The 144,179-nt window shown below is 40.0% G+C and overlaps 1 protein-coding gene across 2 annotated transcripts; it reads left to right on the plus strand.

Moving 5' to 3' along the window:
* Positions 1 to 3,853: 3,853 nt before the first annotated feature.
* SLC6A1 (solute carrier family 6 member 1) lies at positions 3,854 to 66,773 on the plus strand. 2 transcript variants are annotated; one of them, XM_074914481.1, is made up of 16 exons: positions 3,854 to 4,004; positions 5,533 to 5,814; positions 46,042 to 46,475; positions 47,254 to 47,385; positions 48,963 to 49,063; positions 50,816 to 50,925; positions 51,045 to 51,177; positions 52,568 to 52,702; positions 52,820 to 52,923; positions 53,240 to 53,364; positions 55,670 to 55,782; positions 57,893 to 58,024; positions 58,597 to 58,699; positions 59,973 to 60,073; positions 62,165 to 62,332; positions 64,350 to 66,773. In XM_074914481.1, the coding sequence occupies exons 3-16, from the start codon at positions 46,241 to 46,243 to the stop codon at positions 64,452 to 64,454; spliced, it is 1,797 nt and encodes a 598-aa protein (XP_074770582.1). In that variant the 5' UTR covers positions 3,854 to 4,004; positions 5,533 to 5,814; positions 46,042 to 46,240; the 3' UTR covers positions 64,455 to 66,773. The 2 variants fall into 2 exon arrangements, with proteins under 2 accessions (XP_074770582.1, XP_074770581.1); XM_074914480.1 differs by lacking the exon at positions 5,533 to 5,814.
* The last annotated feature ends 77,406 nt before the right edge of the window (positions 66,774 to 144,179 follow it).

A 144,179-nucleotide genomic window follows, 5' to 3' on the forward strand; every position in this document is an offset into this window, starting at 1 on the left:
AAATCCTGGCTAGCCATAACCCTGCTGAGCTTTTGAGATCTAGTGGCTGATAATCAAAGGGTAATGACCTTGACAGTTTAGCAAATTATTTGCAACAAAGGCTAATTGCTACTGCAGGATATGGTGCTTGAATATGGTACATTACTCTGCACATGATCTTTAGCTGTTGTGAGTTAGTTCCTATCTGATATCTAACCATCAAAAGCTGCAATACCAGACGAACAAAAGGCAAAACCCAAAAACAACCAACACTTACCATGGGGATGTATTTTCCTTTTAGCAAAAAACACCAGCTACCTTTTGGAAAGATTACACTCTGGAGTTGTTTAAGCTGTTGACAAATAAAATGATCAGAGCAACAGTCTGTTTATCATGTCATCTAGAAGAGCATTAAAAATATAGCACTGTAGCTTGTAAGATTTAGCAGTACTAATACTGGTGCAAACACAGTTGCAGTAATAGTTCTTAAACCTGCCAGAGCAAGGACTGAATTGCTTTGTACTTATCAGCGCAGTTGTCGTCTTCCTTCAGCCTGCAGATAACAGCTTCCAGTTTACAATCATTTTCAGTTTCCTCAACTGAACTATCATGTTTAGGGTTTCGGCCCTCCAATCCCTAATATTGCCCTTCTTAGGGCACTAAAACAGTGCCTCAGTAACATTTCTTGCCAAACACACACTGTTAGACTCTCCAGATTAGCCAGGTTACACTTAATTCCTGGAAGTGACAGTTCAGTCCCACTGGCAAGCTTGTTCCCCATGGACGTTTTCAGTAACTTCTTAAAACTGACAAGACAGTGGGACACTCCAGACTTACACCCTTCCTTCTCCCAGAGGTGCCTGCATTAGCGCATGCAGCCAAGCCCATGCCCACCCAATATGTCCTTCAGGGGAGTCAGTGCACAGTCATGCCCCTAGAGAGATGGGTCTGTGCATCCAGGAACCATACCTTCAACAGATTCCCCTAGAGATGTGCTTCTGAGTCACCAGCTTGCCAACACAGCAGGCAAAGCCTAGCACATTTATAAATAATCTGTGGGAAACTCGGGGGAAACCATAGTTTTCCTCCCTCACAGGAGCTTCTTTAAACAGATGCTTCCTTTTCTTAGATGTTTGTAAGGAATTCTGCAGCACACAACAGTATTACAAAACAGATACTCAGTAAATTCAGTGGACAGGCAGAGACTTTTATGTGTGGCTACCAAGAGCAGTACAGGTGTCGAGAACACCACAAGCCTGTGCAGCCTGTGCTGAAATCCATGTAGTATTCTCATGAAGTTTAAAGTGAGCTTGGAGACATCTGCATGCCTCATGAGTCAGTATAACTGCAGCCCCCCAAATCTCTGAGTTATGATGGAACAGCAGCAGATCTTTTTCAAGTCAATGAACTATAGCATGACATCCAATTTTAAGCAGAACTTTCCACTGTCACAGCTCTCCTAGCAGCTAAAGCTTAAATAGTTAGAGATTATGACACTGCCTCCAGAACAAATCATAGACTTCTTCCTTTCAACGGATGCAGTCAGGAAAATGCTGTAGGTAGGAAGGCTGGGAAGGCAGGCAGGCAGGCAGGCAGGAAGGAAGGAAGGAAGGAAGGAAGGAAGGAAGGAAGGAAGGAAGGAAGGAAGGAAGAGTTAGCATTTTGTCTCTGTGATACTACACCACCATTTCCAAACGTATTGGATCAGCAGGGTAATTTTAACTTTCCGAATTTCTCATGGATCATAATCAGATCAAATTGAATTAAGGTGATCTTAAAATCTACTGTCTTAATACAGGTTCACTGCTGAAATGTAGATCACATGCAGTGACCAGCAGCTCATGAGCAACAATTTAGGAAGCACTGTGCTCGGGTTTGCTCTGCACAGTGCTGGATATTCATGGAATTTGGCAGAATTTATTCTCTTAATGTCGAGTTATCCTGCCAAATTGGAGCCTTCAAGGATAAAGCACCTCATTCAACAAGGTGAGGAAAAATGGTACAAAATCTTCTACCCATATCTGGAGAGGCCTAGTTTATGTAGCTGCTTTCAGATGGTAGTTTTGACTTTACCAACGCAAGCTGCCATGGAGGCAAAAGACAGCCAACCCCCCTGCGTTGTAACCAGCCCAGAGGAAACCCAGACAGTCACATGGCAGCAACACGGCAGGTAACCCACAGCTGCCTCACCAGACAATGCCAACTCAGTGGAGAGGGCTGTAGCCTCCTCTGAATTCATGGCATATCCACGCCCAAAGGGAGCTCTTGTGTTCAAGATCCAGCCTCACGTGAACTGAACAGTCGGTTGGCGCTGCTCTGAGAGCAGGTCTCAACAACTGCAGATATCCTGCATTTTAAAGAAGCTAGGTCAATCAGAACCAGTACTTAGCCTAAACACAAGGACAATGGGACTATGATGAACACAAGAGCTAATCAAGTGCTAATCAGGAGCAAAATCTATAACCCTGAAGTAATAGTCAAGATGCCAGTTATTCATTGACACCATACAAATTAGACAGCTAGAATATCATTAGCTATTACCTTTTCAAACCGCACGGGCAAAGAAAATTCCTGATCATTATGGTGGATTACAGGACAATCCAATTATTAGTCTCAGCATAAATACTCCCTGTAATTAATGGGCAACAGTGTTAAACTCTGCTAATATTTTCTACATTAAAACTCATAAGCAATCTGGCAACCCATGCACAATTAGCTGTGTTACAGAATTGTAATTAGCCAGTTTTATGAGATGTATCTTCTCTATCTGCACTTCCTAGCAATAAACATCGGTGTTTATACTTGTGTTGCTGTATGATTAACATAGGTTAAACATTGGTTCACACATCATCCTTAAATTCACATAGATCAATGTAGACATTAAGAAGACAGACAAACATTTGGGGTGGGTCCATAATCCACTGACGGGGTAAATGATAACCAAAAAACCTCTCCGGACCTGCTCGGGAGGAAAAGGAGGCTGGGTGTTCCTGACTCAACAAGTGTGTGCCAGTGCCATGCAACCTGCTAGGTTTGTTACCAATTTTGTGTATCATAAGACAACAGATGTCAGTAGAGGTTGTGAATGTTACCTCATCTTCTGAACTGAAGCAGTGAAACATATAGGATGGGGTTGGTTCTTCTACTACAGCGATGGCTACTTTAATGCTGCTGCAAGAGAAATCCGTTTACCTTGAAAATCTCTCTAGGTGGTCATTCGGGTGGGCTCCCCCCGCTTTTGCCCCTGCTGGGGAACGCGCCCTCGAGAGGGAGACGGCCGGGGATTTCGGACTGGAAATCTTACACTGAGGAAATGTCAAACTGGAAAGGATCCCAGGGCGGTTCTGACCATTTCTTTTCCTACACTTTGACATTTTTGAGGAAGTTTGGAAACGTATCTTCGTTTCAGCACTTTCAAATCACAGTTCTAAGTTTTCCTGTTGGCAAGAACTTTCCGCTTGGAAACACACGCACACCCCCCCGGACTCAAACTCGGTCAGGAAACTGGGTTTTTCTAGCAGCTCCCCGGACTTGCCGTTCTTAACTTTGTGCAAGTTCGGTTAACCGGGGCCGCGGGGAAGCGGCAGGCGCCAGCGCGCTCCGGGGAGCTGCTCCCGCACGGCTCTGCCTGGCGGGACCTCCCGGGGAAGGGGAGCGGTGCCGCCGCCACGCAGAGCGATGCCAGCTCGCTCGGCGGCCCGGCCGGGCCGGGCCTGAGGGGCGGCCGGGGCCGAGGCTCCGGGGGGGGCCGGGGCCCGGGGGGGCCCGGGGGGGCCCGGGGGGCCCGGGGGGGCCGGGGCCGGGCGGCCCCGCCGCTGAGGGGCGGGCTGGGGGCGGGGCGGGGCGGCGCGGCCGGCCCCGCTGCTGCGCGGCCCCCGCTGCGTGGGGAGGGCGCGGCGGAGCGGCGGGCGCCGAGCTTTAAATGAACATTTACTATCGCTCGGGGAGGCAGCGCCGGTGGCTCGGGCCGGGCGGCGGCGGCAGCAGCAGCTCTGCTCTCTCCTCCTCCCCCGCCGCGGCGGCAGGTAGGTGTGCGCGTTCCGGCGCTAACTTCAGTCCTTCGCCGTGCGCCCGCTCCGCGGCACCCTGAGGCGAGGCGGGCGGCGCTCCGCGCCCCGCGGAGAGACACGGCGGTGCCCGCGCCCTGCCCCGGCCGGGCGGGAGCGCTGCTGCGGCCGCCCTCGGGCGAAGGGGGCCGAGGCGGCGCCGGCGGCATCTCCTCGGGGCGCGGTGGGGAGCCGGGGGGGGCCCCGGAGCCGCTGAGGGAAATCGCCCGGGAGACGGCCGCGGGCGGCCGCCTGTTGCCGTCGCGCCGGTGGCGGGGCCGGTGGCGGGTCCGGGGCCGCTCCGGTGGCGGGTCCGGGGCCGCTCCGGTGGCGGGTCCGGGGCCGCTCCGGGGGCTGGCGGGGCCGCTCCGGGGGTTGGCGGGGCCGCCCCGTTCGTTTCCCAAGCACGGGCGGTCGCCGCTGAGACGCGCTGAGCCCCCGCGGGCGTTGGGCAGGGCTGCGCGGCTGCGGGGCGCTCCTCGGCCCGCGGAGCTCTCGCTCCGCTGGAGACCCCGAACAGCCTCATCCTCATAAAAGTTATTTCCAGAAGGTGAAGCGGTTTATTTTCTTTGGTTTAATATGAAATGCGTTCTAGCGCTCTGATAGTCTGTAGCAGAGCGTGGATTTGAAATCACGAATTGTCAGTCCAGTGCCCTGTTTCTAGCTTCTTAATGGATTTAAAGACTTGGTTATGATTTCTCCTCATGTATTATCTTTGCTCAGTTGCTTTAGAACTGTATTTTCAACAGAGATGAGTGAACTTTAAAGAAAATCAGGTCAGGCATAGATTCCGGGCATCCAACCCTTTTCAGGTCCCAGAATAGCCACAGAAGTAGCGTGACCAATTCTTTTTTCATGCACAAAGCTTTTTATTTTTTTACTTTGGTTGGGATTTCTGACAGATACTGGAGCTCATCGGCTGGATATTCTCAACTTAGTTTATTAAATAAACGTGCTTTCTAAGCTCGCATTCTTATGCAATTACACTAGTCTCTCTTGACTACGAGTTTCTGAGAGAGATTGTAGTTCTTTAAAATAATGAAGTCTGTTTAGCACAAGCTTTTTCTCTGTGCATTTTTAGGGTTTAGACCTATAAGAAGGTGAAAAGGAAGATGACTGCGAGGGGGTGTGCATATTAGCTGTTACAGGGTAAAAAGATGTACTTGGATATTAATAATAAAGGTTCAGAGAGAATGTTTTAATTCTAATGTTCTGTACTTGAAACAACGGGGTTCTTAAGTTATTGTATGCCTTATAAAGTCTCCAAACAAGAATTGACAAATATTTATCTTGCAGTAAATGGGTCAGATGATAACATCTTCCACTGGATCTCTTAATTCAGTATTGGACAGCTTTGGTTGCTAAGTAGCTATGAATTTCTAATCCCAAAGTAAATGATGTCATAATGACGTCATCACGTCCTTTCACCTGATTGATTCTCATAAGAGAACAGTAATGAGATTTGATATACATGTCCCATCTCTTTAATATTCTTCCTCTGCTTCAGGGGATTTCCTGACCTGCCTGGCAAATTCCAGTGAATCGCACTGAGCTCTAGTAAAAAGACTTTCCTTTTGGAGATGAGGTGGAACATTAAAGGGACAGTGGCCGATCCTGGTCTCTTCAACATCTGAGAAGCTTGGCAGCTCATGTTTTAAATGTGGAGATGGAGATCTAGATATGAAGTGCCATGATATAAAACTTGGAGTTATTACATCGCATGCAGGTGTGAAAGTGACTTGAATTTCAAAGACACTCAGCTTGAGCTGTTCAAATTGACTTTAATTGGGTATGTGGAACTTCAGCACTGTTGAGGATCAGGTCACTTAATGTGTGTGAATCTAAATGCATTAGATGGGGCAGGGGAAGGGAGGAAAATATAAGCTGATGCCGTCCTTCAGGTGCCAAAATAATTTTCAGTCTTAATGGTAGATGGATGAAATCTGTGAGAAATTGCCATGTTATTACTGTGTTGAGAATTAACAGCTCCACTTTGGTTTTGGGTTTGTTTTTTTTTTTTAATTTTAGGAGTAGGTAGTATAATTTAACCATTGGTAAGTTTGAAGCATTTTAATATCAACCCTAGCATCATAGGGAACTCCTTGCAAGAGAGTTCTAAATCTTTAGAGTTTCTAGAACGTGTGAGGAATCTATGGTTTTTGTTTCTTCTGGGGTTAAAGGTACAAATGATGTAATTTGGTGGTGATCAGCATGTACTGCTGGTTTTTTACAGTTATTTTTGTCATCTGTGTGTTCATATGAGCATGGGTCTGCATAAATTTTAGACACTTGTTTTCATGATAAATAGTTGGGTTATGATCATTAATTTCTTCATACCCACCGAATTTGAAAATTTCTAAACAGGGCTGTGTGTATTTTATGTGTGTAAACCTTACTATTTCATATGCATGTGGAAGAGGGAGAAATGAAGCGATTTTCATGTCTGCTTTATTGAACATGTAATTTCGTATGGTAAGATTAAAAGCAGAGTCTGTCTTGACATTCAGAGGCTGCACACACCAGTCTTCTTTGATTCATGAATATCGTGGGTTGCTAAAATGCGTTTCAAAAGTAAACAATGACGTGTTAACATGGACGAGTTGGTGGTTAATGTATTTATTGAAGATACTGACTGCTGATGTGATGCTTCTGTCCCTGCTAAAGTACCGCAGCATTGATGGCTCTATTAAGTATAACAGAGTAGTAATTGAACATGAGGGCTGGGAACAAGTGGGAAGGTGGTGGGGGAAGATGTTTTTGACTGTGTATTTGAATCTATTCACCGTGTAGGTGCAATCCAAGCTACAGATGCAAAAAGGAAATTTCTAAATAATCTGTAAGAATTCTGCACTCATCATCCTATATGCAGTGACAGATTTCCACAAGCTTTAGATGCTTTTTGGGATGACTCAACTACGAACAAGTGATTTGGAAAAAATATTATCTCTGAAGAGAATCCTTGCTGACAATTTCTTTTCAAGTTATCTTAGGATTTTCTACTTACCATGATTTCTTCTAACTCATGCTTGCCTTGAATGTTGGAAACGAAAAAAGAATTTGGACTTGGGGATATATCTGTGCCGTTCAGCTGCATGTTAGATGGTCATCTGTGACATTTGCATGGTTGTGCTTTTGATGTGGTGACACATTTGGTTACATAAAATGCAGAAAGCAGTGCACCTCAGTGCCTTTCTGAATGCTTGTAATGGAAGGTTGATGCTGCAGTCCTGACCATTTTGAACAGGCGATGACAGCGCAGACATGGCCAAATAGAGAAAGACAGTGAACACTTTTACAGTCGTGGCAGATCTCACTTAAAAGACAAGGTCAGTTGTTGCAGACGCTCAGTAAAACAACGGACAAGGCAACAAAGTCTTTTGTTGTACGAATAGCAATAAGAAATGGCATCTTTAGATTTTTGTTGTCTACTGCAAGGCTAAGCTGTGTCCAGATCACGAGGGAATTATCTGGTATTTGGTTTAAAAAAACCCCACAACTGATATGCTTCAGAACTTCCAGCAACTGAGATATTTTGTTCCGCTGCTTCTGTCCTTTGACTGTCAGTGTGAGGATAGCCAGCGTTTCGGCCATAATTTATGCTTTTGTCATAAGCTCTGTGTGAGAATAGAATGAAATACCAAGTGGATTATTGGATTTACTTTTTTCAATTTAGATTTTTAAGGGGAAAATAATATCTGTAAAATCTGAGACTTTCTCAGGCCACTCGTGTGAACCTTTTATAAGGGGAACACTGGTGGTTGGATATTTGAAATGTGTTTTATTCAGTCAGATTGGAAGGTAACCTGATAAGTAAATTAATCTACACCTGGATCTTCTTTACCGATTAAAAAAAAAATCTACCAGCTGCATAATGACTGCTATTTACAGAATGCAGACAGGATTTGGTCCCTCATGTACTAGGAAGTAAAATAACTTAAAAATATTTTTTTGTGTATGTACTCTACCCTCCTTTCCGTTATGAAGGAATTTGAAGAAGGAAGGTCACACAGTGTAACATGAACAACAAATCGTTACTCTTCAAGAAAGCCTTTGGGTTTTTTATTTTTGCAGAAATGTATTTTGCAATGATTTTAATAGTTCAAGATCTGGCCAACATTCAAGCTTGTGAACACAGAAGATGCTGACCACGTCCACAATAGAGCTGATGTAATCTGCAAACCAAGGACTAAATGCTGCTGTCGGTTGCACTAGTGTAGCTGGAACAACATCAGCTTGAGAGGTCATGCTTGGCTTTTCCCAAGGGAAGCAGACCCAAAGCATTTACATAACATTCTGATATTTCCGTGTTGCTACTCTGATCAGTCTTAAATGTGCAGAAAATGCCACACTTTGAACAATAATTCTGCTTTGTATGGGGTTAATGACAGCTCTGTTACCAAAGAACCCTGTGGGTTTCGGGGAACCCACAAGGTGTAACAGGTACCAGTCCTTTGAGTGCAGCTGTAATTGATGCAGTGCTCCGAATCATCACTTTGGTGTCTCAGAAGTCCTGTGTTTGTTTTACTCTAGGAATTTCAATGTGCCACTGATTGTCTCTTTAAAAAAAAACCGAAACAACCCTGAAAACCCCAACAACAACCAAAAAAACCTAAAAGAAATAAAACCAAATCCAGATGTGGGCTTTACATGCTGCTAGCTGACATTATCTATTAGATATGAAAAGGCTATTTAAGATTTCAATTAAGGATATTTAGGTATTGGTTGTTCAAAAAGCACTTTTCCACTCAAAATTATTTCTGAAAGAACTCAACGTCCAAAAAAATAAGGAGTTATTTAAGAAGAATTTAGTGTTTTAAGCTTGATTTTTATTCCAGTTTTGATCTTCATATTTTAAAAGATGTGATATCTTGTTAGCAAACTTAATGCTGATTTTAGTCGGAAGCACTCTTAGAATAATCTTTGTGTAAATTGAATATTTTCTGTGTAAAATAACAATTATTTTAAAGTTTAATTAGTATAATGTAATAATGAAAAGCATACAGTAAAAAATCAGTACTTTTGATACCAATTGTATTCATATGCTTATCAAGCAATGCCTACACAGCTGAGGCTCATTCCTTAACTTTACAAAATAGTGTAACAAGACTAAAATCTAGGGCAGAAGAAAGGAGGAAACAGTCACATCAGTGGTGAATAAATACATCACAAAATTTTCTTCTGAAAAATATGTGCTTTCAGTTACCACTGTATTACTTTCAATATAAACTAAAAATACATAGGTAAATTGTCCCAGTTTGATCTTGAATTCTGCTTGTGCAAGAAATTATGATTTTTCAAAATTTTTATTTTACTTTTTCCTCCCTCTGGAATGGAATGCATAAAATGAAGCTCAAGATGCAAACTGCTTTCCCAGAGAAGTTTGTTCAGTGTTTTCATCACTTCTGAGTAGGGGGTGTTGGATGGGAGGGGAGAGTTTGCACAGTTTGTGCAATCACCTTTCTTCTGAAATGTGACTTATAATATGCCCTTGAAGATAAAGGGCACATACTACCAACTCTTCACCATTATGAACCCTAGAATTAGTTAGTTTGGGGGTTCTGTGATACAGCTCCGGGGAATCGGTTTGCTTGTTCGTTGGTTTTTGTTTGCTTTTTCCTGGCTGAAATGTAGTAGAAACTCAATCTGACAACAGATACAGTCCTCAAAGAGAAAATATTTTTCTCTATCAAGGTGATGTTACTATATCTCTTAATTTCAGGCTACAATAATTGTTTCCCCAGTGTATGACCGTTTTCTCAGTGAAGCTGAGATGAAATGAGGCAGCTGTTTTAAAAACAAGTATCACAGGAATAAAACATGGCCTCCAGTTGTGGATTCAACAAGGGGGGCACTGTTTAGTATTCTTCTCTTCCTCGATTGTTTTTAAAGGCTAATGAAAGCCTAAGGAGACACTCAGACAGTCACACTAGCACAAATCCCTATTATTGCTCTGATGATGAGCCTTGATGCTGGAAATTTTGCATGCTGCATCTTTATTGCCTTCTGTAAATGCCACAAATAGCAGGAAGGGATAGATAAAATGACACAGATGCTTTAATTATGATTTGATTACAGAGCAACCAGAGGAGTCTATTCTGAGGAATATGCAATTAGAGAAAATTCTGAGGACTATCTAACCTTCCGAAATTAAAATTAACTGGGATTATTTGAACAGGGTTTTAACATTTCTGAAAAAATATCATTCCTCAAGGATCTTGCTGCTCTTGTGTGATAGATCCTCTCTAGATTAGCAGATGGGTTTCAGGGTAACACAATGTCATTTTCCTCAGCTGCATCTACTGGTTTGCTTCACCTAGCAGTCCCTTCTTTGTATCCCTTGCTGCCCACGTACAGGAGAGTGACGCAGAACTTGCAATTGTACTGGAAGTAAGAAACCTTCCCTGGGTTGAAGCACAAAAAAAGGAAGAGCGGTTTAAGCATTCCTGGATCATCACTCCATATCTTCTCTCGGAAAACGGATTTTTTTGATCTCGTGAGCAAGAAAATTAGAGTTGTGCAAACTTTTTATGCAGGTTCCAAAGGGAAGGCATAGATGGAAAATTCCATGCATCTTCCTCTCACAAGCTATTTAATAGCAGAAAGCTATATGCTTAAATATGTTAAGCTTCTTTGTGAGCTTAAGTGGCACAAATGACTTGAATTTAATTCTGTTTATTTCACTAGCTGTCAAACATGAGCAGAATTCAGAATCTGTCCCAGAGTTGAATAGCAATATGCCTTCAGCCTCAAATGTAAAGACTCTTAAACCTTACGGAAGTTACATTCTCAGATCGTAATCATGCTTTTTTCACTTTCCTGCAATGAGTTCACCTATTTGGACAGGCAGCATCAGCCTGGAGACTGGTATCAGGCACAGAGTTGATTAAACAGCGGTTGTACCTGCTAGCCGCAGGAACAGCGAGGTGAGGGCATGAGCAGGTCATGAGGCTTTCGGGTTGCAAACAGCACCATGTACACATAATGGCGATGGTAGCCGTGAACAAGCAATGTCTTACTTTTCCACAATGCTCAATATGTTCATTTACCAGTAGTAGAAGGTTTTTTTTTCCTCTTATTTTCTGCAGAACCTAATATTTAAATATTTATCATGCTTGAAAATCATACTTAAAGTGTAACGTCATCACTCTCCCTGAACTACGGCTCTCCAGCCCACAAAGACGGAACCTGCCAGGGCCCCTCCTGGGTGCTAGTTTGGGGCACAGAGTTTGCTTTGGAGCTGGAGTGTGGCAGCAGTGGGAGGGAGAAAGCCTCCTGCTTCAGCGAGCTTCCCGAGACCTGCCGTCTCAGCTGTTCGGAGAGGCCATGTGAAACCGGGCTTTGTTGATCTTGCTGCTTGAATGCTCTGTGCATGGACAGGGCATTGGGAGAGGGGCACCAGCTGGTTTCACTCATCTCCCTGGCAGGTCTGTTCTGAAGGCTGACCTTACTTTTGACCTTACTTACCTTCAACAGCAATGAATACACCTGACCTGACACTGAATGTGGCCTGCATAGCTGAGGATAGATGGTCTTCAAGACAGTTAAAAGAATTGCTGTTCTTTCTGAACAGGTGCTGACCACAATTAAGCTTGAGCGTACCTGAAGATCAGCTGGATTCAGCAGCCTGTCAGTCTCCTTTGTCAATGGCAAGGGCATTTTCTAGTATAGTGCCTTCTTTATTTATTTTAACATTTCTTTTTAAGAGCCTTCAAACCCTCCAACTTCAAAGCGCTTCTGTTCCTACTGAACCATGTGTATTTCACAGGGATGAAACCTCTAGCTAGCAACTTAGGGATGATTTGTCAAGGGTCGCTTTAATAAATTAGGTTATTTATTTTCTGCCTGAAATTCCCTGGTTGGTGACTAAGAGAAACTTTGTATTAAGCTGTGCAAAGCATAATGAGGCTGCTGTAATGCTTTGATGTGGAAATGCTTAAATGAAAAAAAAAAAGTGGTGTTATTGATAGAGAAAGCTTACTTAAAGTATCTAGGGACAATTTATGTAAACCAAATATAGATTATACTATGAAGATTATAGATTTCCATAGTAACCCTTTAAAACTTTAATATCAGACATCCCAAAAAAGTCAAAACCAAATTATTCTTTTGAACTGTTCTGCAGATAATTACAAACTCAGTCCTTTTTTTAAAAATAAAGATGTATTTTAGATCAGTGATAGAGAAGTTAATATTGCAATAGATACACAGTAGGCCTTCTGTTTCCTCATACCTGTTACAAAGCCATTCTTTGTCAATAAACTTACTGAGCTGACTGTTAATTTTTCTGAAATTAAATGGCTATAGTGAATTTGCACTATATTAATCTCACTTAATGAAGATGGTTATATAAGTGTCGCTTCCCCTTAGCTGACTGAATTGTATTTCCCATGCCACTTCCTGCTTTCCATGTTGCTTATAGATTAGCAAAACAGAGTTTGCCGTATTTTCTTCTTTTCTTCTTATATCTATTCTTGAGGCTTATTAGCACAAAGTAGCTCTGAGCCATGGCTTGGACACCAGAGATTCTGAAAGCCTCAAATAGCCGTAATAATGGAGTTGGATGAAGGATGCTGGTTGCCATGGGAACAGTGCATGTGCCACACAAGATAATGTAACTGCTGTAGTGCAGAGATCTGTGCTGCATATTGATGGCAAGATTTCTTGAATTCCTTATGAATTTTGTGCTTTGTGCCATGTGTTCTACCTAGCAAGCGAGAGAAGCTTGTCAGCTGGACTAAATCCTGAGAGATTTTGCCAATTTGAAAAAAAGTTGACTTTTGCATATGGGTCAGAAGGGGTCAGAACTATTTGAGAGTATTGTTAGGTTCACAGCCTTTCCTTGTTGAGTTGACAGTGTCCTAACTGTGGTGTTCAATCAGAGTTAATGAAGTGTTGGAACTGAGGTAGTATGAGTGATTCCTCCTTGTTAAAAGTGACAATAGAAGGCCTTAGGAAACCGAACCATCACCTAGATGATGTTTTGTATGGTGACTTGTCACCATAACGTCTGCACAGTGTCACAGTTCCCAAGTGTACCTCTTCATTGCTCTTGTTGGTGTGCTGCTGAAAATGCCACTTTTGTTCCAGCTTGTCGAGGATGAATCTAGTTAGTGGCATAGCTGTGCATAATATTGTGATCAAGAAATACCATGCTCATTGACAGCCAAGAGAATGAGTGCAGTATTGGTCATTTCACCAAGCTGGGGGAAGGTAAAACATGCAGGTTTTAATTTGGAGGAATTCTGTGTGAGCGAGGTTGGAGCTTCTTTTTTTCTTTAAATGTATGAAAATCACACCTTTTCAGAGGGGCGGTGTCTACCAGGTTAACATAGTACTAGCGGGCTGCTAAAATTGGCAGCAGTCTTGCATGAAAATGAATGAAGCAGGACTGGTTTTGCTGTAATTGTGCAGCCTAAGTTTTCTGGGTCCTGGAATAATAGCAGAGGAGCTCTAGTAGTTGTCCCAATAGCCCAGATCCTCACTGGCATAGGCCAGCAAAGGTCTGTTGGTGGTTTACTTAGCGGAGTGCTGCTTTGCTGCAGGTAAGCCCTGGCGTGTGTTCTCAACAGAGGCCCATTTTCTGTTTTGGGATTCCAGTTCCTTTACTCAGATGAGATCTCTAGGCCACGTTTGTTCCCCAGTGAAAGACAGCTGGATCCACTACTGCTCAGGATTATTGTGCAGATGAGATAATGCAAATTAAAACCGTCCTTCTCGTGTTACCCCCCTGGGAAGGGTGACACCAGAAACTCTTACTTGTCTTCAGCAGGACTGCTGGCAATTGGCCACTTGTCCTCTCTCTAATGGTAAAAGTAGTAATTTCCCCAGTGCTAATGTTACTGTATCAAACCTGCCACTCCCCTCCTCCCAAGTTATATGTACCCTTTAATTTTGTTCTTGGATCTGCTTTCCCAAATTTTTTGCTATGAGGAGTTTGTGTCAGAACACAAACTTCTGGCAGCTAGTTAAAAAAAAAAAAAAAAAACAAACAAAAAAAAACAAAACAACAAAAAACATGCTGTTGATACCTGTGTCTTATTGAAAGGTCTCTGCTTTTTTGATTTTTATCTTTTTTATTCCCCAGTAAACCTCCTGTTAGAGAAAATACTGTATAATTACTGATCTTGCAAGGTTTTTGGAGATGACGTATATTGTTTCATACCTACCTCACACTGAATCTCTGTGTGTTGTCTGAATCTACCTTAAAGACATCAGAACTTTAGGAACTGTGATTCAGTGAGGTTTTCTAGGTCTGCTCTAATAAGATACTTATCTAGAGGGAGAGATGGGTAACTTAAAATATATGTGAGGTGGTATTTGTCAGAAATGTGTCTGAGAGGACCTATTTAGAACTGCTAGGCTGTTGTGACTTCTGGGCATCATTTGCAGGGTTGTATGACTTTGTGCATCAGTACAGGTCATCTCAAATGTTGTGCTCAGATAACCAGTCAGTTTATTCTTGACTGCTATTTCAGTTTTTTCTTGGCTACTATTCCTGGTTTTAGATCCTACCACCACATCCCGGCGGAGTACCTAGTTTTATTGCCAATCCAAAAAGCTGGTTGTGCAGGATCAGCTTCTTTGGAGTTAGACTGGCTCTTAGGAAGCATTTCTTTGCAGAAGGGGCTGTTGGGCGTTGGAATGGGCTGCCCAGGGCAGGGGGGGAGTCCCCATCCCTGGAGGGGTTGAAGAGTCGGGCTGACCCAGTGCTGAGGGATCTGGTGGAGTTGAGAACGGTCAGTGTGAGGTTCAGGGTTGGACTGGATGATCTTCAAGGTTTTTTCCAACCTCAATGATTCTGTGATTCTGAGTTCTTTTGTGGTTTTGTGTGGGTTTTTTTGTTTGTTTGGGTTTTTTTTGTTTGTTTGTTGTTGTTGTTGTTGTTTGGGGGGGTTTTGTACAGCCAAGACAAACTGAGGTATTATCCTTTGTAATATATAGACAGTTACATTTTAGACAACTTAAAGATAGTATGGGACTAGTGCACTCTGATGTGTTTAATTAAAACCATGTTAGTCATTACTTTTGTAACCTTTTAAGATTTTCTGGGATTGTGTAATAGTCTTTTTTGAAACAAAACATATGCTGAATTTAGTAAGTGAACTAATTGGTGAACTTGGACATTAGACATCATTTTGGGTATTAGTAAGACTCTTGCCTGAGTGAAACCCAACTCCAGTGGTGTCAGTCATCCACCAGTTTGGCTAAGCCCTTCCTGCTGCGCCTGGTTGGAGTAGTGCCTCTTGTCCCCTGTGGTCACTTCGTGTGCTGCTGCCATGTAAATGGAGACTGGGACCTTCTGCCAGGTCTCTAGGCATTAGCTGATTAGGTTTGCATATGTGTGTGTGTGTACACACATAAATACACATCACACTATGTGTTTGTGTCTGTACTCTACAGTTTTTATCTTTTCCTACTGTCAGTTATGCTCCTGCTGTCATTTGATGTTTAAGATGATTACTTGGATTAAAAAGTGCTTCAGTTAGGATAAAAGTAACCTGACTGGAACTGAATGTCAGTTCTAACGTCTGTTTTGGTCTGTGCTGTGCACTCGGTTGGAAATGGCTTGTCACCATAACAAGGTGGTAACGTGGTTCTGAATGAACATGCAGTAGTGGCACAGTTATTGATTGTCACTAGTTTGTCCTTCGACTATCTGGTACTGTCCTGATGTTAAAGAAATGCTTTTAAGTATGGGCCCATGTGTGAATGTCTGTCAATACATACAACAGCCTGGCTCAAAGTGCCTGTGAAGAAGGCCAGTGAGTATGCTTACTCCTTCTGGTGGTTTATGGTGTTAATGCCTAAGTCTATTGCATTGCCTCCTGGAATTTTCAATGTCAAAATGGTGCTGAATTTGATAAAGGCGGGGACTGAATTTATAGCATGATATCTTTTCAACCCATGTTTTTTCTGAACAAAGTAGAGTTTGAGGGGCTAGATAAAACACATGTGAAAGGAAATATGCTTCTGTCACTTGATAGAAAACCATCTAGGTTAACAAATGTGTCAACTTTCGTGTTATTCCTTAGGTGACTTTTCTAGGTTGAACTCCACTGAATCTGAAAGCTGCTGCTGATTGCTTAGGTCTTCTGTAGCATCTAGTGTACATCTACCTTGTTTACTGAACTAAAGCTGTAGGAATTGAGTGATTATAAAGTAACAGTTAACACCCTGTAGCTGAAGGGATTTTTATGAGTGCAGATCTGATACAAAATGCAGCTGCTGCCCCCTCCCCTATCCTACCCAAAACCCCCAAACCCACAAATCTCTGCCATGTAATATGGTTCCTGGATTGAATACAACCATGTTCCATTATTGTGCAATTATTGTATTATTTATTATAATGTTCCATTATTGTTTTATTTATTGTTGAGAAGTGAATAAAGGTGAATATTTCTAAAAAAAAAAAAAGGAAAATGAGCCAAATACTTACCTTGGAAAGGTCAGTGACCTGAATCAACAGTAATTTTTACTGGTTGTGAATCTGGCCCTGGCATCTAAGTCCCCTAAGGAGCAGAGGAAGGGTTTTGCTGTTTTTTCAGATACAAGCAAATGGATACTGTCTATGGTTTCTAACTCAGAACTCCCTTTTCCAGTGCTCATAGCAGCCTTCAAGCCTTCAAGAGGAAGCAGCAATACCTGATGGTGCATAGATACATGTGGTAGAATTTCATCTTCATAGCTGGCTGAAAAAGGAGATTGATGGTTCTGCTTCCCAGTGACACTCGGAGGACTGTAAGGAAGATTATTTTTCCACATTTGCATTCAGCTACTCCAAGTATATCAATTTCCACTGAGCGTGAGGATGATTTTGATTTTACACAACACAAGTTTCCAAGGAGGTGCTAGATTTACAAAAGCGGTTGCCAAGGGTCTCCAAGGGACTTGACAGTTTTACAGACTGATGACATACTACTGGTGTAGTCTTAATGGAAGTTGGGTTTGATATAAATAATAAAGAATTGGAGGTGCTCAAGGACAATGTTCAAAAGCAATTTAGAGAGCCCATGGAATGTTTTGATTTGTCGCAGTGTAATTCCTTCCACAAAAGGCAGTTGAACTGTGACTGGTGGAATTTACTTATTATAGCTTTATACTTTTTATATTGAAAATTGAGCTTGAGCATTATATTCCATTTCTGTCTGTCTTTATGCAGATTACACAAAAATAAATGAGTAGTTTATGAGGCTAAAATCTTCATGGTAGGAAAGATTAAAAATTGTCAAAGAATGGTTTTTATTTTAGATGAGTACCTATATCTCTGCCAAAGCGATTTAGTAATGGACAAATATGGGCTTGGGAAATGCTTAGATGGACCTTCAAAAAACTTAACAAATTTCCTAGACAATTTCTTTTAAAGTCTACTTAAAAAAACCCACACATTATTATTTGCAGATCATATCTATGGTAGCACTGACAGTATTAGAAAGGCAACCCTATTTAGTTTGTTCCTTTGTTCTTTATATAAGAACTTGCTGCCTTGTCTTCTGAGTAACACAAAAGCTATTTTATTTCTGAGGAACAAATGCTTTGAGTGAATTCTGTAAGATACTGGTTTTCTTTCATGAAGCCACTATATTCTCCTTTTGCCACTGTTTTTGAAGTTGTAGAAAATTGCAACAGAATTGCATTGCAAGGACAAAGCTGCTTATGTTGTAATTTGCTTCAAGTGGTTAAAGAAAAGAATTGCTGAGGGGTACCTAAGATATGGCAGCTAAATATTTGAATGTCCATGTATCTGCTAGTTAAAAGCTTTGTGTATTGTGGCTCTAGGTTAATTCTTTTCATTTATAGATGTACTGATGTTAGGGGTGAGATGGAGGGGTAGTGGAATAATCTTCCTTCTTGAAAGGCTATATAGATGTTGTCTTGAGATGCATTGTATTCAGGCTCACTCAAAAGCTATTGTAGTTTGCTTTTTGCCACGTAGGGATTAATCACATTCATGTATTTACAGTCAAGATTAGCTGCTTCCTCGCTCCAGGATTGCAGACAATCTAACAGTCACATTGATGATGGGTAACACTGATAAACATATAGTAAAGCAAACAAAAAAAGTGTGCAGATTTATGGGCAGTTTTGTTCCTAGGGGGTGACAAAGGTGTGCAGATTGAGAGCAGCTAAGCCATTAGCAAATGTGCTCCTATTGTTGAAGCACGGAATGAGGAAAAATAGCTGTAATTCCACAAAGGTATATACAGTTGCACTTCCCTTGTGGATAGAAAGACATGCAAATAATAAACACTACAAAGGAATGGCCACAATTAAAAGAGTCTAGCATTATCCTCTGGTGTCCTGTTTGGAAAGCTGATGAAAACTATCAAGGCCCAACTCCCCTGCCTGTCTTGCTGCACAGAGGAGTCTTCTGGCAACAGGGTGAGAAGCAGAGCTGAAATAAATGATTGCTACTCGGTGCTGCAAAAGTGGTTGCTCCTGCATGGACCTTTGGGATCAAAGAATGGCCAAGGAACATAACTGTGGGCATTTTTTGTCCTTCATCCACCATTTTATTCCAGTTGGGCTGCAACTTTTTTGGCTGAAGAGTAACAAGCAGGTCTACTCTAAGTAACACAGCGCTCTCCAGCAGGTGTGGGATTTGGCACTGGGTCCCTTGAAGTCAGGTCCCTGAGAAGAGCTTGCAGCTGAAGAGCTTTGAATAGCAACAGGTAACAATCTCAAACTGTAGTACCACAGACTTGTCACTGTTTCTTGTTAGCTTCTGGATAAGGAGCGTAAGCAAGCAAAAAATCTGAGGAATGCTGTAGCCATCTGAAGGAAAAAAAAGCAAACAACTAAACCCCTAAGAATTGTTTAAGAACTTAACATTGAGTAAGAATGAGGAACACAAGTGATTATTTCACTTAGCATCTGGCATGTGTGTTGGTCTATCTTGTGCCTGAAAGCAGAGTGTATGGCTGTCTGTAGATGGTTTTATTCATCAGTGCTGTATTCATGTACTTCACCAGTGAATGCCCGGTGTAAGAACGTTTGTATGGGCACCATACATTCTACTATACTTATATTATCAATGATTATGCTGAGATGGTTTCTATGTGAAACACACTGTGAGCCTATCTGTAGATTGCTACATTCACTTATCTTTTCTACTGGGCTGGGCTACTTAAGATCACACTGCTTTGTTTAGTTTTTTTTTTAAAGGCATTTGCTGTGTTTGTGTGTGAAGTAATTCTGTAGTTGTTTATCTTCTGCTAGTGTATGTAATAAGATTTATTCTGTAGTCCTAGCTATGAATGTTGTACAGCAGTTTTTCTCTATGATGTTCCTACTTTCAAGATGGAGGATTTACTCAAAGCCACTAGAAATGTGTGTTGCTTTTCCAGCAGGAAGCTGTTGTAGTGGAAATCTGGGAGCTGGAAGAGAGGTTGGAAGTGTAAATGAGAAAACTCAGGGATCTTTGCAGAAAGCCGTAGCTCCACTGACCTTGATACACTTACAGCAGTGGACGCTGCAGTTCTGTGCATTTAGATTACGAAGAGCATAAAATTTTGACTGGATGACAGCTGGGCTGCTGTCACATTTTGCAGGGAAGGGTCCTTATTTTCACCAGGAAAGCTGAATTGGTTATTGTTCTGTCTGGAGGATGGCTATCACAAGAATTCTGCTTCCATTTATTTTTTTTATAGGATTAATTCAGTACCAGCTACCTAATGTTACTGTTGCTTCCACAAAATATTTCCACTGTTAGAAAAGCAAACTAAAATAATCTGCATTCAATTTAGAACAAGGCTTTATATTTCATTTCAGTAATGATCACAGCTTCCTCAAAATCAGAGGTGAAATTCCAAGACTGGTTGGATGTGAACAGGAATCTGAAATGCATGATACACCATTGAATGAGTTGTGTTTGAGGATGTCTAAACTGTCTTGCAAATAAATGTCTCCAACATCATGGTTTGTTTCTGGGGATCTTTATTTAGCAGGAGCATGAGTTATCTCTGCCATGTAGCAGTCAAGATTCACAGCTTTCGTGGAAGATCTACTACTATGGGAAGAAAGACTTCCTTTGTTTACAGGAGGCGGCAGGGGGGTGGGGGAAGCACCCTTCAGGCTGTTGTTTATAGCTGCTGACATGTGATAGAACACGAATATGCTTTTGCTTGTGGAATCTCAGATTGGCATCTTTACAGGGAGGGGGAATCTTCAAGGGTAGTTTAAAGCTGACACTTTGTCATCTTGCAGTGATAAGCCCTAAAAAGAGCTGTTGTATGCACTGGAGTATGTTATGCATAATAAAAATTGAATACTGGAAGAGTTAGAAATGGTAGTTTGTATTCAGCAGCTGAATTATGCAAGGTATGGTGTGCTGTCTTGTTTGGAACATTCTTAGTTAATGGGGAATTTTTTTTCTAATAAAAGGCTTCAAGATTTGGTCCAATGGATCTTAAAAATGGTAGTGCTATTTGTGGATATGATTGGCAGATGTAATCCTTTTTCTGCTCTCATCTACACATTTCTTTTGCTGGTCTGTGCCAGCCGTTAGACCAAAACATAATTAAATCTAGTATTTCAGAACCAAAGTAGACATTAATCATTTGGGGTACTTTTTGCTTTTTCTTTTTCTTAGAAGTCTAAGAAAGATAGACACCTTAATCCCGCTGAAATGCACACATACATATTTTTGGCTCCTTTGAAAAGTTCAGCCACTTTATTCAATATAATCCAGTGGTGATATTCTATCAACGCTCTCAATGACATGTTAGTCTTTGACATTCCTATTGCAGATATTGTGAATGAATTGGAAACATCATATATTGTTTAAAAAAAAAAAGCTACTATAGTTATTTTTTCTTATCTGTTAGTCTCTGTTTTCTGTCTTTTTTAATTGTGCCCCTTGATACCCCCAAATGCTTCCATAGCATAAGATGTACCAACTTGCCTCAGTTTCCCCTTTTGTTGAGGTGAGTGATGACTTGCTGTTAGCCATTGTATAAGCTTTTTTGTTTCTGAACAAACCTGAAAAAAACAGAGCAGCCTATCAAAATGGCCCTTCTAAAATGTGACAACCAAGTAAAAATTTTGCCACCTTAAACAGTGTTATCCCACAAGGTTGTTATGACAGTTTGATACACATACTGGTGTGTCCCTTTTAACAGGTAGCCATGGAAAAGGTCATATGGTTTGAAGATAGGAATGGTGGAAGCCTAAAACTGGTGATATCTTGAAGTAGCCCGTCCTTGCTGGTTGGAGGCAATTCAGTGAACGTTTACGCAAGTAGGAAACAGTACTTGGAGTTTATTTTCTCTATTTAAAAAAAGGCAGAAGGATTTATTCTGCCTTCCTTGATGGAAAGCTTTATCCACGGCAGCTGTGTTAGCATAAACAATTAAGGAAGAGAAGCTGCAGTCCATGGGCCTAACACTTCTTCCTTCTCCCGGGCTCTCTGAGCAGTGTGCCACCTTTAGAGGTGTGGTGGACATCATGAAAATTCATGGCACACAATCATAGGAATCTTAGATTAGGAGGAACCTCTGGAGGTCATCAGGTCCATGCATGTGCACTGTGTGAGTTGGTTTTGTTATTTGTCCACATTTGAATGACTTATAACAAAATTTTAACAAATCAAGATATTGCATGCGTGTCACTGAGGTTACTCACTTTCTTTGCTTCTTCCAAGTTGGTCGTTGAAAGCTCATTTTTATAACTAGGGGGGGTGTTAATATTTCTCTCCTTACTGCTATAACTTTATAGCATGGTGCGCTGTTTGTTTAGGCTTGTTAAAATTTGCTCCATTTAGCTAAATGCCCTTTTCCTTCAAAGTAATGAGCCCCCTGGGAAGGTGAGGATATTCACCGCTTGGCAGAACGGGGCCCTCCATTGGCACAATACCTGCAGTCTGGCGTTATACGTGGAGTAAGTCCGTTACGGCTGCCTTAGATTGGCTTAGAGCTAAATCAGAGGTGAGAACATTTCACTCTGTCTGTGCTGTGCAGGTAAGAACTAATATTTGTCTGTGAAGAAATTTGACTTGTTTTGCCATTTACTATTTTATTACTCCCAAAGGGGTATCTAATTAACTTCTGTGCATGCTTCTTTAGGAGTCCTCATTCCCTGGTTAATACCTGAAAGATATGGCTTCAAAGGAGCCAGGATATGTTGCTCATATTCAGTATTGTGCAATACAGAAAGATTTCCTTTCTTGTGGAGAAAAGATGCAAGGAATCGCTTATTGTCTAATAGGCAGAACCAGATTTATTTTTTTTAATTTTAGGAAAATGAATGCATTTAGAAAGGAGGTGATTAGTAAAGAATAAAGAGATGTGTAGGAATATAAATCATAGCTTTATTATTTTAATCCAGGTTTTATGGTACTGGGTTCTGGGGAAAAATAAAAGAATTTACACTCTGTGTGTGTGTGTGTGTGCGTTGGTATGAACAGGTGCAGCAATTGCTTTTGAAATGAGTCCAAGCAAGTAACATTAAGTCCTCATTTTACACCTCACTGAATGCTGTGCAAAGAGCAGAACTTCCCAGCAGCATGAGCAGATATAATTCCATTGATAGCTTTGGCGCTGAGCCTATTCACTTAAATCAGTGAAGTAGTATCTGCTCATGCCTCAGTAAACAAAGCCTATTAAATTATATTATATAGGTCAGTATTTGTTTTGGGACAGTTCTTAGTCTTTTGAATGCTTTGCCTTCCAAGGTTAATACTGTATCCTCAAAAAGAGCTTATATTTCTTCAGCCTCCTGTTTCTGAGGCTGCAAGAATTGTGAGACCAATATTGTCTTCCTTCAGTTGAGACTTTTGAGGCCTGTATAATGGGAAAAGTATTTTACTTCCAAACTTTTGGAATTTCAGTCAAGCTCTTGGTGTGAGAGGAAGGGCTCACAAGATGGACGGGTGAACGCACTTGCAGGAGTGAAGCCTGAGGGACAGTTTTAGCTCGTTTAGAACTACTGTAACTCTGTAGGACCACAGTGTTCCCAGTTTGAAATCTAGAAACAGAGTGGTTAGGGAACCTTCCTAAAGCCAGATGTTACTATGGTAAAATGTAAACAGATTTGCTTCTGTCTCAGTAGATGAACAAGATTCACTGGAAAATTGTCTGTGTAGTTACCTTTGAACAGTAAATAGAAAAGTAATTTTAAAAACCCCATCATTACTGAATTCTACAAACTCATCGTTCAGGGGATAGAGTGGTGGTTTGGTCACAAAGTTGTAACATCCCTTTGTGAATGAAGAGCTGCCTTGGGATTCTCTGTGGCAGGTAAGAAGATGTTCTGCCTGCCGTCTACTTCTTGTCTGTCTCTTGCCATCAAGGTACCAGGGCCAGTGGAGGGAGTGGAAGGGATTTTTCTGCTGTATTCCCTATGCCTGTAGCTGTTATCCAGGAACTCTGTAATGTGAGGTGTGTTCTGGTCAGTGGTCTTGCATTAGGCTCAGCATTTTTTTCAGAAATGTTGGTACTGAATATTATCTATTGTTTTACTCATTGAAGTGAGACCATCTTTGGAATATTTCTGTAGTTTTCTTAGTCACAGAAACCAGAAAAGTGAAGTGCTTACTAGGGTTTTCCCACTTAATTGCTGTGAAATCTTGAACCAGTCTTCAAGATCTCCACTTTTTTCTTTTTTTTTTTAATTTTTTATTGACACATTTGTAGTAAGGCAAAAAAAGGATGTTTAGCCCTCCCCAATAAATGAAACCATCTCTTCCCTTGCAGGTCTCTCTTGGGACCATGCCTCTGATTTCATGAACACTTTCTTCCTGGTATCACCACAACATAGATAGAAATTTGAGAGAAGCAGAGCTATTGACTTGCTTATAAACAACAGAATGGTTAAGCAATTTGCATGCAGACCCGAGTAAAACATACAGAACAGCCCCCAGCTAATAGTATTTTCAGCTATAACACATAAGTAATATAGCTGTGTAGAGGAAAACTCTGGGGGAGGGTGAAGGCCCATACTTACTTTTTTTTTTTTTTAATGGGATCTCACTCAAATGCTCAGCTTTTTGATTGCTGCAGTCAGGTAGCTAATAACAAAAAGGAAGTAAGACTGAGGGGCATCATGGTATCTCTAACCTATTTTAGGAGACACATAGCAGGGATGACCATTCAGCCCACATCTACTGACCAGACTGATCAGTCTTACTGGCCAGAACAACTTTGCCTTGTATATGCCCCTGATTCAGCTATGTTAAACTTCTTGGGTGTTACATTAATTTCAAGCATGTGCTTAAATCTCACTAGTTTAAAGGAAATCTTAATCTTATTTCTGTAAAAAAAACCCCAAAAACTATGTAATTCTCATCAAATATTGTTATGAAAAAACACCGTATTTTGCTATGCCATCACTGCTGTATGTATTTAATAAAAAAGAACAGTAATACTCTACTACAGAAAGCTGTGTTCACTTAGAGCTTGAGAAGGCAGCAGTTATTCGCTTCGCATTTGGAAGGTGACATTCTCAGCTAGATGGCCTAGAAAATCATTTTCAAAAAGTAAGAAAAATTAGTTCAGGAGGACTATTGAACATCCAGCCCTCTCCTGGGCAACAAATTGCCAAGTACCTGGCAACACATGACACTATGACAAGAGTTCAGCCTGGGGGGTGGTGACAAGTGATGAGCTATTCAGAACACCTCTTCCCTTTCACATCTCGGGTGAGCTTGCAGAGCTGCCACAACTAAATTCACTCGTTTGGGGCTTTTTTAGAAATTGATAAACTGAGCAAGGATGTTCCATTGGCGTACAGTAAATGTGGTACCTCATAATACTGCCGGTTTTCTATTTTTAAAGAGCTTTTCATAGCATGTTGTGCTCATTTCCAAACTGTTTGAAATTAATGGACCCTGAGATATAACCCAAGGATAGAAAGGGTTTATGTCATTTGAGGGGCTTTTTTTATAGCAGTTTTCATGTGCGTCTGTTTTTTTGGGTTTGTTTTCTTTTTTTTTTTTTTTTTTCCTTCCCTAGAGGAGACTGGTTTGTAAACGGCTTTTGCAAATAATTGTTTTTGTTTTACTTTTGCTCTTAAATATGACAATGCAACTTATAAAATCAGTGCAAAGGGAAATGATGCCAAATTCATTATTCCAAAATACATAGGACTTTTGCTTCCCTTTAGATTTGTTTGTCAGAATCTAGTATTTGGCACTATTACCCCTGTGGCTGTGGGACTTTCATTGCAGCTAAGGGCTGGAAACTTTTAAATGGGAGGTAACTAAACACCGTGAAGTTGCGGCTGTAGGCTGATGGAAATGAGCGTTAATGTGCCATTGGTATTCTCTCTGGGTTTCTCACCAGCATTTCAAAGAACAAGTGTCCTCAGTGATTTACTCCTGTGATTTCTATTGAGTCCAGCTATTGTTGTGATGGGATTCTGGGAGCTGAAAAAGCATAAAAATACCTGTAGAGCAGATACATGAGAAATAAGGCTCATAATTATGTTGCTCATTATTAGTTTGTTCTTTGATTTAACAGCTTCCTGGAACCTGGGGTAAGCTACCAGTCACATCTGGGGTAGAATTCATCAGCTGTTTGTTAGAAAAGAACTACAGATAGGCAGAATCCAATTACCAAAGCTGAAATTCTGCCAAGACTCTGGATTTACTTTTCCAAAAGTGCCAAGGCATCTTTCACAGTCACAAATTATGACACCTTTTGGATGGGACACAAAGATAGGCTTATTGTGAAGAATATGGTTTCAGAAATAATTTGCTTAGCATATAAACAGCATCTACATGTGGTAGGTTTCCTCAAGAGAAGGGAGAGACACAGTTGAGCTGCCAAGCAGTACAGATAAATTGTATCTGAAAAGAAAAAGTATTGGTTACAGAAGGACATAGGTAATTGCTACCATATGTTGTTCCAAGCTTTTTTCTTCAACTGAGCAGTCATGTATTACAGTGCAAATAACTGAAACTTCTTCAGACTCATCTGCAAGTTATTTTGCGTGCTTAATGATAGCCTTGAGTTCTTCCAGACTGTGAAGGCTTTCATCCAAAAATCTTGGTTGTCCAATTTCTCAAATAGAACCAGTGGCATTGACTAAGCTAGAGGAATGACAGACAAACTCTACTTGTGAGGCTGTTGAGCATTATGAAGCAAGCAATACTTTGAATATTGGTATCAAATACCTATATAACTTCTAGTAGGTGGTAAATATAAGTGAAGATTGTGATGGAAAAAGGAGTTTCCTTCAGTTCTACAGGAATGTATGCTACTGCAAGATCTCTGTAAAGAAGAGAGTGAAATGAGGTAAGAGGCAGAAATGAGGAATGCTAGAAGCAGCACAGGAGTGTGTTACGGTGTAAGGGATGAACTGTTAGCCTATGCTGCAAAGAATAGTTCTCTTCCAGAAAGTTTAGTCAAGAATAAAGTGGGTTTTATCATTAGGTAGGGAATGCTCAAATATGACAGACTGTTCAGATTTTCATATGTAAATTTGACCTCTGGCATTCTGAAGGCCAATGGAACAGGACTTTCAAACCCCAGAAGGCACATTAGCAGTGAACAGTCTTCAAAAGACATTTCTAATACTAAATACAGTAACTCACTCTTTTCTTATATCCCATCTGTCATTGTTCTGTCTGTCTAGCTAATTTAATGGAGTCTTGGCATGTGACAGTGTATTTATCCTCTTCACAGACTTATTTCACTTATCTAAGATTGCCAGTTTGGATGAGTGAAAGAATATTGCTGCAGTGTAATTCTCCACTGCCTAAGAGATAAGCTTCTAAAATCTCAGTGTGCACCCCTAGAGAAGTTAGGGTAGTATCCAGGACCTCACTTATAAACCAATTCTTTTGAAAACTGATAGTTTGTGCTATAGTAGAAGATCCATCTTGCTAATTCTGGTACCTGTATATTTCTAATCCTGTTAAAATACCATTCTTCTTTGATAGTCATTGCATGTGTACTCTTAAATTACTCTTATTCCCTTTCCATAATTCTTTACTGTTGTCTCATTATTGCTTGTAAATTTTTCCCACGTTGGCATGGCATCATAAAACAAGCATGTTCTCAGGCTTTACGAGGGGCTGACATGATCCTTCCAGCCTGGAAGTGTTTTCACTTTCCAGTGTGTGAGCTGTCTGGAGATAAGTAGTTGTTTCTGTTGCGTTATCTACTACCACACTCAGACACTGCTCCCCTTTGTCTGGTCTTCCCAAATCCACCAAGAAACAGGGACTAGCTAGCACCTTTTAAACAGAACCAATAGGTGAATACCTATATGCAGGTGCTAGAAATTCAGAAACTAAGGGATTTCCTAAACCACAAAACAGCAGCTCTTACTTACCACAGCATATAGTAGTCTCTGGCTGCTGCCATGGTTGTCCTATCCAAGCATGGAGAGGATGTCTGTATGGATATATACTCTGTCTCTTAGCATTGCTCTTGCTCACTTTTTTTCCATCACTTGAGGATTCCGAAACAGCAAGGAGAGGGTGAAGAATTGAGATCCCAGATGTCCCAAGAAGGAGGTAATCTCCTACTGTGATGTGTTTCAGAAGCAGCAAGTGGAAGAAGAGAAGAATAGGAGCTGAGCTGGGTTTTAGAAATGCTCGTTCTTTGGACTTTTATCAATGATGTAGGGTTTTTCTTTTGTGGTGGTTTGTTGGGTGTTTTTTTGCCCCTTCTTCCTCCCCCGGTACTACAGGCTGCTGAAATATGACTGCCTGGGAGAGTTTTTTCTTTCTTAGTATTGGTGCTGTGCAGTCTGAATTGCTTTATATTGTTGTATAATTCCTATGATTTCTATTGGGGTCTGTAATCAGGTCAAGCTTATAAATGGAAACTTTGTCTAGGAGCGTTCAAAGTGTGTCTGGCAGTGGCCTTTCCATAATAAATAATGAACATTTGCCATGATAAAGTTTGAAGAAAGTGGGTGGGTTTTGGATTGAGGGGGGGAGGTGTATGTGTGTGTCTTTTCCTTCACTGCTTCTTCAGAGAACTGCGCTCCCTAGCTGGAAGATATAATGGCTGTATGAATTGCTATTTAATCAGGGATGCTAATTAAGTCTTAGCTCTTTAATGCTTTCATGGGAATGCTGTATATGATTTGCAGTGGCTGAAATTGCAATTGCAGGCAATTAAGCTGCTCTTGACTTGGTAGGACCCAAAAGTGCAGTTTTATGATGGATATTTGGAACTTTGAGAGATCCTGACACCTTCAACATATGCCTTGGTCTGAAGATATAATCTAAAGCAGTGAGGCAGTGAAGAACTACGTTTCAGATTTTAAGTAGCTTTTTTTGGTGTATAATTACAGCAATGCATCCACTTTTGTGACACAGTTAATATAATTATTGGTTAAACATAAAGCTTATTCTTAACAGAAATCTTACTTAGCTTTCCAGCATTGCTTGTTTCGTTTTATAATGGAATTGAGAAACTAAGGTTCTTTAGCTGTGGCTACCTGCCAACAAAGGTTCCTACACAGGTCTTGGCAACACTTTTCAATCAGGTGAGTCGGACTTAATACAGTAGATGGTCTCAGATGAGAAATTCTGCAATGACTGGTCTAAAGAACTGTAATAGCTATAAGCTAAAGTGGGAGAAAATGTGTGCAGTACTTGTCGGGCTTATGGTAGTACAGACAAAAGCAAACCAGGAACCAAATACTGCAACAAATAGCATGCAAGTCTAAGTGATTTAAGTATAGGCTGGGATTTTTAGGTTCTGGGTTTTTTAATCCCCCAAACATTGTATCATGGTAGTTGATATCGGTGGTACTTCATAGTGGTCACTGTAATCTTTGGTCCTCTAGGAGCTGATTCAGTAATTATGTCATAGCTTGCATCCAATAATATGCCATTTCTGCATAACATAAAGGACAGAAGAGAGAAAAAAACGTTCTTCATGTTTGTTTTTCTTTATCTGAATGCTGCTTGGAAAGGCAGACTTATCTTAGGAAAAATGAAATTCAGAGAAATTCCAGATACTTGATGGAGGAGAAAGAGGACACAAGATGGATTTAAGAGGTTTTAGATAAAAAGCACAGTATATAATCATAGCCTGTGAGACTAGAGGAGTTTTCAACTTTGTTTTCAGCAGAGTTAACTCCCTCCTTCCCCCTTTTTCCATTACCATTGTCACAGTCACTTGTCATAGGGCAGGAGCTAGTCAAAACGGAAATACAAAAGTGATGAAATAAACAGTCGGGAAGTCTGTGAACGTGCACAATAATGTCATAAGGAACAATGTCAGATCTCACTGAGCAAAGGTCAAATAGTTGGTCTTTACCTACTCCATGAACACAGGTTAGGAAGCTCACTCTTCCTTTGGCTCAGTGTATTAATATAGTGCTCTGTATTGTTTTTCAGCTGTCTACCACTCGGTTGTGTCGCTGAAGTATGCCAAACTGTGGCACTGTGATGATAAACTGACAAATATTAATTGAGGGCAACAGAAGCCACATACTGCAGTGATGCAAATAGTGTTGAAATTACCAGTGCCAACATAGTCAAGCAAATAAACCTAACTCAGCAAATTAGCTTGGGTACTAGAAATGCTACAGTGGATAAATTGATGAGCTTATTCAACTAGGCTGCCTGCAGTAGCTGAGCTAGCTTTTTCAGAGCAATTTTAACTGTCTTGGTGCTGGACTGCATTGCTTACCACAGATAAACACATTCTGTAGCTTGTGCTGGTTTGTGATGTGGTATATAGAATATTTACCACTAGCACTCTGAATTTTCTTTGTCTGTGCTTAACCACAGTGAAGCAGTCGGGAGTGGTACCATCCTGACTTCGGTCTACTCTGAAGTACTTTCAGTTAGCTACATTAGATAAATGTTAGAAAAGCAGAAATTATGATTGTAACAGTTGATAATAAATGGAGCCTCTTTCTGCTTTGCATTTGAAACCTGTTCTGGAGCTGGGATTAGCTGACTTTGTCCTTCCAGGATTCTTCCAGGTTTATTCTAAGCAGAGCTTTTACTACATACTGGTTCGAGTTTTGGCTTACTCCTATCCTGCCCCTCTTGCGATCAAACTCCACAGAGGAAGTGGGAGGTTGTTTACAGCAGAGACAGTCAGACTTCAGATGCTAAAAGCTCCCCAAGAATCTGGATACCCAGTTACTGCTGAAGTGCTCATTCAAATACATGGGAATTTGCTGCAAATTGCACTCTGATTTTGAGGGAGGAAAAGGACAGGCGTTATGGAAGCTATTATTTTTAAGTTCATAGTTAACAAAATTAGTGACCTTTGAAAACTTGAACATTAGCCATCATAGATTGCCATACTGACCTCTGCATGGGAAGAGGTTGCACTTTGAAATGTTTACAGCCACTCAGTTCTCCAGTTCCAGAGAACGGATGTTTTGAATGATGTTGAGATCTTGGTGCTAAAGAGTGAGATACGTTCTTCATGAAGAGGACTCAGTTCCATTTCCAGGTTAATCAGTTCCTGTTAGATGATTGTGGCCATTTCACCTTTCTCAGTCTTAGTTTATGTTTGCTGTAAAGTAGACAAATGGCCTAGATTGATTTCTAATGTTTAAAAGCTATTACATGTAACATTCTAACAGCAAGGAATTATTGCTGATGAGAAAACGAATAGGAATTGTGCAAGATCAATATTTCCCTAATTTGTTACAGTGTGAAAATACATGTTTTCCTAAGATCCGTTCCACGTGTTTACCTGAAAATCTGCTCCTGCTTTGAAGGGTTGTTTGGGCAGTACCAGGATACTAACTGAAGTGGAACGCATCAATCCTGAGGAGGCCCTAGGGTAGGACTAAGTGAAATCTTTGATGGGAAAAGCGTGGAGTAGAACATGTACTATGGTGTGGCAGCAGAGGAATAGATGCTAATCTAGCCAAAATAACACTGGGCGACTGGAGGCCTGCTGATAAATAACATTGCTCATCTATTATCCATAAGCAGCTGAGAATACAGATTTTCTTGACTGGCAAGAAAATATGACTGTCCCAATTTTCAGGCTGTTTTCTCAAATAAATTAAGAGAGCTTATTATTGCATCTATGATTGCCTGAGGACACTTTTCTCAGATCTCCACTTGAGAAATTCTGGCACAATAATCTAATTTGGACACACTGAAAATAGGGGTCATTTTGTTAATATTTCAATGCCAGAAATGTGCTCTGCAGTGTATGTATGCCTGATCCTCTCTGCCAGCTCAGAGCAGAGCTTGTTGACAGGCATAGTTTACAGATGTTTGAGTAGCATCTCCAGATGTGCTTAAGGATCACACCTGAAATTGAATTCTTGCTTATTTTGGAGGGTTATTGGCTTAAATATCAATTATAGATCTGACCCAAAGCAATGTTAAAACACAGAATTGAATACTATAGAACTATTGCTGTTGGGTCACATTGGATTTTTTTATTTGTTTATTTCCCTTTCTGACATATGTCTCATCCACGTATATGCTTTTCACTGTATTGGAATTCTGGGAGCTTGAGTAATTTTAAAGAGAAACACTAAAAAATGTGGTTTCTTGGGTGAATTTGAAGCAGCCTCCACTGACTGAGAAGTAGATGGCTTATCACTCCTCCTGTTGTAAGGGAGAGCTTGAGTGATTACTGCCTTAAAACAAAAGTTAGGCTCCAGCTGGGGTTCTTGGAGCAGTCCAGCTAGGAGGGGAGGTTTGAGCTGTATTTTTATTGGTGTTAATTTCATTAATAATAAAGCTGTTGTCCAGGAAGAGACTAAATTCTTGAACCAGAAATATGCATAGGCTTTAAGTGCTTCAGTTGGAAGGTGCTTTTATTTACTCTTATAATGTATTCATCAACATAGCCTGTATTTCAGATATTTTAATGTCGCTTTTATACATGCTTACAGTCATTAGTTTGCAAATGATGATTGAATTAGCAAATTAGATTCCTTCACCCTTGGCAAGTGCCACAAACCTTGCAATTGGGAGGCTGTAAAAGCCTGAGAGGGAGAAAAAGCAGTTTCCAAAAAGAGGAAAAAACCCCATACCAAATTATTTGCTGTAGCAAATAAGGTTTTGTCTGATATAATTAAATACATACAACTGTTGGGTTTTTTTTTCTAGACAGTCAAATGGGATTAAAGTGTTATCAGTATGAATGTCCAGATTCTCAAGAGTGGATCTGGAAAAATGTTTTCTGATGTGCAATCGTTCAAGTCAGGCAGCTGGAAATAAAGCTGTCAGTCTTACAGATGGGTGCAGGCTCATCCATTTTTAGAACAAGGTAAGCCACATGTGCACTTTTACCTGATATGAAAACACATTTTTCCTTTTTAAATGTCTTCCTCATGAACTGTGTACCTTTAGCAAAGGGCGAGCTTAAGCTGATCTTCTCCAGGGAAAAATCAGCAAAATCATATCTCTCATGTATAATATTTTTGCTCAGGTGGCTTAGTGTTCAAACAAATGGGGGGTGGGCAGCGGGGGGGGGAGATAACACTCTCCTTTGCCTCCTCAAGAAAGGTGTTTGCCTTCTAAGACTTCAGCTTGGACTTCATACTGAAAAATATGCCCCCTGAGATCAAGGAAAATTGTGTCTTGTAGTGACTGATACAAAATAATTAAATTTCTGTCTTTGAACGAATAGCTGTCCTCTTAGAACATGAATGGTCAGTCGGTTGAAACTGAAGATGTAACGCTTTCTCTGACAAGGCTGGACATATTACTAATGAAGTGTCTCAAGGACCTCCACTGTCTCTCAAAACAGCCTATCTGCCTGGCCCTCGTGAACAAGAAACCTGGCACTTAACTGACCCAGATGGTACGTTTTATCTGGGACTTGCAGGTTTTCTAGTTCTCCTGCTTGTTGGTCTGGACTCCTGATCAGCTTAATTATCCCAGTTCAGTACTGGGCCAGTGTGGCATCTGTGTCACTGACAGAGGTCGTCCAGAACTGACGAGCACTAGTGCTGGGGCACAGACTTTGAGGGGAAAATTGTCCCAGATGTTGACTGGTTTTCAGGTTGCAGCATTTAGCCTTTGGTTCCAAATTGTCTTGTGTTCTCCTTGGTGTGTTGATGTTCACCAGGTGATGTCTTATCTCTCTGGTTGGTAAAAGTAGCAGGCTTAAATTCATGACAGAAACCAACATTTGGTGTTATCTGGCTTCATGGCCCTGTCAGTTGGCTTTCACTTATGAGTAACATCACTGTTGGTACTTGGATATAAACTAGTAAGTTTACTGTAAACAAAACAACCCCAACCCTACAAATCAATTCCTTCATGAGGTAGAAAATTCTTTAGCCTGTGCTTATACTGCAGTAGGTAAAGTGGATATTTTGTCTTATATTTAAAATGAATGAATTTTTGTGAGCACTAGCCATTCTTAATAGTCCAGAACAGGAAGAGTTATTAGCAGGTATACAGGGGATGCCTAAGGGGATTGTTTAATCTGTTTCTTTTGACCAAAGCAGTGAAACTTTGAAGCTGCTTAGCAATTAGAAAGCTAGAGACAGGTAAAACCAAAATTATAGTGATTGGTTGACAATGCATGTCTTCCATACCAGAAACATTTGTACTACATTTCGATGTATTTAAATAATCCTATGCTAAAAGCTCTTTAGAATCATCACTGTAGTCAGAAGGTAAAAATAATGCCCAGATACACTATTAGGCTTTTAAATGAAATGCAACACCACAGAGATGTGACCAAGGGATCCCAGGTTCTCTCTGCCCAGGGCCTGCAGCTGACATGCCAGCAAGATGCACAAGAAATGTATAAGAGTAGGGGCTGCACCCAAGGCCTCGGGTTTGATACCCTGCCAAGTCCAAACATGAGCCTCATTGTCATGTGTAGAAGACTTGCTACCATGAGCGTATGGAGAATGTAAGAAGAGATTTGTATCTCTTACATGCTATTTAGTTACAGAAAGTTGAGTCTGAAATGCTTAACAACTGAGAACTAAGGCTAGGCACATAGCTGCAAAATAAACAAAATGCTTTTGTGTTTTGTTCAGAGTGATGCCAACGTTTTGGAGCAGAACCTGACCCACTGCTGGTCTTGAGCCAGGTTTTCAGTGTAGGTTTAAAATAATTTGGGACAGGAGTAAAACCTCACCTCGTTGGCATTGTAATGCAAACGAGCCATCAGTCAAAATGAACGGTGGCTGGTCTTCATGTATTGACCATTTTCAAAATTCTCAAAATTATCATGAGGGGTTTTTTTCATTTTTTAAGGAAAATGAAAGCAAATTGTTCCATTTATCTCCTACCTTCAGAGTGAGCTTCCTGATTGTTTGTCCTTATCGCTTCAAGCCAGAAAGTTTTATAGATTTGCTAGGCACCTCAATATTGCAGCTTCAAATTAATGATTTGGCAAGAGGGGAGAGGGGAGAATTTCTTCTTTCCATTTAAACTGCTTTTAGTTCAGAATGAAATCCCATTTAAACTTAAAGGGTTGGATTGAAGTTTGAGGATCAAAGAAAATAGAACAGAAGGAAAGTTTGGCTTTAGCTTGGAGCTGTATCTGAAAAGGGTAACCTCATATTCAGGGCTTCTCTTTTACTCTCTTCTGCACCCCCCTCCAAAGGGGTGTGTTTCTGCTGAAAGAGGCTTAACTCTATTAATATGTGCATGTGCCTGCAGTCTTTTTTTTGTTTGGTTTGGTTTGCAGTGGAGGATAACTGCATGTAAGACTCACAAATGTAAAGTCTTTTCTTATTCAGAAAATAGGGCCATTTAAAATAAGCCATGCTCTAAAATGTAGAGGCAGCACCAAAATTAGAATCATTTGGAATTAGCAGTGTTGGCAGCTGCTATTGTCAGTCGATAGGCTTGTAAACTAGGAAACAGAGCATCTGCCATAGCTGCCTCCTCTCCACCAGGCTTGGAGAAGTTCAGGCCTGCATTATATATGGCTGCTAAAATAGGATAAGGGTTTTTGTGGGAGTTAGGAGGGGAAAAAAATGAATTGCAATAAAGTGATACAAATTGAAGGAAGCTTGACTTGCATGAAGATAGCATAGCCAGCCTCTCAAAGTGTGGACCATTACCTCTCTGTTCATCTAAACGCATTCCTAGCCCTGTGTCTGATACATACAGCTTTGTGGATCTTGTGTCTTGGGTGGGTCTCTAAGATTTAGACAATGTCTTGCTGTGGATGTCATCCCAAGTGACTTGCCCAGTCACACAGAGAAAATATGATCTTGGATATGCCAAGATGTCATCCTGTGGCATTTTTAGGCAGGGTTTTTAGACTTAAGACAGACCCAAATATCCCCAAATTTAGAAACTGGAGGTGGCATAAAGGAGTATGTTAAAGCAAGGGAGACACCCAGCACAAAAATGCAGCATTTTTGTTGCCCAAAGTCTGTTTTTATTACACCGTAGCTTTTGAAAATTTTACGACTTTTTCTTCATCATCATTTTACAAAAATGGTTTTTCTAGGCCTTTTGTCTTCATAGTGAAGCATGAAACGAACTTGTGTATTTTTTTAAGGCTAATACAAAGAATACACACTCTTTATTTCTCTCTCTCCCCTCCCCCCACTGGTGAAGATAGGCCTTTTCAACCATTAAGAGTTAACAACAGCCTTTTCAGATTAGATACCCATTTTAAGTCCCTATCTGGTCTGAATTTGGCTGATTGGGTGCTGGGAGTTACATGGGAAATTATAGGTTGAGGAGCACTGCATTTAGGGAAATTCTGGGTGTTTGAATCAGATTCTGTGAATTTTGGTTTTGAAAGTTTGGTCAGGGCATACAGCATGGAACATGTAGCGTTGCCTTTGCTGCAGCTCCTCCCTTCAACAGTGGGCTGCTTATAGCAGTGTGGCATTGTCAGTGTTGATACAAACCAGGTCATTCACAGGCTGGTGATCAGTAGTCAGTGCCTGCATTAAATGAGAAACTTCAGACTGAAGTGATGCTCTTTCTGATGTATTCTGACATTTGGAGCAATATGTTACTAACTACTCTTGCCCAAAACAATAACACTTCAAAGAAAAAATAAAAATTACACCGTGACAGATGGGAGATGCTTACAGACCTCAAACAAACCCAAATCCCAGGAGGCATGATCAGCATGTACAGAAGGAACACAGAGTGTTATATGTCATGTTTTTACATCATGTTTTCACCAAAGGAAATATGCAGGTCTTCAGGAACATAGCAGCTCTCACTGAATTAGGCAGCGTGCCAGCTTTCATAGGCTTCTGACAACATTAGTAACCCCAACATGATGGCTGTCCTGGGACTGGCTATGGCAGATTTGGCCTGAGCTACGGGGCACTGGCCTAGTGGACCAGTTTCATACAGTTAGTTCTTCCCTCCTATGTCCACCAGCCTGTGCAAATGGCAGACCCCTAGTCATCTCTAAAGGAGCAGGTCGAGCAGCTCTCTAGTCTCACTAAGAGGGGTGCTGCCATGCTCCAGTCCAGCTCGCACAGTGACACCCTTCCCGCAGCACTGCAGGACCACCTCCTCCATCTCTTTTCCCTAGTGGAAGGCTCCATGCCAGCAAATGTCACTATAGTGTCTCTGGGTATTCGCTTCTTTGGGAAGACAATAACATGCAACTTGCCAGACCTGGAAAAATTAAATAACAAATGCTACTTCAAGTTACTTACACTGAGATTTTTTTTTTTTTCTTGCATAAAGGGAGACTGTGATCTTTGCAGGAGCCTTTATGTGCCTTTATTTGGCTTCACAAGGCAAAGAGTCTTTCATACCTAATCATTTGTACATGCTGGAAATAAAAAGAGGCTATTCAAGAAGTGTAACAATATTATTATTTGAAGGTTAGGGGTTGCACTGGCACTCAGAGAAACTCTGCTCTAAATTCTGCCCCAGCCTACTTCTTGGGCAAATTACTTTGCCTTTCTGTTGTACTTGCTGCTCCCTTTTTCTGTCCTGGCTTCCTGGCGTTGGTGTGTCTCCAAGGTCCCGTCTTTGTGCAGCTCTGAGCCAGCAGAAGCTCAATGCCTTTAAGGCAGGAAGTCAGAACTGCCCAGCTCCTGCCTGCAGCAGCTCGGTGGAACTGCTCTGGCCAAGGCAGAAACTATTGGGGCAACTGTATCACAAATACCAAATCAGGGTGCAAAACAGGGGCCAGTGGGGAAAAAGCAGATGGGCAGGCTGTGTACCACCCTCAGCTCCCAAGCAAAGGGGAGAGGGGCAGATGGGAGAAAAGGGTATGTAAGGGAAGCAAATCATGTGACTGGCAGTACCTGTAGATCAGAACCGTGTTTGATTTCTTTGGTTCAGAGCAGGACAGTAAATCCACGGCTCCACTAACTTGTATTTGACTTGCTTCGGTGGCCAAGAGGGACCTGGTATGTTGAATTATTTCCCGGGTGTCAGCAAGGGGATACTGGATGCTAAGAGAGCATCAACCAAGATGCTGACTGTCACCAGTCATGACCTTTTTTGAACCTCTCCATGTTCCCTAGCAGTTGCATTTTCTCAACTGAAAACCAGTGTGAGCTCTGAGGGAAGGCCTTAGGGTTTGCACAACACAAATGCTTATTATTACTTATTAGGGCTAAAGAATGATACTCAACTAATGTGAAGAACAATGGACAAATCCATTTTTATACAGCAGTAGCTTAGATTATAACACTGCTCTATAAAACTTCAGATAGATGGGAGTCCATTCAGTTAGACGAGAGTCCAGCTAAGCATGGGAATGCTGTTCTTAGCTAGGCAGCTTCTCTAGAGCAAGTCTTACTGAATATCTAACTGTGGTGAAACTAGAAGTAGATGTGTGGTTGCAGTAGATGGTAATGATTATATTTTGTTGCATTAGTCAGTCCAGAAGCTAATAATAGAAATGTTGACGAAGACTGTTTTGCAAAGAAATACAACAATGGAAACGGCAAAGAAAACACGGTATTCAATAAGGTAGGAATCACCAAAGTGTCTAAGCAAGCAGGTACCCCACATTGTAAGGGCTGTTTGGTTCTGTTGTGAATTGCTAGAAATATATTCAAAGTTTGGCCTAGAAGGTTTTTTATGTGTAAATATAGAGTAGTAGGGGCAGTTGAGCTATAATATACTCAAATATAGCTACCAACAGCCTTGTTAAAATTGCTGTGATTGATTGGGAAGTAATGTTAGTCAGTATAAAAGCTTTGTAAGAGACTGATTATCAGTAACTCAGTTCTGATATAATTCCATGATGACTGGAAAAAGTTTCTCTCTCCTTGCATCTCCCTCCATGATCAGTTGTCTATTTTAAATAAAAATTATACACAGTCCAGATGGAAAAAAAATCACTGCAGGCTTATAAGAAAATATTGCCATTTTTGGCATAGGCTTCAAGAAGACTCCCAAGATTGTCAGGATAATTTTGCACTTATGGTGCAAGTGTGTTTTGCTTTATCCTGATGTTAACAAGAAGAACAAAATTTATTGTCTTCCAAATGTAATCTTACTATGGGCTATATGCCTGCACTTTTCATGATTGTACAACTTGTTTCTTGTTTGTTTCTTTGCTTTGTATTTTTTGGTGGACTTTTCTGGGTGATTACAGAATCCCTGATAATTGCAAAGGTACACCTTTGCTATTAAGTTCTTCAAAAAGAACTATGAAACATTTTTGTGGAGGGTGAAGTGATAAATATTTATTTAAGGATCTGACCATAATATGTCCTGACAGCAGTACTGTATGAGAGTCAAGCTCTTTCTGCAGGTTAGACCTTTGTTATCTTTTACATCAAGGGTGAATTTCACACCAGGAATGCTCTGTGCACTACAGAAGCTGAATGTAAGTCTCATTACTGAACTGAAACTGGACTTAGGGAGTAAATGCTTGTGGTTTGGGCTCAAAATTGCGCAGGTATCTCAAAAGGGTTCCCTGTATGCCACAGAAATGTGAGCAGTTCTGGTGATGTTTGGCTTCTGCTTTTCATCTTTTTTTCTGAAGTGCTGAATTATTCTTGCATGTGAGGACTGGAAAATTGAAAAGATGCTGGTTTTCTTTCTTGGTGGTGGTGTGACTGTCTTTAAACCATAGTTATACATGCCATCTTTATCACTGCTTCAGATTCTTGTGACAACTTGTGCATCCCATGAGAGACAGATAAGTGCTATAGAAATGCTGGCACACCTTAAGGAGAGGCAAGACAGAATATTTTTAGGAAACTATTTTCTTTATCTTTCCTTCACATGTAGGCTCTACTGGGTAGCTTCAGACAAAATTTGTTCCTTTAAGAGTAGCTAGAACTGGGAGCAAGCAGATGAGTTTTCATGCCATGCCTTAGAGCCTGAAGGACTAGGTGTCACTGTGTTTCTTCAGTATGAGCGAAACCTCTCCGTAAATGTTTACAAATGGGCAAGGGAATGAAGCTCCTACCACTTCTATCCTGTCTCCCCTTCACTCCAAACTGATGCCTTCCAGGCATATATTCTAATCTGAGGTGTGAGAGATGGATATTTTAGTGGTACTTAAGATACTGTAAACCTATAGTTGGCATCTGTTGTGTCATCCCACTTCTTTGAGGAAGCAGGGTGCATGCAATCATTTGACAGCCTGCAGCTTTGCTCCCGATAACTTCTGAACCTGTTGATGGGGGTCAGCTGTATTTGACAGAGAAGAATCTAATGTCTTGAAGACTTCTATTTACAAACTTCATAAAATCAATTTAGAGGCAAGAGATGAAAGTTAATCGATTTCCTGAAAAGTTGCAGTGTACAAGCTTGTATTGGACATCAGAGAAGTCACATAAGGGCATGTCACTATGCATGTCCCAGTACTAAAAAAAAAATTCATCAAATTTCAGTCATGTTGGGTCCCACTGCAAGATACAAACTTGACCAATCTTAACCTGCTTAAAAGCATTCAAAACTGCTTCCTTTAAATATCTTCTCTTAGATACCTTCGTACTAATTTGATCAAAACCCTGTTTTTTGGCTAACCCTGCTTCTTGTTGCTGGAATGACTATACTTGCTACATCAAATAAGTGATGTGATAATAGTTATTTTTAGTTGTTTTACTGTATTCAAAAAACCTCCAGTCCAAGCAGCACTTTTGGGTAACTTCTTCAAAGCAGAGGTGACTGGGGAGGTGGAGGAGGAAATGTCAGTGTACAGGACATGTTTCTATGTCTCTAAAATACACTGTAAGTACATCTTACTGAAGCCTGTTTCATAATTCTTTATTCAACCAAGCGTTCATACTTTTTTTTTCCCTAACCAGAACAAAGTGCTGTTCATAAAATAAGACCTTTGTAGTGCAGCATGTAGGTTTTTAATGCATTTTTTACGCTTTTATATACCCTCTAAAGATTTTCTAGCACATAGCTCACCTTTTCTCAGCTGACAACAATACATCAGTTTACACCACCTGCAGATGCAGCAGCTTTTGTGGATTACCACTTCATGTTTAAGCATGTGTAGCTTTCCAAAATGCCTCAGCAAAGTAAATATACAATGTATATTTATATATGTTAAGAAGAAAGAGTAGAGAACTGCAAAGAATGTGCGGCTCATACAACCAGGTGTTCAGAGGATGTGTAATTTGGATTTCCTTCTGCAAGTGCTGCTGTTGTCAATAGTGAAAGAAATGTAGCTAACTGTACAAATTTAATCAGACAGATGCTTAGATCTGTGGCACTCTTACTCCTGTGTATCTGATTTACTTATTTATCAGAGGGAAGATTATGTTAAAATCAAAATGTAGACTTATATAGGGAAAATGGAAGCTTTTAACTTGAAAATAACAAACTGCTATGGACAAGCAACCAATCTAATTGAGATCCTACACAGTCTGTGTTTTGGGCCAACTTCAGAAGTACTACGATCCAGCTGAGGTCCTTCATTTGTTGCTATATTATCTTTGGAACACCTAATGTGCTTCACTGACTAAACATGGGAATTAGGGTGAAGTGATATTTTATTAGTCAGTAAAAATAGTAAGAGGCAATATTTATTTTATTCAAGCTAAATACAAGAAAAGACAATACAGAAAGTCTCATGCCATTAAATTCACCTAAAATCCAACAGTATTGCTGAGATAAGGCCCTGTTGCTATCAAGCTTTTCCACAAATAGGCACTTGCACAAAACTCAAACCCTTTTAAATTCCTTTAGGTAAAATCAAAGGGAAAATATAGACAGTGGTATTTAGAATTTGCACATTTTTGTGGTGAAAATAAAATTGCCTGTAGTTCATCTTCTGGAATAGCTATGCTTTTCCTGCCCACATTTGTCTTGCCTCTGATCATTCTTGCTGCAGTTGTTATTTCATGTTGCAAAAGATCAAGTCAGCTTTAGTTTCTCTTTGCTCAGCATGGTTTGCCAGAGCTCTGTGGAGCACTCAGCTGGGGAATCAGATGCTGGTGCAGATGCAACTGGCATCACTGATTTTGTCACAGTGATGCCAGATTCCCCATATCCATCTTAAGAAATTAAATAAGTGAACAAACACTATGAAACACTTCTAAAAATTGTGATGGCTTTTCATGAACAGCAGAGACTACAAGGAAGTTCAGGAGAGGTGAACCAAAAGGAATTAGTCTGTTTTGTCTCTTTGTGGGTTGCTTTTTTTGTGTTTGTTTTTTTTTTTTTTTTCTTTGTGTGATCTGTTACAATATGCAATTTAGCAATTGTACATAAAGGAAAATTCTTCTCTTGTTAAGAAACCAAAGGTGACATAGTAGCTGTTTGGGCCAGCGAGCATTGCAGAAAGTATTGAATCAAAATGAACACTATAGAAGTCCACACAGCTGAGCCAGATTTTTCACCAGAGATCTAAAGTACCAGTAGGAAAAATTAGTAACATCATTATTCAATGCATATGGGTTTCTGCTGTATATATGTGGTAGAAGAGCATGTGTGATATCACCTGGTGTGCACTGTCTGTGCGCAGTGTTTTGCTACTACTTCCAAACGATATCCCTCCTATAAAAGAATAATAAAACAGCTCTCCTTGTGGACATCTCAGAATGGAAGTCCAATGAGCTCAGCACTCCTCTTCTTACACTTTCAGTGTTTTAATCCCACCTCATAGGATACTGCTGACACAGGGTATATATTTTGCTGTGAAACTCAGCATATGGATGGCAGTCTTTTGACTTGATTGTGCAATACAAATAGAATCATAAGTGCAAATAACTCATAGCCACAGTGGGCTCAATTGGAGTCCCACTCAGGTTAGAGGAATAACACCTTTAAAGTTTTATGAAGCCAATGTGGTATTTTATATAACAGCATTTCTTCAGTATTTCTTGAATGGAGCTGCCAGAGTCTTGCCTTGTGTGGAGCCCTTGGAGCTGCTGCTCTCCGGGGAGGCAGAAATGCAGTGGATTGGAGGGGAGGGAGTAATGAACTTTAAACGTAACAGAGGTTCATCGTTTAAAGGAGCTGGGGTTTCCTGCTGAGTGTGTGTGCTTTTGAACTGTTCTTTCTTGCCTTTTGATATTACTCATGAAAGATGATAGTAATATTGCTGCTCGCTTTCATTTTATGCAGCCAGTTCTAAACTCTTCAAATCCACTTTTATGCAGACTAGGAGAGAGAAAAATGCTTTTATTAATTAAGTGGCATTCTTTTTGTTCCAGTTTCCCTGGTTGTGCTTATTACCTTGGCTGCTATGTGTGCTTGGCTCTCTCAAGTCATTCTTCTCTAATGTGGTGGTGATGCGGGACAACCAGATGGTGTCCAAAACCCTGTTTTAGAGGGCTTTGTCCTCTTGGCTGAGCAACCCTAGTAACTGAAGTCAAGGAAGCTCTATTGTGCACTGAGGAATGTGGTGGGAAGCTGCTGTGCCCTTCCTAGCGCTCTCAGTGTTGGCATGAAGGAACCGGGGGAGCAAAGACCGACTTATTAAAAAGATCTCTCTATCTTCTTCCCACAAAGCATAACATCACATAACAAGCATCATACCTGCTCTGCTGGCTGACAACTACAATTTGTATTTAATTTTGCCCAAGCCAACCCACAGAGTTTACCTAAGTGTCTTTCTGTCCCATTCCATGTCAGACCAATTTTAAATTTAAATCTCATTGTTGTTGGTTATTGCCTAATCAGATTAGAGAGCATGTACCAAGTATCTTTACTGCTTTATTGCTGGTTCCTGTCGATTTTTGTACGTAAATCATAGTTTTTGAAGTATTATTGTATATGGAGAGTGTGGATTGGAGGTTAGAAGCTATTTCTATTGTTGTAATTTATTATTCTTGTTATTTCTTAGGAAAATTATTTTTCATAGCATGAAAAACTCCTATTTTCAAGCCTAGAGAATGAAAGCATATTTTCATTATCTCATACTGATTTGCTGTATTGCCATATAGGCACAGATGTCCACGCATAGCTATCACTGCCAGTAAAATCTCCAGCATGGTCTCCAAATAGAATAATGTAATCAGCAGAGGTCAGGCAGGACAGATGCAAACTGGTCAGTCCCCACCTCTATCCTCTCAAAATGAGCCTCTGCTGAGTCCTTGAGCTTGCACAAGCTTGCTGAATGTGTGTAGTGTGTGCAATGGGGTGTTTGCCAAAGGTTGTGCTGTATGATAAAGTTGAACACATCTCCACGTGTGACTGAACTTCTGCTTTCAATCTCTTTTAATATTAAAAGCAACGGGCTGTCACCCCCCCACGCCCCGCTTGACATAGACATGTGCACGCTTGCTGGGGGGTCTTGTGATGTTTCAGCATTACAGTAGTATTGAAACAGGCCGGGGCACCTTCTTCCAGGAGGACTCACAGAATCACAGGTTCTTTGCTTTATTCATGCAGATTTTTCTAACTAACCCTCCAGTTCATCTTCATCATGGACACTTACAGTAAAGTACTGCCTTTGTTCAAGCAGAGGCTTTAACGCATCCCCACAACTCTCCAGAGCCCGGTGGGGCTGAAACAGCAAGGGCAGGCTCAGTGCCCAGCTCTTCCCTGCAGAGCCAGTTTGTAGATACGAGGGGGTGAAGCCTGTTGGCTTGGTTGTTCAAGTCTGGAGATGCAGCACAGATCCTTTCCTGGAGCACCAGCTGTCAGGATGAGTTTCTCTCTCATTATGAGCCAAATGAGAGATACATATATATCTCTCCATGGAGTGTTGGTTTATTTGGGGTTTTTTATGTTGTTTTCAGTTTCTTTTCCCACTCATCCTCAACACACTTAGCCTCTTCCAGTACTTGGAAGCTCCTGCTGATGATAAAGCACAGCCCAAATGTAAATTGCAACAGGACCTGTTTGTAAAAGTACTAGAATACCCAGATGATCCTTAGTACAGCCTCTGTTGGCTAAAAAGAAACCCTTTCAGTTCTGTATCTTCATCAGTAGGTGGTGCTGGCAAACTGCACATTTGTTAGTGTACTCGGAGCTGCCTACACCACCGATTTACAAACGTGCAGGTGGGGAGGTCAAAATTTCAACGTGATCTCAATCCGGCCTCAGAACAGAAGCCTCATTTTGCTGATACAGTGAACTGTATTTCCTGGTGCGTAAGGAAATGCATTACCTGAACTGCTCAAACTTCTGACTACAGCCAGAAATGACACTTACTGGTATACAAAATTGGACATACTTGCATTGAAATATGGAAAACTAACTCCACAGATTGATGAAGGGGAGATATCTGTACACAGGACTTGTGAGGAGGTGAAAGTACATAAATGGAGTTTCCCTCTTTGAGTCCCACCTTGAAGCAGAACAGAGAGATAGGTTACAAGCATGATCCTTGTTTTTCCTCCTCACCCCAACATACCTACAGCTGATTCTTCTTCAGCTTCCAACTGAAAATTTTTGTTATTTCTTGTTGGAGGTGGGCTTATAATAAGCATTTTAATCACACAGCAATCTGAAATGAGAAGGTGAAGAAAAAGCACTGTTTATAACAGTCGATATGCTTTATAATGTTTCTTTTAACACACTTTACAATTAGAAGTGAATGGCTGATAATCTCAAGCTTCCTTTACACAAATCTGTAAATAAAACTATTGTTGATCATTGCATGACCTCATGGCCATCGTTGCCAACACTGCCGTAAAGTGTAGCTTCACACTGGCAAGTGTTTCATTTGTTGCAATCTCTGGTTTGAGGACTGGTGACTGGCATACAATAAAAGAAGTTAAGAGAAACTTGACAATAAATTGATAGTGAATGGGCATACAGTAGACATGCAATAGACTAGCCCACCTTATTTTTATTTTTTTTTTTCCCAGCTGAAGTAGAACTGTAGAAGTTTGCAGGAGTCACACATGCTTTAGAGTTGACTGAAATATCCCAGGTCATTTTTCATAATGTGTATTTGCTTCTTTGATTTTTTTTTTTCCTTTCTTTATTTAAATTTTGAAAATCTATATAGTGCCAGTAATGGTTTTTGAAAAGGTGCAAGAATGCAATCCACAGTAGGAAACAAAAACTGAGGGGTGATTATTGCAAAATGTTGTCTTACAGTGCTTAGAATTCTTATAATTTAACCTTAGTGAAACATTTGTCTTTTATTAACAGCTAACTATAATCACATGTAGAACTCCGCACCATTACCCAGGATTAAGTCTTGTTGCTTGATCTCGTTTATTGTTTAATTCCTTTGGGAGTATTTTAGAGTATTTTAATGTGTTGGATAAGTGCACGCTGTTCATAACTTTTTAAATTCACTATTAAAGGCAGCAAGTGCTATTTCTTGATAGCCACAACCTCTTGTAAATAAAGGAACTTTACAATTGTGAGAATTCTCCTTTACTTTCTTTAAATACAGAACGATTAAATGGAATAGTTTCATTGCCCAATTTCTGGGCTGTTTTATCTAAACTGTACAGTGGACTATTAAATAGAAATCTCATTACTGACTCATCTTACATATATATATAAAGAGAGATATAACCTCTTCTGGGCTATGTGCTACGTACACTGCGGTGCTGCATTTTAGAATTATTTTGGTTTTGTGGACTCATAGCTATAGGGGGAAAAAAAAGATGAATAACTGTGGCTTGGAGATCGTGTTGGGGGACGATGTTAGTTTTTCCCAGCTTCCTACTGAGTCAATAAGAAAAAATCCAAAGGGCAGAGCCAAGCTCTTTGGTGCGACACCGCGTTGCGACGCTCTCTTGGCGGCAAGGTCTCTGGTCACTGTATGTTCTCAAGTTGCCTAAAGTCCTGCTGAAGCAACGCCGAATGGTGTGATGCTGTGTTTTACAGGGCGATCCATCAGCTGGTAGAGGATTGTGGCCTAGCTGGCCCAGCACCCCGGGGCTGGGGGCTGGGGGGTCCCGCTTCACCTGCCAAGCCCCAACTCCCTGGTTGGGCGCCCGCGACCGCAAAGCTGCTGTCCACGTGGACTGGTGCTGAAATCTCTCGTCCGGCTGCTGCCAGAGCCTCTCCCGCCAAACCCAGAGACATGGCAACAAACGGAACCAAAGTGGCAGACGGGCAGATATCCACGGAAGTTGATGCTTCGATCACCAATGACAAGCCTAAAACCTTGGTAGTAAAAGTGCAGAAGAAGAAGACGGATGTTCCAGACCGGGATACTTGGAAAGGAAAATTTGACTTTCTTATGTCCTGTGTAGGTTATGCCATTGGCTTAGGGAATGTGTGGCGATTTCCATACCTTTGTGGCAAGAATGGTGGAGGTATGTTTGCTGTTTCGTTCTTACAATCTTGATGTATTTTTTATTAGAACTCACCATAAAAATTATCAGTAAAACAGAAGTTTGTTTTCATAGCTTTTTCATCTGTATAGGTATGCTTTGGTTTTGCTTGTTGGTTTGTTTTGGGTTTTTTTTGGGGGGTGGGGGGTGTGGGGGGTGTGTTTGGGTTTTTTTTCTTTACACTTGCCCAGGAGAACTGGAGTATTGGAGTCACTTTAGAGTGTGGTGCTCTGCTTTGAGGTCTGTTCTGGAGTTTATTCTAACTTCTAGTTGACAGGTGTTCTTAAAAGACCAAAAGGTATTAGAGCAGAACTGTAGCACATTGCCCTCCAAACCTTCAGTGCTCTCTTTTGGTTTCACTTTTTGAGAGGATTGCATACAACTTGAATTACTGACTCTGAGCTAAGCATAAAAAGCTAACTTCAGCTGGAAAGCAGCCAGTTCTGATTAAAGCTTTTTTGCTATTTGCATGCTCCTGTGATAGATGAAGGCAACAAAATGCACAGACTTTTGCATTTTAGCTTTTTACTTAAACAGAAAATATTGAAATGGTGAAGAGATATATTTTTTTCCCCATATTTCCACTTCTTGAGATACTGGTTCAGAAGTGTACACGTGATTTCCACTAACTCTTTGGAAAAGTTATACTTAATAGGAAAAAAAAAGGTGGGTTTTTTTTCGTGTATAATAGGGATGGAAATAGTGGGAACTCAGTAGTGTTTTTCCCCCACTGTAACAGACTTTTCTTATTTCTTTTTAGGTGCATTCCTGATTCCCTATTTCCTTACTTTAATTTTTGCTGGAGTGCCACTGTTTCTTTTGGAGTGTTCCCTTGGTCAGTATACATCTATAGGAGGCCTCGGAGTATGGAAGCTTGCTCCAATGTTCAAAGGTATAGTATGAATTTGAGTTATTTTCCCTTTGTTTCCAAGTTGCAAAAGTTGCACGAAATGACAGGGCAAGAATGTTTCTTTATGCCTTCGTATTTTTACTAAAACCATTATTTTCTACAGAAAACCCTAACTTTCTGAGGTGTAAAGAACAATTTTGAAACACACTAAAATATTAATCATTCCCCATTAAAAATAGCAAGAGTTAGACATTAGAATCTCAACAAACTTATTTTTGAACTTGAAAAACATTGATCTTTTTGTTTTGCTTTGTTAGGAACATATAAAGACTGTTCAAAATAGCATTTTAAATCTAGCAATATTTGTCTGAACAGGTATGGAACTCTGTTCACAGCAATTTGGTAAATGTTATTTCTAGTCAAGGTCACAGAGCTTTGTATCTCCTGTTGTTCTTTATTGAAATTCAAAGGCCAGACACTTTAAAGATGGCAATTTCATACTGAATTGCATAAGACAAGCTCACTCCACACTTTGATTTTAGCTAATTCAAGATTTCTCTTTTTAGAACCTCAAGATTTTAGTCTAGATTCTGCACAGACCTACAAACCTCACAAACTGTGCTTTTCACCCTCTAGTCTTAAATCTTTTGACAGTTAAGAGCTCTTGATTTGACTCCTGGGCCAGAAGAGGAAAAAGTTGCACATTGATTTATAAACTACTTCACACAGTAGGATGGACAGTTAGCATAGGGTGAGCTAAAAGTTTGTTTACAGTGGATTTTGTTCTAGGAAATTTTGTACTGGGAAAACCCAGGGAGAGGAAAATGTTTCTCACAGATAAGTATCCTAACTTTGCTGGAGTTACTGGTGTTGGTAGGGAACACAATGCAAGGCATCATCGTTTGGATAGATGTTGGGGAATATGGTGTAGGGGAGAGCTTTGTAGAATAGAGCTGATGGTTGGACTTGATGATCCCAAGGTCTTTTCCAACCTGAATGATTCTGTGATTCTGTGCTATAAATCCTGCTTTGCATTATACTGATTATTTTCAGCACTTGCTCCTGTTTAGTGTCATGTGGTAGCTGTCACCAGCCTGAATATTTTAAAATACCCCTGAATTCTCCACGTAGAGTAGGAGACAAGTCATTCTCATTGTGGAACCCCTGACATTTCTGTAGTCTGAGATGACATAATAGCATTATACTAAGCATCAAGCTCTTGGATCAGTGTATTAAATGGACAGCTGGTCTTATAATTCATACTCAACTTGCATGCATCTGCCAGAAGTTTCTGTGGGACTGCCATCTCACAGAATGAGCTGATTTAGCTCTTTTCCCTAGAAGTAAAAAATACCTGTAAAATCTAAGCAGCAGCAGATGTGACTGCCTACTACAACACACAGAGAACTGGACATGGTAATTAAACTTATAGATGACCAAACTATCACTCAAATTAGTGACCATTTTATAATGGTATTTCTAAAAATTTAACTTCTACAGAATTCCATAAATGGCATCTGCCCCATATGTTGTATTTATCCTTCTGAACTCTTCAACTGACACTTGTACAAACATTACTAAAAGTTGCCTTCTTTTGTTTCTTCTTTTCTTCTTTACAGGTGTGGGACTAGCTGCTGCAGTCCTTTCCTTTTGGCTAAATATTTACTACATTGTGATTATTTCATGGGCCATATACTACCTGTATAATTCCTTTACTACTGTAAGTGGGGGGCAGGGGGGAAGGGGTGGAATTGTTTGTTGGATGTAAAGCAAAGTGATATATAGATAAGCTGATTAATCTGTCTTACTGTAAAGGTGTGAGGTTAACATAAAATGCATAGAAATCAGGAGGATAAGCCCTTTCTTGCTAACAGAAAACTATTTTGTAACAATCCCTCCTTTTTAATTTCTTTTTCTACACAAGAAATGTAGAATAGAAAACTGTGAGGAAAATATTCCATTCCAAGAATACCAGTGGAGAAACGTAATAATAGGTTATTATTAGCCACAGGCTTCTCTTTCTTACTGATTTGTTTAAATGTCCTTATCTTAATCTTCAGAGCCACAGCTCTTTCATCTCTACCCTTTTGGTTTCACTTATCAGTCTCTGCCCTTTAATAGCAAGCATGCTTCCTTAATTCTCTGCTTACCTGCCAGGCATCTGTAAGTCATGCTCAAGCTTTGGACTCCTTGTCCTGGCGATGGTAACAAGAGTACTTGTACCCCTTTGCCTTCAAGCTTCTAGGGCAGTAACTCACCTCAGAAAAATTCTAATGTGTAACTGATTTTTTTTTTTTTTTTTTTTTTGGTCAATAGCAGCCACACAAATGATTTTTGGATTTAGATTTTTGGGAAATAGTATCATTTTAATGGTGGAGGTGTTTATTAAAGAAATCCCCATGGAATGGAAAGTCTGTGATGGAATGGAAGCTCTGAACTTCTGTTCATTCTTGTTAATTTTTGGTTTATTTTCTTTCCTTTTAACTTTTATTTTTAACTGCCTTTTTTTTCCCCCTCAAGGATGATTCATCAGCTGAGTAGGTCTTGTCTGATTTGTGGGTTTTGGCCATCTGAGGAAGCATTCTTACACAAGTCTCAATAATTAATGCATTATTGTTCAGTTATTGTCTCTTCTACAAATTTTGTTCATGCTTGCCTGTTCTCAGCTTTAGAAAATTATCCATTGACCAAATTTGCATAAATTACTGTCTGAGAGTGACATGATCGTTTCTTTTTTTCTTATCCTCAGATCTGTTATTGATGTGAAAGGTCAGTCACGGTCGAAGTGGTGCACTGGCCCATATTAGATGAACATTGACTTCTAATTCCCTTGAAGCCTCTTATCCTTGTATTTATAACATGCAGTACCCTAATACAACATATTCTGAGAGGAGTTTCCAAGATTTGCCAGCAGAAGAATATCTAAGTTTTATCTATATGAGAGTAATTCTAATGGACATCATGTGGAAACAGGTTCTGCTTCTCAGAACTTCTGAAAGATAACAGCATAATGGACATGTAGAAAATGCAGGCAGAAAATAGAAAATTTACATTTTTCTAATTGTCCCCTGATCTGAGGGGAGAATTAAAATCTCTGGTCAATAACCACCACACCTTTACTATCCCTAGTGCAACAAAAGGTAACAGGACCTCCAGGAGGTCCCTGCTGCTGCCCTTATTTCTTGTAGTGCACTCAGTGTGCTCTCACATGCTGAGAGGCATATCCAGAGCATTTGGGCTGATATATTAAAGAAAGAAATATTTTCACATCTGATTCACAAAATTGATATGAAGTTAAATAACTTATGTGGCAGACATGCACCCCAGGGAGATCAGTGCACTGCAGAACTCAAAGTATATTAGTTCTCCACTCAACTGTCATTTCTAGTAGAGAGAGAGAAACCTGAGGTAATGCTTACTTAAAAAGTGTTTGACTGCTTAGATTTTTTTTCTCTCTCTCTTTCTTAAATAGACTCTTCCTTGGAAACACTGTGAGAACCCATGGAACACTGACCGCTGCTTCTCCAATTATACCTTAGCAAACACCACCAACATGACAAGTGCCGTGGTTGAATTCTGGGAGTAAGCTGATAATTTTCCTCTGTATCATTCCTGTGCATATGCAAGGATCAGCTTGTTATCATTCATATACAATCTTCTGAATTAGTTGTCAAATATACCATTCTGTTGGCTTATTCTAGACGCAACATGCACCAAATGACTGATGGATTGGAAAAACCAGGGCAAATACGATGGCCGCTAGCAATTACTCTAGCAATTGCCTGGATTCTGGTGTATTTTTGTATCTGGAAGGGGGTAGGCTGGACTGGAAAGGTAAGATTAAAAAGCACTGTAAATACCTTTCAATTAAAAATGCCCATTTTACTCAAATATTCTGAAAATTCCTGAGGTAAGAGGCACTGGGGACAGTTTTGCTGGAATAGCTCTGTGAAGTATTTAATTTCTGTCTTTCTTGAATTGCTACAGCACCATGTTTTTGAAAGAGCTGGCTCCTCTGTAGCTAGGTCTGACCACAGTCTTAGATGGTATGTTCACTCACAGACTTCTTGGCTTTGCCAGGTATAAAATTGACTAAAAAAATGTCTGCTTGTTCCTGGGATGAATATTCTAGCTAGTTTGGATAGCAGTAGAGTGAGGATGCAGTGGTTCGGCTTCAGTGAGAAGCGGCACTTATTGCACAGCTCTTGCTGGACTTAGATACGTAAGTAAGTGTTGAAGCTGTATTGCATATAAGAGCTACTCCCTCCTTATGCTGAACGAGAGCCGTAGGTGGTTCCTGCCACAGGCATGCTTGTGTGCTGTGCTTCTTGGAGTCTGACTGGCTTCTGAGTGCAACATGGAATTTACTAGTGAATTAAAGGAAATTATATTGTTGATGGACCTTTCTCCAGGAATGAAACCAAACAGCATCTGACAGGGGCATACACCTTTCCCTCTCCCCGAAATGACTGGAAGAATTCTTAGGGAAATGAAAAGCCACAGCCATGAGGCTTGGTGGCAACTGAAGACTTGGATTTTAAGACCTCAGGTTTGGTGTAGAGGACTAGGAATTTTTCATACAGAAAAAATGAATTGCTAACTTTTGACAAGATGGTTGTTACTGTGACCCACTTCAAGCTGCATGTTGATCGCAGCCTAGTTGAGGTCAGACCACACCATTTTATTTCTTCTATCTGCGAGGAAGGTGGCAAAAAGAGGGCTGATTTTGTCTCTTTGGAGTCTGACTTCATAGTGTCTTTTTTATAGGGCTTTTGAAAAACCAAGAGAGAAGGACCCTCTATATGAAAACATAGATGAGGAGACAGTGTGAAAAAATACAAGAGCAGCTGTCTGAGAGGTGGAGAAAAACTAATATGTTTTTCTACAAGCAGGATACTGGTGCCATGAACCTTGTGCTTTTGGGAGCTCCCCATGTTGAATACAAAAAAACCAAAAGCATGAGCCCCTCATGCAAAAACATCTGATGCCACCTTCAGGAAAATCGGCAACAGCCACCTGCCTTGTAGACGACACGGTGTTCAGGGAATTCTGCAGTAGGCGCTGCCCTTTCCACACCAAGCCTTTCCATTGATAAATGCTTAGTTTTAAAAGTCAGCCTCAGTTGCTGCTACAGAATTTTTAGGGAGCTAATATTTTCTGAAGTGTTAACAAGCAAAGATCATTTTTCCTTCCACACTTACAATGTCTTGTTTTTTCACATCAGGTGGTATATTTCTCTGCTACTTATCCCTATGTTATGCTGCTTATCTTGTTCTTCCGTGGTGTAACACTACCTGGAGCAAAAGAAGGCATTTTATTCTATATAACTCCCAACTTCAGTAAGCTTTCAGACTCTGAGGTAAATATTTAATCCTTGTAAACAAAAGTTTCACTACTAACTGTTCACCTTTCAGACATATGACCTGCTCCTCAAGTGCAGAAACAGATTTTTTAAAAAATTATTTCCTGCAATCAGGTTTGGCTGGATGCTGCCACACAGATTTTCTTCTCCTATGGTTTGGGTCTTGGTTCACTGATTGCCCTTGGAAGTTACAACCCTTTCCACAATAATGTTTACAGGTAAGGAGATGCCTGCACATATTACAATGGCATTTTCCTGTCTCAGCTGGAGCTGGATTCTGTCTTTCTGTGTACTATATCATTGATATAAAGTGCAGTCTCAGATCTGACTATTAAATGTTATGCCTAACTAGGATTGAGATGTGTAACTGCATTTACACGAATGGGAGAGAGCGTATGACTTGTCCAGCATGAAATGGAACCTAAACTGTGAAATCCTAAATCATTAAATCTTTTCACAGTAAAAAAGGGTACTATACTGATGAACAGTAGCACTGGTTTACCTACTGCTTAAAGCACCTTACTTTTATTTCAGGGACTCCATCATAGTGTGCTGCATAAACTCATGCACAAGCATGTTTGCTGGCTTTGTTATCTTCTCCATTGTTGGATTCATGGCTAATGTCACAAAGAGGCCTATTGCAGATGTTGCAGCATCAGGTATCCAATATATTTTTCTCTAAGTTGTTCAGTGGCATCAGTTACATTTTTGTTTGCATGTTGTATCCAACTGTTTCATGTAATTGTTCAAAATCCCTCCCTCAAAACATTCCTCAGCTCCCTGCCATTTCAGTCGCCCTTACTGCTTGCAGAAGGGAGAACATTGTTTCAAACCTCTCAAGGCAGTGCCAGCAAAATCATTTCATGTGGAGCAGACTGTCTGCCTGCCTGCCTAGTGCTCTCAAACCTTTGGTGTGGAGAGTGGGCAGCCAGAGACTCCTCTTGGGCTGACGCAGTGAATACTGATGAATACTACTTGCAGGGGATGGATTTACAAGAGATGGCAGCACAGTTAGCTGCTTCAGTGCTTAGCTGTGACATCAGATTATGAGCCTTTTGCTACTGAAATTGTTGAAAGCAAACTGAAAGGAGAAATGATGGTCACTGTGTTTTTGGAGCCTATATTCTCAAATTCAGTTAGGTTTTTAAGTTCCTTTTACTGTTTCTTGAAGTTAAGCCCTTTTTGAGACAGCTCCATTTCTTACCTGTTCAGACCTACAGCCATCAGCCAGTTTTATGGGACCCTTTATTATGAAAGTCATTTTACTTAGGGCAGTAAGATGTCTGTGGAAAAATTCTGCTATTCTTTGCAGCTCCTTGTCTGTCTTCCAGATGAAAAAGCTTAAAGTAACAGAGCAGATGGTTGCCCTAACGCAGCTGGTGTACCAGATACTCATTTAGCAGTTCTGGCCACAGGGGCGGATCTGATAACTGAAAGCTTGGTTGGAAGTCACTGGTGGACAAAGTATGTCTTGCTATACTAGCAAATATGTCCATTGATGAAATATTTCCTTAGTTTGAAAGGTAGAGAATTTAAGCCCTAAAAATAATCTTTAATAAGCCACACATACAAAGAAATTAGGAAAATAATTATGACGGCATATGCTGTTGTCAAAAATTGCTCTGGAAAGTCAGTGGTGTGTGAAACAGGCTTCTTGGATTTATATATTTGATACAGATATAACTATACAGAGACTATGTCTTCAAACAGAACAATATTTTTATGTCATATTAAGCTCCTAAATGAATTTTAAGGTACCTAAAATAATAGACTTCCGAAAGATGCCCATGATGTCCTGTGGCTACTAATTGCAAAGGATATTTGGAAATTTGACACTTTAATTAAGGTTTCTGTTTCTCCTAGCAAGCTCAGAAACTGGTGCTTTATTTTAGCACCATGAGACATGTTGCTTTGCAATCTCTTATACAGCTTTGTAAAACAAACAATATTATTAAAAGCTGTAGCTGCATTTTGGTGGAATGTGTAAGAGTAAAGTTAAGACCATATTTATCTTAAGTTTATTTTGCTTTTACTACTGCCATTTGGAAGGCATTCCAATCATATCTGCTATTGCTAGCAAATAATTGTTTCAAAATCTGCATTGGATTTACTTTGACAATTCAGGTGTCCAATGCCACCCCTTGCTTCACTGGATTGAAAGTTCCATATGTCCAACCAGTTCTCACAGGCAGATTTACTTTTAATGAAAACTGAAATATCAGATACCCCCCTCTAGGTGAAGCGCACTACTTTATTTCTGTGATTATTTAGTTTGCTACAGGTTTCCCTCTTAACCTGACATCAGCTGTCTTTCAGCTATTCTATGACAACAAAAAGATCTTATTTTTTAGTAAGAATCTATATTCTCCTTCAAACACTATGCCCTCCATCAGCAGCTAGTAGGAACACAAATGAAAAGGTTTGCCTGTTCACAACTACTGAATTTATTAAAATGTGTATTTTAAGATAATTAAGGGAATAGCAAATGGGAATGCAATAAATGCTGGAAAAATGTCTTTTCCACTTCTGAGCTGTCTTTGTTTCTCTTCTGAACTACCTGGTGCAAAGCAGAAGATTACAGCTATCAATAACTACTTGAGAGGGGGAGAAAGCTGATCAATCAGTACCTGAAGATGTAATCCTAGCCAAAAATATTCCCTGTCTTTGCTATACAAAGGTGTCTCTTAGGAGCAGCTTCTGCACTGCATCTAGTATTTTGTTTGCTTGCTTGGTTTTAGGGGTTTGGGGATTTTTTTGTTCAGTTTTGGTTGGTTCGTTTTAAAAGCAAGCCTCGTGCACTGACTTCTTGGTCAGTGAGCACTGATTAAGCTGAAATCCCTGGTCAGATGCTGCCTCTGTGGCTCAGTCATTCAAATATATCTAAAGCCTGTGCATCAACAGGAGGAAATAATCACAACACCCAATCAACCACGCTGACCTTTTCTCTCCTGTTTCTCCTACCAGGCCCTGGACTGGCATTTCTAGCTTATCCAGAAGCAGTGACACAGTTACCAATTTCTCCTTTGTGGGCAATACTGTTCTTCTCCATGTTGCTTATGCTGGGAATTGACAGTCAGGTAAAACTGGTGTAATAATTAATAATGAAGATAACTTGTGCAACTGTATGGTGCAAGGTTGGCCTCTCTGTTCATGCTGCACTGCCAGCTGTTAGTGGTGCAGAATGGTTTCTGGAATAATCAGATAAATAATAGGAGGTACTAAGGAGAGGGAAGACTAAGAGGTTCAGGGAGCCTGGAATAGTAAAAAGCTGATACTAAGACACATTCACTCTTTAATGAACTGTTGGAAGCATATACAGAACATGCAGAAAATTTATTCTGCAGATAATAGGAACTTTCTTTGAAATCTTAACCATTCAATCACAGTATTAAAAATACCTTTGCAGTGTTCATCAACGTAGGAGACACTGGGATATTTAGATGCCACAAATATTTCTGAAAGGCAACTTCAGAACTTACCACGTGGAGCAAAAAGATGCAGTGCACATTTCATTTCAAGCATACAAATGTCAGGAGCAAATTCAGGAGGCAGTAGGCTCATTATTGAGGACATCCTGGGTCTTAGTGTGTTCTAAAATCACTTCCCAGTTGTAAGGATCAAGACTTAATGGTTCAGGCCTTAGCTAAGAGTTATAGATGGTATCCAACAACTGGAAATGAATGGGGAGGCACACCCTAGAGGTTCTGCAAATCCAAATAAAACATTCTCTTGGGTTACTGCCTAGATTGAATAATTAAATAATGAAATAATTAAGTCATGCAATCATTTAAAAAAATGTTTATTGCAAAATGAACAAAAAAGCACACAGAACAAGAAAAAGCACTTTACATGCTAGAAAGGACTATGTCCAACAAAAGCATTCATTAATCAGTAATAATTTTAATACAGATAGAAACTACATTGTAAACACTAAAATCACTCTGTCTTATTTTACAAAACGTATGTTGAGGACTTTGTTAGGGAAGTGCCTTCTGCCTGCTGAAATGTTTGGTCATTTGTATGCGACTGGTCGTAGGCAGATATGTTAAATCTACATGCAATCAGTTGCAGTTGTCAAACCAGCACCTTACAGTTATTAGCACAGTCGTCATAGCACATAAGGCAATATGGGAATTACTAGCTTAATACTGTAATAGTCTTTCAGTAGAGAAACTCCATCATTTTCTATAAATCCAAGTTGACTTCAGCCTGTGAACCAAAATACAAAAAGACCAAGAGGGTGTTTTATCCTGCATCATGGAAGGAAGATGACAATTTGTTTTCCATTTCTTTGTTTTTTCAATAAGCTTCAGGCTTGGCATTAAAACCTATTGCTCAATCGGGGAGGAAACTACTGTGAAATTAATTGGGTCAAAAATATTCTTGAAAGAACTTGTCTCTAGGCAACTAACAGCTGAGGAAGGTAGTCTAAAATTATTAAAAAGAATATATATCTACAGGCTGTCACGCTTTCTTCATTTTCTGTCTATCAGAAACATTTCATATGCTATAATTTATAGGAGCTGTAACTATTGGTTAAATTCTGATTGCACTGCTGGAAATTAATAAAACTTCACATATGTTCCATTTTTCACTATTTCAGCCATCATTATAATAACATTATTTTGGAATATATACATACAGAAAAAAAATCTGATGTATGGCTCTGCTTTCAATTTGGAGAACCACATCCTCAGCAAAAATCTTTCCTGGGGATAGAAAAAGTATCTGATTTATTACATATGAGAACCAATCTTGTGTCTTTAACCTTCACCATGAAGCACTAATCTGATTAGACTTTTTGTGTTTGTTGGCTTTCGTGTATGTGAGTAAATCACAGGAAGGAGCAGTGTAAGTTTTTGAAGGATTTAGGGGTCAAAGCCTTCAACTGTAGGTATATCTTCTCTAACAAGAATGAGCACTTCATGTTCATAAATTGCATGCTGTAGTTCATGGTTTGGAACTTTGAGTGTTTTTCTAGCTGGAAATCTTTTTGCACAGATCTTTTTAGACAGAAACAAGGATATTCAGAAGCACTGCTTCCACTGAAGTCAAGTGAGTTTTCATTTATCATTTAATGGATGCAGCCTTAGGCCAGTGATGGGCACTATTGAAAACTCCTCCCCTAAATGTAATCCTGCTGTTGTAGTGCATTGCACTGTATTTTATTTCTAACTTTACTTGCAGTTCTGCACTGTGGAAGGATTCATAACAGCTTTGGTGGATGAATTTCCGAAGTTACTGCGCAATCGAAGAGAAATTTTCATTGCTGCTGTATGCATTGTTTCCTATCTGATAGGGCTGTCCAATATTACTCAGGTATGTTCTGTAGAAGAATGTGATCTTACGTCTGCCATACAGCATCTGTTTTATTTCTCCCTTCCCCTGCTCCAACCAGGAATCACTGCAGACCACTGAAGTGGCAGGCATCTATTATCGACGCTATCTAAAGACTTCAGGCAGCAGACGTTAACTTCTAAGTGTAAAATGCCTGTAGTCTGTGGATGCAGTTTGTCCTACTTCATGGTTCAGCTGACAAGAAAATACACATCTCTGCAGTCTGTCTTACAGTCCAAGAAGTGATAGCTAGGGACACTCTCCATTGCTTCCCGTGATCTACTAGATTGCAAACTATTTGAGGAAAATGATGGAATTATTGAACAAAAAGGGGTAAAGTGAAATTAAACCAGTTAATTGAATTCTAGCAGTAATTCAATTTTTGTCAGTATTGACCTCAAGCATTAGAAAACTTCAACCTGTTAATTTTAATTAATTTACATTAGTATGTCCCTAACCTATTTGCCACTGTTAGTTTGTAGCTTGCATTTTAATCTGTCTTGATTTTGGAGTCCTTACTATGTATTTTAACACTTCCTTCTTATATGTTTTAGGGTGGAATCTATGTGTTTAAGCTTTTTGACTACTACTCTGCCAGTGGAATGAGTCTCTTGTTTCTTGTATTCTTTGAGTGCATCTCGATATCCTGGTGCTATGGTAAACAATATGTTTTTATTTCTTCCATAAGCTGTACATATCATCAGGATACTTCATCTACTGATTTGTTCTCTTGTGTGTGCACATGCTGAGGGTGGAACAGAAATTGCCCTTGTTTTATATACATAATTCCACTGAGGTCTTCAAAGCTAGCTTGTTGGCTCGTTAGAACAAACACCCTGTGTCTAAGCCTGGCAGTCATCAGATGCTGAGTGTTTCAGCAATACTAAATAGGTGACATCTCCCCCTTTTTTTTTTTTTTTTATCCCCCTTCCTTGGAAAGCCTGGATCTTCAGAGGTGTTAGGTACTGCTGTTCTCAACATAATGACTTGGGTCTTTTGGACTTTGTAATGTTTCCTTTCCAGAAATGACTCACTCTAGGATCTTCTAGTGAGAACCAGGCTCCTTGGTCAGTTGTATCTTGCATAATTGTCCTAAAATACCCAGAAGACTGGACTGGCAAACTCTAGGTTTAAAGATGAATGAATATGTTTCATATTCTTGCCAGAGTATTTGTGCATTTGACCTTAGTTCCGTGTTAGTTCAAGGACCTACTCCCATCGTTATTAAGGCACTTCAGTTTATATTACAAAACTGATTCAGAGCTAGATAGCTGGAGTCTTTCTGCTGTTTTAATGGGCTTAAGTGTATGGAACAGCATTTTATAGGGGAGACATACTGCATAAGAATCCAGAAAATGTGAATGGAAAAATACACCAGCTAAATAATTAAGAAATCAAAGTTCCAAAGAATACGATCGATGTACCTTTTAGAAGATGAGGGAGTGCTGGTAGATGGCAGCAGCAGAAGGGCTACTCTTTGATTTCATTTGCAGTTCTGAATGTATATGGTATGCATATATCCACACAGAGTGAAGTTGGTTAATGCTAGGATGGGTTTATTTAAAAAAAAAAAAAAGTTTGTAAAATATCATTTGAAATCTCTTGTTCTACCAAGAATTAGGGTTGAAATTAACCAAGAGCATTTGTTGCATCTGGCCTTCAGATGTTCAGACTTCCTCAGCCTTTGCATGGGAATAGGTTTGCTCATTGCTAATTAATCATGATGCAGAAGAATAAGAACAAATGATTCTTGGTGTGTCTGAATTTGCACAATTCCTTCTCATTCAGATAGGTGCAAGGTATGTTGGGGTCTGTATAGCGCTTCCAAATACACCTCACTGTTTATGACAGCGTCTCTCAAAACCACTGAGCTTTCAACTGAATCAATTATCTGATATATTTCTATGCTGTTTCTTATTTCTATATTTAGGTGTTAATAGATTTTATGACAACATCCAAGAGATGGTGGGATACAGACCCTGCATCTGGTGGAAACTCTGCTGGTCATTTTTCACTCCTATCATTGTGGCAGTAAGGAACAAACTTTTATTATATGATTCAAAGGATGTAAATGAGGTGGCCTATGTACTACAGTGTTGTCATTGCCACCCCTGCAGGTTCATATTAACTCTGACCTCATTCCTTTTTTAAGGATTTGAACAATCCCATTGAGGCAATAAGCAAAACCCAGTGTCATTAGAGGAGGCCTGTGCCCTAAGAAAAGAAGCCCTGCTCAATTTCAAGATTTGTGTTAGTCCTCTGGAAATGATAACTAGTCAAGAGTTTGACTGGCAGAGATAGAAAACTGTAAAAAATAAATTTTGACCATTTCTTGTATTCTTAGATAAAATTTAGCAATCTCTCTAAAGTCTAAATTTTCCACATAAACGAAAATGTCCATAGTTTATAAACTGAATTCCTTCACAGGCACTATTCTGGTAATAGACTAGGACTGTAAACTGATGTTCTCTCATGGGATTCTGTAGCCTATACTACCCAGTTTATATTACATCGCTACTGTTTTTTCTGGAAACCATAGTATAGTCTTTTCCTGATTCTAAACTTTATCCAGTTAAGCCCATACAGTACTTCTTGAAATAATAAGCAAAGAAATGTAAATTTACTACACATAATGTAGTCAACCCAGATGCAATATAAAAAGCTCTTATCAAGTAGACACTATTACACATGACACAATACTTCTCACTCACTGATATTTCTCTCATAATCCCATACAGATAGTCATACAAAAGCAAACAAAGAGCATTAAGGAGGGGCACAGAAATGTGTTTATATTGAGGGTTCCTTGATTAATCTCTACCCAGATGAAGAAGGCTTTCATTTTTTCTGAAAATAAGTGTTCAGGAAGGTGCAAAAATGCTTTTTTGTTTATTTTACTGGTGTAGTAGGAAAATCACCAACATTGTATGTAAAACTTACCAGACTTCTCCTATCTTGTAAAATCTTCAACAGAACTTGTCCAGTGCAAGTTCAGAGGTGGAGATGATGTGCTAATAAAATCTGCCTCTCTGCATTCTCCCCTCTGGGAGTATGTTCTGCACAAGGCCTGAACCTGGGATCAGAATGAGCTTCCTTTTTGCTGCTTCAGTTTAGCAAGCTTCCCTGATCCAGGTTGTTTTAGACATTTGAAAGAGGCCAGGATAGGAGTCTTCTTTGGGAACTTAAAGGAAAAAATACCATGTTGGCAGGTCATCTGTTTGAAAACACAACAAAAGCAACCCACAAGTCCTGCTGATCGATGGTACAGTGTGTATGTGTATGCAGGTATTATTCCTCAGGACCCCCATCTTTCCCAATAGCCCCCTTCCCTCTGATTTTATGCAGGTTATCTGAGGACTCTACTAGTACCAGTGGATTCCCTGTACCACCATACCTGGATAATCTGAGATGCAGGTTATGTATGTGAAAATACAGTGTTAACTTGAAACATTAAGATTTGATTTTGGTAAGAAGCTTCTTGGGAAAACTATCTCCTCATCTCTTGTTATTGAAAAATTCAAAGTGGTTTTTGAATTTCATAGGAAAAGATCTGTTATACAGACACATCCAGTAGCCACTTACTGAACTGCAGGTTCCATTCTGACTGCCCTAATTTTTCATTACAAGTTTGTTTCGAGGATCAAAGCCTCTGGGCCAAGCACTCTTAGGTGGTGATATTAGAGAGGTCAGTGCAGAGCCAGGCTTTAAAGAATGTTTCTTATTCAGAGCCTCTAGGATTCTGCTGCTGACCAGTACAGGAGAGCTGTACTGATACTAATATTCAAATAAGAAAGTTAGTGGAAACAAACAAACAACTTCCCAATTTCAGATTTACAGGTTAATTATTTACACATTCCCACACCAGGGATTAAGCTAGCAGGGAGTCAGTCAGTGCAGTGGGCTGATATTTGCCTGTTTTCTGCAACCTTCATCTGGAAGACTGACCTGCAGGCCCCCTCTACAAGCCAGTGCCCAGCAGCCGTCACTGGGGACCAAAGGAACCCTTTTCTCCCTGTCTGGATGTAAAAGCAGGCTTGAGGTCCAAATCAATCCAGAGAAGCTCTTGAACACAGAACACTCTGGAAATCTCATCCAAACCTTCTTTTTTGCTGTATTTTGCAGGGAGTATTTATCTTCAGTGCTGTCCAAATGACTCCACTCACAATGGGAAGTTACGTTTTCCCAAAATGGGGCCAAGGGGTTGGCTGGTTCATGGCTTTGTCTTCTATGGTGCTGATACCAGGCTATATGGCATATATGTTCCTAACCCTGAAAGGCTCCTTAAAACAGGTAAGTCTCTCTTTTTCCCGACCACATGACTTGATCTTGAGAGACCTGTGCACACCGATAAAAGATTGCTGGGCAGTTATCTTCTGTTATATATTTCCTGTGGCCTCCCTTGCTTAGCCCAGTTATTTTCCATCAAGCTGGAAAAAAATAAAACCAAGTACCAAACAGACCAAAGACAAGACAGTGTCTGTGCCATCTGTTGTTAAACATAATTCACTGCATTAAATGTGGTTCTTATCTCTAGGCTTTGACAGTTTCAGACACTTTGCATCGCAGCTCCTTACACCTAGAAAACAAAACAGCAGTTTACAAAATATGTAAGTTTGTCCTATTAACACAAGACATAACATCATGTATCAAGGCAGGTGATGCTCTCAGGAATTGGAATCAAACTCTTGGGACTAAACCCACATAACTCTTGGTTTCCATGAGTCTGCTCACAGTGACCCTATTTAGCATCTCCCTGCAATGTGAACAAAGGTTTGAGCTCCTGTTCTGCATTACACCCATTCTGAGTTACAATAGCTGCCTTGTTCTGCCGCAGCTGAGAGAAAGTACAGGTAAAATCTTGAGATCACATTTTATGATCGTGCTGCACTTCCCTTTAGCCTTTATTTAAGGGATTTTTGGTAAACAGTTACTTCATAAAGAACATTAGAGGCCTTTTTCTCATTGTACTGTGCTCTTAGCCTCTCCCTGTTTCCTTATTCCCATTGTTAAAAGAAAATCACACTTCCCATGTCAGAGAGGTGTTGTATGGCTTAAATCCATTTTAAGGTCCTCAGAGAAATGCTGCTAAAGGAGTGTGAAATGTTAATAAGGCTATTGACCAGCACACTGTTAGGTAATCGTGTACAATTGCCATACTTTTTTAATCTGGATGCACCCTCAGTTTTCCCTCTCCTGCCGATAGTCTCATTCTTCAGCCACAAGTACTGAAACATGCATCTATGTCCTCTATGACTGTGGGAACCAAAGATTGTCAAAATTAATTTGTCAGAATTTCTGGAATATTCTAAAATCAGCTGAATCTTTCCAAAGGGACAAATGATCTTAAGCAGCATTGACAAGTAATGTCTCATGAATTGCTCAGATCTTGATTGAAATATTTGTCTTCAGCAAATTTTTAAAAGACTCGGTGATGCTTCAAAGAAGTCTACAAAAAAATATTGCTAGGTTCCCCCCCTCCCGGCCCCCAGCTTCTTCTTAGCTTTTGTATTTTGAATATGTTTCCCCTGGTCTTACGAAAACATTTATGTTCAAATGGAGAATTGCTCTAAAATATAGCTGCTTCTTGGGCAGAGTATGTATTTTCTAAGTATAAAACCACAGTAAAAGTTCCTCATCCCAGTCTTGCTGTGCATTAAGGTCTCATTTTTGATAGCATTGACAAATGATCATTAGATAATAGGAGGAGCCTACACCCCTCACAGGCTTTGATGATCAAAACTGGGCTCTCGATAGGAATGTGAGCTAGGCAGATAAACTTCATGAATGGAGAACACAAAAGGACCAGGAAAGACAGAGCAGAAATAAAACAATCTTAAATACACGTCTACTGTAGCTGTTGTATCCTTGGACTCCCAGAAGCTGCAGCCAATACTCTGCAGTCTCTTCTGCTCCCTGGGGAGGTCACCAGCATGCCTGATGTCCAGCCTTGAGTCCCTGCTGCCCACTGCAACCTTGCAGCCTCTCTACTCAACCTGTGGGCTTGCAGCAGTCACTCCTTACCTGCCCCACGCTGCAGTCTCTTCTCATTTCTTTTCCCTAGTCATGCTCCATTGTTAACGCCTCGTGGCATCTACCATTTTCTATGTGGTCTTTTAACTCCTACTGTCCTGTTCAGAACTCAGCTGAAACTGGTTTTAGTATATGTGACTTGCTGTCTTTTTGATAAACAGAATTCTTAATTTTAGCTCTAATGCCTTGACAGAAGTGTTTAGGATTGCCTTTTAAAAAAAAAAAAAAGCTTAGAAACAGGTTTTTGACTGCCTCACACTTATTGTTCTTTAAACAGCGCATCCAAGTAATGATTCAGCCAAGTGAAGACATCACTCATCCTGAAAACGGGCCAGACCAGGCCCAACAGAGCAACTCTGCAAACAAAGAAGCCTACATCTAAGCTTCTGTATTGTGAAAGTACCAATACTACTCCAGAAAAACAAAAAATATGGTTGAATATGACCACAAATTTATGTCTGAGAATATAATTACCTACCTCTAGTGGCAAAAAAAAAAAAAAAAGAAAAAAAAGAAAAAAAGAAAAAAGGTCATCTCCACTCTAAGGGAATCGCCATGGGTATGATCCAACCATTGCGTAAGCTCAGATGTTGACAGTGTTTTGTGTTCTCTGGCAATCCACAGACTGTTAATGTTTTTATCCTTTCACAATAATAGTTGCATATCTTGGAATTTGTAAATTGATGTGCCAAGACCTTTTTAATCTACCTTTTAGCACGACTATTTGAAGTTTTGTGCTGCTGATTTTTAGTAGTTTATCAATATTTCTTACCACTGAATCCCAAGACTGTTATTTCTGACTTTGCAGGAGTAAAATTAAGTTTGGAATTGTTTTGTACAAAAGAATGAAGCATTTTGTAAACAAGTGAAAAAATTCTGCCCTTTAAATTTGTTCTAGTCGAGGCCATTCGAGGGGGAAGAGATTTCTTTCAAATAACAGTAGGCACAGCCTTTATAAACATTCCTAGTGCAAATGAAGTTACATGGCTATTTGTGGCAATACAGCATAAAATGGCTGTAAATGCTACCTGTACTTAGCCTTTCAGGATAACTTTCAAATAAGAGCATAAATTTCTTTGAAAATACATATACTATTTCTTAGAAAAAGAACATATCTCTGAATCAATACAGCATGAATCACAGATGTTAGAGGCAAAAATATGACTTCTAACTTTTTTAGCAAAATGAGAAGTAACATTCAAGAGCTCTTAAAGATTCACAGGAGCAAAAGAAATACAAAGTATTTGCCGTTCAGGCTCAGAGTATTTGAGCATTTATTATTCTGTTATTATTCTACTATTACTGCATTGCCACCAAAATAGAAACCAAAACAATGGCTTAAAGACTGAAGCTTATCCTTGTAGTTCTAATGTAGGGTCTAATGCACAACTGTTCTTTTTAATCTGTTAAAGGACTTTAACAGTTTCTAATAAGCAAATTACAAAATACGGATTGTTAGCACTTTGAAAACAGTTTTACTTTTATTTACATATTATTTGTGGTGATGAAGGCTTGAGGGAAAGCTATTTCAATACGAATCTCTACTCTGAGCTGAGTCTGCATCTGCCATGTGGCTAGAAAGCCCATTCAGCTCATGGAAGTTTTTCCCTGTGTGGAAAATGCAGTGGTTAGCCCTGTATGGTATTTCTCGTTTGGCAGCTATATGACAAAGGATTATGGAAAATGCAGCAGTTGATGTTCGATTGTAAATGACTGTGACAGAACTGTGCAATGAAACATGCTTTTCAGCAAATTTTTGTGCAACGTACAATGTTAGATAGCACAATTTATGTAGAACTACTACGTGAAAAACATGTTAACTGTGAATGTTGGGTTTTTCGTTGTTTTTGTCTGAAGGTGACAAACATGTTCTTGCAATAAGGTATTATTCTCAGAATGTCAAGCACATTATTGTAGAAATAATATATATATATAATACACATGTATTTCAAACTACATCATAAAATCTCAGAGTATGTTTGGTAGATTCTAAACTGTTTCATACATAGATCAACTGTAAAATATTATGAGATCTAAGCTACATCCTAAACAGCTATAGCTGAAATGCAAAAGTCCTGTAAGTCTTTGGGATTTAGAGGAAACCCCTACATCCTACACAAACATTATACATGATACATACACATTATAATTGTGAATTTCATTAGACTAAGGAAAAAATTCCAACTTTCTCTTTATTGTTTAATGTAATCAAGTCCCATGTTGTTCTAAGAAAAATGCAGTATTTAATGTTTGATTGTAAACAATTATGACAGATGTTTGACAGACCTGCTCTTTAGCAAAAAGCTGTACAAACGTATCATATAGCACAAAATAGTGTTGTAGAACTACTGTGTGTAAACTGTGAATAGCTGTATCTTTTTTGTAGTACTTGCCCTGAAAAAAAGATTATTGTATGATCATATATGCTTTTTGCAATAAGGAAATATCTGAACACCAAGCAAATCTATCTCTATATAAAAATATATATGTAATATATACATATTCAAAAATATATACAGAGCCTGTTTAAAAGAGTACAGTATTATTTAGTAAATTGCAACCTGTTCTATGGACCAAATGTAAAATATTTATAAATTAAGATGCATTTTAAATGTCTATAAATGGTGTCATAATTAAAGCACGATTGTTATGTAAGTTTCCAAGAGTTTAGAGGAAAAAGAATAAAGGTTATATTATACATTAAATTCAGAATTTTTCAGTCTTTCATTGGACAAAATCAACGTATTTTCTGTGAAACAAGTTCTAAATGTTTCATGTAATTATATATATATAAAAATACAGTATTTTGATATTTAAAGTTTATATCACACTTGTGATGTGTGTAATTAATCCATACGGCCATTTCTATAATTTAGTAAGTATGTGCATACATAATGCAGAACACTTAAAAGGTGACAGTTTATAGCCCTACCTGGCTTCCCACTGCTTTAGTACTCCTGTAGGAAGATGGCAGACCAGGGCCTCTGAGCAGCCCTAGCAAAAACCCTGGATTTTAAAATAAACGTTCCTCAGGTACATTTCTGCTGCTACTTTGGGGTATGAACTGCAGCATCTGAAGTCACGGTTTTCTAAGCTGTCTCTGAGGAGGGCACCATCACAGGCTGAATCCCATGGGCTGGTGAAACAGCGGCCTCATACTAAACATACAGATGATACATTTCTACCAGAAAATTGTTCTCGGAAAAGGACCTGGGGTTGTTGATTGCCAGCTGGCTGAACAGGAGCCAGCAGTGTGCCCAGGGGCCAAGAAGGCCAAAGGCATCCTGGCTTCTGTCAGCACTAGCGTGGCCAGCAGGGACAGGGAAGGGATCTGAGCCCTGTGCTCGGCACTGGTGACACTGCCCCTCAATTACTGGGTTCAGTTTTGGGCCCCTCACTCCAAAAAGGCCATTGAATGACTCGAGCGTGGCCAGAGAAGGGCAGCGGAGCTGGGGCAGGGTCTGGAGCACAGGTCTGCTGGGGAGCGGCTGGGGGAACTGGGGGGGGTCAGTCTGGAGAAGAGGAGGCTGAGGGGAGACCTCCTGGCCCTCTGCAACTCCCTGCCAGGAGGGTGCAGAGAGGGGGGATGAGTCTCTTGAACCAAGTGACAAGCGATAGGACAAGGGTAATGGCCTCAAGTTGCTCCAGGGAAGATTTAGACTAGATATCAGGAAGTATTTCTGTGCAGAAGGGGCTGTTGGGCGTTGGAATGGGCTGCCCAGGGCAGGGGGGGAGTCCCCATCCCTGGAGGGGTTGAAGAGTCGGGTTGACCCAGTGCTGAGGGATCTGGGGGAGTTGGGAACGGTCAATGTTTGGTTAATGGTTGGACTGGATGATCTTCAAGGTCTTTTCCAACCTAGACAATTCTGTGATTCTGTATCAGCTGCCATTAAAGAGAGAGAAGCTGTCAAGCAAGTTGCACAGCAGTGTGTGCTACATCTGCATCTATGCAATACTGCTGAGGAGCTGAATGCTCCTGTGCTCTGAATTTAATTATCTAACTATAAAATTGGAACAGGACATCATGCTGGGAAAGAGTCTGAGCAATTTGGAGAACATGATTAGAATTGAAAATGCTCCTGATAGAAGCGTCTGAAATCATAGACTTCAAAACGCTGACCTTAGAAAGGAGCACTTAAATATGCAAGTACAAGGCGAGGGCAGATCCTTCTTCTGCTTTTAGAAAAGCTGGGAAGTTAGGGCAGGAGCATGTCAATTGTTTTGAAAATTGTTCACAGATTGTTCTGGAAATGGGGGAAGGAGCAACTTTGATGCTTTTGAAATACAGAGGAAAATTTAAATGATCTTTAATGCTTAGTTCATGGGCATTATGTAGTGTACAATGGCCTGCTGCTTTCACAGTATATTGTAAGAAAAAGCATGAGAGTTGCAGCAGATGCGTTGTTTAGTGCTGGGTGTCTGTGCAAGGGGCAAAGGATGGCTGAGGAAAAGGAACCTAGTGGAAGGATATTGCGTTAGTGCTGTGATATTTTCATGTTCTCCTGGAGGAATTTTCTCTTGCTGTGCTGCAGAAATCCCAACAGCAATTCAACAAGAAAAATGCAAATAAGGTCACTTCTTCCCTACAGGACTGCAGGATGCCCTGCGAGAAATCCATGTCCTTGCTCGTCAGGAGTATTAGTTCAGCTACATGTGCTGTTATTCTAAAATAACACTATGTTGCTTTTGGGGTTTTTTTGTTTGTTTTAAGCCTGATTATTTCTGTTTTGTTCTGCTCAGACCACAATAGCATTACAATTAACTGTTAAAGTTACTCAGCTCTCACTGTTGGCTGGTTCTCGGGGGGGCTGGGTTACAACCCAAAGGCATGGTTATGCATTCAGGTGCAGATGATTTCATGTTACTGTAGCCTGGAAGTAAGCACAGGGTGACATCTCCTGCCTGCCAACACCCCCTCATAGTCAGAACCACATTTGGCAGCCGCCATTGAACCCAGCTGGGAGCAGCAAAATGGGCTGCACTAAAGCATTCGGTCCCTTCTGCTCCAGGATAGATTCCCAGTGATGAGGAGTCTGAAATCTGTAGTATGGCTACCTACAATCACACACAGACGGACACGAAGGAAAGCGATGGCACGACAGCCTTATTTCCCAGGAATCTGAACGGATCAACTCAGAGCTAAGTGTGAGCTGCAGCAGCTGCCAGCCAGCTATAGCTGTTACTCTTACCTTAGTGTCTGCGAGTCTGCCAAACTACCACAAATTAACCAGTTTCACTGCTCACTCTTCAGAGCAAGACGGAAGGCACCAGGCTTTACATTTGAAAGCTTCTTTTTACTTCCTCCCCCTGCCACTCCCTCCCATTGCTTTCCCAGCTTCTCACACTCCTCAGGATTATAAACTGGAGGGGGGAAACACCAAAACCAAAAATCCACCCCCCAAAAAACCCCTACATGCTATATATATAAATATGTGGCCAGTTATTCCTAGTGTCCAGAGATGGCCCTGAGGGTACAGTGGTAACATCTGCCCTCCCTTCTGATTATTGCCTGTATCTTCACTACTTCTTCCTCTCCTCTCCTGGTAGCCACAGTGCCAGTGGTGTGGCTGTGGTGGGGCAGCTGTAAGCCACTTCTCCTCCAGGCAGACTAAGCAGCCCTTCAGCCCATGCATGGACAGAAAGTGATGACAAGGAAGAACAGCAGTCATGATTATCTTCATGACAAATGGCACTGACTGAACAGAAAAATGTTTAAAATAAAACAGATAAGAATGAGGTGGGAAGGAAGGTGGTGTTGGTTTTTTTTCCCAGTCGAAATCTGCCTTACTTCCTCTCTTCTTCCTAATAAAAAAAATAAACCAAAACCCAAAGAAAACACAACAACAACAGCAAAAAAGGATCGGAGCACAAAGAGGAATTAAATGAAGTAAACGGGGTAAAGTGAAACATAGTAGTAGTCCCAACACAGAGCTTAGTCTTCTGATGAAGGTGATGTAAGTATTGCCACTTCTCATTCCTGCCTCTATAAGCTGAGCCTGGTAAATAATTCTGCCACTCTTTCCTGCTGACAGTTTCTGGACAGTGAGCAATGTTCCTCTATTTTCACAGAAATTCAATTAATTTTTAGGGCTACAGAGCTGTATTGTTGTGTTTTATTCTATTCTTCTGACCAAACAGATCAGTCACTAACAAGCTCACTGTGCCAGCACCCTTCGGCAGGCAGGGTAGGGCAGGGGCACCCAATAACCCCCCACTGCCAACCCCTGGGCATGCAAATGGACACGGCTGCACGCATGCGCCTGTGCACACACACACGCGCACACACACACACACACACACACTACCAGTGCATGCATTCAAGCATTGCCCCTATTTTAAAAATTGTGAATTGGTAGGGGAGAACTTACACTATTCTGCAATTTAACATCTGATTGTTTCTTTCCCCAGGTTTGTAAATGGTCCCACATTAAAATCAGTGGCAAATATTCAGTTATTATTTTTGAATATCTAACAGGCTGAAGTAATCCTGTGAGTTATTTGTGAGTCATAAGTACATGATGGTGCCACATGTGTCCAACACTGCCTAAGAGAAGGACAGGACAGCTCAGGAATTGTCACAAGGACAAAATGTAATGCATTTTGCCAGCAATGGTGCTTTAGTCACATTGGAATAACTGCTTTACAAGTTTTGGGATATAAGTAGCTGAGAGGTGTTTATAAACATTTTAAAATAACAGTGGGTAGAAAATAGCCAAAATGTACATGTTAAATTTGTGTCTGGAGTCTCCTCTGCACTTTACCAAACTGGATATCGACTTAGAGCTGGAAGGCAATTAAAACTAAATGGAACAAGTCACCATTACATTACATCAATGCGATATCTGTTCATTATAATTATGCTAAAGCAAGCTGGGAACATCTAAACAAGTTTAACTTAAAAAAGCCTAAGAGGCTAGTTTTAGTCTACAAAAAGCTTTTCCAGAAATCACTGGCACCATCTTTTACTGGCAACACCATACGCGAAAATACATCTGCTTTGACACCCCAGTCCTCCCTGCAGATGAATAGCTATCGCCACACACAAGCGATAAAAATTAACTACAGCCAACAGAGTCAGGACTTTGACCCCTCTCAGCCACCTGGCCTGGCAGGGTGGCAGAAGCAGCACCGCCAGCTAAAAGCAGCAGCTTCTACCCAGCCAGCCATTCCCACGCAGCAAACCCCTGAGCAGCACCCAGGCTGTGCAGCAGCACCCACCACCCCGCACTGCCCCGCAGCAGAGCCCGCCTGTGCCCCAGGGGCTGGTGCTGCCGGGGCTGAGTCCCAAAAACCAGCTGCGATTCCTGCTGCCGGGGTTGTACCTCTGGGCAGCAGCCCACGGGTCTCCTCTGGAGCATCACAAGGAAAATTTCTGTCCCAACACACTCAACTTTAGCTGCAGGAAGCCAATACATTACCTTGTGTATATAAAGCTATTTGGTATCACAAGAATGGCAACAGCTACCCTGGAATGACTGAGGAGCATGTTGATGAAGACTTTCTATGAGTAAAACAATAAATCTCTTGCTGAATATATGCCAGAGCATCAGGTTGTGTTAGGGAGTTATTTCTAGGTCATTTTAGTTCACTGCACTACTCTGCAAATACTTCACGGAATGAATGACCAAAATAATTAATCAAAACACCGTAGAGACACACCACCTCACACTGCAGGTGACTAACCTTGCCCTAAAAGTGATAGAGCTCAACAGGGTTTAACCTGCTCTTTACCAGCTGTCATACAGCATCAACACATGACTTTCACTGTTGATCTTTCCCCAGATTTATTCTTAGTCTAGGGGGGTAAGGGTGACCTTTCCCAGCCTGGTTGCTCCTGCTGTTAGCAAGCTGTATCATGACAGAACTGTCCTGTCAGCATCTGCTTCAAAATTACAAAATTAGACTTGGATTTTTGTTGAAAACTGCTGCACCTCCAATCTCCCACACTACTTAGAGTTAACTAATCCCTCCTTCTATTCCACCTGCAGCTGAGGACACTGAGCTTCCAACAATTTACCGTAATGATCGGTCAGGTCCAGTGTCCCATCTGAAATAAGAAAGTGCATGCTGGGAACAAACCAGAGAAGAAAGATTTGTCTCTTCATGGTTACAGCTTACTTGGGGGCGAGGGCTGCAGGGGGGTCACCGAAGAGTCATCAGTATGCACAGAGAAACAGCAGAATTTGTGCTCACCAGGGAATTACTCTATCATCTATGTTGAATTGTTTCACTTCTATCATTAACGTACAGACTAACTGTCCAAGGTGTGGCTTTAGCCATATATTATTATATTATATAGTAATTTTATATTACACAGCAGGCACACTAAGGTAAGAAAGATTGCCAGTAATTAAGATGTGCCAACAACACACACAAGATTTTATTTCTTCCAGTGTCTCCAGTCAGCCATGCCCACACTTGCCGGGTGGCTCTCAGGACAGCAACAAGCTCAGCAGCTTCTTCAGCTAATGTAAATACACGGACACACTAGAACCAACTTGAAACACATCAATGCTCTAACACTTCATGGTGTTACCTTGATGATTTATCGGATCAAATCAGCTTTATTCAGCCCTGTACAATAATTTTTCATTTCAAGAATGATGTATTAGAAAAGGTAGTTTGAGTGAACAAGATGCTGGTAATCTCAAGCAATAAATGAAATGCCAGAAAATGGTCCTTTTAAAATGAGAAAATAAGGGAGGAAGGTCTCAGTCAGCTAACAAATGAGTTAGCAAAGATTTATTACAAATCTGCAGTACCTATATTAATGCTAACCTTTTTTTCTTATTTTATTTTTAGTTTTTTTGGACAAGTCAAGGTAAGACAAAGAAAACTGGAATGCACAGAGACAGGGATTTTGGCCCTAAAGCACTATTTTACGGGACTCTTGGTTGGGGTTTTGAGGTGAGAAAAAGACACAGATTTGAATGTTCACAAATAATAAAATGCAAGCTTATAAGCAAATAATATAATAAAACAAGTCCAGAGAACATAAAGGTACCGATCTACCAGCTTTTGCTGTTGAAGAATGGTAATTGTACTCCGTTCCATCACTCAAAGTTATTGAACATTCACCATGAAACACTGTGCGTGTGTTTCTTTTAAGCTTCTTGTTTTCACAAAAATCTTCCTCAAATATGCTCAGAAAGTGTTTTTTTTTCTTAGTTCTTTATATACTATGTGTTACTAACATTCAATATTTTATGATATGTTACGGTTTTGGCTCATCCTTTTCCTTTGTAAGTCACAAGCTTCTCCAGGGCTTTCTGGCATGCTTATTTTTCATTTCCACATTCTGCTTTGATTTTCTTTATCTTATGAAACTAAATTCTTCAGGATTATGAAACTAGGACTAATGGATGGGGGTTATTTTTATTTATCACTAGCTTTTCAGGAAACATTTAATTTAAAATTTCCCAGTTAAATTATTGCTATAGGAATAGCCTCATTAGCAGCCTATATTAACATAAAACTGCAAATCAAAAGAATGCTATCGCATCATCATACTGCTGACAAAATGTTATCCCTTTCAAAAGACCCTTTTTGCACCAAGAGTACACATCCATGTGGCCTGCCCCATCCAGCTTTTTATTGTCTCTTTTTTAGCATGGTTGCTAGCACAATTTCTGTAAAAGCCGCTTTTTCTTTTATAACCCTGTGTGCTGCCACATGCAGGTTTCCTCTGGCGAAGAGGACTCAGAAATAACCACAGCTTCTCCCCGTGCTGTTCTGCCAGAGGCGTTGTGGTCAGGGTGCTGGGGGGCTCCCCGCTGCGAAGAGGGGCCCACGGGCACGTGTGCCAGCAGCCAGCGGCTCTGGGGGCCGTGGAGAGGAGGGGGGAGCAGCCCGCAGCCCATGGTACATTAACCAGGGAAGTTTGGAAATGTAAAACTCAATGGGCTGTCAGAACAATGTTCCTCCAAAGCTTGGCACAGACCAGCGTTTTGTCAGTGTAAGTACAAATGCCAAAACTGGCTAAGTCTTCAAACAAGCCATGTACATTTTTTTAGTGACTGATGGAAGTAAGAGGAGGAAAACTCATTTTCCTTAAAATCACTAATAAATACATATGCTGGAAAGCTGGGTGGCCTGCAGCCTGTAGCTCATATCTGAGGGCTGGGTTGTCTCTTCAGTGAAGTGACATTAACAGTCTCAGCGCAGATCTAGAGGACAATGTTCACTAGGTAAACTGACCTCAGTCAGACCTTCTTTGGCAGATGCTGCCCTGATGGGCCCTGGCAACACTGTCATCAATTTTAAAGGGGGGGGAAGTAACTTGTGTGATTTTATTACAGCTCAATTAGTGGTACATATTTTAACTTTGCAACCACTTCTTGTTACTAAGGCAGTTGAGCAGATACAGCTCAGTGCAGTTAATCATTATTTCTCACTCTTACTGGAGCAGCCCCGAGGGTCTTGGCTAGGCCAAAATCTCATTATTTTGAACACTGCACAAACAAAGCCAAGAGCAGTACTTTTTGTATTACTTTAGCTTTCAAGAGAGGGCAAAAGGTTCATTCACTATTCAATCTCTATTTATCTATTTGTTGCTGCTATGAATAACAAATCCAAGTCCAAAGGACAGCACTGACCAGAGGACTCCCATGGCAGTGCGACATCCCTGTCTGGGGGAGGAGAGGTTAAGGTGACATTTTAATCGCACAAGCCTGTGCTGCAGCTTGCTCTTTACAAGCTTCCAGTAATTCCTCACATGCCTCTATGAGGTGTGTTAACCTCCAGCACCTCAAACCAGGCTCAATACTGGAAGACCCTCCTGTTACACTGGTGTATCTCAGTGGAGCTGGCCCAAAGCTATAATGCAAACCAGATGAGAAGCTGCCCCTCCATCTACAGCTCTTTTACAGAGCCATGGAGAATCCGGCAATCTGCTCATTACAGCCAAGACAACCACCTCTGACTGGGTGCAGCCACCCCTTCCCTGCTTGGGATGTGCTGGTGGACTGCCCAAGGAGTTTGTTAATAAATCTGATCTAAACTTTTTAAAACATACTGTTTTATTTTGATTAAGGGAGCACCCAGCTCAGCTGGCAAATAAGAGGAACTGAAAAGCTCCAATTGTGTGACACGCAGCTGCAGACAAGATGCTGGGTAATAACTCTTGCCCCAGGTCAGTCATTTGATGAATGGTCGCCTGTCTGCAAACTCAGGTGCTGAAATGCTGGGGTTTCAACCCCAAGCCCCAAATTAAGGTTGACATGTGGGTGATTCCCACAGCCCTTCCCAAAGGGGGGGTGAGTTTCCCTTCAGGCTTCCCCCCAGGGTGGGCCGGCCTGGCAGACAGAGCCGTTGGGTAAAGGAGCCCCAGGGGTCCCGCAGTCAGTAACAAAGGTCAGGTGTCCCACTGAGGGGTAAAGCTGGGACCCCTTGCAGGAGGGGCAGTGTCTGTGTGTGAGGGGGATGCCCTGTGCAGAGTTCCCTGTTGGGGAAGGACCTCCCGCCTCCCTGGGACTGGGCTCCAGTCAGGTCTGGCTTTTGTAAATGCGGGCTGTGTAGAGATTCAGTGTGTGGCTTCCTTGGTCTGATGTGTTTGGCTTGTTGACTCGGTTGTCTCCTGTCCCTTCTATGGGAGACTGCGTGTCACCATTTATTCCACCCACTGTTAGTTGTGTGGTGGTGTTGTTGGGGTCAGTGGGATTGATGTTGATTATGTATCATCTGACTTGTTTATACCCCCAGTGCTCACCCATGTACTGACCCTTTTGTATCAAATACCATTTGGTTATTGGTTCATCTTTATGCTGGCTGTGTCCTTTATGCTAGGCCTGATAACTGGCAAAACAGGTGCTGACTTGGTTTCCATTTCAGGCTCATCAGAGCAGTTACTGAGCATGAAAGATGCACTATCTTCCCCAAGAAAACTTGTCTTAAAAACCAACCCTCACTTGAAATAAACATTCAGTGTAGACCAGGAATTAAACCCACTATCTGCTATTGCCTACTTCTTCAGATTTGACTCCAGGACAATGTTCCCCTAATTGCAGATGTGGGAAGGAAAGCAGAGGTGGGAATCAACCCACTGACTATGCCTCCTGGATGGCTGCATCCTACCTGGAGGAAAATAAGAAATCCATCCTGGGCACTCTGTGTGCACCCTGAGAGTGGCTGGGAGCTCTAGTCATTAACCAGCATGTTGCTGGGCTGGGCTCTGGAGATACCTGAGGAAGAGGGGCAGTTTAAATTGTTTCCATCCATAGCCCCCAGGCTGATGAGACAACTACCTGCTGCGTTACACTGAAACCATCACAACTACAGTTTAGAAGGTAGACGAGGATTTTTTTCTTGTGAGAATCTCCTGGCCCCGAGTTGTGTGGGTGCTTCCCCATGGACACCCTGGCCCTGCTGATTCACAGTGTGCCCATGGGAACTGAAGCGGATGTAGGCACGAGTGATGCCACCGTGCACAAGCAGTTGCCCACTTGGTACACTTCTCTTTCAAGCCAAGGCTGCTTCAGGGCCATGAGACAGACCAGAACCAAGCAGCATGAAGTGAAAGCTCTGTCAAGACCAGTAAATGCTTGTCTACAGAATACCAGCAGTGTTCTCCCTTCAGTGCACTGGAGGGAGATGTACATAAGTGAACAGTACATCATTTTTCACTAGTTGAGTCTTCCCTGGAGAGTTGCTCTTCATTCTTGTCATACAATATGTGGTTTGGGAATTAGAGTGCCTCCACTGTTGTTCTCTGTCTGTCAATGCCAGATTTGCAGCTACACTTTTTTTTTAAAAATAAAAGAAAAAAAAAGAAATGCTTGGCCATGATTTTAATCAACAAGTGTGGGAAACAAAATTCAGCTGGTATAAACTTCTACCTGAAGCTAACAGTAAAGCCACATGAAACATGAGCTTTTAGATTTGTATTAGTTCAGACACATACATACAAGAAATTCTTGAAGGAACTGGCAGTGAAGAAAGGCAGACATCATGCAATATATTTCCAAACAGCACTTCCTAAAATTTGTGAACCTCTAGAGAGGTGTAAAGATTCAAATGTAAAATGACCGTAAGAAAATAAAACGTAGAAAGCTTATTCACAATAAAATATATATTCTTATTTTTGCTGGCTGAGGCTTCCACTTCTGTCTCCTACCACACTGACCTCAATATCTCTCTGTATCATCACTGGTCAAAACTGGATGAACAATTTCAAAAGGACACAGAACCCTTGCAAACACTGATGCAAAGTACTCAACAGCCTTTAAAAAGTTTGGAGCAGACATGGAAGGGAGTTTTTATGGAAATACTTTCTGTGCAATTCAGAACCTGAAAGGGTTAAAAATTGTAAGGTAAAAGTTTCTTATTTATTTGCAACTTAGAGGCACCAAGCTCACTTCAGATAAGTAATTTGCTCCTGAAAACAGAAAAAAATGGAAAAAAAAAAAAAAAAGAGAAACTTCTCACAAGGACTTATTCATCCTGCCAAATAGTAGATCTAATAGTTCTGATGTGCAGAACTATCACTTCTCACAAGAGGTTAATAGCATATTAAAATTCAAAGAAAAAAGAAATTGTATTAAAAGCCTAGCCACCTTCTCCAGAAAAAGCATATGCAATGTTAACATGATGGCTTTAATTTAGAGCTAAAAATCATTAAGCTAAATTTTGAGCACTTGTTTCCTTCATATCTTCCTTTTTGACTCTGTGCCTTCACTAAGTGCTTACAAACAAAACAGGGTGGAATGGTTTTGGGTCTCGTGGATAAGAAACAGCTATCAAATATCACAAGCAGATAAAATTATTCTGGTGAACACATATTCTCTAGCGTGTTGTCATTAGCAGATGGGTGTTGTCAGCAATAGCTGCAGATCATCTGTGGTGATTTTTAGCTTGTAGGCACCTGCTGAACTTACGATAATATAATGAGCTTGTGAGTCTTTAAAAGTGATAAATATTTACTACTTGTGTCGCTAATGATACAGATTTACAGCACATGTTCCTATTTCCTAAGGACTAATGTTGATCTGAAGAACTGAACACACCAGGAACTTTTTCAGGACTTTAAAGTATGTGGCTTTGCATATACAGTGCAAGAGGAAAAAAAAAAAATAATCTTTTTTTCATACTTATCTCTTAGTTCTAAAACCTAGTGCCAATAAAACTGATAACAATTTGATGATCAAGATTAACTTCCAAGTAAATACTGGCACTGCTTCCTCGCCATACTGAACTGGATAGAAGTGTTTAACTATACTGCTACTTCACAAGCCTTGAAACCCTTACAGTGTGAATACTGACAAATTGCACGTGTTTCTGACTCTTGCACCAAATGTCCATCTTGTTTGACTTTTTTATTTGGCTGTATGCCAGATGTCTGGTAAGGAGGCTGAGAAAGCCTGTTCGCCTCTATTAACAAGCACCCCATAATAGTTATCAACAGCCTTCCTTTGACACAGAAGGGTGCCAAGTACCAATGCCAAGGGCACAGGAAGAAGTGCTGCTGCGTTTTTGTGATGAGGTTCTCAACACCTTTCCTACTATGGGTGCAAGAGGTTTGGTCTGGCTTTTGAAAGGAGAACAAAGAAGTGATCCGTTTTCCTTCTTCCAAGGATGAGTGCATCCCCTAGGCAGTTTGATGTAAACTGAAATGATTCAAGAGCCAAGAATGGCAGCATTTATGGTTAAAAATGAAAGCTGGTTTGATACAGAAGAATGGGTACTGGATATCTTTGTACTTCTTAAAATTATTACATCATGAACGGGTGATTTTATTTTTAAAGAAGTCAAAACTGTTAAGATATTCTTATGCAAATATGTCTTCTCTATCACTTTCATTAATTAATTAGATGAAAATATTGTGAATACATTATTGCAGATGACAAATTTTTTTTTAGATTTATCCATGGTTAAGAAAACATTTTCTTTTTCTCTTCAGGAACTAGAGTAAAACATGCTCTTAATCAACATGAAAAGTTAAAAATTACTTCAGGTACAAAGGAACCCCCTGATTGCTGAACACACTAGCGTGAAATAGCCCATGAAAAAGCTTTGCTATCTTTGAGAGGTACATGTGTGGAGAGAAAAGTTTGTGCTCTGAGGTGCCTGCAGGTGCCAATGTTAAGCTACTGTTCCTTCAAGATCCAACTGTTAGGGCCTTTCTTATTTTTTGAGAATCTGCTATGCTCTGCAACGATCTCTGCTATGCACAGTATGAACCACTCAGACATCAGATCTAATGGTAGATTGCTTTTAAAAACATTAAACCCCATCATCAACAAAACATAGTCTGTTCTTGTCACAACCTCTGTGGCTCTAAAGGGCACAGCATCCCCTGGCAGGTGAGCACAGACACAGCCCATGAGACCAGCAGCCCCGAGGAGCCACCGCCACGCTCCCCTCCAAGGATGTGACAGGGCACCGTCCTCCAACGCTCCAGCCCTCAGCTGTGCCGATGTGCTTGGCTCTTCCTCGTTAGCCAGCCTCAGTCAGCGGCACTCGTACAGGGAGCTTGAGAATGCTCATTGCAAGAGTGTTTATTATGTTTATTAGACTATGAACGTGTGTTGGGGACAAAAAAATGGTCTGGTACTCTCCAGAGGTGATGGAGTGGTGGTGGGATTTTCCTCTTCACTTAGAAATGAGCAGCATTATGAATTTCTTAATTAAAAAGTGTATCTTCAATTTCAAGCACTATCTAATAGAGCACAGTGTCCCTCTGGGGATATAAAATATCTTACCGGTATGGTATTCAGAGAAAAGCGGCTAAAGGAAAAATGCAGTTACAGAATGGAGAGAAAGAAGCAGGACTTGGACTAGAGATTTGTGGCAACTTTTCTCTTGACAAAGCTGAAACCTGAAAACTTTCACCTGTGCTAAACAGAGCTTCTGGGAGTAGAGCAAGGAGCAGTAATTCAAATGGGCCTTCAACCAAAAATTACCCCGCTTAGGGTAAGAGTATTTTCTCTGTTGAATAAAAAAGATCCATTGTGTGGGCAGGTGATGACAGTTAAATACAAACACAGGGGAGCATCATCTCTTAAAAAGCCACATGAAAAACAAGAAAGAAATGTAGTAGTAGGAAAATCTGTTCAAGGATTCTCCTGTCTAGTGATAACACTGAGGAAACATTACTCATTCATATAAACAATCTTGTACCCAGAGACCATATGCAAGCAACTGTGTTATGTGCTTCCTTAGATTGAATTGTGTCTAATTAAAAAAGATTGCTCGTAATTTTTTTCCTTGATCAGTCTTTCCTCTAAATTTTGAAAGGAAATTTTTGTTTCCTTTGGTCTCAGTTCACACCAAACGTAGTGCTGATTGACTGCATCCTTGAAGTCCCTTTTTCCTCTGGGCAGGATAGTGCTTGCTCAAACATACAGGCAGTAGCCAAGAGTTTGCTTGAAGTCTCTGGGCCATCTCCTTGTTGGAATCAACATGTGCATACTCCAGTTTTGATCATTAACAGTGAGACCACACATGATAACATTCAGCCTGCTGGCAGAGCTCTGGTGGAATTGAGGCCTGAAAGGGCACTGCTGTTAAGGACTCATCTGGTCAAGAATCTTTCGTTATTTAAAAAAGTGGAACAGAGTGTGGCAAGGTACCAGTGTGTACTGCCTGTCGTCTCAGGGCAAGGGACTGCAGCTTTTTTATAGAGCTTGACTAGGATGCTTCTAATGATTTCAAGATGGGTATCTTTAGGAGTTAGAAATTTCTTGTTAGAAAACTGTACTGTTTGATGCATGTTGTTCAGGAGTGTAACAACCCTAAAGCATGCGTACAAATGCAATCTGTGTATGAGGAATATGAGGAATGTGTGCATGCAAACTGCATGTGTACAAACGCCTCTTCTAGACCTGATTTAAAAGAATCTTGTGAAAATGCACTGGCAGTTTTGCCTGTGTAAATTGTGGTCATCTTTACCAGCAGGAAGAGTGCTTAGGAACAGTTTTTTTGGGTAGTTAGCTAGGCTAGTAACAGGCCATAAATTTTGCACACAGTTTACAAGACCTCAGAGCTGCAGTCTGGCAGGGCTGCTCTGTCTGAACTTCTCTTGACCTGCCCGCAGCTTTGTTTTACTTGGCTTAGCCATGACAGCAACTTCTCTAAATGACCAGTTATCTATGGATGATCTGTTTTATTTTTGTTATCTTTGTATGCTATAACCATAGTTTTATAGAGACAGCAGTAACAAGCAGTAATTCTATGTAAAATGGGACTTTTAATGACTAGAACACAATGATATAATGTAGATAAATATAAGCCTGGTACAACTGCAGAGACCTTGAGAATTAGAGACATAGGATGAGGGGTGCAGGAATATAGACATGGGATGGTAAGGTTTGGGGCAGAAGAGACCCCTAAGGCTATAAACAACTCACCAATGGTGAGTTAAAGAAATGCAGGCCTAGAGATGGACAAAACTGGTTTTAAGGGAAATGGAGAACAAAGAAATACTATTTAAAATGCACGAAAGACACCATATATAGTAAATCCAGATATAACATGGAGAAGGAAAGACAGAAGGAAGGATGGACGGAAGGTAAAAGCCTGTCAGCAAACATCTAAAAATGACCACAAATGAATCCTAGAATGAAGAAGAAATCATCAAGATCAACTCCACCTAGACTACTAATGAATATTGAATTAGCTCATTAAGATTTCAATTATACTAACAGTACGTTCTTGGTTTTATATACAAGGTATGTGTCCCGTTTGCCCATAAACAAGATTTACAGCACAACAGTTCCATTCATTCCCTCTCACCACTGCAAAACTGCAAACCAAGGCCAGTACTTCACAGGCATTGACTTCCCTGAGGATCCAGTTATGCTTTGTGACTCCCTTCTCAGTTCACACTGGAGCATGCTCACCACAACGTCACCACCTGAAGGATACAGGTGAAAAACTCCTTTCCTCAAACTGCAGTGAGCAGGCAAACGACCAAGATACTCGTCTCCATGCTCACCCTTCTTAATGAAAAATGAAGGGTGCCTGGATTTTGTTATTTCAAAATGTATTATGGGTCCTGATAGGATTAAAGTTCAGAATGAATGTTGGGGGTTGAGGGGTAGGAATTTAGCATAGATCTTTTCACATCACAGTCCTGTCCAGATGCTGAGCGAATCCATTTCCCACAAAGTATGCTAAACTAGCCCCTGCAACATCCTAATTTATTTCGTTAATTTGTCTTAAGAGTCATCTTGTTTTGCCTACCAATCAAGCTAATAACCATGTCATACAAGCTTTACAGCTGGGACAAATTTAAGGTCTTGGGAACCAGCTGGAGTTGAAAACCAAACGTTACTAAAGGTTCCTTAGAGTATATACCTCCATCAATTTAGTCCTGGAGTTTAAAAAAAGTCCAAAGGGTGAAGAATTTCCATTTCCTCATAATTTCTCTGAGCCTGCTACAGATGGTTACTATATGCAGTTGTATTCATCCCAAGATCTTGAGGGGAACAGAGAATTGTGCTTTGACCATCAGGTATTTTCTGGAATCCCAGTCAGTCATGTAATAGTTCCCCCAGTCCTTTCTGCTTTGAATCAAAGACGAGAGGCAAGAGTTAAGATACTTGCTGAGTAAGGTATTATAATTGGTTCCACCAGTACATCTGGAGTTCAGCATTTGAGAGATATGAAGGTATTTTCCACAATAACATTTTGCTGCAATATTTCTCAGATGCACAAGATGAAAGTCATAATCCATTTAGAGAACAGAGTGGGAGTCCTGTTGTAGACAACACTAAGCATTTTTTTCTATGCATCTATTCAACAGTATTTTTGTAGAAGCAACAGATTCACATAAACCAATGAAATTGCTTGACGATTTCTACAACAGAAGCTTGCCCGTTGTTCAAACAGGATGCTGTAGTAGCTCTAATACATCAATGAGCAGCCACTCATTGATTATCTTGGCTCTATCTTCCTCTCTGTCAAAAGCTGTCACATGTTTTTCATCTAAATTAGGTAGTCTTTTTTTCCTCATGCAGCTGCAGTTATTCAGATAAGACAACAGTGCTTTGCTGTGTTGCATTGCATTTCATATTTATAAAGCTGAGCAATGTGCAATACAAATATGAAACATAAAAATCATTTTCTGAGAAAGGTCAAAACTACCAAGGTGCTTAAGGGTCAACTTTTAAATTTAGATATCAAAGCAAGATTTCTATCTCTATGAATGGGTGTTTTGTGTGAGTTTCTGAGAGCAAATACGAAATGAGGCCATCACTAAAGCTAAGCAGTGGCAATTAGTTTTGGTTACATAAGTATTTTCTTTACTGCTTCTTTAAAGCACCTCCCTCTTCTCATAAAAGTGTGGTCACAAGGACTTGGGATCTCACTTCTCTTCAGAAATTCTTTTTGCTTCTTCTCAGAGATTTTTACTTGCTGGGCTTGACAATAAAAAGGTAGAAACAACCACTTGGCATTATGTTTTATGCTGAATCCATAAAACATTAATTTCACTCCATCTGAAATAAAACTCAGGGTTGAAATTAACATTCATATACAGGAAAGCATAGATTACTTTGTAAAGTTCATGAACCCTACTAAAATCTGAAAACCTTAAACTCCTAACAAAACACAAAGCAAGTAAATCTAGCAGGGCAATCTAAGAGCTCCCTGGTTTATTCATGCTATTTTATTTAGCATGTAGTAATCTTTTATGTAAAATACTCAGCTTATAGTGACCTGATGCAAGAGTACATAAAGGAAGCCACTGCAGCTACATGACTCTTCAGACATTGTCTGAATTTCACTACTGTTTTTATACTTGTTAACATTCATTTATTTCAATAATATTTCCCTATGTTTTTGAAAGATCAACTCAATACTTTCAGAACATAAGACTAAGATCACAATAATTACTCACTGTGTTATCCTTTACAGAAATTCTTGCAGTGCACCAATACAGGACACATAGTTCAGAGCACAGAAAACCCATCTCCTTTCCAAGAGCCACGGTGGATAATGGCACAACACTCAGAAGCGCATAATCGGAAACCTGTCATAGCATCACAGAAAAAAATTCAGACAGACAGAACCTCTAAAGGACAATTTGTCTAACCTTCTCAAGGCAGGGCTGACTGCAGTTAGAGCATTGCCTGGGGTCTGAACCATCTCCGAGGATGGAGATACCACAACACTGGATGACTGGTTCCAGTGTTACCCACTCTCATTGTGATGACTGATTGGTTCTCAAGTGTTCTCAGGACAGGTTTTACCTTACATTTCACAATTTATTTAAAGCTTTCAGACTTTGGGCTGGTGTTCCTAATTACACAGTACTCACCAAAGCTATTTTGGAGCAAGTGGGTATGTCTAGCTACCCAGCTACACAGACCGAGGCACTATCCTACCAGAACATAGTCCATTTATATAATACATTTAAAATCAGTTTTTTTTAATTACAAAGTGCATTACCATTGCAGTCAGTGGAAACTAGACTGTAGAATGAATTTCATGGAAAATAACCTTACAAAGCATCACCTGGTACCTGCAGCACAGGTCCCAGGGCCTCTGTGTGAAAGGAACCATCCCTTCCTCCCCCCAGTGCATGGGTTTCTGCTTCAGCTGCAAATCTTATGCCAGACACACTGAATTGCCTGTATCTTCATCACATCATTGCTCTGCACGTGAGCAGCATGTCCAAGCAATATGCAATAAAGATGACTTTGAATCGTATGTGCCCCGAGTTTCTCTGTAAATATGTACGCTGTGCCCAGGCAATAGCCCTGGAATTACACCAAGTAAACAGACTGTGTTTGCTTATGCTGGTATCCAGGGCAGCAAAAGTACATGTTGTAAAATACTTGTTTTCTGTTCAGTTTGCTGCTCTTGCCAACTCTGAAAAATTCAGACACAAGAACTCTTTCTCACTGTCATTTGCAGTCTTGCTCATGAAGAGGTAACTCCACACAGTTCATTATTAACAAACTAAGGTTTTCACATTATCAGAATTTGTTGGGGTTGAAAGGAAATTATTTTGCTTATTTAGTAGACTCTCAGCAGAACTGATACCATGGAGTCAAGCATTGATAAAGCACAGCCTTCATCTAAACTAGAATGAAATTAGTAGGAGAAGTCTACTATAGGCCACCCAACCAGGACAGAGAGATGGACGAGATTTTATAGGCACTTAGGTGAAATCTCACGATCGCTTGCCCTTGTTCTTGTGGGCGACTTTAACTTCCCAGACATCTGCTGGAAATACAACATGGCAGAACGAGACCAGTCCCAGAGATTCCCAGAATGTGTGGGAGACAACTTCCTGATGCAACCGGTGAGTAAACTGACCAGAGAAGGTGCCCTGCTGGATCTCCTCTTTGTGAACAGAGAAGGGCTGGTGGATGATGTGGAGGTTGGAGGCTGACTGGGGCACAGCAATCATGAAATAATAGAGTTCTCTGAGAGGTCAGGAGAGAGTTAAGCAGGACTGACATCCTGGACTTCAGAAGGGCTGACTTTGTCTTGTTTAGGCACCTGCTTGAAAGGATCCCCTGGGAGACTGTCCTGAAGGGTACAGGGGTACAGAAAGGCTGGGCGCTCTTTAAGAAGGAATGTTAATGGCTCAGGAGCAGGCAGTCCCCAGGTGCTCTAAGAGAAGCCGACGCCGGAGAAGACCACACTGGCTGAACAGGGAGCTTTGGCTGCAACTCAGGGAGAAAAGGAGAGTTTACAGCCTTTGGAAGAAGGGGCTGGCCACTCACAGTGATTACAAAGAGGCTGTGAGGCTATGCAGGGTGGAAATCAGAAGGGCCAAAGCCCAACTGAAAATTAATTTGGCCTCTGCAATCAAGGATAACAAGAAAAGTTTCTATAAGTATGTCAGTAGCAAAAGAAAGTCTAGGGAGAGTCTCCATCCCCTGCTAGAGGCAGGAGGAAATTTGGTAACGAGTGATGAGGAGAAGGCTGAGGTGCTTAATGCCGCCTTTGCCTCAGTCTTTAATAGCAAGGTTAGTTGTACTGATGAAATCCAGCCTCCTCAGCCAGAATACAGAGACTGGGAGAACGACCCTCCTGCAATCCAGGAGACAGTCAGCGACCTGCTGCATCACATAGACATACATAAGTCTATGGGATCAGACAGGATACACCCGAGGGTGCTGAAGGAGCTGGCTGGGGTGCTCGCCAGACCCCTTTCTATCATTTACCAGCAGTCCTGGCTGACCGGGGAGGTCCCAACTGATTGGAAATTGGCCAATGTGACACCCATATATAAGAAGGGTCAGAAGGATGATCTGGGAAATTACAGGCCTGTCAGCTTGACGTCGGTGCCCGGGAAGCTGATGGAGCAGCTCATCCTAAACACCATCATGCAACACATGAGGGACAACCAGATGCTCAGGCCCAGTCAGCATGGGTTTATGAAAGGCAGGTCCTGCTTGACAAACCTGATCTCCTCCTATGACCGAGCGACATGCTTATTGGATGAGGGAAAGGCTGTGGATGTAATTTACCTTGACTTTAGCAAGGCTTTTGACACTGTTTCCCACAGCATTCTGGCAAAAATGGCTGATCGAGGTTTGGACAATCGCACACTTCGCTGGGTAAAAAACTGGCTGGACGACCGGGCCCAGAGAGTTGTGGTAAATGGAGTTAAATCCAGCTGGTGGCCGGTCACAAGTGGTGTCCCCCAGGGCTGGGTGTTGGGGCCACTCCTGTTTAACATCTTTATTGATGATCTGGACGAGGGGATCGAGTGTACCCTCAGTCGGTTTGCAGATGACACCCAGTTGGGTGGGAGTGTTGATCTGCTCGAGGGTAGGGAGGCTCTGCAGAGAGACCTGGACAGGCTGGAGCCATGGGCTGAGCCCAACTGGGGGAGTTTCACTAAGGGCAAATGCCGGGGGCTGCCCTTGGGCCACAACAACCCCCATCAGCGCTACAGGCTTGGGGAGGAGTGGCTGGAGAGCTGCCAGTCAGAGAGGGACCTGGGAGTATTGATTGACAGACAGCTGAATATGAGCCAGCAGTGTGCCCAGTTGGCCAAGAAGGCCAATGTCATCCTGGCTTGTATCAGGATTTGTGTGGCCAGCAGGGACAGGGAAGTGATCTTGGCCCTGTACTTGGCGCTGGTGAGGCCGCACCTTGAATACTGTGTTCAGTTTTGGGCCCCTCAGTACAAAAAGAACACAGAGTTACTCGAACATGTCCAGAGAAGGGCTAGAAAGCTGGTGCAGGGTCTGGAACACATGTCCTGTGAGGAGCGGCTGAGGGAACTGGGATTGTTTGTCTGGAGAAGAGGGGGCTGAGGGGAGACCTCATCACCCCCTACAACTACCTGAAAGGGAGCTGCAGAGAGCTGGGTTTGAGCCTCTTTAGCCTAGCAGAAAGCGACAGGACAAGAGGGAATGGCCTCAAATTGCACCAGGGAAGGTTTTGACTAGATGTCAGGAAGTATTTCTTTACAGAAGGGGTTGTTAGGCCTTGGAATGGGCTGCCCAGGGAGGTGGTGGAGCCCCATCCCTCGAGGTGTTCAAGAGTAGGGTCGATTTAGAGCTTAAGGATATGCTGTAGGTGGGAACTGTGCTAGGCGAACGGGTGGACTAGGTGATCTCCAGGGTCCTTTCCAACCTAGATGATTCTATGATTCTATGAAATTTCCTAAAAATTTCCTAGAAAGCTTAAGGACAAGAGGGATACTGCCCATATAACTGGTCTCTAAGGGATGATAAATTCCACTTGATCCTAGACCAATGGCAGCCTTCATGTGGAATTTATAAAATCTACTGACATACAGCTTAGGTGCTTTGATTTTAAACCAAATTATTCTATTTTTCCTGACAACCCTTTTGTTTTAGGAAGAAACCTTAATATGACGTGACATGTATTTAAATAAATTACAGATTTAATTAATCCAAGATAGGTTTATGAAAAGAGCTGATCACATTTTTTAGCTCTCATTATTTGATCAGTCAACTTAATCTCAAAAAATAACCCTGGCAGCTTCTTACTGCATCTCTTTTCATCTTTTTTTATTTTTAATCACAAGCCTTTTGTGTTTTATACCCTCTTCTGCTAAGCAAATCATAAATACATTGGAGGGCAATTTCAAATCCTTCCTTACCAATCTCTTCTCTCACTGTTCCCATTTTGCCACTGATTTCCTTCTTCCTCTCAAAAATAACCTCAACAAAATCCAAAACCCAGCAACAGAAATTTTTATTATCACAAATGAACATTTTTCAGAAAGTCTTTCCGAGCAAAATACAGTAAGTGTTCTTCACCTTACTAGACTTCTGGCTTGGAGCTGACATTGTACATACATGGGGTTCTTTGCTGAGACTAGCCTCCAAGCAATTCAACAACACTGCCAGCAAAGCTTAAGGACCCACCAAGGTCAAAAGAAAGAAAGAAAAAACCCAAACAAAATAGTACCAGTGAGACTCTCTCTGCTAAAAGATTTAACTGTAGAGAAACAATTCTAAAACCCGGACAAAAATAAAATATATCTGGATATTACTAGATGTCCTCTGAGAAAAATTTTCAATGCTTAATTATTTAAAATTAAAAAGGCAGTTTAGATAAAGAAGAGTATGACATCACTCATCTAAATCTTTTAATAACATCAGCTTCAACTTTAAACAGAACATACTGGGGATTAAGCTGATATACTGAAATTATTTCTGAAAAATACACTGGTTAAATTTAAATCTAAATTTTTTATACGTAAATCTGGAAAAAAGATATTAACAACAAACATTTATAACATTAGATGCTAATGAAATTTGATATCATGTCACAGCTTTTAGATAGCTCAGAGTTAATGGCTCTGTGCCCTCATGCATGTGCAGCTTCATGATCTTATGTTGAGGTAACTGTATTTAAAAAAAAAAATCTCACAAATGACAAAGCAAAACGTTCGGGTAAAGGTCTCTAGAAATGACAGTCAGGTACAAATAGCCTTTTTTCCACTCAGTAAATTCCTTACAGCTTTTTAAAGCTCTAACATTGCCCCAGCTCAGAGCTCCAAGGCAGACAATGAATCAGATGTGCAAATCAAATGGCTGATTAATCACGTGTCCTTCTCCACCTCTACCCTCCCTCACACAAAAACATATAGTAGTCTCCTTTTAAGTCCTTAAATTGTACAAAAATGCCAGTAAAGAACTAAATACCATTGTCTTTGTGTTTTCCCTGTAGCAATTCCCAAATCAAATGGTTCCCATCAGTGTGAACTTCCCGGTGCCAACCGAGTTTCAAAAGTCAGTCTGTAGGAAAAAATGCAAGAGAGGGAGAAAGGGAAAGATGGCTTGGTACTGACATCTGGCTAGCATGCTACGCTGGCACTCTGCCACAGCTCTCCCAGAAATGGAAGTCTTAAAAGTGGAAGGAGTTTCTTTTATCCCACCATTTTCCTGTCCAGACTTCCAGCATCAAAGCAGAGGTAGGGCGGTCTCACTAGTGTCTAGATTTAGTGTTCAGCACAGTATCATCCTAATCTTCATTTCCCTGGAACTGTTTGATATTTACAATGTTGGAATTCCACTCCCCGCCCCCCCCCCCAAAAAAAAAAAAAAAAAAAAGTACAATGCAAGCAACTCCAGCAATTGTCTTCTCGGGATGTGAAGCTTTGTGCTAAATCATATTCTTTGAAATGTTTTGTTCTGAATTTTGCCTCATTTTGGGGTCATCCACCCAAACACAGGAGCTAGCCTTTCTGTTTAGAAGTCCTTCTAAGCTTCTCACAAAAGCTAGCACTGAGCTTTTCACACATGAAGACTTAAAAATAACATGCAGTCCATCTTCATAATTACAGGACTATTTGTTTAAAGTAAATAAATAGTATTCAGTATTTCTGAACTCATTGCCCCTCAGCTGCTGCTATGCTGCCACTAGTGACTAACTTCCTGAGAGAAGAAGAGAATTGGAAACTCAGTGGCATTCGCTCAGGAGTTGTAGGTTCTGGCCATTTCCATATGAGTCAGCAACCCAAGACACTGATTACACTATACATTTTTATGATATATTTGGTGAAAGGTGCTCTCAACTCTTCCTGAATGGCAGTCCCTTTAACCACGGTCATTGGCTGCGGTACAATACACATAATGTATATATGGTTTTGAAGGAACTGTAAGAATATCTACGGGGCCTTTAAAATACCAGAAGTCACAAAATTCCCCCAGTGACCAATAACGAAGGTAAAGTTTCCCTGCGCCCTTTGCAGAGCTGCCAGCAGAAGATTCTTTGGCTCAGATCACCACAATTAGGTAAGTGCCTAATCTCTACTGGAATCAAGGAGAATTAGAAAGCTACATGTTTTGGTGGATCTAAATTTTAGGAATCCAGCAGAAGAAAAACTCATCTGACTGCTTACCTCGCAGTGATTCCCGTATAAAATACCTGACACTAGCAAGTTACAATTTTGCTCTGTATTCAATATAATGATTTGGTGTCAGTGCATTTCACTTTTGATTTACAAAGCCACGATGCAAATCTACTTTAGGAACCATTCTTCCCTCAGTTCCCACCTGAACAGTGGAGTTCAGCAAGGACTTTGGGAAGCCAAGGCTGGAGTGCCTCAGCTCAGGAGCATGCACTCCTGACATCTCATATCGCTCAAATTGGTTACATTTTCCAGACTCACTAGAAAAAGAAAAGTATTCATTCTGACATTTTCTAGCAGGCAAGAAAGCAATGGGGTTAATGCTATGGGCTGGTTAAGTATTTTGATCTCAGCACTAGGTCATCTTGCTTTACATCCACTATACGCACAGCCAGAGCTAATTGTTAATCTGCTCGGTGCTCCCTCACAAGCTCTGCTGGCATTAAGTGTTTTGCATATAAATACTGTTTGCAGCCTCTTCTTCCATCTCCCCTTTCTGCGTATGGAGGTAGAGGACCTGTATTTCAGCATATGTATTTAAGAATCGACATGAATTTCAACAGCACCATACGGGCTGTTCATGGATTGCACTGCCCACACAGCCCATTGATGAGAACCCATTTTACAGCTGCTCCTTCAGAGTTTTCTATACAGTTGGTGGAATCCTGTGAAATCAGAGACCAACTTAAATCTAGTGTTTCTGCTTGCACGTCTAGAAAAAGTAGGTGAGATTTGTTGCTTCAATTCTGTTTTGGATGGTCTCAGATGTGATTCTACACTTAAAGTTACCTGATGATAAAAAGCCTGGAACAGATACCTTCCTTGGCTTTTCTCCTAAAATTCATAAGAGATAAGCCAGATTTTTTCCTCTGCCCAGAGAATCTGGCAGAGTGACACACCATCCCCCTTCCTGGTTCTTAACACAAAACAGAATAGATTGATGAAGGTAATTTCGTAAAAGTCAGATCCTGAGACCAGACTCTTAATATGGGACTTCATTAACAAGCTCCCTCTCCTCTAATATCTCCAGTCATTAAAACGACTTGTTCCAAAATACATCATCCCACTCTTTGATGGGAGGGATCTCCTTCTCACCTCAATTCATTCCAGACTTTGCAGAGTTCAGCCCAAGCAACTTAATCTTTTGATTCCAGCAACCAAAATGTCTTCCAGTGCATTTTTACATTTTATTCACCCCAAGGAGCCTAGATTTTTATGACTTCTAGGTGACCAAACTTCTTTATGACAATAACACATCAGCTAGGTGCATCCTCCTCAGTGAGAAAGGCAGAGAAGGCACTTGTTTGAGGAAAGAAATGCGAAGAAAAGAGCCTAAGCAAAAGATTTCCTGTCTCATTTCTAAAATGAGCAACTGAAATAAGGGCCATATATATTCATGCTCCCTCCTCTTCCCCTGCTGTTATTTCTCTGCACAGGTTGTTCACCTCCAGTTGCTAAGCAACATGCTTTTCTCACATGCTCTACATCCTAGTGCACAGAAAAAAAAAAAAAAAGGAAAAAAGATCCTGCAGGGGCAAAATTATGCTGACAAGTAGAGACCATAAACTTTTTCCTCTCCTCCCTCCCTTTTCTCCCATGCTCAATGTCTTTCACACTACATTAAATCTCATCTCACCATTCTCCACTAAAGCAAGCAGCACAATCCTTGGTTAACCGGAGCATACTCCCAAGTTGACTATAAAAAAAAAAAAAAGCGGAGAAAGGACATCAGTTCATGAACTGTATTTTCTGCTGAAAAGTATTGAGATTTCCTCTGAACAAATAGCAAGACTCTCAAAGGACTCTTGCTGTTACAAATATTTAAATCCTGCACATGCCACAGTAATCTAGGACAGGTTATAGACGCAGAACATTATGTATTTTGCAGCACTGTAAAATCCATTTTCTTTACTTTTCCTATTATCAAAGGCTTTAAAATTTGGCCATAAAGCATACTCCTCCAGGCTGCAATTTATTTCTAATGCAAGGTCTCAGTGCTGCCTGAACTCTTTTTTTCTCCTGTTATCCACCCACATAGACTATGAACATTTTAAAGAAATAATAAAAATAAAATTCACTTAAGCTATTCAGTAACTTTGAAGGAAACATTTTTATATGCTACACTATTCCTATGCAATCCAATTATTTGAAAGGAATCTCACAGGACTACACTTAGAAAAAACAGAAGTTTAAAACCTTGTATGTAGAGAGCAAAACCCATACCTCTAGTAGATCAGCTGCAATGTTCTGTTTTCCTTTATCAATACAGATTCCCACCCTTTTTGGTCTACAGCATACTCTCAACCCTCAACCTTTCCCATGAACCACCATAGTGTCAAGCTTTCATTAAACATTCCATAAAATAGAATATAGTACTCTAGTTCATATCTTAGTTTACTGTACTGGTGAGCAATCATAGACAGACAGCGGTAAACTGATCCCAGTTTGGAAATAGATTGGAACATGGGTCTGATTCTGAGCCTCAGTTTACCGTCAATAAAACAGATGGAGTTCTTTGCTTCCCTACTCTACAGTTTTCAGCACAGGGGATGGCTTTTGCTACTACAACAGCTACGTTTCTGACAGATAATAAATATTTGCCATCCAAACTATAAAACAGAGTTTGGCAAGTTTCTACCAAATCAAAAACAAGATTCAGAATACCCAAACATCTCATTTCAGAATGAAACCAACTGAACATACCTCTGAAAGTATCAAAGACTAATTTATCTCATTCAAACTGTAATTTTCTAATCCAACTAAAAGAAATCTGAAAATTCAAAGCTGAAGCATTCACAGTTCAATAAGACATTCTGTTTGGCTCTAAATTACTTTCTGAAGAAAGAATAGAAGAGGGTACAGCATGGCAATGGCAGTCAATATACCAATACCCCAGTGGTTTCACAATCTGGATTTGTGTGATACTACAATTAGACACAATTACTAATGGAGAATTCAAAACCGAAGACCTGTCCCACACTCTGAGCCCTTCCCTATGACCTAGCATGACCATGGTACACTTTCTATCACACCTGTCCTTCCTACAACTAACTGTAAGCTCTCTCCATCCCTAAAGTAAGGAAAAACCCTCAAAAAATTATGAAGAGATAGGATGACTCTCCTGTGGTCATCAGTACATACTTTCTACTCTATAAAATGTGAAAAATCAACAGGGACCTGTAAGTCCCTGCACCTGTTTAGGGATCCTATAGCCCTTGGGGGCTGAAGATGTCAGGAGTTCAACTATCCCAACTTCACTTCATCTCACAGAGTCTTCTTCAGTCCAAAATTCCTCAAAAACAAACCCCAAACCCAGGTATTTAATCCCACTCTGTGCATGCACTATCTGCCATACAAACCTTAAATGGAATTATAGTTCAGGAGACCTTTAGCTATTAGTGTGCTCCAAGAGAGTTCAGTCAGTCTATTCATAAACATCCCTCTATGACAAGAGAGGTTTATATATTGTAACATGGTGGCATCATCACATTAAAACAGATTAAATACAACCTTGTATTGATTCAGAGTATTTTTTAAAAAAATATCTTAGTAACAGGAAATAATGTTGTGCAGAAAATACACAACTGTGGATCATAGCAGACACTTTATTTTCTGTGTAACATGAACAATGGGGAAAACAGAAACAGAAAATGATTTAGGGTGTTTTGCCCACAGTCATAAAAGTAATGTATTTTGTTTTCAGTTCTAGATAGTGGTCTCAGGCTGCAGGCCCAGAGAAACATTTAGCTATATAGTGGTCATTGTTTTTCAATAGAACACTCTTCTGTTTCACCTGCTCATTCAGTGTTAAGAGTAACATAAATCTTGCCTAAGAGGACAAAAATTGTCATTCAGTTCTGACAGGCTAGTGGTTAAAATTGATGTTTCTGGGAAAAAAAAGGTGTTTTCACAGCCAGTCATTCAAAATAGGAGTGCAATTCATTGTGTACTCTTGTTAGAATGCTCTTTGAAAGCATCAAAAGAACTCGGTGGAGAAACAAGACCTTCAGAGCTAATTTAAGGCGATTAAAGGATTAGTGGGTTTAGGTTGAGAACTGTGAAATACAAAAAGCAGATTTTGAGGGGGCGAAAGTATAACTTAAAACTATCACCCATATGAGCGTAACAAAAAATGAAACTGTTTCTGAACTATTCTATAAATTCTTCAAGAGACCTGTTCTTTGCACAGACCTCTCACTAGCAATGAAAAAACTTAGGAGGCAGAACAACTGCTCACTGCTGAATTCCTCGGGTAATGCCACTCCTGTAACATCTGATGCCTGCAAGACTTTCCTATAATTATGGGTACATCTTCTGTAAGAACCACACCAGAAATAAATTATCCAAAAGGAGACAAGCAGGTCTGCTGACATCATCCACATCACAAGACGGTCATTTTACATACCAAAGAAGTCAAGCCAAAAGGTGTCTTCTATCTTGTATTCCATATCAAAAAACATTGAAGAAATTGCCTTCTGTCTTCTTAATTGTATGGCACAGTCCATTATCTTGCTTAGCAAAGCATCTACTACATTCAAAATATGCAATATTTGATTGAAGCCAAGAGTCCTTTTACTCAACAGTTAACAGCTGTTGGGTACAAGCCAGTAAGCCAAAAAACAGAAGAAAACTAGTAGCAACCAAGCCTTCCAAACCCCACGTCTGCATTTTCGCTTCTGTAAACCACAGAAGAAAGTCTTCAGGGGTGCAGCAGGAAAGCCCCAAATGGAGGGGTGCGAGGAGGTGTGCTTGCTGCAGCAACAACTGACCTGCTCATTAGCAAATGTTTCTGTTCTACAGCACTTCCAGGTAGCACCAGAAGACTGAAGACAAGAGTGGGGAAGGTGTCTAAACCCCCCATTTTCTTAGCAGGGAAAGAAAGCAGCATCGGGTCAAAGACTACTTTGCAGTAGCAGTGCACAGTAGACTTTGACCTGCTGCAATGTTATAACCATGCGATGTGGTTGTCAGCCTCCCAGCCCATTCTAGCTGAAATCAGTTCTGCTTCCAAAACCAAACTCCCTTCTGTCATCTGATGCGCCAAACACTATTACAGTGAAACAGCATGTCTTGAAAACCATGTGTAATATGCAGAGTCAAGCAATGCCCAGTATACTGGGGGGTTAAGCCTTTAATGAGCTAAGATAATTATTATTCTCAGAAAATTTTAGTGCAACTGTAGTAGGGATATAATTGAATTCTTTTCATAGCACTGAGAAACTAGAGGCTAACTCTCTCTAAATATGTGTCTATAACCTTACTTACTTCACGTAATCAAGAAAATCATGTACCAGTCTCTGCATTCCATACTCCCATGCAATTATTCCACTGACTTCAGAAAAAAACATGTGGACGTTACATTTAGGGAGGGTTCTCCTCAGGTTCCTTCAAACCTTTTGTCTTTATTTTATTGTTGTAGCCGTGAATGGATTTACTGCATTACACAGAGAGTAAATGAATGAGTGTGTGTGCACGTGTATCAAAAGGCATATATCGTCTCCTAAGGTCTGTCAAGCAATAATGTAGACAAAGAATCTCACAAGAAATGTTGCTAAGAGATGAATGCCCAGATATACAGGCAAAGTGAAAATGCTTTAAAAAATATTAAGGTTTGGAAGGCTGGCCAAGACAATTAGCAGCCAAAATACTCACTGGCCTTTGACATGCTGGCCTGTGGTTTTTATGACTCTTGTAGCTCTCACCTTCTTACCTTCCCTGTACTCACATTCCAGTGTAAAGAAAAAAAATATATGGGAGGCTGCTAAGCATCTTTTCAGGATGTACATGTCTCCCTTGGCCTACAACTGGGCCAAGGATTGAGGGACAAAACCAATGAAAAATAAAAACCTTTGAAACAAAATCTGGTAACAACAAAAGCTTCAAGCATTCATGTTTTCCTCTCAAGAGAGCATTTTAAATTAGAGCTTTCACTGTCCTAGTGAGAGATGTCACAGCCCACTCAAGGCTGGGCAATGGTGGTGTAGTATCTAATGGGTAAGGGTTGCACTTTCATTCACTGATGACACTATTTAATACCAGCTATTAATACATGATGGCATTTTCTATCAAAGGTGTCATAAAAAGGTCAGATTCCATTACTGCAACTTGTACATACGAGGACAGGCTCAACCCTTAAGCAACACTAATAACCTGCTACTTCCAGCCAACTTACTCCAAGTACAGTTTCATTTACAGCATACAGGCAGATTGATGTACCGAGCCTTGCAGGTCTGGAATCAACAGCAAGATGGAGCCACCACAAGCACCTAGCCACCAGGAGTCAGTCACAGGTGAGATTATTTTGACAGCATTTTCTTCTTTCTTTAATCACTTTTTCTGCAAATAAACATTTGCAACTACAGTACATCTCATATTTCCAGAGAAGGTCCAGATGATCTATGTGTCAAGGTCAGGCAAACTGCTACTTAGGACCGCTAGTTATAATAGTCTCTTCTTACATAAACTATCATTGAATGGATCCTGATTTTGTTATATTGATCTGAAAATTGTTTAGGTGACTAATCCCAGCCTAAAGGTTGTGCACTCAGTGTTTCTTACATCTCCTCCTTTAATACGAGTTGTTCAGCCGGTCATTTAAAATCTCACTGTATTAGTCTTGTTCTCTTGGTGTAATGCTGCTTTTCAAATAGGAACTTGAAATACTCTAGTTGAAATCAGTAATTTTTAGGACTACTATTCAAACTGTGTTTAACAAAACATAACCAATCATGAGTACCAAGTACAACTCAATATGCAAATCACAGAATTGTAGAACAGAAATTCAACACAATCCTTTCATGCACATAAATATCCATCAAGTTTTCTTTATTTTTAAATTATTTTATTTGTCAATAAATGTCACAAATACCTCTTGATACTTTCCAATTCTACTTTGAGCTCCACAGCAGTTTTTTCTCAGCTCATCCCCATTCACTGATTAACTCATTTCACTTTCTCACTTTGATTCTCTCTGATGAGGTCCCACTGAGAAAAGGCAATTTTGTACATACAATGAATTAAGTAATAAATCCAAGAAGTTGTAGGTTTCCTTAAAATTTAGAGAGCAACTGGAAAACCAAGAGCTCAATAAAGCAAAATAAAGCACTGAAATGTTAGTATACACTAATTTGCAATATAGTTCATACATTTCTGTTGGTGAATGCATTGGTACTGTAGGGCTGCTGACACTCATAATTTATGGCAAAGTTCTTCAGTTAGCACAGCTAGCCATATGTGTTTCCCAAAGGCATTACTGCAAAGCTTGCTTTGCCCTCAGAGTAGGTATCCAAAAAAGACACATAGGAAGCAGCAGTGAGTGTAGTTGTGGTAGCTTTCCCTCTTCAGGGGCAGTAATGAATTGGGGTAGGCTTGCACCTCCTCTGATATTTCAGTGCAAAAAACAGGATCCAGGCACCACTGTTCCCACTGTGCTTGACAGTGACACCCAGGAATACTATCCTCTCCATTGTGCATGAGAGAAAAGGTAGTCCTCACTCATCCCTGCCTGAAACAGCTTAATTTTTATCATTGCTGAACCCCTTGCAGAAATAGTTGAGGACCATTACCTTTTAGTAAACTAAAACAAATGGATAACAAACAAGTTATGGTCAAGTTCATCAAGTAGCTAACTTGGAGCTGAAAAAGCAACCCACTATGAAAGATTGTTTCTTATGACAGAGTGGCACTATGGAACTGAAGCAGTGTGCTGTGGTTAGGCATTCTCTAGGAAACTAAAATTCATAGGTAGAGTTCTTTTCAGTCTAAATATGTCGTGGTTTGAACCCTTCAAGACAACAAGAGAAGGGCTCTGCAGTTCCACACCAGCTCAACTAGACATAACAGAAGTGGCTTATGCCACTTTGAAGGGAGGCTCTGGGAGAAGGGCTGGGAATTCAGCAAAAAGCAAGAAACAGTGTGGCAGCTTCATGGAAGGGGACTTGACAGCACTTCATTTCTCCTGACCAGTTTGTTCTGCCCTCCTGTCGTCGACACTTATCCAGGTACTGAAAGGGAAGAAACCACAAGGAAACAAACTGCCTATTTCACCCTAGAAAGACATTACATTGGTAAGATGGCAGCTGCACCAACAGGTGAAAGTGAGCTCTATTTGCTACATTAAAGCTCTAATTTGATTTGGCAGAAAATCACTTGCAAATCAAGCAAATGTGACATACGCATTTTCCCTTGTGTATGGCCACATCCAGAAACTAGAGCCACATCTGTTTTGTTTGCCATACACTAATTCAGCATCAGTGAAAAATAAAACACATTTTCCATTGCTACACAAGCTTCCCCTTAACACTATTTGAATTTTTCTTTCATTCAGGATCAGTCTTTCCTAGAAATAACAATAATTTTGTCTTCACTGCTGTTTTGCCAATTATTAGGCCTAGCATAAAGGACACAGCCAGAATAAAGATGAACCAATAACCAAGTTGTATTTAATACAAAAGGGTCAGTACCTGGGTGAGTGCTGTGGGTACAAACAAGTCAGTCAGATTATACATAATCAACATCAATCCCACTGACCCCAACAATGACACCACACAACTAACAATGGGTAGAATAAATGGTGACACGCAGTCTCCCATAGAAGGGATGGGAGACAACCGAGTCAACAAGCCAAACACATCAGACCAAGGAAGCCACACACTGAATCTCTACACAGCCCGCATTTACACAAGCCAGAGCTGACTGGAGCCCAGTCCCAGGGAGGCGGGAGGTCCTTCCCCAGCAGGGAACTCTGCACAGGGCATCCCCCTCACACACAGACACTGCCCCTCCTGCAAGGGGTCCCAGCTTTACCCCTCAGTGGGACACCTGACCTTTGTTACTGACTGCGGGACCCCTGGGGCTCCTTTACCCAACGGCTCTGTCTGCCAGGCCGGCCCACCCTGGGGGGAAGCCTGAAGGGAAACTCACCCCCCCTTTGAGAAGGGCTGTGGGAATCACCCACATGTCAACCTTAATTTGGGGCTTGGGGTTGAAACCCCAGCATTTCAACTACAAAATCGCTGCCTGACCTTCCTGCACAACACAAACACTATGTTCTTTACAATCAGTTAATATATTTTAAGCAGTGTTCTTTTGCAAAGACTTTGATTTGCATGACCAATGAGTTTAGTACATTGTGAAAGGCTGCCACTGTCCTAAGCTCATGTTTAAGAAATGTTTTTTGAAGTTTGGGCTCACAAAGGATTCTCAGGTTTCAGGAAAACCTTTGACGCCCGATGAAGTTTGATGCTGATATGTATCCATGACATTCAAACTGACTGAGGTCCCCAAAATGACATGCCAGGTGTAGTGAGATAATTTTAAAAGCTAGGACAGATTTACTCATAACTATTGATTTTGTATGTGTTTATCTTTAAAATAAATGTATTTTAAATATCAACCCTCATCTGAATTCTCCCAGTTTGTGTGTTAGTCATTGAAGTCTCTTTTGTACTGCTGTTGCTCAGCTCAGTGCTGAAAGTTGACCTTTTATTACAATGAGAAGCAAAGCCTTGGGCAAGGGAAGTACAAAATAAATGGACCAAAGTAAAATCTGATGGATTGCTTGAGTTATAACATCAAACTGATAATGCAAATGTTATTCCTCATAAATCACATTACTTCCCTAAACTTACTTCATGTAAAACTAGTCTTTACATGTCCTAGCATTATATTCACTGGGATTTACATATTCTAAACCACAATTGCAACCTGATTCTTCTAAAGGATTGTTTAATTCTTCCAGAGAAACTGTGAAAGTCTTAAATTATTTTCTTCAAATAGATTCTATGTCCTCCTTCTTTGACCCTAGAAAACCAACCTGAAGCTATATGTGACTGACGTGCGTGCACGAGGATTGAGCTACAAAGCAGCTTCAAAGTGGGTACTGAAATGATGCTAACTGGGCAGTTCCTCTCAAAAAATAAATTAAAAAAAAAATCGACTGATTTTACCAGTGGATTTGTTTCTGAACCAGTAAATAAAAGACATCCTGGTCAAAAATTACTATCACACTACCTCCCAGGAATTACAAAAGTAGTGTACCAGAAAATATTGATCAGATGGTTTAGGTATTAATTACTTCATTCTTCTTAGATGTTTCACAAATCAAGTGGAATAGGTTCAGTCTGTCAGGAGTGCATGTAGAGAGCCCTGCATGGCAGTACCCAAACAGGACATCCAGTTCTTTCATATGCTGATCCTAATGCTATGGGGAGCAGGAACAAGTCCTGCTGATACATGTTCTATCAGGCAACTCTTTCTCCACTTCAGCAAGTCCACAAGCATGTGCTGAACAAAGCAGGAACACAGTCTTCACTAATTATGCAGAAGCAATAAGTTAAGCATCTTTTATACGTTGCTAAATTGTGGGAAGGGAGGGCAGGAAGCATATCACTGTTATGCAGAGCGTACTAATTCCCTGCACGCCATTCTGCAAACTTTAACAAGGTTTCAAGGGGAGCATCCCCTAGGTCAGAACCTGAAATAGAAATTTTAATCATGCTAAAAAAAAGAGCATCAAAGAAGTTCTATGAACAGAAACCTCCAGAAAGTTTAGTTCTCCAGAGGACTCTCTGTTCAATTCCCTTTGCAAGATTTAACAGAAATTAATTTTGAGTCTCCTTATGGGATCATGACAGCTCCCTTTGTAGACAGCAGAATTTCTGGGCTGGGAAACTTTGAGTTCACACAGCGGCTCTGTAATAGATCCAGCATTGCAAGACTGGATCCTCTTGCTCTGAGGAGAGACACTTAATTAAATCCATTCCATGTGTGTAAAAGAATTCAATCCTTAGCACCACTGATTACGCAGTGCTGTGCACAGTGATCAGGCTCCTGCCTTGAAGACTTTTGCTATCTAAATGTGAAACAGCAGTTTTCCTCTAATGCCACACGGACATTTGCTCTCACAGGCCAGACTCTTGTTCTGAACAACTTTGGCTGATTGTCTTGCTCCTATGATATAAAAATGTTTGGGAGCTGGTGTAAGCATCTACTTATAATGGAGTTTTTCCTGGCATCATGACTATGGGAAAATAGACGGGTTTAGTGGCATTGCAGTTAGTTGCAACTTGTAGAGTGCCAACCCATCCCACAGCCATTGCTCTCTCATCCTTCTGGAGTGGCCATTTCAGCCATCATGGGTGACATCAATTTCTGTACTGGCATAACACCAGCTTCCTAACAGCTCTCAGCCTTATTATACAACAAGTTTCTACACCCCAATAGCTGTGATAATCATCATTCATACTCAGGAGCAGTGGAATGGTTTATGAACTGTGGAAGGTAACTGCAGCATCATAATTGTTCTTCCTCTAAATTTATTCTGAACAATGAAGACACTGATGGTTTCATTAACCTAATCTTTCCTTAATGCCTATGTTATGTTTCTGGCACACCATGCTTACTTTACTTACTCAATTGACCTCTCTTTCTGTCGCACACAGCTTCTTGCTTGCCACCATGTTATCAGTTCTTGGTGTGAATACTGAGAAGGGAAACCATGGTTGAACCATGAGGAAGAGAAGCTCTAATGAAGTGGTCAAAAAACCTAGTAATCTGGAGAGTCAGAATAAGACAGAAATTGGACCCATTTTTTTCTGAGTTACTAGTCAAACATAGTTCCCTTATTATATTTTAATTAGTCTCTCTCCAGACAAAGAGGCAAATGTATAAAACTAAGGTATGCTCACAGGTGTGCATAGATTAGAATATTTGTTCCCAAATTTTAAGGGATTGAACTGACAGAGCAAACAAGCAAAAGACAGAAAATGGCCTGGAAATCAAGTTTGAGAAAGAACTAGAGAACCGACTGCTCACTTACAGGTACAGATCAATAAAGTGTGAAATAACTAATTTACAGAAACTTGGAATTACTGGCTGGTGACAGAATTGGCAGTTTAGGTAAAAAGCTTTAAGAACTCAGACTCATTCTCAGATGATGCACAGTCAGTGAGGTTCTTTTGATGCTGAAAAACCAAAGGGCAAAGCTCACGAGTAGTTAAATAAATATTTTGTTTGTTCTATATACAGCAACTACTCAAAATCATACTGATAACAGGTGATTTCCTTGTGTTTAAAGCTCATAATGATGATATAATAAAGCTGTTTAACCCATGATGATTTAAAGATTTAAGAAAAACAACGGTTTTAGGGAGGGGTACTATATATACTTTTTTTGTTTGTTTTTAGACCAATAGAGTTGGGATAAAGAAAAATTATTCTTTTGTACATCTAAAGCGTTCTTTAAAACTGGAATAAAGAAGAAGTCTTCAAAGTTAAATGCAAATTGGGAATGCTTGCTGCACTTCATAAAAGCTGAAACAACTCTTTTCTTATAAAACAAACCCCTTATTTTCCTACTAAAAAGAAGGTAAGGCACATGTGATGCAGCTACTAAATGAGGGTTGAGGTTATTCATTGGTCTCTGTTAAGCCTTCAAACAAAAGATAATCAATTTCCCCAGGAGCCACCAAAGAAAGTTTCTCCTCTACTATGCTTATAAAACCAGGAAAAAAAAAATATTTATTTTAATTCTTTTGGGATTACTACAGGAAGTCTAAAGGGCTGAAGTGTTCTGCAACATGTCCCTCTTTCTGCTGTTCAGTCCTAAGTGTGCTGTATGAGTTCAACGAGTTTCTTTTCTCTTAGTGTTATTTAATGGACAGATTCTTTCAATCAACTACTTTTACATGCTCTTCCAATTTCCACATAATTCTAAACATGTCTCAGACTATTTCCATCTTTTTTCTGGTAGCTTTGGACTCAAGTCCTGGCATATATAATAAATTTATTTCCTGTAATATTGGAAATGTTCCTGAAGCAATTACTTCCAAAGGCATTCAGATGTCTGCCTGCATGTTCGATGAATTCTTAGCTTATTAAGGTAGAAATATATATGTGAGCTGCTGCCAAAGAACAGCAAAGTTGAGCTTGCCCTTAAACTGCAGATTTTCAATAACCTGAGTCTATTTAGCTGCTGAATTGTTTTGCCAATTGCATACATTACTTTTGAGTTTCTGCTTCTGCCAAGAAGAACTCTGTTAATTGATTGTTCTCCTGTGTTGCTTTGCCTTACAAAGTACTGCTACTGTTGAGGCTTTAGAACTCTGAATAGTGTTTTTTTCCACCACTAGTTATTATAATTATAATTTTTCAAGAGCTAAATAATATTGCTGTTTGCTGTATGTTGTTTAAGCTATGACAGTAAGAGCTATGTTGTCCTAAAAATCTGTCTCCCAGCAATCCTCAGCTGAGTCATGAAAAGTATGGACTGGATATACCTATACTTTTCCTCATATGAAGTCAACATCAATGCCAAAACAGGAGAGATGAGAGAATGCATCTGGTGTGTCACACCAGTGTCTACACTAACAGAAATACAGGCTGAATATGTGCTTTAACTGTGAAAGCTTCCCCTTTATCTACAACCCTGATGAAAACCAATTTCATTGTCGTTCCCTAAATTATCAAAATGTCCCAGAATTAAGGGCAGCCAATATTGTCAAAACTTCTTAATGTCTGCAAAGTTCCTGACAAGACTCCTTTTGCCATTGCCATGGTTTAACCCCAGACAGTGACTAAGCATCACACAGCCGCTGGCTTACTCACCCCACAGCAGTATGGCGAGGACAAGTGAAGGATAGAAGTGAGAAAACTCAGGGGTTGAGATAGAAACAGCTTAACAATTCAAATAAAATAAAATACAATAGCAATAATAATGATAATGATAATAGTAAAAAATTGCAATGAAAACAACAAAGAGAGAAATAAAACCCAGGAAGGACAAGTGATGCAAACCAAAACAATTGCTCACCAGGAACTGACTGATGCCCAGCCAGTCCCCAAGCAGCGGGCCCCCCACCAACCTTCCCCCAGCTGTATATGCTGAGCATGACGCCATATGGGATGGGATGTCCCTTGGGTCAGCTGGGGCCAGCTGTCCTGGCTGTGTCCCCTCCCAACTTCTCGTGCACCCCCAGCCTGCTCGCTGGTGGGGTCAGGAGCAGAAAAGGCCTTGGCTCTGTGTGAGCACAGCTCAGCAGTAACCAAAACATCCCTGTGTTACCAACACTGTTTTCAGCACAAATCCAAAACATTGCCCCATACCAGCTACTATGAAGAAAATTAACTCTGTCCCAGCCAAACCCAGAGCAGCCATTAAAAGGGGTTTTCAAAATGTCCCCAATGAAAAAAAGAGCTCTACAAACATTCTGGACTGAACTCCAGCCTGTTTGTTCCCTAACGTCACCCGACTGACTCTTTTCTTCCGCCCCTTACCCTGCTCTCCCAAGCAAAGGCTTCCATATCATCTGATACCAGCTACCGTATTTTGCCATATATCATGGCATACAAAATTCCTGGTTTTGACAAATGAAAATGACAAGAGGCCAGAAAACAGCACCTAGTCATAATTACCCAATTAATCAGAAAAGCAATAGATTTGTCGTATTACTTTCAATCACCCAAAGAATTAAATGGTACATAAAAATTTGTGAGACTAAATGATTACTATACAATGATTACTTTACAGCATAGACCTCACTTCGTAAAATTCCCCCTCCCCAAACCACATTAATTTATCATTTGTCTTCACCTGGAAATGTATCACCTTAACTTCTTATATGGATACTTATTCCAGAAGCAGGCTTGCTTATAACTCATTTTATATATACTATTTCCAAAGTAACATAAACTTAAATCAGGAATAACTCTTTAATTACAGATAACCAACAAACAAGCAAAACAAACATAACAAACAAAAGCTTTCCTTCCAGAGATTATGCAGGTGTTTGGTGGTCATCATTTCTGACCAATATATTCCTTAAAAAAGATTAAGAAAGGCAGCAAGACATGATTTCTTGATGAAGGTACAAAATCAGAGTTCAGAAAACCTGATGCCTATTCTAAGTCCTGCCATAGACCTCCTGTTATAGGATCTACAGCTATTAGCTTTCTCTTCCATAAACCTCTACATACTCATGGTTGTACACCCAGTTATCACAGTTACAATAATGAAGGTACACCTCTATATACCTACAGCAATGAGAAATCCAATCTAGTCTTACTATAAAACAAAAGCATAGTATAATTTATGTAAAAACCAGCCATTATTGGAACATTTCAATAAAACCAAATCCAAACTAAAACACACTGCAAGAGAAGAATTCATTTGACAGCTGTGCAAAGGGCAAAACACATTCAACTTCAAATGGGCAAAATGATCTGGACAAAATCTTACTGTTATTTCTAATTATACACTTCTACTATTTGCTAGTTTTGTAATTGCATTACAAGCTACCCAACAATCATTTCAAGCAGTTTCCAGTAACTACACAGAAGGAAGATGTTTTAAGTGAAAAATTGAAAGTGCTTGTAAACTGAAATGGTATATGAGAGCTTGTGAAAAGCATTCTTACCTTTCCTGTTACCTTTTCTTGGCTAAGAAAAGCAAGAGTGCTCCTTCTTCAGTGTTTTTTGTCCACTGATTTTTGCATTATGTCTAGGTTATGTTCGATTTTATTATTTTTTAATTTCCTATTTATAACAATAACAATTAAATTTCTGATGTGCTAGAGTAAGTCTCTTCATCCTCAAAAGGTTCTAAAGGAGAGAATCCCAGGAAACTCTGACAAACACATTCCGTGATTAAAAGCGGGATATGTAGACAAATCCTTCAGGTTATTGCACTCCAAGCGAATCTCAGGAGTGAAGATAAACCTCCTCTACTAATACACAAGGATCAGTTTAAGGATCAGTATCACCAAGCACCAGGTCTTGAAGTAAATCTACCCTGTTAGACTTTAACCTGAACGTTTCAAAGAGTAACAGAACAGATTGATGACTGAAAACATTGTAAAATTACATTTATATATGTTCTTCCCCCAGAAATCTATGTCCACATGTTACAGTGGTTTTCAGATCTCCAGTAAGATGACATTCAATTGCTTCGCATGGGCAAATGAACACCACACACAATTTTAGCCTTCCAGAACTATTGTGTTCCTTGAATTTTCCTTTTCTCTGATCCTCATGTCCACTGAACATCACATGTTCAGTGCTCCAACATTTGAAGAAAATAACTTTTTTTCTTCACTGTTTCACCTGTTTCTTGGAATATGGGGGAGAAAAATAAAATTTAGATTTTATTAATTCTCATAATTCTCTGAAAATTGGCTTTTCCTTTTAGCTCCTTTACTGCCTTTTCTGTCGGGAAAAACAGCTAAGTATGTCTTTCAGGACAAGGATTGTGAACAACTGCCCATTTAAGAGCATGGGATTAGTCTGTTCCTCATCTAGGATTTCTGTAAATCATGCTTGAGCTCTGAGATTATCTCATTGTCTCTGGTCAGCTCCTTTTAGTCCTGTATTATTTTCAAATTCTGTTTAGAGAACGCTTCCTGTAGCCTGGCCCCGGTCTCTCTTCCAGTCAGATGTAGACTTTCTTCTTCTGCCGTGTTCCACCTTGATCTTGCCCCCTTCACAGCAGCCCTTTAAGACATACATAGCTTTTAAGAAGTGTTTAATAGAAGCCTGTAGGTCTGTTCTCAGCATCCTAATTCAGCTCTTTTTTTCTGCTTTGGAGGCAGACTGAACTTTATGGCCTTCGTTTTCAAAAGCCTCTGAGCTCCTAATTAGGCATACAATGTAAGCAGCCAGAATTTCAAACAAGCCATGCACATTTGAGTCCTGAGCTTCACAAAATCTACCTATCAGACTCGTGCTAGCAGCTACTAAGTCCTTAGGAAATTTTTTTTTTAAATCTAGTCCATATTTTAGTAGAAAAATACCAATACCATCGCACAACAGATCTACTGTGATCTTTCAAGTATTTGTGCAAACACATGCTTTAACTATGAAATCTAGGTACAGATTTTTTTCTACCTACATCCTCTTTTATATCACTAGTTTTAAAGACTGAACTTAACGCTCTCTGATGAAACAACAGAATTAAAGCTGCGTGCAATAATCACTCCTGGGATAACATGAATGTATGCCTGTCAACAGACAAAATATGAAGGCATTTGGAGAGAGAAAGACCAATAATTAGACTTTAAATAAGAATGCAGAATATGTGAAAAAACCAAGACATCTGCTTGAAGCAAAGATGGAACATAATCAGAAATTTTCTATTAGAAAGGGATAATCAGAAGGCTAAAAAAGAGGATTATATTTCCCTACTAGATATTAATATTACCTCTGAAGAATTTATTGTAACCTAAGAACTAAATACTATATTCTATCTGACTGATAAATCCTGGTTTGCTTTGATAAGGAAGACGTGTAACTACAGCATCTGTTTCTTGAAAAAAAAAAGACTAAATTAATGAAGTTATCAAAAGACACAGTACTATTATTATCTGCCTAATGAGCTATGGAATGATGCAGTAGCACTGATTCAGTGTCCACTTTTGGGAGTGGTGAGAAGGAAACCACTTTGAGTATATTCATACTGCACATAAATGCATACAGTTTGGCTCCAAACGGGAACAAAAAGCAAATTCACATCTAAAAGGTTTGTATGTTGTGCACTATATTGCTACCAAAAACACATGCAGAGTGTTCCTTTGGAAAATAAGAAGGTTCACCTACCTTACTGGTGAACCATCTACTTCATGGCAAGTCTACAGTGTCAGAAAAAAATCCAAATCAGTAGTATTTCAAGACAGATAGTTCTCACAAACAACTGCATTTTGCAGTATTTATACATGAAAAAAATCAACTGCTATTGCTCCTGTGGGGTGTAACAAGAGGATGCTTGAGGCTTGAACGGCTTAGCTGAAGAAGCTAGGTAAGATTTGGTTAGTGATGACTTCATGCTGATCCTGAGGTGTTGTGGAGACATAACAAATAGCCTGACTGACAGCTGATAACACTGATATATCTTGTCGCAGTGCACCCCTACAGAGCTAATAGTACACTATTTCTTTATTAGATTGGATATCTGTGGAGAAGAAATTGTTGCCTGTCACGTTTACCAGCGACAACCACCACTGTATGTGCTGAAATTAACATATCAATGCAAGGCAGATTAATTAGTAATTTGGGGCTTCAGCTGGGAAAGGAAGGTTGACCTCTCTGGAGTCAGAACTGCTGTTCTGCAGAGAGGTTAACATTATATGATTCTGATCAAGGAGATCTCAAACACTATGGGAAGCAGATCTCTGACATGTTCCTGGACTCACCAGTGGTAATTCAAAACCAAAAAATATCAGTAGAACTCTATTCTGTTTATCAGTCTCCCACAGGTTATACTAATCCATTTCCACTTCATATTCCCCGTCCATCAAACAAGAATGAATCCTACACACTGGTGAATAGTAAAGTTTAATTAACATTTATAAACTACTGCCTAATATTCATGTGGGATTAAACAGAGAAAGAACTAATACTGAAGAGAACATACAATTCAAAGCAAAGCTAAATGTAAAATGTAGGGCATAGAGACATGAATCTCATTTTCTGCTTATGCATGGTTGAAGTGCTAAGCCTTGGACAACTGGCCCAAGCCAGAGTTGACCTATAGATGAATCCTGTATATTTTATAACTGAAAACCATTGCGCTAGTAGGTATTGTACTAAGTTATAACAATGCACTTATGCTGATGTAAAAAGTGCTAAAGCTTTGAAGCACTGAAGCCTGAACAACAGCCCCCAAGATGAAGCTGCTAACTTAGTCTGTAATCATTAACAAAGTCTGTAAACTCGCTAGTGAAAGATGCAGCTTAGACAAAATATAATCAGCAGTGAGGAGAGAATGTATCCAGCTTCTCGTGTTTAGCCTTGTTCAAGGCTGAGAACCCAAATGTTTGGCCTTGTTAGAAACTCCCTTGGTTTCACCCCTGAGCCCTGGCCAGGCTTTGGGTGGAATCCAACAGGAGAATGAAACCAGAAATTTTCCGCTCAAAACAAAGGTGCCAGCTGTTCTGGCCTGTCGATCTCTGGTCTATAAGGCTGGGCCTGTTTGCAGCGACTTTGGCAGCCTCACCTACGGATGGACGCACTGCGTAGGATTTTCCACTTGCTGGGACAGGCTCAACAAACCCTCACTCTAACTGGGGCTGCCCAGCCACTGCGGGTCTGGATGATGGTAAAGTATGCAAGTGGTGATGTAGTTTTCTTAATCTCCATTCTCTCTCTTGTGTAGTAATGATTTAATGCACTAGCCTGTTTTTTCCTGTTTGCTGCTTTAAGTGCATTATTCTGCTTTTTCTTACTGCATGTTTTCTGTATTACACTGTTATCACTAGTAAAATACGCCTGCTCTTTTCACTCTGGTGTCTGAGTTTAATTGGTATCCTTAATCATCAGAACAATGGTACAATTTAAAGTATGTTTTTAGCCTGCCATTTTTGTAGAGGAGGACAAATACCATGCAGCTTTAAATAAATGAGTTTTTTAAAAAGGTATCTGTGAGACCAGCTGTTATCCAAGAGAGAATACAGTGGCCCTCGCTTTTTATCACTTTATTTCTCCATCTTCTGTTTCCATACCACTACATTTTCTGTTTATTTTTCCTACAGTCTGTATTGGTGTATCTGCTTGACCAGCTCAGAAAGCTTTGCTGAAGTCCACCACGTTCCAGAGGGCTGGGCCAAATGGGTTTGACTATTTCAAGTGACCTCATGTGAGAAACACGCACAATGACTAACCAGCGTTCCCAAGCTTTGAACATGAACATGTCAGGATAGATACGAAATACAAAATCAAAGGAACTAAATGTGAGATGTAAGTTGCTAACTGTTGCTTAGCAACGCTACACTGATGTCACATAAATCATGACCTTAGCATCAGAGTCAACACCGTTCATGCAGATATCTGCAAACAGATCATCTGATATGGCAGAAAACAAAAAAACACATAACCATTTTATGCCGCCTTGAACATGCACTGCAGATGCTCTAATGCCACTTACGGGCAAAGAGCAAGTTTGCCTCCTGATAAGCTCTAAGAATGCATATGGTAATTAAAGGAATAATCTTCTTAAATTAATAAATTCTGACCTCAATGAAAGAAAAAGCGGCTGGAGTGAAATAATTAGGTTCAATCAGACTCAATCAGATTTGCATGGTAGATATTAGAATCCTATTGAGAAGGAAATTGGAAAAGGTAGACAATAAATTGTTTACCTCCTTATGCATCAAGCATACTTTTGACTATTTCTCATGCAACATTTATTTCTCTTATGCCATAATTTTACTCTTTAATTATATTTATGAACAGATTAAGTTACAGAGTGCAAACATTTTTTTCTTTTCTTTCAAGAGAATTTCACAGCCTGTTTCCTTCATTAAATAGCAATACTCAAAAACCTTTGAGGTACAAAATCCCAACCAAATTTCTTAGCAAGACAAAAAAAGCTTAAATATTTCATATCATATGTTCTACATGTATATAAATTCTAGGGTTTTTTTAAAAAAAACATTGAATCACATTAAATTTTGTCTTTTCTCCCTTTAACTGTAAAGACCTTATTTCATTCAAGGTCAACTTCTTATGTGGTGTGAAAAGAAAACAGAAGGCCAAATTTCATCCTTTATTGCAGACCTGTGAGCATGGAAAACACTTGATATCAAGTTGTAAAAAAATTCTGCTCAAGGCACCCATCCAGCAAGAGTGTTCTTGTCATTAGGTTAAAGCAATTCCGGGATGCTGCTGAATAGAACTTTACACAACAAGCTGTCGGAAGATTCATGAATATAAAATACTCTTCCCTTTTGGGTTTTCTAAATCAAAACCCTAACTTTCTCCTCCATATCCTTCAGAGTTATACCAAAAACTGAAAATCTGTCCTCTTCCCACCAAACTGCTCCCACTCATAATTAAAAAAAAAAAAAAAAAAAAAGTTTCTGGTTTCCTGAACAATAAAAAAACTAAGCCAAAGCCGTTGGTCCAAATAATCATAAGCTTCACTCTAACCATCTGCAGCCATCAACTATAGCAAAAAAACCTGTCTTCCATCCTTCTTTTTATAAGTCCTCATGCTTACATTAGCATACCTGAGTCCAGAGTATACACATGGAACCTAGAGGATCCCTTCTTGTCTTGGAATTTTTCCTAGTTTTCCATCCTCCATAGAATACAACAATAAAGCCATCGGATAAATGATTCCTTAGATATTTATTTTCCAAACTTTAACACTGACCCAGCATGAGTCTTCCATTATACTTCAGGTATGCAAAAGTAGTAAAATATAAATATATAAAAATATATAAAATATATAAAAAGAAAAATTGGAGCAGCTGCTCCCTAGTTGGAACACAGGCTTCAGCAGATATTAATGACCAAACAGCAACTTTGAGTAGGGGTAGCTTGAGTCTGGTTAGCGTTGGGATGGCAGCTTAGGAAAAAGGAGCTATCCATGACAGTCTTGCCACAGGAACAATATTATAAACTTGTCAGCTATGTCTAGTAGAATAATTATTTGAACAAAATGGTTTTATGGGATTTTCAGAGCCTGCTCCCCAAAAGATATATTAAGGTTTGTCAGTATATCCTCAAAATATCACAAGCCACTACGTTACAGCAAAATAACTCATGTTAAATGCCATTACTGTGGCTAGATCAAAGTATGATAGTCCTCAAGAAAATCAGCACTTATGTACCACAGCAGAGAGTGACAGAGACCAAAACTCCACCAGTGCCCAAGGCCCTGCAATGGTAAGAAACTGATTTGAGGAGACATATTCAAGTGGCCTCAGAGGCATATCACACCCTGTATTGTAGAGAAAGCCCATTCCTAAGTGTCTACCAAACTGATCTAAGAATAAAACCCAAATAAATAAATTAAATAAAAACACCTCTTTCCCTGTCCTCCAATGCAGAGGTCATTAGTGATCTGAGGGTATGATGTGAGGTCCTCTGGCCAGACATGCAAAGAGAGGATCTGTACCTATGCTTCATTCATTCCTTTTCTTCCTCTGCACATGAAACAAGAGCAAAACCTTCATCCATTTCTCCAGGATACACCTTCCCAAAATAAACTGGGGAAACATTAATTTCTTGAATCCTAAAGTCTAACCATCTAAAGTCCCAATGCACAAAAAAGTGATGATACACACTGTTTTACTGCAAGTGCTATGAGCACACTAAAAGCAATGTGTTTAATTTATAACAATAAAATATTTTGTAGAAATTGTGTCTCTACAAAATAATAAAATGAACAATCAGAAAGTATTTGGAAGAGAATAATGGAATAATGAGCAACAAACACAGTATAAGACTTAAAAAAAAAAACCAAACCAAACCAAAGAAAACCTGTTGATTAACAGGACAATAATCACAGCCCAGCTGCTTTTCATACATATATAGAACTTATTAATGAATCCTAGATTTTTAATTGAAAAAGTATTTCACATTGGCTTGAGTAAAACAAGTTCTGTGCACTGCAGTGATTCACCATCAACAGGAAACACTATTCACAGCAGCCTGCCCCTTCAGTCCTTGGAGGGATCTAACAGGAACCCAGAGGTCTCTACAACAGGAACATTTGTTTGTTTTCTATTTCTTAGTGTGCTATTTCACTTTTAAATTATTAGTTCAAAGTCACTCCCTGGAACTCTGTCGCTCACAACACTTTTAAAAGAATTATACTGCATGAAATAAGAAACACAGAACATGAGAAAAACAAACCTAGTAATTCTGAATTTATTTACAGTAAGCTGCAATGAATTCATGCTTTGTTTTGCAATAGCATATCCACTCAGGACTAAAGAATCCCATATGCCTCTTACTCTTCTGAAGAGTCAGGCAAGGACGATCAGAAAGTCTGCTGCTTTATCTTGGTACTGTTCAAAAAGTCAGTAAAAGCCACTGCTGTGTTCCAAGGAGAATTTGAGAAAATTGGGAATTTCTAACAAGAACAATAGTTTTGGCCTCTGCACTCAGACTGGCACTGTTTTGAGTATTTAGTGGTTCCTCTGATACTTGTGCTGATTTGAATCCAGGTCCTCTATGACCAAGGTTCTTATTACCTGTGGGCATAGAGCCCTGAGGATATCTTTAGGAGGAATTAGGACGTCAATGCAAATTCCAGGCCAGTTCATTTCATTTAATGGCTACTTCTTGCATCTTTTGGCTTCACATCTGAAAAAAATACTACACTATTTCTTCCTGTCAGATATACTTGAATGGCATGCTTGAATGATGTAATCTATCTGAGGACAACGTGTTAACTTAATTTGCAAAAGCGAAACCTCCAGTTTCTTGTGCCACTTTAAGTCATCATGATAATATCTATCCATCTTCAGCAATTTGACTAACTGCTGTCACAGAAGGACCTTTAGTATGAAAGTGCTATGCAAACAGAAGACATGCAACTATCATAATACGTCTGTTTCGCATGTTTCAGTCAATAGATTCAAGTCTCTGTTGAATGGTTTATTCTGAAGCTTTCAGAAAAAATAATCTGATCTAAGACAGAAGGGTGTCCACCAAAAATATGAATCATGCTTCCCAAAAAAAGCCCACAATAGGCAATGTAACTGTACGTTGCCTACTCACTAAGGGAAAAAAGGTGTTGTCAATGCCAACAGTTCTACAGTGGCTAACACAGTACCTGGTAGTTTTCAGGAAGTTCAGGCTTCTGAAATCAGGACTCTAATAAAAACAAATCTAACATGAAACAAGGTTTGGCTTCAAGCCAGTGGTATGGAGTGAGCTTGAAAATTTAATCCAAGCATATCTTGATGGTTCAAACACAGGATGGCTTCAGCAGAGGAATCAGTAATACAATATTATCATATCTCAGGTTTGATTCTGGAGTCATGTTAGTAACAGTTGGAATTGGAAACTGTTAAGCTATTTTTTTATATACTATTCATATGAGCATAAAGACATGTATATCACTGCTGTCTTGCTCAAAACATTCAGAAAGGAAACCTGAATGTGCCCTGAAAAACACCTTCCAGGGACCTAATACTGTCACGGTTAACTACCGTACTTTCAGACAATTAGCTCATACAAACAGTTCTGGCTCTTCATAAATCTCAGGAAAATGAAGTCTGCTGACAGCATAATTCTTGGGCCTGGCTTCGCACTGATGACATCTCCTCCTTTCTGACTCCATTGCCTATCTGAGCTGCCTGCTTAATTGCTGATTTACTGCTCTCTGTTCTGTGGCTCTGTCATATTAATTCATCTCTGTTACCTTCTATGTCACAGAGATCTGATCTTACCACTGGAGGTCTGGCATACCTTCTTATAATTTCATGAGTTCTCTGACACTCTGATTGTTTTGCCTTCCCTACCTTTCCCTATTAATTGCATCTTCTTGCAGCTTTAGATTCTGGATGTAGTCCAAGCAGCCTTATTGCTTGTGCTGTCACATCACTGGAATATTTTCTGCTCTCACAAGTATCCATTGCAGGAATTTATACAGAAATATATATGTGAGGAATTTATACAGAAGTGCTATTGGCATTGCAAACACTGCTGCTGCAAGACTGAAAATATGGGCAGTCTCTTGCCTCACCAGTCGACTTCTAAATAACATAAGAACAAACTCAGGAGGATTGTACAGTCTCTGATCAAATTTAAAATAGATTGCTGTGATAAATACTGGAAGCAGTGATGGGACTTTAAATCATCAAAACATCAAAGCAATCTAAAAATAACCAACTGCAGCTTGCAGCAGCTTGATTTCAACTTATAGTTTAAATAATTGAGGGTTCTAATTATTTCCAGGTTGCATGTTTGATTTCCTGCTTTTTACACTATTGTAGCTCTTGTGAAATTTTTATACCAGAAGAAAGGAACATTACCCATTTCTCTTTAAAGGACCAGTTAAAGGAGTGCTTCAGATGTTTAAAACTACAAAAGTCATGGCTTGTTCTGCTGTAGCAGTCAGAGATTTTGTGAAAGGGGGCAGGGAAGAGGGATTCTTACATTTCCTATTAGCTGCCTTTTTTCCTACAATAGTACATGTCTTAACTTTGCAGCGGGAAGTGCTAGGTTTTGAAAAAATGACATTACAGATTTTTGAGTTCTGCTTAAACAGTTCCAGCAGTCTAAAGGGAAGATAACCAGTGGTCAAAATGCTTGCCCACGACTCAGAACACATAGACTGCTGTCACATACAGCTCTTCTGAGTCCTAAGACACATCTACATTAACAAACCATAGAAGCAACTGGGTCAGCAATGAATAATGCATAAGCATGCACACGAATAAAACTAATATTATCATTTCACAGCCAAAGTCCCTAGTACGCTAAATCACTATCAACTAATCCTATTGAGAAAAAAATAATCTTACCTCATATACAGAAGTTCCAGACTTTGTAAATCAGTTTGTCCACTACGTCCTTTTTAAGAGAGAAAGAATATCTTAAAACAGCCTCTCTTTGCAGGTCCAGCAAGGTGCTCTTTTCATTTTCCCCAGAACTACAGTGTTGTAGGAAAGAAGATGCCACACAGACATCACAGAATGCCAGCAAAGCATTTGGATGCAACAGATGGAACATGGTGCATCCCAAAAGCTCTGCATGTTCTATATTGCAAATAATGCATTCCAAAAGTATTGCTTTTTATTCCTTTTAGTAACAGGGTCTGTTTTTCTCCGTCACTTTGCTGATTTGCTATAGTGATGTTTTCCATCCTAGCATGTCTCTAGTCTGTCATAATCAGAGAGTAAAACTTGCTCATCTCGGCTGCCTGCCCTTGAACAGGAATGGCAGCCACAATCTCATCAGGAATTCAACTAAAGAAATTAACATCTTTCTTATCAGTACTCTTGACAGCTACTGATAAGCTGTCTTGTTCCCCTTGTTGTCTATGGCACAGCTCTTAATTTTGGATTATTTTTCCCCTGTACTATCAAGTACAAAAAAGAACTTTCTGAGCTTTCGTTTGTGCCTTTTGGCACCATGCTGGCACACTTGTATTTTGTGTCTCTAAATATTAGGTGGAAACAACAGAAATCGGAGTTGAAATTTCATACAAAGGAAAACATCTTCCTCATTCCTTGCAGCTGGCTTCTCATGCCAATATTTAGATCATTAGAGACCTCCCTCTGTCCTACTCAGGAATGACAAGGCAATTGAAAACTGCCCTAACCAACAACAAAATAATTATATGCAGTGGAATACATAGGTAGGAGAAAAATCACTGGCCTCTCTCCCATGAAGGAAATCGGATCAAGAACACAGCACTATTTCATATGGTTCACATGGAGAGGTCCCAGTCAACTGGAATCTGGGAAATGTCCCAGTTTTCAAAAAGGGTAAGAAGAAAGACTGACAAGGCTGTCGTTCTCACTTCCATGCCTGGTAAAATTATGGAGAAGGTTATTCTAGGAGTTATTGAAAAACACTTGAGAGACGAGGCAGTCATTGGTCACAGCCAGAATGGGTTCATGAGATGAAAGTCTTGCTTAACCAACTTAATTTAATTTTATTATAACATCACCTACCTTGTTGACCAAGGGAAGCCAGTAGATGTGGGGTTTTTTGGGGTTTTAACAAAGATTTTGATAATGTTTCTCACAGTATCCTTCTGGACAAAATGCCCAGCATACATCTAGAAATCTTGATAATACGTTGGGTGAAAAATGGGCTGGTGGATGAGGCTTAGAGAGTAAATGAGGTTACATCAGACTGGTGGCCAGTCATTAGTGGGGTTCTCCAGTGATTTTAGGGCCAGTGCTCTTTAATGATTTTATAAATGATCTGGATGCAGGAATTTAATGTTCATGGAGTAAGTCTGCCAATGGTATTATTAAATAGGAGGAGCTGTGGACTCCCTTGGGGGTCAAGAAACCTTACAGAGAAATCAGAGACTAGAGTGTTGGGTGATCACCAACTGTATGAAATTTAATGAGAGCAAGTGCCAGATTCTCCACCTGGGATGAGGTGATCCTAGTTATACACAGAAATTGGGGGTGAATGGCTGGAGAGCAGCCCTGCAGAAAGAGATCTGGGGGGCTGGGCCGATGGCAAGTTGAACAGAAGTCAGCAGTGTGCCCTGGCAGCCCAAAGGGCCGACCACGCCCTGGGGTGCATCAAGCACAGCATCGCCAGCTGGTCGAGGGGGGTGATGTCCCACTCCACACCGCACTGGTGCGGCCCCACCCCGAGTACTGGTGCAGTTTGGGGCACCTAAATATACGGACGTCAGACTGTGAGAGCGTGTCCGGAGGAGCACGACCAGATGGGGAAAAGGCTCGAGTGCGAGAGTTATGGGTTGAGATCACTGGGTTTGTGGGAGAAGAGAAGGCTGAGGGGTGACCTCATGGCAGGCTACACTTTCCTCAAGGGGGCAGCGGAGGGGGAGGTGCTCATCTCTTCTCTCTGGTGACCAGTGACAGGACACGGGGAAATGGAATGAATCTGCGTCACGGGAAAGTTCAGATTGGACATTAGGAAAAGGTTCTCCACTGAGAGGGTGGTCGGTCCCTGGATCACGGCACCAAGCCTGCCAGGGTTCACAGAGAGTCTGGACAGTGCTCTCAGTCATATGGTTTAGTTTTAGATAGTCCTGTGAGGAGCAGGGGGTTTGACTCTGTGAGGCTTATGCGTTCCTTCCAACCTGAGATACTCCATGATTCTTTCCTTGCAAAAAGGCAAACGCTCGGGTAGATTGCAGTTAACTGTGATTCTGCTGTGCGCAGCATTATGAATGCACCTACCCAGGAAGTTCTCAGATTTGAGCTTTGCCACAACGGCTACACAGACGGCTTGTGTCAATGGCTGTCAAGCAGACACCTCAGTTTTGTTTCCAGTATTTTCTGAATTTGCCATTTATGACAGACTATCCTATTTAAAGCTTCTTGGTGGGATATGGAGCCTTCCTGTCACCCTAAGATTTTCACACTTGGAAAGAAAGAGCAAGTGGCTGAAGAGGTTACCTAGAATCTTAATGTCTTGGGACTGATAACTGCTGTGCTGGTAACACTCCTCCTTACTCTTGCAGGTTTTAAAAGTAGCTAGATCAAGACAGCCTCTTCCTCATTCTATATCCAGCAAAGAAGATGACTTAAATCCCCAGATAAAATGCTGCAACCATTTTTACAGACCTTTAAGTCAATGCTTTACTAGAGATGCTTTTCCATACTTCAGCAATTCTGCAACAACTTCTACCTCTTCCAATTAAGGCAGTACGAAAGCCAATAATCCTCTATATTTTTTTTTCCTGAAATACAGCACAGCATATTTGTTGCAACATTTAAGTCAGAACATTTCCCTGGAGTGGTATACTTATCATTGTCCTATACGTTCCCAATTTGTTATCATCATTTCACCAACTCTGCTCTTCCCTTTGTGTGCATAACTCACACTAATGTAAGATGTCGCATTGCACAGATGTGGTTTTGTACACTTAGTATCTGTACAAATAAGAAATGTACCAAAAAAGCACTGAATCAGGACACAGCTGCAGGGCCCACATGGTTGTGTTTCAAATCCACCATTCCGTCAGAGATTGAAGGAACATCAAGGAGATGTCTCACATTAACAACAGTGGACAAGCCATTTTCTAGCAGCTCCTTAAGCCATCCATCACTGAGTTGTTGCATCATAACTAAATCAAAACTGATCCTATCCAAATTTCGAGCCCTCTGAACTATTATAATCTCTAACGTGCAAATTGCACATAGGATAGCAAGTGCTGGGACTGGGAATTTTCTTTTTTAAAGGTGAAGGTGAATGAACACAACCCCAGAGCATATTTGTAATAGGAGACCTCTAAGTACGGGCAAATGTGACTTTGCCTTCAGCTGCACCTTTCTTTACATCTTCCAAAAATACATTGATTTGATGAGTCATTCCCAAAAGCTTTACCCCAAGGAGAAACAGTCTTCCAAGAACTTTGAATTCTAACATGAACTCCTAGAAATTACATCTCTGGGAACTCTTCTGGGAGTACTGGTGAAGGGATGGCATTTGCATTAGCTCTGGCCCATAAGCAATAACAAGACAAGAATAATGAAGAACTTATTTCTTTCTCTAGACCAGCAAGCATGTTGCTTCAGCAAGCAAAAAGACTGAAATATTTGTAATTTTCTTCTTGGTTTTCTTTCTCACTCCACCTTTTAGTCTTTGAACATTCAAATAATTTAGAATCATAGAATGGTTTGGAGGCAACCTTAAAGCTCATCTAGTCCCACCCCCTGCCATGGGCAGGGACACCTTCCACCAGCCCAGGTTGCCCAAAGCCCCGTCCAACCTGGCCTTGAACCTTCCAGGGAGGGGGCAGCCACAGCTGCTCTGGGCAGCCTGTGCCAGGGCCTCACCACCTCACAGGGAAGAATCTCTTCCTTGTATTTAATCTAAATCTATCCTCTTTCAATTTAAAGCCATTACCATTTGTCTTATCACTACCCTCTCTGACAGAGTCCCTCCCCACCTTTCCTGTAGCCCCTTTAAGTACTGGGAGGCCTCTATAAGGTCTCCTGGGAGCCTTCTCTTCTTCAGGCTGAACACCCCCAACTCTCTCAGCCTGTCCTCACAGGGGGGTGCTCCAGCCCCCTGAGCATCTTTGTGGCCTCCTCTGGCTCCGCTTGAGCAGATCTGTGTCCTTCTGATGTTGGTGCCCCCAGAGCTGGACACAGCACTGCAGGGGGGGGTCTCATGAGAGCAGAGCAGAGGGTGAGAATCCCCTCCCTCACCCTGCTGGCCACACTGCTCTGGATGAAGCCCAGGACACGGTTGGCTTTCTGGGCTGTGAGCACATGTTGCTGGCTCAGGGTCAGTTTTCCATCCCCCAGTACCCCCAAGTCCCCCTCCTCAGGGCTGCTCTCCATCCACTCCTCGCCCAGCCTGGATTTGTGCTTGGGGTTGCCCCGGCCCATGGGCAGGACCTTGCCCTTGGCCTTGTTGAACTCCATGAGGTCCACAGGGTCCCACCTCTCCAGCCTGTCCAGGTGCCTCTGGATGGCACATCCCTGCCCTCCAGCGTGTTGCCCACACCACACCGCTTGCTGTCGTTGGTGAACTTGCTGAGGGTGCCTCGATCCCACTGGTCATGCTCCCAGCAAAGATGTTAAACAGCACCGGTCCCAACCCTGACCCCTGAGGGGCGGTGCTCGTCACTGCTCTCCACTTGGGCATGGAGCCATTGACCACAACTCTTGGTGTGACCATTGAGCCAATTCCTTATCCACCCAGTGGTCCAGCCATCAAACCCATGTCTCTCCAGTTCAGAGACACAAGGACATCATGAAGGAAGTGTCAAATGTTTTGCACAAATCCAAGTAGATGACATCAGCTGCTCATCCCTTATCCACCAATGCTGTAACCCTTGAACATGCAGCTGTGCAATGCTTAATTCGGTGTAAACATCTTTGCTAATTACTTAAGTTATTAGTGTCTAAACAGAGCCCATTAGCTCTATAAAGGGCAGGAGCTTGTCAGTGCTGTCAGACACTGAGATAATGTGCTTCAGAAGAGTCTGATTAACAAAGGAGATATACTTGGGGTTTGAGACTGGTAAATCACAGTCTGGTTGTTTAGCCTATTGCCTCATTCAAGATGTCACAAGACATTCAAACAATTAGAATTTATGACATAGATGTGCTGAATGTGGTCTACATTTGTAGTGTCTGACAATTATAATACTCCACCAACAAATGCAACTATGATTTCTGTACGATAGTGTGAGCCTAGTGCAGAGTCTGCTGCAACAGATTCACTTCAGAATCAAATGTTCACTGCCCAGATGGATTGAAACAGGTATGTATTGTCCAAAGGAAATTTCAGATTCTGCAAATATAAAAGATATAAAATGCACATGTGCAGTATAGCAAGATTCTTCCAAGCAATGGAAGCATGAATCTCCATCAGAAAAAAAAAAAAAAATGAGGAAGCAAAAAATATATTATCCAAATGAAGATTTAATATAGTATGCAAGGTTTAATATGGTATGCAAGAATGAGAACACTGCCTTTATTCCTAACTATTCATTGGAGAGGAAAATGAAGAAAAATGTATCTGAACGAAAAATTTTATTGCAAGACTAATCCTTCCTGAAAGTTTTCTTCCTAGTCATTTTCTGGGTCCCCCTTCTCTACAGCAACTCTTGTCCAAAAGCACTATTTTTTGAGGATATGAGATTTTTAAAATGCTGTATTTGATTTACAGAAGAACAGTAGTTATGCATCCTTGAAAGAGTGACATTCATTTGAATACAGGGGGTTTGCTTTCAGGTCTGCGTTCACAACAGCAGTGTAAGCGCCCTGTGATCAAATATCTCCACGCTTAGGGGCTCAAGTGCTTACCTGGAAAAAGGCCAAGAAGTGATTTTTTGCCTACCTTTGTGAAAAAGATTGTGGTTTCAACCCATGTAAAAATGTGCCCTGTTAAAAACAGTCTCCAGAAACAGTATGTACGGTTGTTCCCAGTGGAAAGCTAAGCAGATATGTGTCAGAGAAAATTACTCTATGGGGGGAACCATTTCCACCCTGGCAGATAAGGACTCAGCCATACTGGCAGAGCTGCTTAGTACCAGTTGTGCATTTACCTGCAGTACTGATGTAACCCGCTGTGGTGCAGTTAAAGGGAAATGAATGGGCTGGAGAAATATTACACTTGAAAAAAACAGGTTTTACGGATGGAAGCTATGCAGTGATTCAAGATGTCAAGTCTTCACAAATGAAAACTAAAGAGCAAAGCGAAAACCACAGAAAAGTTGTCCCAGTACTTCAGTGCAAATAACAGGGTGTGGATTTTCAAAGGTTCTTGGCTGCTCTCTTGTTTTGAGGGAGGAGTCACCCTAGGAGGGGCAGTGAAAGAAAGTGTAGGTGCATTGAGGAAGCTGCTCAAGCCCAGATGCTGCTGCTGTCACTTATTATGAGGCATTTTGGATCTGCAGTTGGAAGCAGCAGTGAATGATAATGAAGGCAGTGGTGGTGGGAGACCGGAGAGAAGGTCAGAGCAGGGGGTCCAAGACAGGACTGTGTTCTGGGTACCAAAACAAATTGGCAAGACACTGTTGGGTACCAAGCACTTAAGGAATTTCTACCTCTTCAGCAGGTGTTCAAGTGGGAGCTGAGGCTTCTGGAAAATAAGGCCCTTTTTAACTTGGGGTCCAACTTCCATGGAGCAGGGACTTCTTGTTCTGCTGGCAGCTACTTCAGAGCAAACACAAAATATCCATGAATTTCAGGTACTACTGACAAATCAGTCCCCAAATACTTACATGCTGTCCTACAGGGACTTGGAACACACTTCAAAATTATTATTGGACTAACATTCACCCTTTTGCCTGTTTTTATGTTCACATGCCCCAGTTCTATTTGATCAGCAGCCCCCAAAGGATCATGTTGTACAGAGTGAACACACCTAGAGGAACCGTATTCTTCTGGAAGCAAGTCAGGCAGACATAATCCAAAAAGGTAATGTTTCATAATTATTATTTAATTGCTACTTTCAGTTCTAGTGCCCTTCAGACTGTAAAATGAATGCTTATCCAACCAGGCAGCATGCAACTTCTCTAGCCAATTACTGTTCACCAATAGATTTGATTATCAAGTAGACATCATCAGATGCTCTTTATGAAGCATTCATCCCCACAGGAAAAAAGGAAGCTCATCACAGCTGAAACCAGAGGGAAAATTCAACCAAGTTATTTGCTGCTGATGGGTTCTACAACAATCTGGTCCAATCCAGTACCTGCCTTTGCCTTTGAAGTAAGGGCTTCAGTAACATTTACTGACATAGATTTATAAAGTCAAGCACGATGATGGAAAAGGAAAATGAAATGCCAATACCTTCCCCACACACCCCTGAAAAGGCACTTTCTAACACAAAGATGATCAAAATCAAATCCCCAATGAAGTCATAGTCTGCCAAAAGAATATCCTAGCCCAAAGGCTCTCTGTGATTAATAGTTACACGGTTTATACAAAGTAGAATAGTGTTAATAAGAGAGAATAGTCTGTCATCTAAGGCAGTTCCTTGAAAGGTAAGAGATACTGGTTGACATGCTCTCAGGCAGAAGTAGGAGCTGAATCCAGGTTTTCCACATTATGGAAAAAATGAGCCAAGAGTTTAATTAGTCAAAAAATAAGGGAGAAACAATTAGAGATGGACAATTACTACTTAGTTATGTGAATTATATCGAAATCTACCTTGTTTCTTTCCTTTCTATGTTCCTCCGGATTTAAATGGAAATGTTCAATTTAGTATTTAATTGGGGGGGGATCAATTTCCCTCCCGCCCAGTGTTTTCAGTTCAGCCCTGAACTGAAAAAAAAAATTTTAAAAATCAACAGTTATTCACACCCTATGCTTATAGCTGAAGGCCAACACTGTTGGCGAGTTGGAACTGTGCTCAGCCCAGAGGGTGCAACTCCAGAGCATTCCTGGATGACATATTAACTCATAAAAGCGTTAATTTTAAAGGCAGGAATCATCCCACAGTAATATATCAACATTCCTTTGGCTTTCAGAAAGCTATATAAAGTGACTTTCATTAACAAAACAAGGGTACATTAAACTGCCACTGAGACTGACTGCTAATGGAGGGGAGCAGCGGTGGCAGTGCTCTCGGGGGCCCGGTCTGCCCTCTTCTCTGTCCCCCCATCCCGCTCCCGGCCACCAAGAGGCCGTGGCTGTGGACAGGGACATCCCGCCACAGCAGGGAACGCGGCTGGGGTAGTACTGCCGTTAGCTGTGTGCTCCACAGCACCTGAAAACCACTGTCACTCACCCTAGTTATTATGCAATGTAATTCTGATCTGTACCACATCTGTTGTGTGAGACTGTAAGCAACAGGCAAGTCACAGCAGCAGTATTTGATACCCCTCTGCAGGAAATTTTGTATTTAAAAAAGACACAAAATATTTACTCCACTTTGAAACAGGAGATGCAATGGCAGAACAGAGATTTCTCCAGAAGAGCCCTGGGAGGAAAGTGGGATTTTCTGTTTAGAACAGCATTAAGTGTATCACTTGCCACCTTCTGCAGTACTGCCCACAGGACACTGTGCAGCTTCAAAGCAACCCCGGAAAGATAAGGTCTTCACATCTTTCTTCCAGTGAATAAGCGAATTAAGTACTTTTCAGAACATTAGAGATGTTTTACTGCAACGTTGAGTAGCAATTGTATTAACCCTAAGGATAACACTCCTCTATTGATGAGGGTGTGGGGAAAGGGGCTAAAAGGCTGAGGACCAAAATACACTTCACAATGGTAAATACACATATAACAGTGGTAAAGAAGAGTAACCTGCAGATACAGTAGTGTCAGGTCTTCAAAGACACTCATTAATTTGCAAGGAAAATAGATTTATTGAAACATTTTAAGATCTGGTATATTTATATATGAAGTAGTGCAAGCTAACATTCACTTCTTTGCCAGATGCCAACATCAGGTTATCGGGTAGGGCTCACATACACACACGGTGTAACAAATGATGACCCTACTGCGAATGCTATTAACTAAACCAACAGCATTTGCACCAGTATTCACGCACAGAACTATATGATACAGCACAGTCAGACCATCGGAATTACTTACATATGCTAAGGTCATACTAATATATTATTCATATTACTAACCTTCTGCTATTGAACAAATGTAAAGTATCCAGATTAGGCATTATTTTCCAACCATTAACTTTCTTAAAACTATTTTTAAATAATTCTTATTTTTCAGTAAGAATATATTTATTTATTTAAAAATATGCACTTACTTATTCTTAGACATCAGTATCGTTCCCTAGCAATATCACAACATGTCACCCACTAGATAGGACTGCATCAAACTGATGTCTTCTTATATGAGTTTATTAAATAAACTCAGTGGCATAGCTTGAGCCCAGAGGGCAACTGAGCACCATGCAGCCGCTCACTCATCCCTTCTCCCCCAGCACTGGGAAGGAGAAAAACTAATCAAAAGGCTCAGGAATTGAGATAAAGACAGGGAGGGGTGTCTCACCCATTGACAGTCACAGGCAAAAAAGACAGACTCATGAGGGGAAGGAAAAGGACATCACTTTAATTCAAAACACTAACAATGACACTTAATAGACAGAATGGGACAGTGAGAAGTGTTATCATATCTTAAAAACAATTCCCCCCACCCCTCCCATCTTCCCAGGCTCAGTTTTATTCCTGATATCTCTACCTCCTTCCCCAGCAGCGGATGGACAGGGGATGGGGGGGTGCAATCAATCTGCTGCTTCTTCCCCCTAGGAGGTGGGGCAGCACTCTTCTGCATTCTTCGCCCTGCTCCATGTGGCGTTCCTCTCACAGGAGACAAGAGAGTCCTCCACAAACTCTCTCTGCCCTGAGTGCTCCCCACAGGATGCATTCTTCTGGAGATGCTCCAGCGTGGGTCACCTCCATGTGTTGCAGTCCTCCCAGCACCGAACTACAACTGTGGGGTCTTCTCCTCCCCACACAGCCCCGGGGGCCCTCCACAGGCCACAGGCAAATCTCTGCTTCCCCGGTGACCCCCATGGTGGCCCTGCTGTCTCACCACGGGATACAAGGGGGCTCTCTGCTCCAGCACACTTCCCCCGCTTCCTCCTCCTTTCTTCCACTGACCTCAGCGTTCGCAGAGGTGTTCTCCTAACTCCTCCTCAAAGTCCCTTAACCCTCTCTCAGGTTTCCCTTCTAAAATAGGTTATCACAGAGGTGCAGCCACCATCGCTAACTGGACCAGCCTTGGCACAAAGGCAGGTCCAAATTGGAGCCAGCGGAGCTTTTGAGAAGCTTCTCACAGAGAGCCACTGCTGCAGCCCCTGCTACCAAAAAACCCCATCACACAAACCCAGCACACCCAGTAATTTGGGAGATATATTTCACACATCTCTCCATGTATGTTTCCAATCTTCAGAGGTATTCCTGTACCTGCTAAGAGGTATCTCAGATTGACTGACAGAGGGGTAATTTTGTGAATAAATTAGTGACAAGTTCCAAGACCAGATCAAATAACCCCATCACAGCCAAATTTAACTGCTGAAAATTTCCAGTAAAACATTCTTTCAGTTCTTAGATATGGAAGGTCACATTTTATTCTGTCACCAGTATTAACTTGCAGAAGAGGCACCTGAGGTAATATAACTCAAGATCGCATTATATATGAGTGATGTAGGTGTAAAGTCATTCTTGTTTCTCCCTCCTTTTCATACCTTCCCCTCATGTACTCTGCAGCCAAACAAAGTTTCAGCAATCTGGAAGAAAAGATAAGAGACTTACCTCTCCAGACTGAGACACCCAGATATGATTCAACCACAGTTCAGATTTTACCTCGGGGAAATGATTAGCCAGGTGACTTAACCAATCTTTAAAAACAAAGCAAACAAAACAAAAAAAAAAACCCCACCTCACAAAACAAAGCCAAAGAACCCCAAATAAAAAACCTCGTGGGATAACTCAGGTTTTTGCTTTTTAATGACAAATATATCCTCCATAACACAACCTTACAAACAGCTGTGTCAGCAGCACTGTGACCAGCACAGAGGGACAGCAATCTAAGTACCAGCCTCCTAATATAGGCTTTGCTGCCAAGCACAGCATTGCATGGAACAATAGCTTGGAGCTGTCAGACACAACACAATTAGTTAAGTAGCACTGACACCTCTCTTTGCCACCAAAATGGATACCCGAGAAGTTCATTCAATGTTGCACAGAACATGTATCATCAGACAAAGGCAACCTTCAGCATACATCCTTCTGCAACACCTCATTACGGGTCCTGTCAGGCAGCCATCAGAGATTGTAATCAAGGGTTGCAGAACTCCTAAGATATTATCCACTTCCTTTCCAAGTGGGCCAACAAATATGACTGCATTGCCAGCTGAAAGATAGGAATGTCTCCATTCAGCATGAGTCAAAGGAAGGAAATGAACTCACTACTACTCTTGGCATTGATGGTGACACTGTTTGAAATCCAAAGCCATTATTAGCCACACCACTCTGCCCAGTCATAACTTGCAGCCCAAGTTTTCCTCCCATGTGAGGTGGAATTTTACTGGTTTCATTGCAAGTGACAATAAAAGCAGAGTGAAGCAAACTTTTCTTAAGATAGGCAAGAGACTTGCTGTTCAGACAAACATATTTAAACATCACTATAACATTTAAATACAAAGGTGCAGATTTTCAGGTAATATATTCTATCAGAGCGCCACTAACTCCATGAAGTTATGTCCCTTTATTCAAAATAACAACCTTCCCCAAACACTTTCAAGATCAATGCCTCCTAAAAAAGATCAGAAGGAGGCAGGAAATGCTGATGGAATCCAGTTTTGATTCAAAATTGGTCTAATCTAAAGCAAAACAGAGCAATTTCAGAAACAGGATCAGTTCATTAAGTTTTCATGCAAAGCTGTCAGAAGCCAGTTATTAGAATATAATTTCCTGCTGCTTTATTCATCTAGTAAAGTTCAATAATTGGAAATGTTGTAATCTAATTTGTCTTAATAATAATGTTGTGATATTGGCATAAATGACTGTCTTAAAAGAAAGTAAGCAACCAAGTAAAATTAAAACCTTCCCCTAAACCAGGAAGATATCCCAGATATTTTAATATATTGGTTAGCAACATAGACCATGATTGCCAAGACAAACATTCCCAAACATCTGGTGTTAAATAGACATAATTTATTCATTTATTCTATGAAAGACACACACAGCTTAGGACTGGCCTGACCTCCAGTGTAGTAGAGACTATACAGCAACCAGCTACATCCATGCAGAACACAACAGTTTGCATACCTGATATCTAATTTATGTATATCTTGATGCAGTTTCTATCCATTAACTTATACATTTCTTCATATATTATTTATATGATATATATGATATGATTTATATTATACATTTCTTCATATATTCATATATATTGTCTCCTTGACATCATTGTAAATTCCTTGCTGTGCAGCATTTTATATCAGAGTAAATTACAGGATTAGCGCTGAAATCCAGAGGTTTGGGAGTTTTTATTCTACATGTATGCTTTAAGTTAATGCACTCCAAGTGATCCTGTTTACTTCAACAGGCAAAGCTGAGTTTGTAAAATGAAGTACACAGATTTTGGCAGGGTCAGAGCCACAGAATTCATTAGTGGTAGAAGCAGAACACACATCTTCATGAAATGTAAATATTTTCACTTTTTGCACCTTACTGAATAATTGCTCTATTATTTTTTTAAAAGTGAGTGAGAGAACATGTGCATAAGGAAAGATGTGGATATTTGGACATTATAATCAAGCTACAAGGGAGAAAAAAATAAATCTGAAGGAGTAGATCTCCTCCAGGCAATTTTGGAAGTTGAAAGACTTATTTGCGGTGGCAGTTCTTGAACGGCCAAAGCCTTTCAGTTCAGCATTAATCAGGTTCTATTTTAATCAAAAAGAAATAAGTGATCAAGAAATAAGTCTGAAAATTAAGCAACAGCAGTGGATTTAGAAGTAAAATTATTTAATGAAAGTAAATTGTGTTGGGTGTCTTGCAGCAGGAACTTGTGGGTTTTAGAGGTTTTTTGGTAAAAAAACCAAAGGCTCTATTCTAGGTAAAGCAGCTTGGTAAATATAGACTGTATATTTTTATGACTCTACTTATGAGCAGATGATTAAAAAGTACTAATGTGTGTTACTTTTAATGAATGTGTATAATCTTCATTATTCTCCAGTTTAGGGTGAAATTAAACTGAAAGGTAGATGACAGAATCAACTTGACTATACACCTTTTCTAGACTCATGGACACAGCCTGATAATGCATGGGGATGGTCCAGAACCTTTGGATAGGAACAGTCAGCTTCGCTGAAAGAAAGTGTGCATTTGACATTGTACTTTCGCTCACGCGAAGATAGTTTCATCCTGTAAACTCAAACTCAGAGCAGAAGTCATTTTAAAAATGATGCAGAAAAAGTCAATGTGAAAAGTTCCTCTGTTCATTATGACCAGAAGAGCTCCTTACACTGCAGCCAAAAGATGGCATTGTCCTTGGCCAGCCTGTTTTCAGGAAACTCACAAAAATTCCTTAATTTCTGGGTCAGGGTTCTAGTCTTTGAAAAATGCCAAAAGCTATTGTTCAAAAGCTGCAGTCAATACCTGGGGCCATCTATAGGGACAGCTGACAAGTCTGCGCACAGACTCGCTGTGCTACAAATCTTAACTTCAGGTGCCTCTAAGCAGCAGCTTTTAATGAACAGTAGTTCTCTCAACACCAAGACATCATGACAATTACAGTCCTGCAGACTGAAGAACTATTGTGATGGGTGAAAGTAGAGCTTGCAATGGATCATTCAACAAGATTTGAACTGTGGCTTGACCACAGTATAGAGTAGCAGAGGAAAAAAAAAAAAAAAAAAAGAAAAGAAATTAAAAGAGTGAGTCCATTTAAGTGCCTCTCAAAGTGCTGATTTTTAAAATATTGAATGTGAAGGAAAACAATTACCAAAAAATATAGCGAAATAGGAGAAGAAGAGCACCACTATACACTGCAGACCATTTGGAATTTGTTCAACACTTCCATTGTAAGAAAGAAGGGGGGGTGAGGGGAATGGAAGCTTTTAGAGATGAGGAAGAAGGGAGATACAGAACTCCAAGTAGCAGAAGGAATATATGAGACAGAAAATAAGTGAGGGGAAAACACTTCTCTATTATATTTGTCAGGTGTCCACATTCAAGCAGTCCACAAGTCAACAAAACATTGTTCCTTTTGTTTATAAATGGGAAAACTGAGACAAGCATTACAACAGAGATAGAAATAGAAACCAGCTCTCCTACAGCCAAATCATTTTCTTTGTTACTTACAATATAAAACTCATCTAAACATGACAGACATTGTTTCGTCAGTAGAATTAGCCACACAGCCTGTGAGTATATACATTCTTATATATTTTCTCCGCTTCACAGGTATCTGGTGACACTTACAGTTCCCTAAGACCTAAACATCAAAAATACATACATATGTTGGAATTAGCTCCTCTTTATGTGTTTGTGAGTTCCTTCAAGAATTTGGAGATTTGTTGGGACTTAAGTGAAGGTATCTTCACTTAAACTCTTCCAGTCCTGAAAAAACTTTATAGCCTTCTATGTATTGACTCATTAATTCTCTTCCCAAAATTTATAATAATTATGATACATGGAAGTACCTTACACAATATCACACCCCAACCCGTTTATACTCCTGTTCAAATACTATCCAGTGATTGCATTATACATGTCAAGTGCTCCATATCCCATGTCTCAGAGGACTAACCATTCTCTAAAGTACTAAACCCAATCATAGCTACCTTCATGTCATCTTTACGATTACCTTTGTCTAGACGAGCTGCTCAGCTAAACTGTATCATGTATATGCTACTTCTCTCTCTTAGATATAATATACATATATATATATTTATTTTCAGATGTTATTAATCTTTACTAGAGTTACTTGGTTGCTGTCATGTGAAGTTAAATGTCTCCGTTTTGAAAGCTTGCCCCCTGAAAAATGTCTGCTCAAAATGAAATACTAAATTTAGAAGACTAAGTACTAACCCATAACTCTGAATCCTATTCGTAATTATTTCATAGGCTAGAATCACTACAGAAGACCAGAAATATTATGCTGCATTTCAATATTCATAACATTAGAGGACACGTGACAAGTTTTGATATATGTATAAAATACAACACAAACATTATACAACAGATGTAATTGTGTGAGTAAGAGGTGTGAAATCATACAAATAACTTCATCTCATGAGTGAGCTTATGTCTTTCAGTAGATGCAAGGAGTAAATAACCATAATTCTCTTGCTTTGATTAAATAAATCATTCAGATATGCCAGTCATCTCTTCTCAGTTTTCAGAAAGATTCTGTCAAAGAAAATGATGCAGCAGGAGATATCAACAAGTTAATGACAGGAAATCCCAAAGCATTGCTACTTTCTTTTTCTTTACCTCAGTTGCAAACACCTCCTTGTTGAACTTCTTTAATGCTTACAACATTAGCAGAATTTTGCTCTCAGCCTAAACTGTATATTATTGTGTAACAGAGAATTTTATTATCACGGAGAATAGTGTGGTGGAACACATAAACATAAAAGGAGCTACATTGTAGTAAAGAGCCTTTGATATTTAGCAGGTTCTTTATTTTTATGAGCCAGAAATAATAAAAAAAAAAAGGAAATATGTCTACAAAAAGCACTGTTAACCAATGCTCTCCACATTGTATAATTATCTGAAGCAAATAATAATTCTGTCATTGCTTGAATTAAAACAATGAAGATCACATGCAGTTACAATACACAATGTGACAGCCACAGAAAGAGTTGGAGTGGTCTTTGACCAGAGGAACTGGTAATGGTGTGTTTCATCATATTTTTAAATATAGTACTCCACCACAACTGTCATGTATCTTTGAGATTCAGTGGCATATATGAAACTAGTTAGAGGATTCCCTCCAGTTCCCTTGTAGAAATAGAAGCTGTGTTAATTTTATTTCTTTTTAAACATCGCTACAAGTCTTGAGCTCCATATGGCTCGACATTCCCACAACTGCCAAGCAAAATACATTCATCAAAACTGCTATAACTTTTCAGCCAAAATACTGCATCAAAATGACTAGAACTTTGGAAAAGGAATAGTGCCGGTGAAGTTTTATGTTCAATATGCAGCAGAAAAAACCCTAGAGAAGCTTTAGCAGTTGCTTATATGTGAAAGAAGAGATGATAAAATATATTGCATATCTTCAATTCACTTAACCAAGAGCAAGGACGCAAGCCAGGGCTAAGCCTCCTGAGACTATGAAGTTTATATTGGAACAGTTAGTAACCCAGGAGCTGAAATTTGTGAATCTTCCCCATGAACCTTCCTTTTCAAAAGTCTCCAACATATCTTTTTCTTTTTTTCTTTTTTTTTTTTTTTAATATTAAATAAGAAACCTATATGCGCAAAATAGCCACTAGTCTAGTAAGAAAAAGCCAACTGTTTTTTCTGATGACTTCAAAGTCTGTAAGGTTAAAACCTTATAGATTTACTTATAATTGTTAAAAAAACTAATAAACAAAAAAATTCAACCAGGAAGAAGGTGGATCTCTAAATCCAGAAATTCTAGGAGTGCAAGATTAACACGTACAACAGAGATCTTGCCCATCATATGTTGCTGTTAGTGGAAGCAGGTAAGTAGACAGAAAGTTATACGCCTTCCTTATCTTGATGTGGAATATACTGGCCCATCTGGATCTGTTCAGGGGCTGATCTCTATGCCAGGCAATATTCTATTTGCCTTACCCTCACATAAAGGCAAAGTCTTCCCTCAGGCATTTGGAAGAAATAAAGTACACGGCGTAGAAGGAGCAATTAGATACATCTGTTGAGTGTTTTCCTCTCTCTTTGTGCTAAATGGGAAAATGCTGCTTGCATTTGTAAAGCTGTAACACTTGTACCATTTCAAATGTCTTTTCTTTTGCCAAGTGAACTCTCAAAAATTAGATATTATTGTAGAAAGCACTGCCTAATGAGCCAGTGTCATTTAGAATATTCAGATTTATATTACTACCATCCAGTTTTCAAGCCCTAAAAATGCCATTAATAGGCTTCAGAAATACATGGGATGGTCACAAGGACAATAGACCTGGGTTACAGCTGTTCTTGCAGCTGCCATAAGCTTCACATGCTCCAGAGATGACAGTGATTGATAGTCAAATTACATTGCCAGTACTTTTCTGTGTCAGGCTCATTATTAGACACAATGCCTTGGTTGCTCTTGGGAATTTGTTTCATTTAGCTGTTCCCAAGATGAATTCTCCCATCTCCATAAAATAGGTTGACACAGTAGGGTAAGTTCACAAATATATATCAGAAATAAACACTCGCTGTGGTATGAACAATACAACCAATAGTATTTGGTGATGAAAGAACAAAATATGGTAAGTTGTAACCATTTTTATAGTTAAAGAACCTAATTTTAGGGTGGCAAAACTTTTCATGAAATGCCTTTTAGCATTGATATGGTTTTACCTTTTCAATCAGACTTCTATTATGTTCATAGTACATTAAATAGTGGGCTTTTTTGTAATAGATTCTTACATTCACACCAATATTCCAAATATCCTTAGTCAATTTTTCTTATTTTCATATAAAGGAAATAAAATTCTGTTCCCACATCACCAGTGAAGATCAGGAGCAAATACAGACTTCAGCCAAGCTGATGACCAACACGTAGCAGTGCAACTAAGAAGCTGGTCAAAGAAACACAAAATTCTTGCAGAATATCCCTTCAGATTTTTCCATGCATACAGTCATAGATAATGTATACCAATGCATACCAATAATGTACATCAATACATATATTTGGTATTTACAGATCACTAATTTCAGATTATTTGTAAAATTAGCAAATCCTCACTATGCAGCTGTGATATAAATACTATGGGAATAGCAAGCAGCTACACCTACAGAGATTTTCTAATTAAGTATTTCCATTCTAAGGATTTAGTCAGCTGTTTAGTGACTTCTTCAGTCTATTTTCCTTGGCTGGAATCAAGCAAACTGAGTCTTTGCTTAGGAAGGCTTCATTAAAAAAGTTTCAGATTTTTTTTTCTCTTTGGGAACAGAGTTCAGAACAAGTAAATTTTGTCCCTTATCAAACTGAAAAAAAAAAAAAAAAAAAAAAGAGAATAGAAAGCAGCAGCAATTTTCCCTTAATCGCCAAGTCTTTACAACTATTCAGAGATAGAAAGTGGAAATTTGACAGAACGCATGGCACACTTGCCTGTTTTTAGTGGCTTTAATGATAAATGGCCCTAAGAAAGTTGCTCAAGTTTGGAGACACTACCTGCAATTGTTATATTGCTCTGGAGCAGAAAACCCAGCACTACTGTGCACACAACGAACTGAAAAAGCTTTAATGCCTGGCTGATCATGAAGCCTGGTACCTTCCTTACACACACCAACAGTATTTCCCCAGGCTAAAAGCCTGTAATCTCAGACTAGGAAGGCAGATATTCCCTACTTCTCTCAAAAAAAGGTAGTGGGAGAAAAACTTATAAAAAGACATAGCACTATCACAAGCACTACCTCAGTATGGAAAAAGTTATCTGATCCTGCTTCTTCCATTTCTCCATCTCATCTGGCACCACAAACAGTGCTCTGCTTCCCCTACTTCATGCTTCCTGTATCTGTAGCCAAAATTCAGTTATAGCCTAGAAGCATGGCCAAGAAGAAAAGAAAAAAAAAATGTATCTGTGACACCTCTACATCAAGGAGGGGACCCATACAGGCTGCAGGTATTTGACCTTAAATAGGACACTTCATAGCACTGCAACCAGCATTTAAACAGAGTAATACATACTGTAACACTTTGATCTGGACAGGCACAAAAAGAAACAGATTAAAATACGTCCAAAAGAATAACATTTCTCTGATCTCCATTAGAGAAACTATAATTAGAATTTCAGTAGTAGTTTTCCCTTCTTCGCTTCATAATTGCAATAATCTTTGAATACCCTATTGAAATGTCTTCAGAAGTTTTTCTTTGCAGCGTGAATGCAATCAAGCTTTGTATTTCCATTTAAAGGGACTCAATTTCCCACCAAGTAAACAAAAAGACCCCCATAAACTGTATTTTAACAAGTACATGTGAGCTGCAAGGGATGTAGACATATGTGGATTAATATGAGAAAGTTTCTAGATACAGTATCTGTCAATCACTTAAAACACTTCTTTAAAAAAAAAGACAAAACACCAATTCAGCGTTATTTTCCTTCATGCTATACCTTTTATTTTTATATTGTTTTCCTGTTCCAAACACCTCCGATTTAAACATAAAAGTGGTCTTGGTGTTATAGCAGGTAGCAAATAAAAATTGTAACACTTGCCCTTGCTTTTCTTTCAGTTCTCTGCTCAATGTCTTGGTAAGTGCAACATCTGGGAGAGGCAAATGAAAAGAGCCCCTGGCACATGTACATTGGATCATACTCAGCACAGATGGAGTTTTAAGATAATTCAGCTGTCCAAACCTCACTGTCTCTCTCTGAGACTCATAATTCAGCCATATTTGTGCAGATTATTTCACAGATGTGAAAAGGCCCTGGCATTAAGACAGCATTTTAAAGGAACTACAAGTTCACCAAACACCATAACTTCACTGTGAAAACAGTGGTACAATTACTTTATGTAGAAAAAATAATTTATTTTCCTCAATGGAAGTCCAACTTGAAAATGGGTTGATTACCCTATTTTACTTGAGTCCATATTCTACAGGAAATCATAGCCTTAAAACATTTTTCCCCCCACCAAACGTTTTCTACTATGTATTACTCTTCACATATTGATCTATTTTATTTAGCACTTGTTTCACTCCTCTGTATTTCCACCACCAACTTCAATCAATTTTATATGGCTGTACCTCCCTTGCTGTTTCTGTACTTGTACTATCACTTGTACAGGAGTTCACTGCAGACGCCAGTTTAGGGATCACAACCACACTTGGCAGCCTGCTCTCATTCCATGTTTAGATTTAATGACAAAAAGTTTTTTCCTCTACTAAAGCAGTCTTCAACAGTCTACTATGCTCAAGAGGGGAAAAAAATCTGCTGTTTCCTTGAATAAAAGAGAAAAAAAGACTTCCATTTTAGAGAAAGAAACAACATCTAAATCTGAACCAAACAGTCCAGATACCGAATATGTTTCTATCAAACTGGCTGACATCTCTGCCAGATTGCATCAGGTTACATATTACTAACATTTATGTTACCCTCAGGACTGAGGAAAACAGAATGTCAGAAAAGCAATTTGCAGAAAGAAAAGGAAAATGATCAATAAAAGAGAAAATCTAGCTTGCTGGTGTTGGTGTGTGTTTATCAAAGCAGCTCTGGATACCTCTTCTTAAACGAAATACAGCACAGAGAAATGCTAAGTGCTGAAGAGACAGCATGCATGGGAAAGAAAAGATTGCACATGATGGCTTCAGCGCCCTATTCTTATATCAGTTCTTGCTGTGAGCCCGTAGCTGTTCTGGGTTCTACTGTACTGTGAACGGCACTAGAGGGTAGGAATAGCTCTAAATGAGGACATCAGTGTATCAGTGCTCTACTGTATTACAGAACACTGAACACTGTTGGAATGCAATCTCAGAAGTCAGTCTGTAAGCTGTTACAAACACCTTACAGATCTGGCCCTTCTCAAAAGTATGAGCTAAGCGAGAATTTATTCAATGAAACATATTTTTTAGCGCATAAACATTAGACAGAAGTGCTTGGATGTTGGCCAATTGAAGTAGAGCAAGCCTGCCTTCTGAGAAACAGGATAGGAAGCACGGCATTATCAAGTATCAAATACACTCTGTGTAGTCAGGCACTAGGTAGAGGATGTGCACTCTGCCAACTCTCAGGACTTTCAGTGATAAAAACATCTGAAAATCAAAGTTAAGTCTGTAGGCAAAAGTAGGAATAAAGTCCTATAAGATTCAAAGCATCAAGTAAGGAAGAAAGAGCCCGGTGTTTATTTCCTAAGTGTCTTTTGGCCTCCTGGAGAGCTAGACTGGATTTTTAAACTTTTTTTTCAAACATCTGTAACTGGTAATTTTCCGCCTACAAAGATTTAGACAGTCATTCCAGACAGTTTTGAAAAACATGCCAAGTTTTACTGTCTGGAGATTTTTGCGAAAACAATAGCTGTAGAATGATCTTCATGGATCTTTTGCATCTCTTTTTCTCCATGGCAATCAAGTATATTACACTTTGAAGATTCATAAATTACAGATTTGTCACACATACTTATTGCTTCCTTGTCCCCCAGTTTATAATCTCTGCGGCTTCTTTCTTTGTTTGGACTTAAATTATCTCCATTCTCACCAAGATATTTTCCATTCTTCAGCAACTACAGTCACAATCTGGAGTGATCTGTCATGGAATAGCAAGAAAAAAAAAAAAAAAGAAAAAAAAAAGAAAAGAAAAAAAAGACACATCTTTCTCCCCAGTATATTCTAGAGTATTTGACAAAAGTCAGTGCAGCCAGAAGAAGAAGAGAAGGCAAGCAAAATTCCTTGTTTGCAACCATTTTTGCAGTAATTCAGCATGGCTTAGAACCACAACTTAGAATTTCTGGAACACCATTTCCAAGCTGTCCGTCATAGCCCCTCTCCCAACTCACACTTCTGCCATATCTCAAAGTTTATAACTATACAGTTAGAGTTTATGTATGGTTAAATGAGGATAAATGAATATTGAAAAAATTATCAATGCTTTTACACTGCAGCATAAATCCTAAATCCCTTCAAGTGTTAACTTAAATGGAAAAAGGAATTCTGTCCTTGATTAATGACAAGATTAGCCTTAAATTAATTGGACAATAAGGATTTTAATGCAGAACAAGGCTCTTGGTGCTTTATCTGGAAGCTAAGCAGCATCAACCCCATGATTTGCATTCTGCTGGGCATACAACAATGCACTGTGACAGCTGGGACTGGTACTTCCACAACATGTTTGTGTACAACCAGTGTGACTTCTGGAGGCAGGATACCTATCAGGTATTCCATCCCTCTGAGCAGACAGGATGGCTTACATTTCACCTTTGGAAATAAACCAAATATGTCTAGTTGCTGGTTTTAATTAGTAGGTGTTTGTTTAGAGCATTGGCAAAGAGGTCCTCTCTTCAGAAAAATGGCCTGTTAAAGTAACTGTGAATCAGCCTCCAAATCTAGTCGGCCAGTTAGTTTCATGCCCTCTGAACTCTTACCTCTTCCTTCATGTCCAGTCTCCTCAAGTTTACCATGCAAACGAGGACTGATCCCAACAGAGTAACAGACCTTTTCATTCTATCTCCACTGCAATCCACTTTTTCCTCCCACACAGACCATTTTCAAGTAAATCAAACAGAATGGGTTCCCAAGCAACTGTTGACCTGACACAAAGCCTAATAAAATCCATATAAATTCTGGCTGATGGCAGAGCAGGACTACAAAGAATGAGAGTTCTGACATGCTTTTTCTACACTACAATAGGTCCAAAACCCAAATGAAATTAGCTGTTTACACAAAATGTAATAAGAGCTGTAGAACTCCTCTTTTTAAAAGATTCGCATTAAAAAACAAAGCAAAACAAAACAAAACACCAACCAAAAAACCAAAACAAACCACGAAAAAATTGAGGAAGAAGTCTTTCAGAAGAGATCTCTGTATCTTGTTACTTAATTCTTACAGTCTTCCCTACTCATCTGCCCCTGGCCCTTGCTGAAGAGTCCCTTTATCTCATCCAGTGAAATATGTTCTAAGTTCTAGCCATAAATTATACATTCAAAATTTAATCAGGAATAGATCTATTAATCTATATTTGTTTCACTCAATAAATTAATCTTTTCTGAAAAACAACACTTGCAACCTTGCATGACATAAAAGAGTGTTTTAGGATTTAATGCCCCTGTGTGATTTGAAGCATAAACAATCATTGTAAAAAAATTCATGTACCCTAATGACTGAATTATGTTATAGCAAGAGTCAGGTATGGTAAAGTGGGCGTTGAGATGTGTGCTTTCCATATTGCTAAGCTCTCAGAGAGCTGTTCACAACACTTAAGTAAAGCAACTGAGGTCAAAGTGTGACAAGTATATTATTTTCACACACGCAGGGCGTAATGTATAACTGCATTCAGGAAGACATTACTACTTTTCCTTGGCTTATTAGTTGAACAAAAAGCTGTGAAATATGCTCTGATCTAGTTATAATATTATTTCACTTCCAATTCACATAGTTGGCTGAAACACTACCTGGTTACAAAGTGCAATGTAAAGAGCTCCTTGCAGTTGAACAGAGCAGTTCAAGTTTCAAGTGTTTCAAGTGTCGCTTCACAGTTTTCATTCTAACACTAATAAAACACCTCACCATCACCATCTCCACAATTACAATTAATGTGCTGCTATACAGTTACATCATAGTTGACATAATTTACAAACTTTTGCTTCTTTTTTACACCTTGGTACATTTAAAAATACACACTTCACTGTAAAAATTGATCAGATTTGGAGTCTAACATTCATAATATTAAAAGAAGGTGAATGAGCCTGCGTACACTGGAAGTTAATGAATTCTCATAGGCATGAAGTGATTCACATACATTTTCTACAGCATTTAATACACAGAAGTTCAGAGACCAACAGGTTTCTAAACACTAGTGGAATAATAGTAATAAATAGAGCAAAGAAATCTGGTTCAGTTTCATACAATATATTGTCCTCCTCTTCAGATTCCAGAAAGCCATATACTCAAAGGAAGATGTGTACTTCCTCTGGCAATAAAAGAGGCTATCAGTCTCTTGTTTTATTATTTCCTCATATATGGTTAGGTTTTTTTGTTGAACATTGCCATCCAGTGGCAGGAAGAACTGTGGTGTAAATGCCAACTAACAAATCCCATCCATTTTTCAATACCATCTTGCCTCAAAATGACACGGGCAAATTAACAACTTAAATTTTGTTTCCTGCTACCACATACACTTCTAATGTTACATGAGACAGCAGAAAGATGATGCAGGCATAAAATCTCCTAGCTAGAAGTATCTCATCAGAGCAAATGTTGAGAGTTGAAAGGCAATTTTAAAATTTTTGTGGTCATTTAAACTCAACTAGTACTTTCCTGGTAATAGTCTGACACTTAAGGTAGCTTAGAGTCTCTCCCATCTTACACTCAGGGCTGGAAATATGAAATGAACACTTGACCACTAGAAGCAGACTGAGAAATCCTCCTCAGCTGTTTACAGGACTTCCCAGAAAAAGATCAGTCTCAACCTGATGGCTTGGAAAGCACAACCCTTGAAATTTCAGCTGCTCTGAAACATTTACAATTATGTTCAATACTGAACTCTCTGCCAAGAACATTAGCCCTTTTCTTCCCCCTGGGACTTGTCTTTTCCTACTGTTCATGCCCCAAGAAAACAAGGGACTACAGGAACCAGCTTGTTCAGCCCTTGCTAAGGTCTTGATGATGCACTATGGACAACTCTGGTCATAGAGTCCTTACAGTAGGTGCTTTTAGCACCATCACAGCCACAGGACACGCTGGACACCTTCCCACCCCATAACATGTAGCACTAGATTTCTTTCTTGTGGGTCAGGTTCTACAGCTCAACTACTTCTCAGCCCACCTTGCAGTTGATCCATTTTCCAATTGTGATTGTAATAACAAGTCTAGTTCATTTTTTTCCTCTACAGGAAACCTTCCTTTGGAACATCTAACTAGCCACTGATTAGAGAGTGACTCAAAACAGCTTCTTTTAAAAAAATCGGGAAAAAAAACCCACAAACCAACAACTATGCAAGCATCACATTCTCCTTAACACACAGAGTCACATCTTGTTGGTATATTTTCAGGAAAAAGATGGAGATGACACTGTTAATTAGAAACTGGAAAAAAATTTCCATGAGCTTTAAATTGCCCAGAAGTTCTGCATGAGTTGCTATCCTTTTATCAGAATCCTCTAATTATTCTCATTATCATTGTTAAGAAAAGATCACAGAGACAGAAGAATTTTCATCTAATCTCTCACAACAGGACTCCCAATCACAGCATCACACTCAGAAACATTCTTAGAAATAGCCAAGCCAGAAACTATTATAGACATCAAATCTCTCATTCTCTCATTGTCTCCTTACAGATCTTTTGGAGTAGTGAGATCCACTGTTCTAGTCCAACAAACCAAGCTTCATGACTACCTCATCTTTCCTAGCATACACCTCTTGTTTAACAATCAGAATGCAGTTTAGAATCCTTAAAATTATTCATTACATATTCATGAAAATTGCTCATTATTTTAATTATATGAAAAAAATGCTGATCAGCTGCAGATGGAAGGCTTATTTCTTAAGTAGGATAAGATAAAATTCCTTCCATATCACAGTAAATTTACTGGGGCATTTTACTGCTAAAACAAACATTGGTTGGTTTTCCTTAAAAGGAAACCATTTTAGAAATAGCTGAGAGAAAATATAGCAACTGTTCAGTTGAAGCAGTAAGGGTTTTGTTTGCTTGTTTTCAGTTTTCATGAAACCTCTGTATACACTGTGCATCCTAGCCTGCATGATTTTTGCTTGGTTGCTACCTTAGTTCACAAAAAAAGAGTTACCATCAATTGAATTGGAATTCCACATGTAGCACATATTCACCTCTATTATTAGTAGTCTTTATCCATAGCATGGACCCTTTGTTTGACAGCAGTTTATCAAAATGTGTATAGAAAGATGACAAATAACAAAACTGAAAATGCATGTTCAAGGACCAAACAGAGTGAAAGTGGGTTAACACATGAAAATGAAAAGTAGTGTCTCAGAGCAATGCTGGCAGATGTAGATGCTGTTCCAGTAAAGCTCACACATGTTGCAGAACCTTGAGTGAGATAATTGATTTAACATACATACATAAAAAAGACAGAAGTATAACTTTCCTTTTGAGGAGGGCGGAGGGAAGGAAGAAAGGGAAACAGATGAACATGCCTTCTACTGAGTGCTTCTGAAAGGCTTCCTTTCTTTCGCAACAGCCTGTATATAGACTGCAACTACTTAACACATCTGGCAGCCCAGGATAGTCAACTACTTTCCTAAAAATCTCTCGATCTCCATGAATTTCACAAAGTTAGGCACAGTTCCCTTCATGCTGAACAATGCCTTGTGCAGGATGCAGGGCCAGCAGATAGGTCAAGCTTTGGAACAAGCTACAGATAGATTGGGAAGACTGTAGAGTAGGTTTAAATCAAGTAGATGAGGTGGCTTAAGAGATGGTGTAAAATCACACGGTCAGTGACACAATTTGTTTTTTTCCACAGTTCAGACCCACTACATATGTGCCAGTATAGACAGCTTAAAAATACTTCTTTCTAGAAGGTTTTATGGGGGTATTTATTTTGGTTTGGTTTGGTTTGGTGTGGGTTTTTTGCCAGCAGAGGCTGCTATTTCCTTTTAGTTCAGAAAACACGTTCAACAGTTGCAGCAACACTAAAATACAGAGAATCAAGGACTGTGGAAATTGCTTGTTCTAATGAAATCAGTAACACTTGGAAGTTAAGCAAACAAACAAGTAGTTTACTCTAAATCTTACAGTCCTCATTCATCCTCAAATGTTTTGCAGCAAAAGCTCATAATTTCTGTTTATTTCATTTAGGTCAAAGAATTTGAAAGTTATACCGAATCTATAGTTGAAACTCATTCAACAAATTTCTGTAATATTTACAGGATTTTCTACAATATTTATTGCCAACGTATTTATGCACCTCAGGAGAAGAAGAGATTTATTTTCTCAGCTCTGCAGCATGGCAAGAATGCTTATGCATCTTTGCAGATGGGGAAGGTCGCAAAAAATCTAATTTGGCTGGGAAGGATGTCCAGATCTCCAGAGTCTCCTCAGTCAGCGCTAACAATAAGGTTACTATTTGCCCTCCATTTTAGGTTTAAGGATCTAAAGTATTTCTCAGTGATGTTTAAGGAATGGGTTTATTTTACTTCCTATTGCAGCAGCTTTCATTCTCTTAAGAAAGTTGTAAGTCATTGAACAGCCTGACTAATCCAGCTTTAAGAACTGATTGCAGTGTGAATTTTGCTGCCACTTGAAGTCCCAGTCAAAGGTAGCAGATTATACTGAACAAAGTATTGCACTTGGAGTATAGTAAGGTGAGTAATAAAAAGAACAAAAAAAAGATAAGGCGCAGAAGGAAATGAACAAATCAATGCAGTGTTTTATGCTATGATCCTACTTTACAGAATAGCCAAATAGATTTGACAGTCTATTTATGCACCTTAGTATTGTATCCTAGGATGTTTTCCTGCAGCTTAAGACTTCAGCCTGCAGGATTCTTATAGCCCAATGGGTTGGCTGATCCAAAGTCCACTGATGCCAAAAAGAAGTCCTTTCTTTTATTTTTTGATCAGATCTAAAATTTGGTAACCCAGAACTTGATCAGATGTGGCTCAGACTTCAAAAACCTAGTCTGCACTCAGACAAACCAAAACATAGACCCATAACATTTTCTGCTATAGCAACAGCAGCTAGTCAGTCTAACATTAGAAACCACTTTGATCTTGGGTGGATTTTTAAGAAACAAAGACTTCTACAGCATTTAAGTTATATCAACCTATTCTAACTACCTGAACAAGGTGTAATAAAAACATGAGAATTGTTTATAGTGCAGAAAAACTCAACTTCTTACATTTAACTTATTTTCTTCTAATGACAGAATAGAAACAGCCTTTGGAGAGGGGAATTTCTAACAGGCTTTCAGTGCTTTAACATAGTCTTTATGTAAAAAACATGAATGTTAACAAGGGAAAGGATGGTTTAGCTTCCCTATACAGGAACATCAAAGCTAAGTTGGAATCCACATAACTATACCTTTAAGAGAACTTCCTTTCATTAACAAAACACTCAAAGATTCAATGAACTTGACTTTATTTCCCCATTTCAGCTCTTGATGGATTCATACAGCAAAGGACTGTTAGTCTACAGGGTAAATTCAACAGCAGACAAAAGTGAAGTAAACCACAATAAGATGACAAGCAATGAGAGTGACAGTTGTCAGAATAAGACCTTTCAACTAGTTTTTTCTTGCTTTCTTTATAGGATTTATCTAGCTTCTCTATTCCCATTAGACCTTTTACAATGTGCGTACTGACAGCAGATCCTCTGCATCAGTAGAGGAAACTAGCAGCAAAATAACCATATCTTCCAGCCTATGAAATTAGCATCCCACAAGGAACACCTATTACTGCTTCTATCGCAGAGGATACACCTGGTTATGTTCTGCAGATTGGTCCTGCTTCTCATTAGCCCAGACATCCATTAACTCCACTGTTCTTTTCGAAATATTTACATTGACTGTTCACCTGCTCATTAAGAGTATGAATTGTTCTGAATGGAAGAAAATTGTGTTTATCTGTATGTTTTATAGCAAACACATAGAGCACCCCTTACTAAA

This window comes from Athene noctua, chromosome 10 (genome assembly GCF_965140245.1).
Source record: "Athene noctua chromosome 10, bAthNoc1.hap1.1, whole genome shotgun sequence".
NCBI lineage: Eukaryota > Metazoa > Chordata > Aves > Strigiformes > Strigidae > Athene > Athene noctua.

Bases quoted from the DNA above. Each gene is read 5' to 3' on its own strand.
- SLC6A1 (XM_074914481.1), top strand. From the start codon at position 46,241: ATGGCAACAAACGGAACCAAAGTGGCAGACGGGCAGATATCCACGGAA. The intron at 47,386-48,962 runs GTATAGTATGAA...TCTTCTTTACAG, and splicing joins GCTTGCTCCAATGTTCAAAG to GTGTGGGACTAGCTGCTGCA. The intron at 58,700-59,972 runs GTAAACAATATG...TTCTATATTTAG, and splicing joins CTCGATATCCTGGTGCTATG to GTGTTAATAGATTTTATGAC.